Source organism: Manis pentadactyla, chromosome 4 (assembly GCF_030020395.1).
Source record: "Manis pentadactyla isolate mManPen7 chromosome 4, mManPen7.hap1, whole genome shotgun sequence".
Classification (NCBI taxonomy): domain Eukaryota; kingdom Metazoa; phylum Chordata; class Mammalia; order Pholidota; family Manidae; genus Manis; species Manis pentadactyla.
In genome coordinates, this window is record NC_080022.1 from 166,283,707 (window position 1) to 166,425,434 (window position 141,728).

General features: G+C 45.0%; 5 protein-coding genes and 1 pseudogene across 10 annotated transcripts; 2 read left to right on the forward strand and 4 right to left on the reverse strand.

Annotated features, from left to right (window-relative positions):
• Positions 1 to 27,065: 27,065 nt before the first annotated feature.
• Positions 27,066 to 63,784, reverse strand: IGF2BP1 (insulin like growth factor 2 mRNA binding protein 1). 2 transcript variants are annotated; one of them, XM_036879758.2, is made up of 15 exons: positions 63,369 to 63,784; positions 62,182 to 62,242; positions 41,301 to 41,349; positions 40,719 to 40,770; positions 38,132 to 38,195; positions 36,509 to 36,790; positions 35,516 to 35,650; positions 34,830 to 34,952; positions 33,963 to 34,098; positions 33,140 to 33,262; positions 32,690 to 32,806; positions 31,830 to 31,904; positions 30,941 to 31,072; positions 30,578 to 30,691; positions 27,066 to 29,091 (listed from the first exon to the last, which is right to left on the reverse strand). In XM_036879758.2, the coding sequence occupies exons 1-15, from the start codon at positions 63,541 to 63,543 to the stop codon at positions 28,999 to 29,001; spliced, it is 1,731 nt and encodes a 576-aa protein (XP_036735653.1). In that variant the 5' UTR covers positions 63,544 to 63,784; the 3' UTR covers positions 27,066 to 28,998. The 2 variants fall into 2 exon arrangements, with proteins under 2 accessions (XP_036735653.1, XP_036735652.1); XM_036879757.2 differs by having other exon boundaries at positions 32,690 to 32,809.
• A 17,231-nt stretch (positions 63,785 to 81,015) lies between these two features.
• GIP (gastric inhibitory polypeptide) lies at positions 81,016 to 86,472 on the forward strand. The gene is made up of 6 exons (XM_036879799.2): positions 81,016 to 81,047; positions 81,931 to 82,016; positions 83,292 to 83,438; positions 84,000 to 84,089; positions 85,323 to 85,424; positions 86,330 to 86,472. The coding sequence occupies exons 2-6, from the start codon at positions 81,931 to 81,933 to the stop codon at positions 86,337 to 86,339; spliced, it is 435 nt and encodes a 144-aa protein (XP_036735694.1). The 5' UTR covers positions 81,016 to 81,047; the 3' UTR covers positions 86,340 to 86,472.
• A 2,897-nt stretch (positions 86,473 to 89,369) lies between these two features.
• On the reverse strand, positions 89,370 to 89,813 carry LOC118909270 (60S ribosomal protein L26-like; annotated as a pseudogene).
• Positions 89,814 to 90,947: 1,134 nt separating this feature from the next.
• Positions 90,948 to 98,056, forward strand: SNF8 (SNF8 subunit of ESCRT-II). 4 transcript variants are annotated; one of them, XM_036879561.2, is made up of 8 exons: positions 90,948 to 91,106; positions 91,453 to 91,503; positions 92,900 to 93,038; positions 93,922 to 94,026; positions 94,663 to 94,735; positions 95,686 to 95,827; positions 96,727 to 96,863; positions 97,821 to 98,056. In XM_036879561.2, exons 1-8 carry the CDS (start codon positions 90,957 to 90,959, stop codon positions 97,831 to 97,833), a joined length of 810 nt encoding a protein of 269 aa, XP_036735456.1. In that variant the 5' UTR covers positions 90,948 to 90,956; the 3' UTR covers positions 97,834 to 98,056. The 4 variants fall into 4 exon arrangements, with proteins under 4 accessions (XP_036735456.1, XP_036735458.1, XP_036735459.1 ...); XM_036879560.2 differs by having other exon boundaries at positions 90,949 to 91,106; positions 96,727 to 96,801; XM_036879563.2 differs by lacking the exon at positions 96,727 to 96,863.
• A 1,314-nt stretch (positions 98,057 to 99,370) lies between these two features.
• UBE2Z (ubiquitin conjugating enzyme E2 Z) lies at positions 99,371 to 112,869 on the reverse strand. Its single transcript, XM_036879559.2, has 7 exons — positions 112,443 to 112,869; positions 110,382 to 110,454; positions 108,261 to 108,448; positions 105,505 to 105,616; positions 104,147 to 104,259; positions 103,382 to 103,472; positions 99,371 to 101,398 (listed from the first exon to the last, which is right to left on the reverse strand). The coding sequence occupies exons 1-7, from the start codon at positions 112,757 to 112,759 to the stop codon at positions 101,228 to 101,230; spliced, it is 1,065 nt and encodes a 354-aa protein (XP_036735454.1). The 5' UTR covers positions 112,760 to 112,869; the 3' UTR covers positions 99,371 to 101,227.
• A 6,166-nt stretch (positions 112,870 to 119,035) lies between these two features.
• Positions 119,036 to 121,818, reverse strand: ATP5MC1 (ATP synthase membrane subunit c locus 1). 2 transcript variants are annotated; one of them, XM_036879826.2, is made up of 5 exons: positions 121,718 to 121,818; positions 121,096 to 121,143; positions 120,162 to 120,239; positions 119,603 to 119,781; positions 119,036 to 119,257 (listed from the first exon to the last, which is right to left on the reverse strand). In XM_036879826.2, the coding sequence occupies exons 2-5, from the start codon at positions 121,132 to 121,134 to the stop codon at positions 119,143 to 119,145; spliced, it is 411 nt and encodes a 136-aa protein (XP_036735721.1). In that variant the 5' UTR covers positions 121,135 to 121,143; positions 121,718 to 121,818; the 3' UTR covers positions 119,036 to 119,142. The 2 variants fall into 2 exon arrangements, with proteins under 2 accessions (XP_036735721.1, XP_036735720.1); XM_036879825.2 differs by having other exon boundaries at positions 121,649 to 121,785.
• Positions 121,819 to 141,728: the final 19,910 nt, after the last annotated feature.

Consider the following 141,728-nt stretch of genomic DNA (forward strand, 5'->3'; position numbering starts at 1 on the left):
AAATGGAAACTTAAAGCTAGAGACAGATATTGACAGATTTCTAACAAGGAGATGAAATCTAGACAGGCAGAAGCCTGTTTATGAGCAACAAGAGTTGTCAGAACTCATTGAAATTGTATCTGGGAGACCCATGGGCACCCAAGTAGTGTTGAGGGAAAATAACTATCAATTTAGAATCTTATACCCAACTTTAAGAGTGAAGTGAAATAGACAGTTCCAGATTTACAAAGAATAAAAGGGGTTTTAATCCCTCAGATCCCCTCTGAAATTTGATTAACAAGAGCAATGAAAATAAGGACTGGTTTTTTGAAAAGATAAATAAAATTGATAAACCTTTAGCTAGATTCATGAAGAAGAGAGAAGACTCAAATAAAATCAGAAATGAAAGAGAAGTTTCAACTGACACCACAGAAATACAAACAATTATAAGAGATTACTATGAAAAATTATAAACCAACAATTTGGACAAACTAGAAGAAATGGATAAATTCCTAGAAACATACAATCTCCTATGATTGAATCAGGAAGAAATAGAAAATCTGAACAGACCAATTACTAGTAATGAAATTAAGCAATAACCAAAACACTCCCAACAAACAAAATACCAGGATCAGATGGCATCACAGGAGAATTCTACCAAACACTTAGAGAAGAGTTCATCTGTATCCTTCTCAAACTATTCCAAAAATGGAAGAGGAAGGAATGCTTCAAATTTATTCCATAAGGCTAGCATCACCTTGAAACCAAAACCAGACAAACACACTACAAAAAAAAAAGTTACAAACCAATATCCATAATGAACATAGATGTAAAAATACTCAACAAAATATTAGCAAACCAAATTCAAAAATACATTAAAAGGATTATTCACCACAACCAGTGGGATTTGTTCCAGAGATGCAAGAATGGTTCAACATCTACAAACCAATCAATGTGATTTACCACATTGACAAAAAGAAGGGTAAAAACCGTATGATCATCTCAGTAGATGCTGAAAAAGCATTTAACAAATTTCAGCATTCATTCATGATAAAAAATCTCAACAAAAGGGGCTATAGAAAAAACATATCTCAACATAGTAAAGGCCATATACAATAAACCAACAGCTAACATCATACTCAATGGTGAAAAGCTGAAAGCTTTTCCTCTAAGATCAGGAACAAGACAAGAGTGCCTCTCATCACTTTTATTCAGCATAGTACTGGAAGTCCTAGTCATAGCAAACAAACAAGAAAAAAAATAAAAGGCATCCAAATTGGTAAGGAAGAAGTAAATTGTCACTTTTGCAGATGACATGATATAAAAAATGACTATATATAAAAACCCTAAAGACTCCATCCAAAAACTACTAGAATCAATTAATAAATTCAGTAAAGTCCCAGGATACAAAATAAACATACAGAAATATGTTTTGTTTCTATAAATAAATAATGAACAAAGAAATTAAGAAATCAATCCCATTTACAACTGTATCAAAAATAATAAAATACCTAGGAATAAATTTAACCAAAGAGGTGAAAGACTTGTACTCTGAAAACTATAAGATAATGATGAAAGAAATTGAAGGAGACACAAATAAATCGGAAACTATTCCATGCTCATGAATAGAAAGAGCATTTAACAATTAATATTGTTAAAATGGCCATACTACACAAAGCAATCTACAGTTTCAGTGCAATGCCTATCAAAGTACCAATGGCATTTTTCATTGAACTAGAGCAAATAATCCTAAAACTTTTATGGAGCTACAAAAATACCTGAATAGCCCAAGATGAATGAAACTAAAAACTGGTTCTTTGAAAAGATAAAAGTTATAAATCTTCAGCTAGCCTTACCAAGAAAAAAGGACCCAAATAAAGAATGTTCTTGAGTGAAGAAAATAAAACCAAAAGAAAGTTGGTAGAATGCAATGAGAAATAGTAAGATTAGAAATCAATAAAACAAACTCATGTGTCTAAATAGTTATTGATTATAAATGATGACTAATTTGTACGTGTAAAAACTAAACCTAAAATATGTAAAGATTTGTAAAATTTTAAGTATTAGAAAATAAGAACATAAGATATGGAGAGGGAAATTTGGAATATAGTTTTAAAAGGTGCTAAGATTCTTGTCTTGCTCAGAAGGAAGAGAGTGGCGAATCAACAGTAGATTTTGATGGAAAAAACATAAGGATAAGTATGTATGTTAAGAATGTAAAACTAATAATTAAAAGTATTGACATAGATGCATATATTTCAAATAAACAGAGAACCAGGGAGACAAAAAAGAAAAGATTGTCTTAATCCAGTATAAGCAGAAAAGTAGTATGGAGTAGGGGAGGTAAAAAGCATGAATATTGGAAAACTCCCCAACAAGATGTCAGAAATATGTCCAACTATATAAGAAATCATGAGGACAAAACTCATATATAAAAAAAAGCCTGTCAATTTGGATTTTTTAAATGAGCTATATGACCTTTTTAAGGCACACCTAAAAACAAGTAAGACAAAACAAAAAGGACACAATAAGGTTAAACATGAAAGGATGAATAAATATTTACTGGGCAAGTTGCTAACTAAAAGAAAGAGCTGGTAGAGCAATATTAAAATCAGACAAAATCAAATTAAATTATAAACAATGAATATTAACCAGATGAAGAGTAATATTTTGTAATGATTAAAGGAACATTCTTATAAGAATAGATAGTAAATTGGGAAATCATCTGTCCCCTAATAACAGAACCTTGAAAAAAAGAAAGAATTATATGGAGAAATTGACAAGTGTCTGATTATACTTGGAAATTTTAACATAAACAGTTCAAGTAGACAAAATTCAAGTGAAGATTTAGTAGAACAGATCAACCAGATCAAATATGTGTATGTACATATACAGACATATATAACATAGATATATGTATCCCAGAGGTAGAAAATACACATTCTTTTTAAGCACACAAATGAACATTTACAAAATGGGCCATTTCCTGTGCCAAAAAGAAATCTCCAAAAAGATCAGTGTCCTAGATACCTTTCTAACCACAATGCACATAAAGGGGTATGCATACAACAACTAGAGGAACAATACAGTGCAGTTAGAATTACACACATGCAGGCCAGAAACCCTTACTGACTTGGAAATTGAGACACATACCTTCTAAATAATTTATGACTTAAAGAGGAAATCTCAGTGGAAATTGCTAAATATTTAGAAATGAATTATAGTGAGGTTCTAGTTTTTACCAATATGCTGACCTAACTATAGAGTGAAAATACCATGAGATGGGAAGATTGTGGAAATCCCCAGGAGATGAGGGATTGAGGTATAGGGTAACAGTTTTGGCTTGAGGCCAGCAAACTGCGAGTACATATACGCAGAGAGGAGCTATTGTGTGATGCCATTGCCTTGGGACAAATAGTGCCTGCCCCACACCTTATGGTGACTCAGAGCTGGTCCAGGTGTCTTCAGGAGTAAAATCAGGGCAGTACAGGTACAAGTGAGGGGCTAAGAAAAACAAGGGGTCAATCAACTTGGATATACATTTCTCTACCACCCTCCACTTCTCTTTCCAAACCTCCAGGAGGCAGTTTCAGCACCTAATTCAGTGAAACCATGACTGTACATTTCAATGAGAACATGCCTTCTTGTAAACTAGGACCTTCACATCCCTGAGCACAAGATCCTGGGTGTGGGGAAAATGGAACTTTCTGACCAGGATTCCCACCTGGCCTTAGTAGTGCCCATTGTGTATATAAGAGCCTGCTTGCACATTTATGGGATGTTTACCAGCTACAGAGCCACTGGTCAGTTAAAGGAGTACCAACCTAGGGGAGGTCTCCTCCCCTCAGTTCCTGGTACATAATTGAGTCACCAGAGACCCACCCACAGAGTTCCTCCCTGGGCTAGGAGTGGAGAAGTAGAGTCCAGCCAATTGTGCCCAGCTGCAGAGAAGGGGGAGTGAGTAGAGACCGAGACCTACTGCCATGAGAATTAAACCCCCATTAAACCCCCAACTTCTTGCCCTTGCCTTAGCTCAGGCTGAACGAGTTCATAGAAACCTTGCCCCAGGCAGGGAAGCCCCTCCTCCCAGAGCAACACTGGGGAAGGAAGCAAAAACTATTCAAGCAGGCTATTATGTAATAGTGAGGAGGCTACTTCACCCTTCACCCTGTGGTTCTCCTATCCAGGCATCCAGGGGAAGAAGGCAGCATATACTGATCACTGGTTTAAAGCATATGCCCTTTCTTTTTAATGATTTTTACATGTTTCTTTTTTATTGAATTATAATTAACATACAATATTTTATTATTTTCAGGTGTACAAGGTAGTAGTGAATGATTCAATATTTTTATACATGCTGAAGTGATCACAATAGGTCTAGTCAGTATACAAAGTTATTACAATATTATTGCAATATTGTACATTACATCCTGTGCTGTACATTACATCCCTGTGACTTATTTATTTTATAACTGGAAGTTTGTACCTCTCAACCCCCTTCACCTATTTCCCCCGTACCTCCACCCCACTTCCTTCTGGCAACCACCTGTTTGCTCTCTATGAGTCTATTTATGTTTTATTTGTTCATTTGTTTTGCTTTTCAGATTCCACATCTAAGTGAAATCCTATGGTATTTGTCTTTCTCTGTGTAATTTATCTCACTGAACATAATACCCTCTAGGTCCATGTTGTCACAAATGGCAAGATTTCACTCTTTTTTCTGGCTGAGTAATATTCCATTGTGTATATGTCCACTTCTTTATCCATTGATCTCTCAATAGACTCTTAAGTTACTTCCATACTTTAGCCATTGTAAGTAATCTTCAATTAAAATGGAGTACATATATTTTTTTGAATTAGGGTTTTAATTTTCTGTGAGCGAATACCAAGAAGTGTAATTGCTGGATCCTATAGTAGTTCCATTTTAATTTTCTGAGGACCCTCCATACTGTTTCCATAATGGTCACACCAATTTTCATTCCCACCAATAGCGCATGAGGGTTCCCTTTTCTCCACATCCTCACTAACCCTTGTTATTTCTTGTCTTTTTGATAATAGCCATTCTGACAGGTGTGAGGTAAGGCATATGCTCTTTAAACCCAGACAAAAATGGCCCCTGACTTTGGCCCTTCACTTCAGAGGCCCTGCTTTGTTTTTCCCGTGAGGGCACCCTCATGGGATGAGGAGTCTGGATGAAGGTGATGTACCAACCTGGACCCCACACATTCACAGGCCACTCTCTGGGTGCCCAAGCTGCTGGAATTCCCTCGCCACTTCCGGAGTCTGAACAGGTTTCTTCCTGAGGCTTGTGCCACCAGCATCATCTTGGAACACCAAACGGCAAAGTGTTAGCTGTTTGCAGGGTATATTCCATCTTAGAAAAAGTTCCTAAAATTCAGCAAGAGGGCAAACCCTTTCCAAGACTCTGCTTCTATCACTTCTGTTAATGTGCCTTTGCATAGAGCAAGGCATCTGACTCAACCCAGATTAAAAGGGTGAAAAATAAAATCTATTTCTTGATGAGAAAATTGGCAGTCACAATGCAAAGGGATATGCATACAGCAACTAGTTTGTCACAATCTACCACAGATCTAGGACAAAGACTAAACCAAGGGTGTGGCTATCATACTTCTTTTTTAAGTCCTCTGAAAGGATTAAGGTGGTACCTGAAGATTCATTTAGCTAGACAAAAGGGTTCCTAGAATGATTAACTGTGTAAACCTACAGAAGTCTGATCCACCTGCTCTAAAATATCGGATATTAAACCTAGAGAAAAGCAGGAAAGAAATTGTGGGCAATGGCTTTTGACCCATGAAGTTGCCTGAAATTAAATACATAGAAAATACTCGGTTTTGAGAGAGCTATGTTAGCAAAGCACACCCAGCTTGGATTGAAAGAGACTGGACATGTGAAAGGACCTCTATGCCCCCAAATTTCTATAGACCAGAAGGAGGATAACAGAGCTTCTCTGCCAACACAGAGGGCACATTTTCAATGCTCTCTTTCAAAGTGACCAAGGAGAGGATGAGAAAGGAAGGACCTTGTGAACACTGAGGTAGAACAGGAAGGACACTGAGGTGGTAAATATTCCACTGAGAATGTCACATTGCCAAGGGTAATGATCCCTTCTCTGTACTCATGTTGTCTTAAGTGCTTTTAACACAGTTGACCACTTCCTCTTTCTAGGAACTTTCTAGGCTTCTTAGTTCTTCTCCCAGGACACCACCACCAGCTCTGACTCTCTCCGGGAAAGTTTCACTCTTGTGTTAGAACACCACAGCCAGAGAGGTTCTTTCATCTCTTGGTGCTGGGGCTGTTTCCCTCAGGCAAGGCCTGGGTGTGTCGCTGGGAGAAGCCTGCAGATGCTCTCTCACATAGTGATGCACAGAAAGCTGTTTGGACACCTTCTGGACCCTTATTTCAAGGGATGACTTGAAACTGGGTTTGAATTTTGGCTTCATTCAACAAGTAGCAAACCAGCCACAAAAGCCATCTGGGCAAGCAGAAGAGAAAAGAAGGCAGATGAATTGGGAGTCTGCCTCTGAATGTATGGTTTCATTCCCAGATGATGTCCAGGAAACAAGGACCCTCTGAACAAGACCCTTATTCTTGGAGAATGACAATACATAGACCCACCCTGAGTCTCCTCTCTTTCCTGCCTCCTCCTGGTTAGGTTTCTATCACTGAACCAGTTTTCTTGTCTGTGTTGTTCTTCTCTGGGAACACCACCCGAAACTCCCCTCAGATTTGCTCTATCATCTTGTTTTACCTTGCAGAGGCTCAGTTTTGCCCTTGAGGACATGGGTAGATTGATCTGGAATCAACTGCTACTGGGAATGTTGCCACTTCTTGTTCTTCCCAGCCTCCTGCAGGTACATCTGCACAAAGCTCCCTGCCCACCTGTCCCTGCCCCTGTTGAACTGTCAAGACTCTGCCACTGGCTTTCATCCTGCATTCTCCTTCAGGGTGGAGCAGTGGTGAGGCTCTCTGGCTCTGTCAGGAAAGGACAGACACAGGGTTTGGTGGACTGGAATGAATAATACAGCACCTGGAATAAGTCCACATACTTGCATGGGTCAGGCTACCAGGTGGAAAGGTGGGTAATAGAATCTGCATGCCTGGGGACCTTCCCTCTCCTTGCCAAGAGAGCAGTGACTCAGCCCTGGAACATGCCCACCCAGGAGGACCCTGAAGGAGCTTTCTCTGCAGTTCTGTCATGTCACAACAGAATGAGCCCCACTTGGTGGGGTAGAAATTATAGGGAGCCCTACCCAGCCCCACGAATTGCTCTCCAGTGCTTACATCACTCTGCTTTGTCATATTGGCTGACTTAGCCTCATTAGCTACCTTCCAGGTCTAAGATTTTCTCTCCCCACCAGCGAGAGATCTTCACCTCTACCACAGCTTCATGATTGTAGAGCCAGTCTCTCGAGCGATCATTCTGCCCTTTCTCTGGTCCTCCCCATGTCTTTCCCACACTATACCCAGCCTCATGCCTAGCTGGCTCAGCAGTTTCTTATATACCTTGTACCATCCTAGGATATCTCCCACCCCCTGTATGAGCTATGCCACCCTACAAGCTATGCCAGGACCACTTCAGAAGTTGTCACCTTGTATTCGTGATCATTATCATCAATGAGCTAGCATTGCTGCAAGGAACCGTAGAAAACGTAAAAGATGTAGCAGAGGAGGTACTCGGGGAAGGGGAGAGAAAGGTGCCATCAGCCCCAGAAATGGAGGAGCTGTCATTTATTGCCCATTGAAATGGCCTCTATTGAAAGCATGCCCGGTGGTTGTAAGGAAAAAAAGACACAACAATCAAGGGTTCCTCCAGGAGAGGTGCAGTCCTCTCCCCAGGTCATGGAGCACTCTATGCTCCAACCCTATACTCAGGCTGAGCTGGTGGATTTGGGCTCCCGGTTTCAGCAGAAGCCCTCAGAGTCAATATCAGCTTGGCTCCTGTGTCTGTGGGATTTAGGGGTAGATGGAATTGTTCTGTCTGGATCAGAGATGGGAAAGCTGGCTTCTCTGACGGTTCAGCCTGCCTTGAGGCAGCGATTACAAAACACACATCAGACCCCAGGAAATCACTTCCTCCTCGATTGGCTTATGGCTGCACTTGGGGCTGTGCGGCCCAATCAGGGCGATTTACCATCCTCCCTTGCTAGATGGCAGATGTATGCTGAGCTCCAACAGGTTTTATGGGAGCTAGGCATGAAAAATGCCATCTATCCTCCAGAGAATTATGGCCCAGATGAGGAGCCTTTTACTGCAGAGATGAGAAATGTTGTACTTCAAATGGCTCCCACATCCCTCTTTGGGCTTCTAGTGGCCATTCTTGCCCCTCACTAGGACATCCCATATGTGAGGTTACCCATACAATAGCAGACTCAGGAGAGGCTGAAGCAATGACAGCATGGAAAGAAATAAGGTCTGCTACTCAGAGGAATAATTTAAAGGGACCCTTGAAGATTGGACCCAGATGTGGGTTGATTTAATATGGGCAGGAGCAGACAGAAGGAATTTAGATGGGAAGTCAAATAGAATCTTATTGGAGCTGTGGTAGCAACTGAAAACAGAACAACAGTTCCAGCCATTAAGAGTAAAGATCCAGAGGCCAGAGACAGAGCTACAAGTCTCGCCTACGTGTTTGCAAGACTTCCTGGTGGAGAATGAGCCAACCTCACTTAAACCCTCAGAAAGATGATCGAGTACCACAGTTTGAATGAGGGGAAGGTCGAAATACCTGCCCTGAGGGACTGGGGGGGACCAGAGGCCATATGTTGAAATAGCTATCCATTGGTCCCCAGTGAACATACAATATGTCCTGGCTGTCGTGGACACAAGGGCTGAATGTTCACTGATTTATGGCAACCCTGAGTGCTTTCCTGGGACCCCTGCTATTATAGATGGATACAAGGGTAAGGCTATCAGAGTGAAACAAGCCCCAATCTCTTTGGGAATAGGGTGTCTGCCCCCAAAGATATACTGTGTATATATCTCTCCCATCCCCAAATATATTTTGGGGATAGATATCCTGCAGGGTCTATGGTTGCAGACTACTGCAGGTGAGTTCAGACTGAGGATACGTGTGGTGAACACAGTTCTGAGGGGACATGCTAAGCACCCGCCCATAGCTTTGCCTGTGCATTGGCAGGTGACTAATACCAAACAATACAAATTGCCTGGAGGGCATAAAGAAATTGGAGAAACCCTCCAGGAATTGGATAAGGTGGGTATTATAAAGCCTTTTCAATTCCCTGGGGTGGCCAGTAAAAAAGCCAGATGGCTCCTGGCATATGACCATGGATTACAGAGAATTGAATTAAGTCATACCCCCTATGCATGCTGCTGTCCCCTCTATGGCAGATATGATGTATGTATACTCTCAGTCACAAACTAGGAACACACCATTATGTTGCAGATCTGGCTAACGCCTTCTTTTTCACTGACATTGAGCAGGAAAGTCAGGAACAGTTTGCCTTCACACAGGAAGGACGGCAGTGGACTTTTACCATCCTTCCACAGGGATACCTCCACAGCCCCACTATCTGTCATGGACTGGTAGCTCAGGACTTGGCAGCATGGGAGAAACTGCCAACGGTGCGGCTGTACCATTATATTGATGATATCGTGCTCACAATCTGATTCTCTTTCAGATCTAAAAGGTACAGTATCTAGACTGCTGCAACATCTACAGGAGAAAGGATGGGCTGTGAACAGCACCAAGGTTCAGAGACCTGGTTTGTCAAATTCTAGGGGGTCATCTGGTTGGGTAAAACTAAAGCTATATACCAGAAACAGTCATAAAGTCCAGGCCTTCCTACCCCTATAACTGTAGCATTGTTACAGGAGTTTTGAGGACTTCTAGGCTACTGATGAGTGTTTATCCCACACTTGGCACAAATTCTAGAGCTTCTACTGGTTGGTATGAAATGGAGTCAGGTGGGACTGGGATGAGACATGTGCATCTGCCTTTACTACAGCAAAACTGGCAGTCAAGGCCATGCCAGCCTTGAGTGTGATAGACCCATCAAGGCCCTGTGAGCTGGATGTTCATGTGACTGAAGACGGTTATGGATGCGTTCCCTGGCAGCAGCTTGAACAAACTCACCAACCTACTGGATTCTGGTTGCAATTCTGGAAAGGAGCAGAGGTATGATACACCTTGATAGAAAAACAATTGGCTCCCGGGTGTCATGCCTTGCTGGCTACAAGAACCCATTCACTGGAATGGGCCTTATAAAGGTAATAACCACCTATCCCATCATGGAGTGGGTATGAGACCGCACCCAGAAGCCAAGGAGTGGTGTAGCACAAACGCCTACACTGGCCAAGTGAGGTGTATACCTACAGCAGTGTAGTGCCCTCTCTAGTAGCCCCTTGAGTGAAGAACTGCAACACATTTTCAGGCCAGTGACATATACTAGTGAGAAGCAGGAAGAATTTGCTTTAGATCCATTAGTAGCAGAGAGTCCTTATCAGGAAGGAAGAGCCCCTATACCCGAAGATGCGTGGTACACAGACAGCTCCAGCCATGGGCAGCCCCCAAAGTGGAGGGCCATAGCTTTCCATCCTAAGACTGAGACAATATGGATGGAAGATGGTGAGGGGAAGAGCAGTCAAGGGCAGAGTTGTGGGCAGTGTCGTTTGTGATCAGCCAGGAGCCCTCCCCTATAGTTGTCTGCACTGACAGCTGGGCTGTCTATCAGGGCTTGACCCTGTGGTTACTGACATGGTATCATGCCAACTGGTTGGTCAGTCACTGACCCCCTTGGGGACAAGAACTGTGGCAAGACCTATAGGCCTCTGGTCAGACTAAGACAGTTACCATATATCATGACTGGTCATTTGCCTTTGGCATCCCCAGGGAATGATGAAGAAGACACATTGGCCCAGGTGTGTTGGCTAGAAGGAAAGCCTGCCTATAATGTGGCCCAATGGTTACATCAGCGTTTGTTACATGCAGGACAAAAGACAATGAGCACTGTAGCCTGTTGGTGGGACTTGCTTTTGACCTTTGAAGAAGTCAGCAGAGCCCAGCAGGAGTGCATCATATACTCTAAAAGGGACTTACACCGAGTTTCACAGAAACATGGGACAATTCCTAAGGGGCTGATACCCCTCATCAGGCACACAGACTATACTGGGCCTCTGTCCATGTCAGAAGGGTACCAATATGCCATGACTTGTGTGGACACAGCTACTGGACTTCTAGTTACTTTTCCTACATGTTGTGCAGATGAGCAGATGACCAAAAGAGGCCTGGAGCATCTTTTTGCTGCCTATGGCCAACCACAGGTAATTGAGAGTGATCAAGACACCCACTTTACTGGACATGCACTACAAGAATGGGTGCAACAGTTGGGAATCAAATGGAAGTTTCATGTGCCATTCAATCCTACCACAGCAGGCATGATAGAGAGGCACAATGGCTTGTTAAGGTCTGGACTGAAGTCAGACACCAATGGTCTGTGGGGATGGTCAGTCTGCTTATGGACAGTCCTACAACATTTGAACGAGAAACCCCTAAAGGGAGTCTTGAACACCATAGACATGTTAACACGTATTGCTGCCTCCCCCATAAAATTGCAAGCACAAACCAAGGAAGAATCATTGTAGCTGAGGTTTGGCCACCAGAATATCTATCTACCAGGACTAACTGCACTGAACCCTGGAGACTCCATTGAGTAGATGTGGCCTTGGACATTTCGATACATGGACCAATGATGGCTGGGGACCTTGGGGACAAGGCCTGGAAGCTGGCCTCCTGTGAATTCCTGGAGTAACAGCAGAGTGGCCCCCAAAGATCACAGTAGTATATCCTGAATGGCCAGAATGTAGGAGCATCTTACTGGGGAGTTTTATCATTATGGCCAGTGCATGCACCTCTAGTACTCCAGTAGCACTATATATAGACCGCTCCATAGCTCCCACAGAGGGATAAAGGCATGGTATACTAGACCTGGAAGGAACCCCTTTCCTGCTACACTCCTATCTGAGGACCACTCTCTTGCATGCATCCTACCTGATGGACAAGATCTGCCTATGTTGGTGTCATTAAAACATGTCTTATCACCCTTATGACCTTTGTGGATTGGGAACACACCGTAGCAAAAAAGGTGCTTCTCCCTGGGGTGCATGGAGCTCCCTATCAGTACCACTACTGAGTCATGAACTTATCTGAGTATAACTGCTTTTGAATATAGCTGAAATAACCTCCTCAAGCTAGAGGATTCTTATAATTTTTGTTACCTGTTATCTTGCCAATGGGTTTCAGCCCCCGGCAAGTTCACTATGGCTTCAATGTGACCAAAGAAATTGACAGGAAAATGTTCTTTGGGGTGAAAGGGCTTATCACCTGGCTTGTTCTCCCTGCGGTAGGTCAAGCACTAGCGTCTCTGCCTCTGCCCAGAGCACTGGGCCGAGCTCTCTATATAGCGCAATAGCTTATTGCCTAAAGGTGTGGAAGCAGTAGCCTAGCAACAGGCCAGTTACACCATCAGGCGGTTTAAGTTCAGTGAGGATCCTGGCCATAGGAACCCCAACTTCCCTACACTCCACCCATCCAGGATTCTTACCTTACAATCTACATGCTTTCAATCTTCCACAATGGTCCCAGTGTGAGAAAGCTGGAGCACTGTAACCAGATTCCACAATAGCAAGAGAGGCTAACAACAACTTGGAGATAATAAAAATTAAGAGACAGCAAGATTTTGATATAGGTAACAAAAATTATAATCCTCAAGCCAGAGGAGGTTCCTAATAACAAAAAATTTATAGTAATTCTCAAGCCAGAGGAAGTTCACAATTCCTCAAAGACTTTAGAGGTGATAAGACATGTTTTAATGACACCAATATAGGCAAATCTTGTCCATCAGGTAGGATTCATGCAAGAGAGTGGTCCTGTGATAGGACTGTAGCAGGGAGGGGGTCCCTTCCAGGTCTAGTATACCATACTTTTACTCCTTTCCCCTTGGGGGTTACTGAAGGGTCTATATATAGTGCTACTGGAGGTGCATGCACTGGCCATAATGATAAAACAAAACTCCCCAGTAAGATGCTCCTACCTTCTGGTTGTCCAGGATATACTACTGTGATCTTTGGCGGCCACTCTGCTGTTATTCCAGGAATATACAGACCAGCTTCCAGGCCTTGTCCCCAAGGTGCCAGGAGAGCCTGCCATCGTTGGTCCATGTGTTGAAAGGTATAAGGCCACATCCACTCAATGGAGTCTCCAGGGTTCAGTACAGTTGGTGCTGGCAGCAAGATGTTATTCTGGTGGCCAAACCTCGGCTTAAGTGATTCTTTCTTGGTTTGTACTTGCAGTTGTATAGGGGAGGCAGCAATATGTGTTAACATGTTTATGGGGCTCAGGGCTCCCTTCAGGGTCTCTTGTTCAAACATTGTAGCACAGTCCATAAGCGGACTGACCATCCCTGCAGACCATTGGTGTCTGACTTCAGTCCAGATTTTAACAGCCATTGTGCCTCTCTATCATGCCTACTGTGGTAGGATTGAATGGCACATGAAACTTCCATTTGATTCCCAACTGTTGCACCCATTCTTGCAGTGCATGTCCAGTAAAGTGGGTGTCTTGATCACTCTCAATTACCTGTGGTTGGCCATAGGCAGCAAAAAGATGCTCCAGGCCTCTTTTGGTCATCTGCTCATCTGCACAACAGGTAGGAAAAGCAACTGAAGTCCATACAAGTCATCACATACTGATATCCTTCTGACATAGGTAGAGGCCTAATATAGTTTATCTGCCACCTGACAAGGGGTATAAACCCTTAGCTATTGTCCCATGTTGCTGTGGAACTTGGTGTAAGTCCCTTTTGGAGCACACGACTCACTCCTGCTGGGCTCTATTAACTTCTTCAAAGGTCAAAAGTAAGCCCCACCAACGGGCTACAGCCCACATTGTCTTTTGCCCCACATGCAACAAACGCTGATGTAATCATTGCGCTACATCAGAGGCAGGCTTTCCTTCTAACCAATGTATCTGGGCCAATTTATCTGTTTCATCATTTCCTGGGGATGCCAGTGGCAAATGACCTGTCACATGGTTTACTGTAATTATTTTAGTCTGATCATAGGCCCATAAGTCTTGCCACAGTTCTTGTCCCCAAAGGGGTCGGTGACCAACTAGCCCATTGGCATGGTACCAGGTTGGGGTACTGTGATCTTTGGGGGCCACTCTGCTGTTACTCCAGGGTCAAGCCCCAATAGACAGCCCAGCTGTCAGTGCAGACAACTATAGGGGAGGGCTCCTGGCTGATCACAAGCCACACAGCCCATTGGCTGCTCTTCCCCTCACCATCTTCCATCCATATTGTCTCAGTCTTAGGATGGAAAGCTGTGGCCCTCCATTTTGGGGGCTGCCATGGCTGGAGCCATCTGTCTCCATGCAAGATGTACCATGCATCTTCGGGTATAGGGGCTCTTCCCTCCCGATAGGAACTCTCTGCTACTAATGGTTCAAAAGCAAGTTCTTCCTGCTTTTCACTAGTATATGTCACCGGCCCCAATAAGCACTGGAGTTCTTCACTCAAGGGGCTACTAGAGAGGGCACTACACTGCTGTAGGTAAACACCCCGCTTGGCTAGTGTGGGTGTTTGTGCCACACCACTCCTTGGCTTTTGGGTCCAGTCTTGTACCCACCCCAAGATGGAATAGGTGGTTATTACCTTTACTGGGGCCATTCCAGAGATGGGTTCTGTAGCCAGCAAGGTGTGATACAAGGCAGCCAGTTGTTTTTCTATCAAAGGGTATTATACCTCTGCCCCTTTCCAGAGTTGTGACCAGAATCCAATGGGTTGGTGAGTTCATTCAAGCTGCTGCCAGAGACCCCAGTCATAATCGTCTTCAGCCACATGAACATCCAGCCCACAGGGCCTTGATAGGTCTGTCACACTCAAAGACTGCACGGCCTTGACTGCCCATTTTGCTGTAGTAAAGGCTGATGCACATGTCTCATCCCAGTCCCACTGATGCCCTTTCATACCAACTGGTATAAGAGCTTCAGAATTTGTGCCAAGTGCAGGATAAACACTCTCCAGCAGCCTAGAAGACCCAGAAACTCCTGTAGCAATGCTACAGTTGTGGGGGTAGGAAAGGCCTGGACTTTATCTATAACTGCTTCTGGTATAACTTTGGTCTTACCCAACCAGACGACCCCCAAGAATTTGACAGACAAACCAGGTCCCTGAAACTTGGTGCTGTTCACAGCCCATCCTGTCTCCTGTAGATGTTGCAGCAGTCTAGGTGCTGCATCTTCTAAATCTGAAAGAGAATTGGATGTGAGCATGACACCAATATAATGGTACAGCCGCACCATTGGCAGTTTCTCCCATGTAGCCAAGTGCTGGGCAACCAGTCCATGACAGATGGTGGGGCTGTGGAGGTATCCCTGTGGAAGGACAGTGAAAGTCCATTGCCGTCCTTCCCACATGAAGGCAAACTGTTCCTGACTTTCCTGTTCAATGTCAATGGAAAAGAAGGCATTAGCAAGATCTACCACATAATATGTTCCTAGTTCATGGCTGAGGGTATCCATCAAGGTTGCAATAGAGGGGACAGCAGCATGCATAGGATGTATGACTTTATTCAGTTCTCTGTAATCCAGTCATACTCCAGGAGCCATCTGGCTTTTTTACAGGCCACACTGGAGAATTGAAAGAACTAAGGGTGGGCTTTATAATACCCACCTTTTCCAGCTCCTGGAGAATTTCTCCAATCTCTATATGCCCTCCAGGCAGTTTGTATTGTTTGGTATTAGTCACCCGCGAGGCACAGGCAAAGCTATGGGCGGGTGCCTAGCATGTCCCCTCAGAACTGCCTTCACCACATGTACTCAGACTGAACTCACCGGCAGTGGTCTGCAGCCATAGACCCTGCAGGATATCAATCCCCAAAATATACTCAGGGACAGGATATATATATACACGGTATACTCTTTTGGGGGTAGATGCCCTATTCCCAAAGGGATTTGGGCTTTTTTCTCTCTGATAGCCTTACCCCCATATCCATCAATGATAGTAGGGATTCCAGGGAACCGCTCAGGGTTACCGTGAATCAGTGAACATTCAGCCCCTGTGTCCACCAGAGCCAGGACACGTAGGTTCACTGGGGACCAATGGATAGCGACTTCAACATGTGGCCTCCGGTCTTCCCCTGGTCCCTCAGGGCAGATACCTTGACCTTCCTCTCAATCAAACCATGTTCCCCAATCACCTTCCTGTATGGGCTCAGGTGAGGTTGGCTCGCTCTCCAGCAGGAAGTCTTGCAAACACACAGGCCAGACTCGTGGCTCTGTCTCTGACCTCTGCCTCTTTGGTCTTAATGGCTGGAAGTGCTGCTCTGGTTTCAGTTGTTGCCACAGCTCTAGTGAGATCCTATTTGACTTCCCATCTAATTCTCTTCCATCTGCTCTTGCCCGTATTAGATCAAGCCACATCTGGGTCCTCCTAACCTTCATGGGGCCCTGTAAATTCTTGTGAGTAACAAGTCTTATTTCTTTCCGGATTCTCGTTGCTTCAGCCTCTCCTAAGTCTGCTACTGTACGTGTCACCTTGCTTATGGGCTGCCCTAAGTGAGGGGAAAGAATGGCCACAAGAGACCCAAAGAGGGATGTAGCAGCCGTTTGAAGTACAGTATTTCTCATCCCAGTAGTGAAAGTCTCTTCATCTGGGCCATAATTCTCTGGACTATAGATGGCATTTCTTATGCCTAGCTCTCATAGCACCTGTTGGGAGCTCAGCGTCTGTCTGCCATCTAACAGGAGAGGATGGCAGATCACCCAGATTGGGCCACACAGCACGAAGTGCAGCCATAAGCCAGTCAAGGAGGGAGTGACTCCCTGGGGTCTCATGTGCTTGTAATCGCTGCCTCAAGGCAGGCTGCACTGTCAGGGAAGACAGCTTTCCCATCTCTGATCATGACAGAACAATTCCATCCACCCCTACGTCCCACAGATGCAGGAGCCAAGCTGAGATGGACTCTGAGGGCTTCTGCTAAACCGGGATCCCAAATCCACCAGCTCAGCCTGAGTACAGGGGCAGACCATAGAGTGCGCCACGACCTGGGGAGGGGGCTGATCCTCTCCTTGGGGAAGTTTTAGCTGCTGGGTCTCTATTTCCTTTACAACCACTGGGCGTGCTCTCAGTACAGGAGGGGACAGTGCCTCCGGCACCATCCCTTCATCCTTCCTCAGCTCCTCCATTTCTGGGGCTGATGGCACCTTTCTCTCCCCTCCCCAGAGTGCCTCCTCTGCTACAATCTTCACCTTTTCTACTGTGCCTCACAGCAATGCTACCTCAGTCCTCAGAAGCTCTCTTACCTTCACCTCAATGCTTCGCAGCTGATGTTCTTGTGCCACCTCTGCCTGGGCTTCCCTCAGGAGTTTGTCTTTTTCCTTGATGGCCTCTTCCTCCTTCAGACCACCTGGCAGTGCTGCCCTCTCATCCGGTAAGGAATTGTTTACCTCTCCAGTGGCACCTTGCTGCCGGCCTTGTGCCGCCTCCTCTCACATCAAGGCCATTTCCTTCTTCAGGAATCCACAGGAGTTTGCAGCTCGCATTCTCGTGCCATTTCTTGGGTCTCCTCTGTAGACTTTTTTAATACTGTGAGAAGCAGCCAACCCACAGTCCCCGCTGCCTCACGGGCACTCTGCTTCTCAAAAGATCTGCTTATTATACTAAGGGCCACCCCTACTGCCTCAGGTGTCACCTCCACTTGCCTCCAGTCCTCTAGGAGGTAAGCCACCTCAGACCACATACCCACTGGGGGACAATCCACTGTTTCCCCATTCACAGGGGCAGCCCGCTGAAGCACCCCTCCCGTAAGGGCAGCCTGTCTTTTTCCTTGGTCAGCAATGAATCCTGCCGACTTTCACCGATTGTCTTGCCAATGGGTTTCAGCCCCGGGCAAGTTTGCTATGGATTCAATGTGACCAAAGAAATTGACAGCAAAACGTTCTTTGGGGTGAAGCGGTTTATTACCTTGCTTGTTCTCCTGGCCGTAGGTCGAGCACTAGCCTCTCTGCCTCCGCTCAGAGCACTGGGCCAAGCTCGCTATATAGCACAGTAATAGCTTATTGCCTAAAGGTGTGGAAGTGGTAGCCTAGCAACAGGCCAGTTACATCATCAGGTGGTTTAAGTTCAGTGAAGATCCTGGCCATAGGAACCCCAACGTCCTCACACCTGTATCAAAATTTTGTTGTATCTTAACTTTGCTATTATCTCTATGTTGTTACTATTCTCTCTTGCTGTTATAGAATCTGGTTACAGTGCTCCAGCTTTCTCACACAGGGAACATTGCAGAAGATTGAGAGCGTGTAGATTATGAGGCAAGAATCCTGGAGGGGTGGAGTGTGGATAAAGTGACAGTTCCCACGGCCAGGATCCTCACCTGACCCTAAACTACTTGATGATGTAACTGGCCTGCTGATAGGCTACTGCTTTCACACCTGTAGGCAATAAGCTATTATTGACAAAATCACTATATAAGAGCTCTGCCCAGTGTTCTGGGCAGAGGCAGAGGTGGAGGATTAAAGACCTGCAGACCATTGTATGCAATATGTAATTCCAGTACTCGACCTATCACTGGGAGAACAAGCTGGGCAATAAACCCTTTTACCCCAAGACCATTCCATTGTCATTCCTAGGTCTCACTGATTCCATAATGAAACCCATAGGCAAGACACCATCTCTGATGATCCTCCTTCCCTGGTAATTTTTCAGAGACCTTGGTACATCTCTGCATAAATGACTGTCCTTGGCCACCAAGGGGTATTTTTTCTGTGGTCATGGCCACTGGTTGGAGAGAAGCAGTTTGCTTTCCCAGTAGTGCAAAACAGTAAACAAGCCATGCTAGTTTTCTTAGCTTTGGGAGTCCTCTCCCCTTTATCCCTAATCATCAATCCAAACCAATAGAGATGTTGCAGCAACTGTTAAGTACCACTTGTCCCCCTTGTCACCAAATGCTTCAGCAACCAGTCACTACCATGCAAGCATCCTAATCTATAGCTGGATAGAATGGCTGCAGTGTCTCACCTTTTTCCAAAAGGGTATTGTGATCTTAACAACCCTCCAGGAGGAGGGTTAACTCCAATGTAGCCAACCTCTTGGGGAAGGAAGGCCCAAACTCCAAGAGTATGGTCTCCACAGTGGGTTGGTGTCCCCCCCCAAAAATATGCCCACCCTGAATCTTAGAATGTGACCTTATTTGGAATAAGGGTCTTCGCAGATGTAAGCATCTCAAGATGAGATCCTGGGCAAGGGTGGGCCCTAAATCCAAAGATGACTGCATTTATAGGAGACAGAGAAACAGCCACACAGGAAGGCCTTGTGAACATACAGGAAGAGATTGAAGTGACTTATCTACTACCCAAGGATTGCCATTAACCCCCAGAAGTGAGCAGAGGCAGGGAATGGATGTCCCTAAGGGCTCCCAGAAGAAGCCAAGCTACTGACACTTTGATTTCAGACTTCTGGCCTACAGAATTGCTTTAAGTCACCAACTCTGGGGTACTCTGTTCCAAGGAGCCCTAGGAAGCTAATAAAACTTCTTTTTACAGCAAGGCAGAATTTCAAGTTTGAATTAGGAACATAGTTTCTTACTTTGTAAAAAACAGCAGTTTTTCCTCGACTGTCAGAGAATTTCATTGTTTTAAGACACTTTATTTCACAAGCACGGTGAGAGTTTTACTGGGGCTTACTGGTTGTGGTCACTCCTCTCGCAGGCAGCCAGGGCCACGAAGAATTAGATCCTTACTTTGCCAAGCAACTAGACATCACTATGAAGACAAGAGGTATTAAGTGATGGCAAGAATGTGGAGGAAATGGAATCCATGTTGGTGGGAATGTAAACTAGTACAGCCACTATAGAAAGCAGTATGATGGTTTCTCAAAAATTAAAAATAGAACCCTATGATCCAGCTATTCCACTTCTCGCTATTTACCCAAAGAAAATGAAACCAGTAATCTGAAGATTTCTGTACTCCCATGTTCACTGCAGCATCATTTACAATAGCCAAAATATAGAAACAAAATATGAATGCCTGTTGGTGTACATACACACACACACAATGGACTACTACTCAGCCATAAAAAGGAAACCTTGCCATTTGTGACAATATGGTGGATCCTTGAGGGTATTAGGCTAAGTGAAATAAGTCACAGAAAAATAAAGTATTTCTACTTGTATGTGGAATCTAAAAAACAAAACAGATGAACAAGCAATCCAAAATAAAACTCATACAGAAGAGAGATTGGTGGTTACCAGAGAAGGAGGTTGGTGCAGTGGGTAAAAAGGGGGTCGATTGTATGGTGACAGATGGTAACTAGACTTGTGATCTTTATTAACATGTATACAAATACCAAATTATTAAACTGTACACCTGAAACTGTTACATACCAACTTTATCACAATAAACAATTTGAAAAATAAAGATTAAAAAAGTATTCATGTTTATTGTAGACAACTGGAACACATAAAGTGTATAATGGAAAAAATAAAAATCTTCCTATGTAGCAATTTCTTTAGGAAGATCATTCTAGAGTGAAAATTTGGGACACCAGAGGGATTTTCTAACACTTCTTGCATGTTCACAGTTCAAACATGGGACACATCGCAGTACCAATTACACATCTTTACAGCAGTTCATACAATGGGCTAAATCCTTCACTTACAAAGTCACTTTTTTTCTCTCCTCTCTTTACTTCAAGTATTTTGCCCAAACTGTGATGCTTTTTTATATAAACACAGACGAAGGAGTCTAACATAGGCACCACAAGAGCTATGCAGTAGCTCGAAGCCGAGGAAGAAAACTGCACGAAACAGTAAGCACTACTTCGCACTTGGTTTAAGTGGCCATCAACTCAGCCCCAAATTCACTTTTAACACCTGAAGGTACCAATCCTACCTCTAGCCATTAGCCCTGCAAACATTTGTCAACAGGTGGCACTTAGCTATCAAATCCCACAGTCCTATCCCCCTAACCTAAGACATATAGCTCCTGAATAGGTAGACCTCCCCTCACATCCACCACTCGAGTGAGGGCTGTGCCACCAGACCCTGGGGCCCAGATAGCCTGGTCTTCTGAGGACTCTGTAACTTTACAAGCCCTACAGTAAATGCCAAATTTGTGAAGCTCACCCACACTTGACAAGGGCAAGGCCACGGCCTGGCTGATCTGACCAGTAAATATACAAAAAGCTACTTCCAGACTTAGTTTCTTACTTACATAGATGATGAAGATTAAGGCGTTCTAGTAAACCTTCAGCTGCAATGGGAGTTTTTTCCCTCTCGTCTCACATGCACCAATGAAGCCTGATCTTGCAGACATTGGTTAGCTATTTGGTAAACATACAGGTTCTAGAATTGAACGTGTTACTTTATTAACACAACCTCTGGTCATCAGTGCCTCCATCTACAAAATGAGAGTAATATTCACTCTAGGATTGGTATGAGGGCTAAATACTCCATCATGTAAGGACTTATTTAATGCCTTACATGTGTGTAAGCAGCACAGTATCTCAAATATTGGCCATTATTAGGAAAGTATCCACAGTTTCATTCCCATGTGAAGCCACCTTTATTTCTGAAACAAAGCAGGGAAAAAATATTCATCTCCTCTATAAAGCTTCCACTGGACTTGAAAAATCATGTCCCAATAACTATCCATATATTTGAGAGATACAATTAACAGCAATACTAAACCTAGCCTAATGACCTCAACCCACCCAGATTCACTTTAAAACTTTTTCAAACAAGACTGGGTTAAACAGGGAAAAAAATGATGCAGAGGGAAAGGGTAGGAAGGGAAGAGACTAGTGTAACCATACTTGGCAAATATTCCCCCCTGTCCCCTGTGGAAGTTAAGATTTCACTGATCTGCTCGATACCCAGGGCAACCAGAAAATGGAGGAGGGAGAGTCCATTCTCAGTTCCTTTTACACCAGACTTCAGAACATGACAACTGATGCTAGGTACATCTATTCACTTGAAAGATAACCTGGAACATTCTTTTACACATGATGTTGCCCGGTACTATCATGTCATCTTTGAAAGACAGATATCTGATACAGTGCCAAGGGCTGGACCAAGAATCAGGAGAGCCAGGCTAGAAGTCCAGATGTCCTGAGGCTGTTGCTCCACTAATCTGGCCTTCAAAAAGGAAAAAAATAGGAGACAACAGGGCCACAGTAGCTGGTGACCTAAGCTCCCTTTCTAGGAAACCCAGAAAGAAAAAGGTATTTGTATAGCTTTTCTCAGGGTAGGTGTCAGGAAGAGCAACTTCCAGGGCAATTGTGACTGCTGCAGTGATTTGCAACATCTTCTTTAGTGGTGGAGGCCTTATTCCAATATGCAGAGGAAATTAAGACCAAGGCACCATTTAAAAACACTCCGTTAGCTGTCCAGTAAATATAAAAATGCCTACCCTTGCACTTGAGTGACTGGTCCCTGGGAACGAGGGCTGTCACATGGGAGGTCAACCCCTGAAGGTCTGAGCATCTCAGCTACCAGACCCCCAGAAACCCTGAGACACAGACACACTCAGCTTTCAATATAAGTTTCCTTTTATTTTGAAAATCAAACAGCGAACGAAATGAAGTGGTTTGTGGCTGAAAAAGCCTTCACGGGAAGGAAAACTAGAGTGCTCATCTACCAGAAGAGCAAACTCCAAAGGTCTGAGCCAGCTGGCTCACCCACCCAGGCAAAGGAAAGAACAGATTAAAGGTGGGAGAGAGGGTACAATCGAAATCTGGGTGATGATGGCTGGCAGATTTCCAGCGAAGTACAATTTTCAAAGTGGCTGCAATTACAGAATAGGGTAGCGCGTTCACAAGCAGGAGCTCCAGACCCCACCAGGATTCACATTCACAACAATACACATCTCATTGTATCTCAGGATACCGCTTCATTTTGCCTCAGGGGAGGGGCTCTTCTTACTCTGGTTCTTGAGACCAAGTTCAAGATGCTGGAGAATGGGGAGAATCCAAATGGTGGTAGAGGATGTTTCTTCCTTATGCTAACTCACTTGTATCTGCTGAAATTCATTTTGAACACTTTCACAACATTGCAGGTGATTCCATAAAATTTACATAGAAGTGTGAAGAGTGGCCCCCCCAGCCCCATTCCCAGGGGAAAACGGTGAACGACTTAAGCACCCAACCCACACAAAGCCTTTGTTCTTGGTTGGGGTGGCGGTGGTCACCTGGTTGACAGGGGAACAGGGAGGGATGCACAGGCAGGACACTGGCAGGAGGTGCGGGGGTGGGGTGAGCCGGGGGGCTTGCAAGCTGTACCTGTCAGGACAGCACTGTCTCTTAGTGGAAAGACTCACCAAAGAGTGAAACTTATTTACGGGGGGAAAAAAAAAAGAGAAAAGTTTGGGGAATTACAACAATCCAGTGATCACTGGAAAATGCCTTTTTTTTAAAGAATTTTTTTTGGTTTTTTAAATTTTTTGGAAAGCATTTTTAAGGTAATATTTTTTTTTTCCTTTGGAAAAAGAAATCTTTTTCCCCCCCTAACCTAAACAAGTGGAGCTGCCTCTACCTAATTTATCTCTATTGTCTTGCTAAGAGGTAGATAAAACAAAAGTGAAATGGGGCTTCTATGAGGAGGTCCTTTAGAGGGCGGGGAGGGGCCGGGACGCCCAGTGGAGCTCCCGACTACAAAGACGCCCGAGCAGCCTGGGCCTCAGACTCTCAGGACAAAGGAGTCGGCACCACCTCTTCTCCTGGAGCCAGCTGTCCCCGTGAAGGCTGACAGGGGGGCAGAGTGGAGGTGGAGCATCTCAAAGAAACCCTGTTGAAGAGGTCTGGGCTCTGGCTTCCCCAGGCTTCCTAACTTGGGCTGAGTGACGGGTCATGGCCAAGCCCCAGGACACCACCTCCAGCCAGTCCCGTCTGGGAGGAAAAGGAGGCAATTCCTCTCCTCACCCTCTGGTCCAACAAGATATAGCCGGTGAGAGGGGGGACAAGCTGGAGGGGAAAAGGGGTGAAGCATGGGACCCCAGGGCAAGGAAGGCAGAAAGAGGGACCTAAGGGCCAGCCCTCTCAGCCGGGGCTCTGGCAGGCCTGTTCCTCAGAATGGCCTGCTGTGGCACAAGCCTCCACGCACGTCTCCTGGCTGGGATTCTCACCCTCGTGCGAGTCCCTGCCCTTGCGTCCAATCTTACTGTAAGGATTGAGGTAGTTACTCCATTTACACTCATAACATGTATTACCTGTAGTTACTCCAAACACGTGCTCCCAAGGAGCTTCCTGCTATTCCATTTAAGAAAAACAATTTCTTTTGTCTTGTCAGTCCAGATTCAACCACACTAAGGCAGCCATAGCAGTGCCATCAGGCTGTGCCCCCAGGAGGTGCACAGGGCCCTTGGCCCTTTAAATCCACCTTGGGTCATGAGGCCTCCTCCCCGTCCTGTACCCCCATACAGAAGCCTTATGTACTCAAAGGAAGGGAACTGAAGTTTTCAGCTGGTGTTACTCTAAGTCTGAATACAGGAGAAATGTTCTGCATCTAAGTCATCAACTGTTTGGAAGGGAAATGGCTTTCTGTCCCCGGGCACTGAGGATTTTTCTTCCATTTTCCTGCCATCACTGTTGTCAGGCTGTGCTGTTTTCCTTCCACCAGTTTTCAACCAACAGGCAAAACAGTTGAATAGTTTGAATGTCAAAGCCACTTGGATCTCCCCGCAAACACTTCAGGAGAATGAGAGGAGGAGGAGGAGACCCCCCACCCCTGCAGGAGTGGTGGGAGGAAGGGGACGAGGAGGGGCGCTGGCTTGGAAAGCTCAGGCGGGGCCTCCGGGCTCTGAGGTAGTTACACAGCACTGCTGGTTCCCAGTTTAGCAGAGTATGTCTGGGGTGGGAGGAGGGGAAGGCACCCTTGAGAGCTAACTGAGGCCCCCTCCTCACTGCCAGTCTGCCAGGCCTGAAGGGAATTTGCGTGCTATCTCTGCAGTGGGGGCAGGGGACAGAGAGCAGTCCCACACGGAGGAGCCCCAACTTCCCCTCCTTCCCCAAAGTGCAACCAGGAGCCAACAGACCCCTTTTCTCAGCTCCTGAACCCCTGGCAAGCACTGCCCCCACATCCCCCAGGAGCCTCAGAAGGGAAGGACCTTGTCCTCAGCTCACACGGTTTGCGGGAGCCCTCCTCCTCTCAGACAGCCCAGGTGTATGTCGGAAGATGGCTACTGCTTTGATTCAGAAATGGCCTCTCTCAGCCTCTGTCTGTCTTTGGCACAGAGGAAAACGGACACGTAGAACCTCCTGGAGTATTCCCCTCCAGTGTTCTCTGGGTCTTACATGGGTCTTTACTGCCAATAGTGAGGTATAACTAATGGCATAGCTCCCAACTGCCCCCAGAAGTGGAGAGCTCAGGGGAAAGGAAAAAGGACTGAGAAGGACCGGAGGAGGGGAAGAAAGGGTAGAAGGTGACAGAACTCCCTATCCCTACACGTGGCTCTCTCCTACCCACACCCCTCCCAGGAGCCCAGTCCACAACCCAAACTGCAAACGGAAACACCCCTAGAGGGGATTAAAGCCATCGGGGTGTAACTGTCAGATGCAGCTTCAAAGTCAGTGGATCAAAAACCATTTTGGTTTTTTTGTGTTCCACAGAGTCAAAAAATATATCCTAAAGATGGTCCTTTCTTAAAAATATATATGTAGCACACACACACATATATATCTTAGAGTACAGAAGCGGTCTTTTAAAAGTCGCTTTTCTCAGATTATCCGAATCTCCCAAGTGCTTTTCACGTTAGCTTGTTATCTCACCGAGGATGGGAAGTGGAGGTGATGTGCAGGAGAGCAAGGAAACGCTGCCTAGACCTAGCCTACGGGTCAAAGGTGAACCCACCAAAACTGGTCCTTTATCCTGCTAACCCTTAACCACCAAACCATATTCCTTTTGCTTTCTGATAGTTTAAACTTCCACAATTTTCCTGCTGGGCTAATGTGAGTAGTGAAGGCAGCCGTGCCTGATCCATGTTGTGTGTGACCACCTCTCTGCCACACTTCCTGGTCTCTTTGGGGAGCTGAATCAGCCAAAGAAAAGGATGTGGGCTGACAGTGTGAAGGGAGCAGGACCCCAAGGAAAGCGGACACTGCAACAATCACATTTCAGGTACTGTGTGGGTATTTTTCCTTTGATGATAGAGTTTCAACCAGATATCAAAGCATGCTTGCTGCTGGAAATTTGCTTTAAATCACTAAATGGCCGATGTCTGAACATTATCTGCTTTATTTTGGGATAAAGCATATAGAGCCAGAGTTAGAAGTTGAGAGAGCCTACCCTTTTTTGTGGTTAGAACAGATGGGAAGCTCAATTATACTGGCCTGCTATTGTCCCTCAAAGATTTCCTGCGTCCACCTCTCTCTGGGTAAGACAGCTCTGGGGCCTAGAGAGGACTGTCATAGGGAGGGAGGAGTAAGACAGGAACCTGTCCCCGATCACACCCCCACATTCCCTACTCCTCCTTTGCCACCCACCACTTTAAGTCAAGAATTCCTTTACCATGGGTCCTCCCTTACACTCAATCAGCTCAACCTCCAGAACGGAGACAGAGGGGACAGTTATCTGTCTGCTCCTTGGTCTATGATACAGACTGAGAATAGCAAGCTGGGGTTGAAATGAAGCAACACAAAAAAAGGCATTGCAATGACAAACGAGGTGGGCCTCTCTGAAGGTGACAGGGTGGCTGTCTCTCCCACCAAGGGTATCTTGACTCCCATTTTTTTTGACAGAGAAATAGAGCTTTTTTAAAGGGATATGTTCTTTAGTTATTATTTCTCTCCTCGATAAAACGGAGGCAATAGTTTAAAATACTCAACAGCACCACTGGTGGGAAAACCAGCCGGGATGCCCTTTCAACCAAAGGGAGAGAGAAGCCCACGGGCCTGTTGTTCAGACTGTTTTTAACCACTGGGCCCTCTGCTTTGCTAGGCCTCTTAATCCCATCAGGCAAGATTTCCAAAAGGAGGCCGGCAGCTTGGGAATCTGGAAGTCAGAGATGAGGGCCCCACTCTGAGCGCTCCCGAGCCGGGGCCTTCCCTCCCAGCCCCGGCCTCCTCCCGAGGAGCCAGCCCCTGCTGCCTTTCCCACACACAGGGCCTGTTCTCCATAGACAGTTCCTCAAGGGTTATGCTGGCTCACTTGTAAGAAATTATGAAACATAACTTTCTCATTTTTTTACTTTTCATTAAAAAAATAAAATATTCAAGACTATCAGCTTCTCTTTAGCTTTGCTTTTCTTTTTATATAAAATATCAGCAAGCCGCAAAGAAAAAAAAGATTAAAAAAAATATGAGGTTGGGGGAACAAAAAGGAAAGTAATTGCTGAGGTAACTTCATACCTTGAGGTAGTTTGCTTGGCGCACAGCATCACCTGACTGACTCCGCCCACGGGTCACTGTTGTCTAGTCCTTACTGTTGCAATGTCTGAAGGAGGGGACCCCATGCATGGGCTTCTCCACATGCAGAGAGGCCTTCCTCCCTTCCCAGCACACTTGAAAGCATTGTCCACGGTAGCTAAAGTGCACCGCCTGGCCAATATGTACTGACAATCAGGAGATTAGGAGGGGAGGCCTAACCTCATTTAACTGATGGCTGCTGCACTTCAAACAGAATCTCCATGAGCCTGGTGAATTAATAAATTAAGCTTATTTACCCTTTGTGCATAATGTTGCTGACATTTTGAATTTTGTTTTCTAGGCACACCTTTCATCATGCCAATGATTCGTGGAGGCAGAAGCCATCAGTTATATATGACACTAGAATAAAACAGAAGAAGATACTCTCCAATTTACTGAATACTCATTAATATATGCCAGATGATGGACTTAAGCTTTATCGGGAGCTCAGGGTTGGGTTCCACGTCCCACCACCACCAAGGGAACAGTGCCGTGGGGGGGAGTGCCCCGCAACCCGCCTCTGGGAACCAGCCCTGACAGGAGCACATGGGCTGGGGGGAGGGCACAGTGGCAGCCTTTGGGGCCACTCAAGTCCTCCATGGAACTGAGACTTTATCAAGGGGAGTTAGTGTCCCCTTCCCAGTGCTCATATCCAATCATTAAAATAGACTTTAAAAAAATATAAAATCTGCCTGAGAATGATGGGAATCAGGGACAGTACAGTGGTCAGCCCCTCTATCCCGCTGAGCATTCAGTACCACCCATGTACACCTGGATATGATGTGGGACCCATATGGTTAGAGGGACATGAATGGAGCTCAGAATCATGGTGAGGAAGCCCCAACAGACTGGGGAAATTTTTAATTTTGCCAATTTTTCAAGATGGTGGAACAGATCAGCCACAAGGGCACTCCTTTTAAATGTGGATTCCTATGTATTTTAATATTTCTCCCTCATTCTTCACTCCTTGCTATTCCTACTGTCTGGTTAGGGAGGGATTAGAATAAAACTCAGAGGTTGACTTGTCTTCTCCCTTTAAATCAATGTAAGCAGAGGAATGCACTGGTCCCCACTTTTTCTGGTAGCAGTAAAGATAAAGCAGTTAGTGTGAATATAGGAAGAGGCTGTATCAGGACACGAGAACGGAGGTAGGTGTTTTAATCAATAAACCAAGCAGGAAAAGGCTAGGACTTTAGGCTCAAGAAGTGAACCATTCATCCTTTGAGGATGATTAAAACACCCCTCTGCATGTTTTAAAAACCTGAAGGAAATTTCTCTTCCCACTGGGACCTGACACACCCTTCTCAGTGGGACCTGGAGAACTACACAATCCACATTTAAAAGCACCCTGAGCTAGAATTTCCATGGTGACACCCTGAGGACTGGGCAGTGTTTGGCCAACTGGTTGGGTGTTTGGGGCCAAGAGATCTGGGTTCCTCACTGGAGCAACTTTCTCAAGCAAGTGGGAAAACCTGATCTACATCCCAGCCCAAGTGTCCCTGATTCCCACATTCTCAGGCCTGCTGGGGAGAACGCGCTCTTAATTTTAGCCCGTTGTCCTTGCATTGACATGGGGGGAAGGGGTTGGTCACTTCCTCCGAGCCTGGGCTTGGTTACTCTGTCCCTTTTGGTGCAGCTGTTTAACTTGGGCCAGGATGTCTCGAATCTTCCGCTGAGCCATCTGCAGAATTAAGAGGCAAGAATGAGGACCTCCAAAGGTGAGGAGACAGCCTTACATGGGAAGAGGCCATCAAGATCTCGACACAGCAACAAACACAGTAGGTCAGAAAGGATTGAGAAGAAAGAGTAAGACTGTGGGTTAGCCTGATCTTGTTTGTCTGCCTCTGGAGTCTGAGCACCTAAAGGACAATAGAAGTAGGGGAGTTGGGAAGGAAGGAGAAATAATATAAACTCCTTCATCATAATTTAAAACCTGACAAAGTTGGCACACCTATCACTGATTTGAGGTCCCCAAATGGACCTCCTACTAGAGTTTCCAGAAGACAGTGCCGCCAGGGGGCCATAAATGAAGGGGCATCATCACAAATCACAACTCCACTACATGTTCTATTTTCACTTAATTTTCATTCTAACAATGTCCCCACTTCAGTATTTAACACATCCTGGCTCTGTGCCTCCTTGGATGTACCATCTACCCTCTTAAATCTCATACTCCTCATTTGTAAAATGAGGTCATTGTGGGATCAGATGGTTAAATATAGGTAAACTACATAGAACAGTGCTTGGTGTGTATCAGAAGCAGCATCCATAAATCTTAGCTATTACTGTGCCTCTTATTAATGCTTCTCAAAGGGTTGTAAGGAAAGTTGCTTTATCCAAGGTTATGCAGCAGAAAGGCCACCCGGGGAGCCCTCAGACTCTAAAACCCATGTTCCTGGCACTGCACAGCCACAGTCCACTGAAAGCCAACAGCCCAGGTTCTGGGGTCCTGCTTTCCCCTTGACTGCTTGAGCAGCATCAGGTGGGCCACAGGTCAGCTGTGACATTCTTATCCTCTGTGAATGGAAGAGGTTATGTCTCACACCCCTTCTAATTCCAACACTGGAGTGTTTTAAGAATAGCTTTCAATCATACTTTCTTTAACTTCTTGAGGCTCAGACATTTGACCTGGCATCTGCCTTCCCTTCCAGACTCTGGGGTCAGTCCCAAAGCAAGGCAGTGCTGCCGGGCTTGCTGGAAGCAGTGCATGGAAGGTGGATTCTAGAATGAGAAGGGGGCGGGGGCAGAGAGAAGAGCTGGAGCCAGGACGGAGCAGTCATTCTGGTAATGAAGGAACTGCATTGGAAAAAGATTATAAAAAATTATTACTGTTGTAATTATTCCATGAACATGACTGGCTTGGGTGGTAAATAATACCAATTTCCTTTCTTATTCAGTGCAAAAGGTGTTAGGAAAAGACTAAGGGAAGACAATAGATAACACTATTAATATATAATAAATCAGTTACTAAATGTAAAATATACTATGCATCAAAGTTATCAAACCATTCCTACAGTCTCAGAAGACAACTGAACATGTACACATCATGCTCCTAACACCCTCAAGAAGAGTGACTTGCTGTGGTCAGGTGGGTCAACCTTGGGAGGCTTGCTTCTCTGACCCCGGGCTCCTGCTGCCCTCCCAGGACTGGGGAGCACCCTATGTACCTGGCTGGCATAAAAATGCCCGATGATTTTGACGATGACCTGGTCATTCTCATCTGGTGTCTGGTCTCTTGGCACCACCACCTCAGCTGCTGTTAAATTCTGCAACTCATTCACCTGGGGAGGTGGGGGACGGGGCAAAGAGGAGCTCACTGTGCCATCAAGAAAGCATGGATGGGATTGGAAGGAGGGAAAAGAGGTGGGTCACTAGATCAGGGGTTGAGGAGTAGAATCAAGTAAATGGGCAAATTGGGAGTCCTAAGGTTCAGCCCTAAGAGTGAGCAGGGGGGAGAGCGGAAGGTCAGGCCAAGGCTGCTGGCCTTGGGACTAACGTCCAGAGCTCCCAGGCTGGCCCTCACAGCTCACCGTTTTGCCGCCCTTGCCAATGACCCGGCCAGCTGCTGATGCTGGCACCCGGATATGGGTCTCTAGCTTTACTTCCTCCTTGGGGCCAAAGAAGTTCTCCTCCTTGAGTTTTCCATAAATTCTTCCCTGAGCCTGAGAAGAAGAGGTCATTGTTAATCGGCAGGCCAGGCATGTCTGCCAAAGGGGGAACACGGCCCCCAAGCTCCACCCTGTCCTCATCTAGCCCACAGGCCCACCCCAGGGTGGATCAATCATCTATACCGGGCGCTATGACTAGGTCAACAGTGTTGCCCTGTCAGTGCTTGGTCTGCTTACGTATAATAACTAGAGAACCTGGGTGGGCTAAATGAACACTACTTTCCAGAGGAACATAATTCATAAGCTTACAAACCAGACCTATGGGACTGGGATGATTGCGTTTATTCAGACACAGCAGTGACTAGCAATTCAAGCAATAAAGCTAAGGAGCAGGCAGCTGACTGAGTCACTCAGAGGCAGGCTGTTGGACACTGCTGAGCCTAGGGAACTGTCCGTTCTCCATCCCTGCCTCCGTCAGGATAAACTGTTTCCTCTGTGGCTTTCTGACTACAAGTTTAAGAACCTAAGGATGTAGTGGGAACATAAAGGAGAGAAGGTAATTTGGCAAAGGCCTTCATTAGTAACTCATGACAGAGGAAGGAAGCCCTCAGACTTGCTTCTCCACCATATTCCTGCTCTCTGCCAGGAAATAAGGAGTAAATCTCAGTCAATAGAAATTAACTTTCATGCCAATTTGAAAGCAGCCTTGCAGCCCTGTATCCTGCAGGGAAGCTTAAAAATGTGATGGAGATTTGCGATCCCATCCAACCTCGATTTCCCTCTGCAGCCTGGAAAAAATAAAAATCAGAACCTTGAATTGGGCCTCTGGGGGTCCAGTGATGATGACCATACGAACTTTGGAGTCAGGAGTTTCAGGAGGAGCAATCTACAAAGCAAACAGCTGGTCAAAGGGATGCCCTTTGCTTCCACCCCCTCCAGACCCCTCACACGCCCCTACTTGCACTACCGCGTCGCGTCTGAGGGCTAGGGAAGGGAGAACAGACACCCTGAACACCCCAGGTCACGGCTCCTGCACCAACACAGCTATGAGGGCATCTGCAGGTTTGTTCCAGTGCTATTTTCTCAGGAGGGCCTCCCTGCCCATCTCCCTGCCCAATCTCCTGGGGTCTCAGGTAAGCCGTGCTGTGGGAGGGGCACAGGGCTGGGGCAGTGAGCACACCGAACAGCACCCGCTGCCCCTTCACGAGCACAAAAAGACTTAGCACTGGGAAATGTAGCACCTTTGTTCCCTACAACAGAATTTCCTCTCTCCCCACTCCGGACCCAGGGAGGTGAAAGTCACTATGCACCAAGCATTGGCCGGGCAGGGGCTCTGGCTGAGTGGCTTCATAGCACTGTGATGACTACTGTACTAAGGAGGAAACTGAGGCCTGGGTCCTATAGCTGAGGGGCTGGGACTGGCCCCAGGTCGAGTTTGTGCCTGCACCTATGGTCTGTATGCTACAACACTACCTCTTCCCTAGCCTTACAGCCCAGGAATTCAGGAGGCATTCCACAGAGGGCCACACAGGGCCAGGAACTAAGGGACTGTCATCCCACAGGGGAAAGGCCCCAACACCAGCAGATGGAGCATCTGGGAACAAATGCAGAGGGGGATAGAGGCAGAGCACCCTCCCTCCCCGAGAACTGGAAGAAGGCAGAGCAGGTCACCTTGATGGAGGCGCTGGCGAAGCGGGAAAGCTGTTTGATGTGCTGTCCCTTCTTGCCTATGATGGCGCCCACTGCCTGAGCGGGGATGAACACCTGCACCATCTCCTGCTCTGGAGCCTGCTGCCAAGACAGGTGTGTTACCAACGGGCATGCCCCAAACCCCTCCAGGACAAACAGGTGTGGCAGCCAGCAGCCGACCTGGACTACACCTCTCCAGCTCTCCCTGTTCCCGGCAGGAATAAAGCAAAGAAACTGGACAGCACAGGCTGCCATCCAGGGGCTAATGTTCCGAAGGGTGGGTGCCGGGGGCTGGGAGCGCTGCAGAAGCGCCATCCCCAGTCCTCCCTTCCCTTTCCCTGCAAATGCCCCAGCATCAGGCTCCCACAGGAAGCTGGATGCAAAAGGAGGCACTGTCGGGCTGGGTCCACTGTAGGGAGACCTTGCACCTACCATAAAGGAGCTGTAGGGAGCAGCTCCGGTGACGCTGCTGGGAGGTGGCGGAACTGCACTAGACGAGGCTGGGAAAAGCCCTACAGCTGCCAAGTTTAGGCCGGGGATGAGATGAGACTGCAGCTGGGGAAGGAAGGAAGAGGGAGGTTGGCTCATCCTGATGGGACCTGGTGCGGCCCCAGGCAAAAACCCAGAGGGTAAGCGCCCCCAGGGAGATGGGCCAAAAACAGAAATACATGCTTTTATGTAAAATCCACCTGCCCTCTGGTCTTCAAACATGCTCATACACATACACACGCTCCAGGTGTGGAGTTGTGATGTTATACTCTCACTGGACCAAGAACTAGCAACTCGAACTAGAAAAGCCAACAGTTTTATGCCTCAAATGTCCTTCCTGTCTGGTTGTTTATCCACTGACAAGAGACAGGTGACAGACTCATGGCCTTGAACGGGAACACTGCTATGAGAAGTGGCAGAGACAGATCTGTTTGACTTCTCGGACTCGCCTTTTTGGTTTCACACCCCACATCCTCACTCCTGTTTAAAAATCAGATGAAAATTGTGGACCCCCTCCCTTTCCACTAACATGCACACAAACACAAATTTTACAGGAAGACCACAGACACTGAAGCCCAAGATTAGACCCCCATCCCCATCCCAACAATCAGATAAGTCTCCCATTAGTTAAATTTTAGAAATTTTGATGACTAGAAATCCAAAAACAAAGTTAAGTGCTACCAGACCACAGAGGATGTGGCTTGCCCGCCCCTCATGGAGACCAACTTCTGCTGTGGCTCTGGCTCAGAGAAGGGTGTGCACTCACACTCATGGCAGCCACATCATTCTCATAGGCCTCGCGAACTTTCTTCATGATCTCCTGCTCAGCCTTGCAGCAGTTCTCAATGGCCCCCTTCACAGTGATGGTCCTCTCGGGGTTGTAGAGGGTAAGGTCCTGCAGCCTGGGGGAGAAGAGCAGTCAACCTTCCACTGACAGAGGAGCACCAGGATGAACCAACACCTTTTCTCCAAATTATTTAACTTTTGGCCAATAGCTCTTGGTCTCTGGCTTTTTATTTGTGACCAGGGCAGGGAACAAGGTGCAAGGAGATGAGAATATGCAACCCAAACCCCTGTATTTGTAATGCATCTAATCAAGACCGGTTTTAATCAACATGGTAAAGCAAGGACACTCAGAACCAGAAGTTTCCCTAGTGGTCTAGGCAATGCACTTTTCTGCGCCTCTTTGGAACAGAGCAGTTACTTAGCTCACAGGCCCATCTCTGATGAAACGAGGAGGCGTGGCACCTGCAGAAGAGTTAATCCACCTCCTTAGCTTCAGTCCCTCCCAGAGAAGCAAGGCTACCACATAAGGCGTATTTGCTCTACCCTCAGTAAGGACTTAGGACAGTCCACTTCTCACAGCCTGATACATATGCCTGAAGCCCCAGCTCCTGGCTGCAGACCCTCTCCTGTAGATGCCCAGCAGGGGAGGATGCTCAGGGCAGCACCCTCAACAGCAGCCCTCCAGCCCTTAAAGAGATAAATGCTCTGCAGCTTCTGTGATTTTTCTTCTCAGACAGAAACTGCATCCAATTTAAGGGGCAAGTACTAAGGCTCAATAATGAAATACTGCCAACCTGGACCCCCCAGAAGGCCCACACGTCAAGAGGGAAGTGTGAGCGAGCCTTACGAGGAGATGGTGATTTTGGTCTCTGTGTCCTGCTCCACCTTCTTCAGGTTGCGCCCTTCCTTGCCAATGAGACGCCCCACAAAGTTATTATGGGCCAGGATCTTCAGGGGAACTTCGTCAGCCCTTGGAAAGAAGCGGGAACAAGAGCTCCTTAAACAGTGAACCACATTGCAACTCGGTCCTCATGCCACCGCAGACATGGGGTTCCCAGGACAAACCACAGGAAAACATTACATTTTACAAGATTGCAAAAATCAGCAGCTCAGTGGCTGCTTAGGAACAGAAGAACAAGGATAATGGGTATGTTCTTATCTTAACTGTGATTATTTTAAAGGTATATGCATAATAAAACTCATCCCACTTAAATACTTTAAAATGGACATACTATAGTATTTGAGTCAGCTCTAAAAACAAGTCAGCTCAGTATGTCCTGGCAGCAGGTTCATGATCCTGCTTGTGCTAAAACATACACACAGTGTACACATATACACACACTGGGAGTGCACAAAATTGCCAGGACATACAAGGTGCTACTTAGAGGAAGGAGGATTTTGTTTCTCAGTTCATATCCTTTTGTACTATTTTTAACTATGTCTCCTATTAATCTTGTTTTCTTGCTAATAAAAGTTTGTGTTAGGGTGAGGAAGGAGGCAGTCCCCAAGTTCCAAGAAAAACCGAAGTCTTACGTTTTGGTGTCCTTTGCCTCCTTATGCATGATCTCCAAGATCATCTTACAGGCAGAGGAGCAGCCCTCAGGGGTTGAGTGGACGCTGATGGCCTTCTCTGCAGCGCCTGCATTCTCCTTCCTGTGCACGTCTATCCTGGGGACCACAGGATGAGGAAGGTGAGCTGTCCCTGATGAGACCAGGATGCTCTACTTCACACTGCCCACACAACTTGACTCCTCAGCCAGACATAGAACCTACTCTTCTTGGAGCAAGGCTGAGTATCGAATTGGGAAGGGCAGAGAAAGGACAGGGAAATATGGCGGGCCTGTTATACTGAACTGTCTCAATCAGGAAGTGGTGGTTGAGAATGATGGTGTCTATCACAAGACTGTAGGTTTGGGAACAGCCCACAGCTCTACAGCTTCATTTCCCCAGGAATTCTGGATTTTCCCCTTGAAACAACTATAAAAGAAAGGCACATTAGCCCAGATTGAAATAATAAAAGGATGTATTATGAACAAGGACATAATGTGACCAGTTCTTTCCCACAGAATACCCTGATCAGCTGTAAAGATTAGCAAAGAAGCCTGTTGTGATGAATGGGAGAAATCCTGACCTCTCACTAAGGACCTGACTTTGGTCAGGCTGGACACCGCTGTTGTTACCAGTAAGTGGTGCTGAATTCAAAGAGCACTAAGGAGTGGCTGACTCACCAAGATAGGTTTGCTTGATAAAACTTTCTACAAGAAATCACAGAATCCTTCTTACTAATCAAGGTGCACAGCCCAGTCACTATGACCAAATGGTGCACCCCAGGCTCATTCCACCTTCCTAGGAGGCTGCAGCTGGAAGCAGTGACCCCTGAATGAAGAGAAGGGAACACATTCCAGGCAGCATTTCTCAAAGTAAATGTTGAAGCTCTTTAGTGTGTTCCAGGAGGTACTGTGCCTCCCCAGGTACCAGCCTGTGTTTCATGGCACCTGCCCCCATCTCCCAGCAGCCCAGACTCACTTGGACTGGGTCTGTTTTGTGATGTTGCGGATGGTAGCACCCTCTTTGCCAATGATGGCGCCCACATACTGGGTGGGGACCAGGAGCCGCAGGGGAATGTCCACTTGTTGCTGCTTGGCTGGGGCTCCCGCTGCCACAGGGGAACCCTGGCGGGGCTGACCCCGAGAGCCAAAGCCTCCTCGGCGCCCATTCTCAGGACCCTGTGCTATCTGCTCGTCAGGAATGTAGGAGACCTTCAAGGCATGGTTCTCCAGCTGGTGGCCGTTTAGCTTCATGATAGCTCTGGGGACAGAAGAAGAACCTACTGGTCATTCCATGACAACCACACCAAATGCCTTCCATGTGAAAGCATTCTACTGCATTGCAATGTGAACACACTAAGAGAAAAGGAGAAGATCCCCTGCAACCTGTCCCACCTCTGCCTTACAGAAGGTTCCACTCTAAATGGCATAAGCCATCGAAGGGAAACATTAAGTTATTTCCACTGAATTTTGGGATTGGCTTGTTAAGTTTAGCCAGAACTACCTATCACTATTCATGTGAGAATCCCATGTGATTCATGATGAGTAAATACAATAAACAGAAACATGATAAGACAAGAGACAGGTTGTTTCTGCACCTATTGAGTCTAGTGCCCTCCACATTTAAGGAAACTCCATGGAAAAAGAAGTTAAGAGTTGGAGACAAAACAGTGGGCTTACTACTTGGAAGCATGAGCTTACATCTGTGGTGTCTGCAAAACAGCCTGACTGGCAGTGAAGGGACAGGGTAAGCACGGTCCATTCTCAAGGCTGACCCCGAGGCTGACACTCACTAGAAATGTCAACAAGGCAACAATAGGCAGTGGGGATTAAGCAGGTGTGGATAAAGCCAGGCTAAGGACCAAAGATCGGTCACAGGGGACAGCAAGGACCTCCAGAATTTTCTGAACCCAGGAGGCACTTAAAAGAAAATGGTATTAGTGAATGTGGTGGGATTTTACAACGTTGTCACTACGTTGGAGGCAACAAAAGATTGAGGCAGCACACTGAAAGAACAAGACAGCCAGCCATTAACAGCAAACTGTGGCAAAAGTTCTAACAGGGCAGGATGTGGATGTAAACAAGGAAATGCATCAAATGCACAGGTCTGCCAGTACCAGTGGGTGAGAAGTGTAACTGCTCAACCAAAGGACTACGGAGGTAGAACATGTGGGTGCAGTGGGGCGAAGAGGACACTATGAAAGCATAAACTGGGCTCATGGCAATCCCGCAGTAAAATGTCTGCCCCAGTCACATCCTAACGTTAATACCCACTCAGGTCTCACAGTTCCCCTCACTATCACTAGATGGCGCCATCAACACAGCAAAAGACCTTGCAGTTCTAACGCAAGACCTATCATAAGCCAACTTTTTCTCCTAGAGGACTTCCCACGTTTCCTGGGAGGTCTTAGGGACCCTCCCCCTAATTTGCTATCCTTTGAGATCCCTGAACCAAAGGACAAGTTGACCTGGGATTGTCTTACATAATATCAGCCCAGGTGGGAACTCCTGCCTGCCTGGAGCTCAACCCTTTGGAAGCAGGGGGTTCAGCAACCCAATACCCCAAAAAGACCCTCCCTACCCCACATTCCAACCCACTCACTGCCTGGTCTGTTCCCGGTTGGAATAGGTGACGTTCACCACAGCAGTTTCACTCTCAGTGTTCACTAGGGAAGCAAAACAGAGGCCACGGTTAGAGCAGACATCTCGAGATGCCATGGATGAATCCCAGTGCTAAAAGCTCGTCCTTCTAGCTTATGAGGATGGGGGAAATACTTAAAAGAACTTAGGAAATACTTGAACGGCAGACAAAATATTCCCCCTTATGCTCCTTTAGGACCCTTTCACCAGAACTAGAAAATTCCACTACTCTTCCTTGCAGTTTTCTGTCTTCCTTAGATTTTCCCTACGCAGCCTCCAAGCAAGCTGGGCAGCAAAAGGGTGTAGTCACCTTCAGGAGTTACACAGCAAGGAGAACACACACAGGCAGTGCACACACACTGCCCTGAGAGGTAAATTTACTCTTGGGAAGTTAAACTAGTTAAAAACCAACACACACTGAGTAAGATTAGCAATTTCTAGAAATAAGCACCCCAAGAAATGGTCTATTAGGATATGGCCAAATGACTTGGGGACACAGAATCCGCAAGGATACACTCATCAAATGTTAAGTGTATTGTGACTTAGCTCAATGGGATGACAGAAGTGGCTGCTGTGAGTCCAGGGGGAAAATATTTCCTGACTGAGTATTCTAAACAGCCTGGCAGTGGAAATGCACACATTCAGACCATCCCAGATTCGTGACACCAGCCATTAATTCTCATCAACGTCCTTGGCTCTAATCATGAGCAACCTTTTCTGTTTTGATTACCATACATACACACGCTCTTTCCTATGGGAGGAGACTGGGCTGACCATTAAAATTCCAGGCCATCTGGGCATTTATTTCTCATTCTAAATTAATGCAATTAGCCTCTGTCTTATGCATCATCTCGTCTGGGGTCCCCTTGGCCCACTCAGCCCTGGAGTGGAGGACACTGACAGAAATCAAGTCTCTACCCCCACCACACTGAGGATAAGGCACTTGGCCATAAAACCTCAAGACTGGCCACTCTTCACCCTTCTGGTCTTCAGCAGGAGAGCTCCACTGGTAAGGAAGATTCTGCAGGAATCATCTTCCAGTTAAATGGAAATACAGTAGTGAACGAAAACAACAAAACCTCTGCCTCTGTGAAGCTTACATTCTAGAAGGACACAATAGGTACTGTAAATACAAATTCTATAGAATTAGGTGATGAATGCTGTGGAGAAATATGAATTGGGTGAATCAATGGTGCTAAGGGATGCAATTTTAAATAGGTGGACAGAAAAGGACCTCACTTAGAAAGGGACATTTGAGCAGACTAAAGGTTTTTGTTGTTCAGCAAAATCAAACGTTTCCCATTCTGTTCTCTCTGGGTAACAGGTATCCCCTCCTGATATGGTGTGTTACAGCTCCCTGGTAAGCCCTGCATAGATTTTAACTGCTGTTGACTCCTGCTGGGCCTCCTAATGAGGCTCACCATGTTCTCCCAAAGCCACTGCTCACTCTTGCTCTGTTTGTCCTGAAGTACCCTCAGTCATTAGTTTGAGCTGTGAGCAGTACTGAGCAATGGTTATCAGTGCGTCCAGCTATATCCTGAACTTATGGTAAAAGGCAAGCTACCAGATTAGAGCGGGAAAGAACCTGTTTGATTCAGCACTTTACTTTTGTGCAAACTTTAATCATTTATAATGAGTTACACATTGCCCCTTTCCACAAAGACCATGGAGATAAGTATTTCAGATCTTGACCAAGTAATTATCGAGTAGTCTTAAAAATCTACAAACTCAAATTGTATTTTGTCTACCTAATGTCCAACCAAAAGCTATTTCATTTCAGCTCGTTTCCTCTGAAAAATAATTTATAATCATAAGCAGTAGAGAAACCTCAAAAATCACAGCAAATGTTTTCTAATCTAGAAATTTATTATTTCTCCTCCTGTGGACCCCACTCTTGAAAAGTTTCACCTGCCCATCAATATGTACTAAATAATAAATCCGCTGCTTTTTTTTAACTGACCAAAGACATGTAGCTGAGATGGTAACTTACTTACCGCGATAAGCATTTAATAATGTAGACAGATAATTGTTGAATCACTATACAGTACACTTTAAACCAAGTAATATTGTATGTCAACTATTCTTCAATTAAAAGAACAAAGTCATGTAACTGACAATCAGATCTTCTAACAAAAAATGAGACAACCAGTTGATTATTCCATCCAATAACAAAGAATCATGAAGCTTTTTAAAGTAAAAGGGCTACAGAGTTACTCAGGCTGAATACTCAATTTTCAATTTTAAACTATATATAAAATCTTGGAACCTTTACTTCTACCTTGGCTGAACACCTAGGAGCCTGGGCTCCCCAGGTTAGGAATGAGTGACTTTGCTTGAGTCTCTCATTAAATAGGAGAAACCTTTTCCAGAGATGGGCAGCACAGCCAAAGCTGGTAGCACACGTCCAGGTCCCCAGACCAGTGTTTCTTCCGCCAGACCACACTGTCTTCTCTTGCTATGCCAGAGAGATTTGATAATAGAAAGCGAGCCAAAACAGATCCCCTACAACCTCCTTCCCAACTCCCACCCCACCGTCTCTGTCCACTTACCTTGCTCGCAGTTCTCCACTGTACCGTACTGAGCAAGTAGGCTGTCTAGTACCTAGGAGCAGGGAGAAGGGAGGAAGGTTACTCTGAGCATCCCAGAAACTGTCACAAAGCCAGCCAGCCACTGGACTCCCCTCACCCGAAGGCACAGGGCCACAGGTAGAGCCTTTGGTGGGGATTGAGCATTATTCGTGGTTTAGTTAGTGACCCAAAAAGGGCAAATGCTAGTGGTAAGCTGTTAGGGTATCTTTGCAGGAATGTACTTAAGCTCAAGAAGACATTTCTTTAAGGGCCTTTTTGCAAGTAGAGCTGGACCACCTGGGTCACTAGATCAACTTCTGCCATCACTTGAGGCTCAGGGAACACCCTTCCCACCTCCCTATTGCCTCTCACCAGAGGGAGAGTCCAAAAGCCTAACACTAGTTGTCATGGGTTAAGAATGAGGCCCCACCAGCCTCCCCTCAGCACTGGCAGAGCCCCAAACCACCAGGGGACCTTCCTAGACATTTCTGCCAACTCAAGTGATCCAGACTTCCTTTGCAGTCTCCACTACCCTGTACCACTGAGTTTCCCCCAGTCACTTACTTCCCATCGAAGCTGGGGTGGAATATTTCGGATCTGAATTTTCCGACTCCTGAAATGAAAGAGAACAGGATTAGCGACAGCTCTGGATATCTTAGGGGCCTATGACCTTGCAGTTTTTAATCCTTGTCCCAGTCTTGATCTCCCCACCTTTTGCTCAAAAGCAAAGTCTTGGAGTCTAAGAATGATAACTACTGGGTATGGAGGTCTAGTGTAAGTATGCCTCACTTTAGAGAGCAAAAATATCATTGCTACCACAGACAGGAAAACTGAACCTTAGATGCCCTGAGCCCAAGGGTAACATAATTCCCTAAAAATCGTATCTCCCTACTGGGGTTTCTTCTCACTATTTTATTCAGTAACTATCTTAATTACCACTCAGTGTGTTTCATACACTAGGAAACAAAGCTACATACTGTTTCATTAACCTGATACCTACTGAATTGCTGCCTACTTCATACTGAACTTTATTCTAGACGCTGGGGTCACACAGCAATAAACAAAACAAAGTACCTGGCCTCAAGGTGCTCACAATTTATTACAGGAGGACATATGTGCAAACAAATTACAGCAGGATAATGGCACAGCAGTTAAGTGCTTTGTACAGATATGGATTTAAATCTGTGCTCCACTGATCTTACAAAGGTTACTTAACTTCTTTGAGGTTCAGTTTCCTCCTTTGTAAATCAGGGATAATACCTACTCAACGGTGGTATAAGGTGTGTTAGATAATAGTATAAAGAGCTTAGCAAAAGGCTTTGGAATAAGTACTTGAAGTGTAATAATAGACGCATACGTGAATAAGGTGGAAGTACTTCACACACACAAACCAGCATCAGGGCTGCCACCTTCCCTCCTCCCAGTTTACTACACCCTCTCCTACCATGCTTCAAATGCCTCTTAAAAATGTAATTTTCCCTAAGCAAGGCTTTCAGGTTCAAGGTTGACTCCCAAGGCAACTAACTGCTCACCACCCCAATCAATACCCTAATCCCTAGGCTTAAAACACTGCAACTGACTTGATCCATGTTGGTCAATTGTCATTTATGTTCTGCATACCCTTGATCACAAACTCTTAGTTTAGGGATGTGGTATTTCTAGTGGCAAGAAGGAAAACTGAGCTAGGAAGCAAGAAAATCAAATTCTAGCTCTTAAACTGCCCCTGGTTGGGTGTTCTGTCTGACTAAACCACTTAAAGTTTCAGGCCTCTATTGCTTTATGTTACACAATGAGCCCCATGACAGCTCTTGCCAAGCTAGAGGGGAAGGGGTGTTGAATACACATGGGAGCACGAGAAGGGATGGTAACTGAGTTCTAAGTGCAAACGCATCCATCCTGGCTCTGCCTTGAGCCAGCTCACTCACTTCATCCCGTGACCTCAAATGTCTTCAGCTGTAAAATGAACTCCATGATCCCTTCTAGGTCTGGGACTTGGAGTCTTCATCAATTATATATATTAAGGAAATCTCCTCCTGGGATGAAATAACTGAGGGGGAAAGGAGTGTTAAAGAACCAGTGTATGGCTTTCTACTCTGACTGGTTTATGAACCTGAACTAAGGATGTCAGATTATCACAGGACAAAAGACTAAAGGATCAGAAACTAGTCTCTTTCCAGGTGCCACGGATCCGGTACCAGGCGCCACCTTGTGGTGAAATCACTGGCCAAAAGAGAGCCCCATGTCATGTGCCTTTGGGAGGGATTTCCCACACAGCTCACTTTATGACAAATGAGCAGAGAAAATGCAGGAACCCTCACCATCAGAGTAACTGTTGGAGAAACAGACTATCACAGCACTGGAAGGTTGAGAACACTAGCTAGAAGCCAGTAACTCAGTCACCCAAGCTGAGGGTGGGGCTCCCTCAATCCAGCTCTTCCGGATGGAGGGCAGGTGGAGAATGGTGGGGGCTGCCTGCCTTGGAGTTCAGACAAGAAAGACCTACAGCAATTTCTGTGCAGGTGGTCAGTTTGAAAAGCCCTTGATCTTTCAAGGTGGTCCCTTGGTATAATCTCAGGTCAAAGATCAAAAATACCCTCCCCTTCTTCCAAATCTGTTTTAGAGGCTTTTTTTTAGGGCAAGGAGGAGTTGGGAAGGAGATGGGGTGGTGAAATCAAATCTCAGTTTGGGAGGTTAATCCATATCCTGAAAGCAATGACCGTCTGGAATGTCTGGAATGTTCAAGGAGGAGGTGGGGGGAGGAAGGCAGGGCCACAAAACCAATGAAATAAAAGACATCCTGGCAGATCTCCCCAACCCCCAATAGGCAGAGACACTCACCCCTCTAGGGCACACCCAACCTTGGGAACCCAGGCCAGCCCACTTCAGCCCCCTCGAAACCTTTCAGCAAAGCCCAAAAACCAGGTAAAAAAAGACAAATTGGGCCTCGAAGAACCTTTCTCTTTTAAGCCCTTGGCTAGGTTTTTATTAAATACGGTGCTAATGTCTGTCAGGTCAAAGCACAAGGGGCAATGCTGGAAACTATACACAGTACTCCCTTCCCCAGAAACCCCTGGGGAACTCACTCATGCCACGCACTATGGAAGGCCAGCACAGGCTGGCCTAGGGCAGTGTGCTGAGGGCTTGGGAAGTCCAGATGGAAGCTAAGAGCACCCTGGCTGGTTACTTGCTCTGTGCCTTAGTTTCCTCCTGTGGAAAACTGATATGGCTTTTGTGAGACGCTCAACAGGTAAGGCACGTGAGTCAGGGTGCCTGCCTTGGAGTAAGCAGTAAGCACTCAATCCCTGCACCAGTCCTTAGGAGCCTGCAGGTGTGCAGACAAGCACAGGAAGAACCGGGCAGCAGCACTGACAAGGAGCACTCCATGAGATGGTAACAGTCTTTAAAACGCTTACTCTTGCACTGCCAGGGAAAACAGTGGGAAATGGCACTGCCTAGAGGTCCACTCCCCCACATTCCCAAGACAAATAAAGGGTCCTGGTCTGGCCCAGGAACCCACTCCAGCACTCCAGCGGATCAGCCTGATTAGTTCCTTTACCATACAGGTAATAGGGCACTTAGTCAGCAGAGCCTGCCATGCCTAAACCTCAACATCCTTTGTTCCCAAAGGCAAGAGAACTCCCAGAGGTTCATAAACAATCACCTACTTACCCCACAGCTGATACACCTGTAGAGTGAAAGAAGGAAGCCACTAGCCTCTGGCAACAAAGGCAATGATGACCCCAGCCTACTTATTTCCCTGGGTGCCAACATCCTGTGGCTTCTGACCTCTGCCTGCCCCAGCCTGCAGGGCAGTAACCAGGCCCTGGGGAAGCTCCCCAAATACAGAGCAACCACCTACCTCTCCAAAGCTGCAAGGGACACATAGGGGTCATGCAGGCCACAAAACCACAACGACTACTCTTCTCAAACCCCTGGGAGATTCCGGTGGAGAGGTCAATACTACAGCACAAGGAGTTAGGTAGGAAACAAAGAGAAGAAAGTACAGGAAGGGGACACAGTTGGGAGTTCTCCCTGGGCGGTAAGTACTCATCCTAATTTCACCTTTTCAGAAGAGCATCACTGACTTAGACCTCATGAGAAGGAAAAGAGGTCAATTAGGAAAGGGGCTGACATTTGAGGTATGCATACCAGAATGCCAGGCTCCGAGATCAGGACCTCCTATATGTCTCCCACTACACACAAGGATATCGAAGGCTCCGTGTTACATACCAGGGCCCTGAGTTTGGGAGATTAAGTATCCCTGCCAAGTCACACGACAACTGGCGGCTATGGGCCAGAGCCAGGAGTTCAATATAAAGCCCGTGACTCCAGCCTCTTTGCACTGTCCCACAGGCTGCCTTTTGATGGCAGAAAGGTGACAAACAGCCTTTGCCAAAATATAATCCATTTAGGCTAGAGGACAAATACATTCACTTTATATGACATAGCGAACAGTGGGCCTGATGAGTGGGCGCTGCTCATCAGTAATTCAAAACACCCCACCTGTAATTCCTTAGGCTAGTAACTTCTCTCTCCAGCACAGATTTCCAAACCTAGTTGCAAAGCGAATCTATGGCATATTGAACATTGACTAGATATTTGGTAAAATAAATGTTTATTTTTTTCTCCCCAAAATTCCAATACTTTTCTTTAATATGAAATATTTTCTATTTGAGATGCTGGGAAGTAAATTAACTATTTTATTTTATTTTATTTTATTTTTTTTTGTATAAATGTTAATTTTTAAGAAGTCATTTTTTAAGTTCTTATATTTTAGAAGTGGATACTGAAATAACTACAGATAAATGATGTATGTAAGCTTTCTTTCAAAATAATCAGGGTTGAGGAAAACAAAGTAATGATGAGTTGGTAATTTTAAAACTAGGAGGTGATGGGTACATGGATTTATTACACAATTCTCTTTTCTTTCCTATAACAAAAAGGTTCTTTTTCAAAAAAGAAAAAAAAGTTATTCTAGCTCATCCAGTTTTGAAGTCACTGCAAGTTCCAAATTAATCGGTCTAAACTAATAAGGCTTTCCAAATGTTTTATCAGCAAAAATGCAGGCCTTGGTGAGGACCCTGCTGGGGGGCAGGAGGTATACGTCTGGGGTCCAGTGGAGAGGTGCATAAATGGGACCCTTTTCTCAGAATGGGGCTTCCCTGGAGGGGGACAGAAACTGCCCAGTCCAGGGAGTGCCTCTAATCCTCTGCAAACGTGCTCCTTCCCTTTCACCCCCATGCCCATAGGGGAAGGTCCCATCTTCCACCAGGTAGATGGCTTCACCGCCGCTAGAGGGAGGAGTTCCTTTACAGCAGTGGGGCAAGCCAGTGGAAGGCAGGGAGGGAGGCAGTGAGGAGGGAGGCAGCCAGGTTATGGCAATCTTCAAGTTTGGAACCCCAATCCCCGGAGGCCCCTACCATGTATCAAACCTGAACTTTCATCTGTGCAGACAACTCTGATTAAAGCCTGACCTTACTAGGATCCTTCCCCTCTTCACCTCCCCTCCCCCACAGGCTGCGCTTCTCTGACTAGGGGGCCATGTGGTCTTGGGCAATCTGGCCTTCAGCTACTCGGACCTCAGTTTCTCTCATCTGGGAAACAAGGACTAGGATTAGTTTATTTTACAGGGTCAGGTGTCCCTGGACAGGCATCAATCCTGTCTACCTATAGGGAAACACTTTCTTAATTTGAGGGGTTTTATGTGCCCTCATGGTCTAAATGATCTTAACCTTTTTTTGGAGACTTGGTTCCCATTAAGAATGGAGACACACTAAATATAAATACTTTGCACACAATTTCAAGATTTCAGGAGTTAAGACTTTGGAATCCATCCACAACTCCAAATCTGGAATCCATCCATACCCAAAGTTAACACCTCTCCACAAATCCACACGTTTAACTTTACCCCCCAATGATGTGCAGGTCTTGACTCAAGTCTGCAGGCATCTCCTCAAAAAGCTGGGAAGAAACTAGGGCAAGGAAGTCAGAAGCTAAGCTTGACTGGGGATGGCATTCAAGTTATCAGATGTTGGAAAGGGGTAAGCAAAGATGTTCAAACCTGCAGACACCAAGCTCACTTAAAATGCTAAAAGCGATCAAGAAGCTCACCACCCCATCTCTCCTCAAGGTTCCTGTGGTCCAGCTGGAGCCATTCGTTTCAGTGTCTTCGTACCCGCTCTGCACTGGCATGTGCTCCCCACACTACAATAGCCACTTCACGTGCAGCTATCGAACACTTGAAATGCTACTGAGGAACTGAATTTTTTACTGAAGTGTTTATATAATTTAACTTTTTCTTCTGCAAATTTTACGAAGTCTAAACAGACAAATGTTTCCAATAAAAATTCTTCATCTGAATCGAGATGGGCTCTAAGTGTAAAACTTTACACTTACATACGTGGCTGCCACTGCATTTCTATCGGATAGTGCTGTGAGAGCACAGGGCAAGGAGTAAAGACAGGAGGTTTGCACTCATGGAGTTATAGTCCAGTGGGGACTCTAGTTTGGTTTGGGATGGGAGAAGAGAACAAACGAGTAACTGGAGGTAGAAGAGGGCTGTCCACTGGATCCCTTCAGGAGTGGGTGGTCCTGCTGACTCCTCAACAAGAGAATCCCATGCAGCTGACACAGGAGCAGCGCCCTGCCAAAGCTGGCTCTCCTCCCAGTTGTCTTTCCCAGCTGGAAGGCATGCATAAAGAAGACCTCAAGTGTCAACCTCGTCCTTTCCCGTAAGATCACCACTGACCTAGTCCTTCCTCCCCACCCTGCCTCCTTATCCCTATAGGGTGGACAAAAAAAAAATTGTCCAGGAACTCTTCTGAAAGGGGCGGACCCGGCACGCTCCAGGCATGGCAGTAGCTGAGAAAGGAGGTGGGGCTGGAGAGGGGAGGAGGAGCTGGCCCAATGCCCAGGGCTCTGTGCCAGGCCGACTCAGAGGCAGGGCAGGCGGGCAGGCAGGCTGATGGGCAGGGCAGAAGCTGGAAAGGAAAACACTGACCTGCTGCAAGGTGAGGGACCAGACAGAGCAGTGACCACAACATGAAGAATGCCAGGTTGTATGGAGGGCCTGGAAGGCAGGGACACCACTAGAGTTTATCTGTACTCCCCTACATGGTCAAAATTTTAAACGTAGGTGGCACACATGCACTGTGCCACATGTGCTCTGACTCCTATGCTAATGTTGGAGACAAACAGAAAGGAAAAGCCAGTCTCCAGGATAGACTCGGAATGAACCCTATCCCTTCTTTGAAAGACACTTATACCCTGGGTTTATTATGCTCCTGACCTACATGAAGTCAGGGAAGGAGGGTTCACTACGTTTCTTACATGATCAAGAACAGACAGACACACACATACCAAACACACACACAAAGTTCCAGCTGAAGGAAATTCACACATTAACAAAATCAGATTCACACAATGAGGTGGGAAAGGGGTAAGTAAGCCTCTCAAAAGCCTGACAGGGTGCTTGAACTAACAGTTACCCTTATTTTATGGATGGAGAAATTGAAGCTCCTTAAAAGGAGTTAGCAACTTTGAGGTAGGACTAGAACTCAGCTCTCCTCCCAAGATGCTTTCTTTCTGACAAGTGTTAACACAGCAGAAGCTTGTATAGCCCTGATGTCAGCAGCAGGAAAAATGCCCATATTCTGTATGGCTAAGTGAGTGCCAACTGGCTTTTACTGCATGCAGCTCTAATTTGGGCACAGGAATTAACTTGCAGGAGAGCTAACTACAATATGGCTGGATGACTGTCAGAATTTGTTAACAGGGTAAAAGGATAGTCACCAGGAATCCTCCTCTTGCAAAATTCCACTGAGGTCCAGGGGTAGGCAAGAAGCAAAGGTGTGGCAGGAGTGGGAAGGTGCTAACTGGTGTTAGCAAGCAAGCCTTAGGAGGAATATTTCACTCAATTCCCTCATATTTGAAATAAATGGTTTGACAAGACAGCCCACATTTTTTTCTTGCCCATCTGGACAGTGCTAGATGAAGCCAAAACATAAGCTGAGACAGCAGAGCTCTTCCCATACACATTCCAAGTCAGCCTGGGCCAACTGCCTCTCCCTCCCTCACCTTGCTCTCTGCCTAGAAACCTGCTTTTACCTGGGTGGTTCCTGGAGCAGGAGTTCCCACAATGGGAAGTGGGAGGAGAATGTGGGTATGGGGTGTAGTGGTGAAGAAACCATGAGAATAAAGCTCACATGCAGGGACAAATGATAAAGAGGTATCCCAGTGTGAGCAGTGTGTCCTTCCTGGTGGCAGCAGTGATAGGGTGGGTAAGCAGTTAACCATGGGGCATGTTGCTCACCATCCTTCTCCGGCTGGCAGTAGGAAGTGCTTTCAGGGTCTTGTCTGGGTGTGGGGAAGGCTCACATGCTCTGACAGAAGGAAAGGTGGAGGGAGGCTAGAAAAACCTTTTCCTGCCCCACCCTCACCAGAGATGCTAGTTTAGCCCTTACCCCCCACAGTGAAGATGTTAGCATCTCTCCAGATGTTGTGAGCTGCAGAAGACTGATGCTCAGAGCCAAAAGGTCTGGTCCTCTGGGGCCCAGAAAACTGGCTGAGGATGGACCTGGTGCTCAGTGAAAGCATCAGGGGCCATGCCTCAGGAACAGAAAGCTGAGTCCCTCAGGAAGGAATGAGGAGCTTGGAAAGACCAGCTCAAGACTGGGATTTTGAGCGGGAACACTCACGATCAAGGAAAAGGAATCTAGACCAGGCTTAAGAGAAATCAGTCTCCTGCCACAATGCCACACTGATAAAAAGACTACAGGAATTATACTGCTTGGAATTGTTAGTGTCCCCCCAGCGAGGGTTAAGAATGTACCCCAGTATACATTTTTAAAATAATTTATTCTCTTAGTAGAAAGGAGCTCTAGTTGTGTCCCTCCAACATGAAACTAATAAACTCTAGAGAGGCACTCTCTCCCACCTGCCAACAAAGAACCTGTTGGTGGTCAGAAAGTTCAGGAAACTGCTATTTGTTTCTTCCTAGTGGGTGGTTCTTAACCAGAACAACTCTCCTCTGACATGGATATACAGCCCGAGTTCTGCCCTGGCTTGGGCGGGTAGCAAAATGCCCTCTCTGTACAGGTCTTTCTCCCCAGTGCAGGTATTCTGCCCTGGAGCTCAGCCTCGATTCTCAGCCACCCTTGGCCAGAATTCTGCACGGGGCAAGGTCTCTACTATTGGCTGAGGAGACCAAGGGTGTCGTGCACAGCTTTTCACTGCGGAGGACGTGGAAAGCCGGAGCAAGCAGGGCAACTGAGGAGAAAGAGGTGCCTGGGAAGGGCGGCAGCAGCTGAGGGTGGGGAGAGGTCTGGCAGCAGCTGGGGGGGAGGCGGGGAGTCCTGATGAACCGGCAACTGAGGAGGTCTGAGCAGCTGAGAGGCCAACGCCTGTGCCCCACGTGAGCCGGCCCCTTCCCCCAGCCGCTCTCACCTAACCCAGGGAAAGCTGGGCACTCACCCTCCCACCCCCGCCGCTGGGTGGGCCGAGCAGAGCACGAGGAGGGGACAGGATGTCCCCCGGGGCGGGGTTCCCTCTCTAGCCGATCTGGGCAATCTAGCACGCCCGGCCGCCAGAACCCCCTAGGGACCCCGACTCGCTCCACGCCGGTCCGGCCCAGGCGGCCCTCGGCTACCAGCGCAGGGCCCGGAGGGGGAGGGGACACGCGCCGGGGACTGTCGGGTGGGGGTGGGGACGGGACTTTGCCCTTTGTCTCTCTCTCCGGAGCCACCGGCCGAAACCCGACCCCATCAGCGACCCAGGCAGCCAGCGAGGGGCAGGCTCCCCCTCTGGAGTCCTTTACTAAGTCCAGACCCGACCTCCCTGTGGTCAGGGCTGTGACTGAGGTGGTCCTGTGGGGGAGGGGCTTCCCGCCTGCAAACAGGCCTGCAAGCATTTAAGTGGGAAGCGGCTGGGGGAAGGGGCTGGAAGTGGGGCCGCAGAAGCTGGAGGGGAGAAAATGGCCCGGGAGGCGGCATTCCTTAGAGACCTCGGCTGGGCTGCGGGAGGAGGCAGGACCGGCCGGGAGGCCTCCCACTGAGAAGGCAGGAACTGAGGCCTGAAGTGGGTGGGATGGGCCGGGATGGGGACCCGGTGGGAAGGGGCCTTCCGGGCGGGGGAGAAAAGACCTTCCTCCCAGGGCGTTCTGGGACCCACTACAGAAAAGTTAGAGGAGTCACTCCCCGCCCCATACAGAGCAGGGCGTTTGTCAGTGGGTGAGAACGGCCTTCTTAGTCTGCCCTCTTGGGGTGTTAATTAATGATAATCTTAATAACTCACATTTGCATGGTACTTTAGAAGGTACTTTACACCCACACTCTGCTATGAACCTAGAACACTGGGGCAAGACATTGATTTGAGCCTCCAAGCCACCACAGGAGATTGAGAACGTCTTTATTTCCATTCTGCAGTTCACAAAAACAGGCTCAGAGGTTAAGTGACTAGCCCAAGGTGACACTGGCCAGCAAGTGTCACTACACTACGAAGCCTGCTCCTGCTTGTCAGGGAAGAAAAGGGAACTGGGTTCTTGCTCAAAAACAGATATGAGCTATGAACTGTGATTCAGTAGGCATGTAACAAAGGTCAACTCTTTGTCCCTTCCTGCTAGGAGGAGGGGAGTGGGAGGGGAAGCAGCTCAATCCCTGCCCTTCCCCCCCTATTTTCCCCCAGGGTTGAACCCAACAAAGGGAGTGGGGAGGCTGAATCAGCCAAAGGCTCCTCCTGCCCTAGTGCCTACCAGAATGCCAGATGGAGGCTCTTAGGAACTCAAAATACCTAACCCCCAGCTTATTTCATGGAGTTTCTGGAGATGGAGTTTTAGATGAGAAAACGAGCCCCAAGAAAATATACTGACCTCTGGTCCCACAGCTGAGACTTCTGAGGCAAAGGGCAAACTGAAACTGATAATTCTAATCCCACTCAAATTCTCCACTTGGTTCAGCTCCTTCTCTCCATGGGTTTTTCAGCTCAGGAGCAGCATTCCCATTTCCTGTCTTAGGTCCCTAGGCAACGGGAGAATTTCCTCACTTTTCTTCAACCACTCAGGATTGCCTGAAGATCCCAAGGATAAGAGCTGGCTCAGTGCATAGCAGGTGGGACGCCGAGGGGAGGAGGAGGCTCAGAGCAGGGAGGAATTCATGTTGGGCATGTTTTTGTTATCCCTATGCTCTTCCCCCTAGAAAAGCTCAAGACTCAACTTCCCTGAGTGTTAAAGGATCACTGTTCCCACCTTTAAAGAGAGCTAAGCCTGGGAAGTAGGAAGAGGTTTGAATCCCCAACTACTACTTATTCAAGATGTGACCCTGGCTCAGAGCTTCAGCTTCTTCTGTAGAATGGAAATAATACTACCTGCAGGGTTTTCAGAAGGATTCGGTGAAGTAATAATGCCTAGCTTAACCGAGAAGACAAGTAATGACTATAGCGTCTTACTACTCTGATAGTGACTGCAGTGGGGGGGGGTGAGAACTTGATAATATGGGTGAATGTTGAAACCACAACATTGTTCATATGAAACCTTCGTAAGATTGTATATCAATGTTACTTTAATAAAAAAGTTAAAAATTAAAAAAAAACAATGCCTAGCTTAGCAGACAATAAATGCTCCCTGTAATTGTAGATGGAACTCATCTTTTGCCCCACAACTCTTTGCACAGAGCTGTGAGGCAAAGATGCCCAAAAAGGGAAATAAGGGTTATCTGCCCTACCTACCTGAGGGCCTCTCCCCACTGGAATGCCATCCGCCATGTCTGCATGAAGTGTCCAAACCTCTTCCTGTCACTCTCCTTAATCCACTCCCATTTTTTCTGCCTATCCTCCAAAACACAGCTTAGCTCACTCAAAGCCTCCCCTCTTCTATTTTAGTTACTGAGGCCATGTGCCTCCCATTTGAGTATAATCTCAGCCTCTGCCATCTCACAGCTTTCTCTGGATCTAAAGTGAAAATGCTGGAGGACACAGGTTTGTACCTCCTTTGTGTGGGTGGCTCCCTTTCTCAACCTGTCTCCCTTCCCCACCCTGACCCAGACCCCATAATGATAAAAACCCAATAAATACATATTTAATTCAGGAGAGGAATCAGGCAAAGACTCCCATGTTACATAGGATGACAAGGTGACCACCATGAAGAGAAAAGCAATCCTGACAATGGTTTAAATACGACTGGACGGAATGGAAATGGGGGATCAGGGTTATTTACCCGGTACAGTTTCAGTCCTGCAAGAGTAAAAGAGTTCTAGAAATGAATGGAAGGTTGCACAACAATGTGAATGTTCTGAACGCCACTGAAACGCACTTAAAAATGGCTGTGATGGCAAATTTTATGTGTACTTCACCACATTAAAGTGTTAGTTTTAAATTATTTTAATTTTTAATGAGAATGTAAGTTCCTTATTTCATTTTTTTAAATACCAAGGGTAAAGTGAAAAATCTAAATGCTCATGGAGAAAAATTATCTGATAAACTGTATTTCATTCCACCTCCACTCTAAAACCAAAGTCTTTCATTTGTTCATTCTATTTCTAGTACCTGACAGACAGCAAGCCATGCAATAGCAGACTCTGAATAGACAAATTAAGTGCATGCATGCACACATGTGCAAGAAGGAAGGAATACACTATTTGAGGTACCAATCTCTGCAGTGATACAGGAGTATGCACAAAAATCCACCCCATATTGTTAAAGTATTTTCTTACATGGAATGAGTTGTAAATTTTTTAAATTTCCTTTTACCCACAAAAGAAATGATGAATGAATGAGTGGCAAAGACACAGAAAAACACAGACACACACACACACCCAGGCTAAAGTTGCTGACCAGAGATGTTTGATGAGAGCAAAGGAGCCTGAGCTAGAAGGCGGCATTCATCCTCAGGTTAGAAGTTCATAAAGGAAACTACTCATTCAGCAAATCGGGAGGCTAGGAAAGTAAAAGAAAGATTATCTCAAGAGATACATGAGGTTTGTGAAGATCATAGTATTCCACCCCTGCCTACCCCCAGCTTATTCTGGACAGGTATCACTCTTCCCTATTCTAGAAAGCTGGAAGGGGCAGCTCTGAATCCTATGGTATTAACATGGGGAGGAAAACTCTCTAGGTAAAAACTTCAGTCAGCTAGATTTTCCCTTCTTTTACACTGAATAAAGTTGCCGGAGTGGACCCTGTCTCTAAGAGTGCAGAAATATTCTGAATCTGCTGTCTCCTCCTCCGTCTCACCCTTGCTCAGAGCACACTGGCCACAGCCACCAACAGCCTCTACGAAGGATCATTTTTGCCCTTTAATTTAGGATTCCGTCTCCAAACCCTGCCAAAGCAACTAACTCTATTACAGGTGGACTTCTCCTCCCAAGCAACTTACAGACCTGGAGAAGGAAGCAGAGTAAATATTTCTAACTCTGGATATCCTCAAAAAGTTTACTCCACTCAACAGCCGTCTCTCCTCATTTTCTACTCCTCAGACTACCTAATGGAAAGTTGACAAGCCCCAAGCAATCCCAGATGCCACTCCAGAAAAGACACCACACACATCATTCTGCATAAACTAATTGTAAAACCCTTTATAGTAACTGATTAAAGTCACAAGCCTATTAAATGGCCAAAAACCACATCAGGATGGAAGCCCTTCTTCCCCCTCCTTCCCCTCACTCCCCGCCAACCCCACTAAGAAAAGGTTCAAGCCTCATTCCCTGGACTAAGAAGTCAAAAGGGGGCTGTAGGTGTGTGCATTGTGTGCATATGTGTGTGCACCCTTTGAGCAAAAAGAGAAGAGAGGGGTGGACATGACAGGAGTTGGAGCTCATCTTGGGAACTGTTTCCAGTCCAGGGGACCAGGGAGAGAAAGTGAGGCCACTGTGGCTTTGCCCTCTTCAAGGGCACAGGAAGAACAATGTATGCAGCCACTTCCTGGGCACCTAGGGATCCCCAATTCCTGAATGCCTACTTTGTTAGCTTAACCTAGAGCAGAATATTAAGACAAAAAACATGCCTATCTCCCTCCCACCAGGTGGGAGAAGCAGCTCTCTACCGTCCTCAGACTCCCAAGAGGAAGGACTCACCCTGATTCCTTACACCTATCCCATTTGCAGAATTAGACTGGTTCCCCTCTCACCAATGTCCCTAACCCTACATGCCCCTTTGATGACAGCACCAAAGTGAAATTTCAGCTAGGAACCTGGCCCAGGTTCAGGGCATCAACAATAGTAAGATACATGCACACTCCCCCCTAAGAGGTAATGACAAGTAGCATTCTCCACTGTGCTTCCAACACCTCTCCAAGCCTTTTGTCTGAGAGGTTGGGCAGGAGACATAGTTGTAGAGTCCAAAATCTAGCCCATCTGGAGGCCTGCCTTGGGTGAGCTTCACCTCCTTCTCCCAAAGGTGATTATTCCTTTCAGCATACAGGTTTATCAGACACCCTACACATAAATCCTCTTCAATATTCATCACTGTTCCACATAAACTACATGCCATATTCACAGATGTACTAAGACACCCTACCTACCTACTGCCTTAGACATGCCCCAAGCCGCCTCATACTGTCCAAAGACAGAAGGCAGAGAGGTGTATTCCTGAAACAAATAGTATTAATAACAATGGCGAATGTGGAATAGTACCAGTTTAGTTACAGAAATGGACGCTTCAGGGGGTTAAATAACCTTTCCGGTTTCCCAGTCAATGCCTCACTCCCAAGCTGTTGGTTTTAAACCCTGGGCTGTCCTGCGGACACCTTTCCTCCACACTGGGATGGAGGGCTGAGGGGGATCTAAGGTGGGTCAGGAGATTCTGACCCAATAGAGATTCCTCCCTCTTCTTGAGCTTCAAGAAATCTGAATGAGTCCTGTTCTCCCTTTGCTGCTGCGAAAGAACTGAGACCCCACCAACAGCCTTTACACAAAAGGGTTTTTTTTTTAATTTCTGACTTCTCTTATTTTATTAAAGATTCTAATTAGATCCAATCAACTAAACTACCCTATCAAATTTCACTCAAACTTAACATTTTCCATTTTGTATGGCCAATAATACATCTGGATGAAGGTCTAGTTTAACTTAAACTAACTAAAAGTGAACAAAAAAATGAAGTTTCCCTTAACCCTGTTTTCCTAAAGAAATGTTGAGAGTTTCAACTAGACTCCACAAAACAGACATGAGAGGAAAAGAGAAAATGAAGAGAGGACCTCCACTTCTGCTGTCTCCTCTCTAGATTTTTTCCTCCCCTAAACTAGGAGCAAAATTCCTACCCATCCAGACAGGTCTCTTAAATGCCCTTGGCTACCAAAATGCCACTTGCGTAAATAACCAAACGTGTTGTCAGGTGTCTTGAAAATACCTGCTTAACCCAGTCAAACATTTAAAAAATCATCCAGCCTTTTGCTCTTTCATTCACAAGTGTACTGATAGTTAGCCATGCTCTACACTCTCTATCACAATACCAGAACATCAAATCCTGGACGTGTGGACTTTGGCAAAAGGACAGCATTTCTGGAGGTGTTTGCTCTGTATACAGTCACGTTTCTGTGCTTTGCTATCAGGTTTTCTCCAACTATTATTAAAATGAGGTCTCGACCTACTTCTCTCCTGTAATTTACACATAATCAACACACGTTTTATTTCAGGTGTCTGTGTTTAGGGTGAAAGCTTATTCAAGCCTGTTGTTCCTTCATTCCTCAGCTATTTTACTGCAAGCCTACAAGCTGCCAAGGTAAGAAGCAGGTCTCACAACTGCTTGTTCAACACGAGGACAACTCCTTCTACCCACTGAATGCTATACAGCCTCCTTGGAACAAAATCTGAGGGGATATCCAAGTTCTGCTACTAGAATAAATTAGGGGGAATGCTGCTGGCATTCCCAGTCTCACTGCTGGCAGTGCTTCCTCGCAGGGGTTTGTGTTACAACAGGTGCTCCCCCTAGATTATCACATTTTCTAGCCAAATCAAACTTTGATCAATAAACAAATGAGCACACACTTTCTTGAGTGAAATGTCTTTTGAAAGACCTTTACCTTGCTTTTTATTCGACAGGCAATTAAAATGGAGTAGGCAAGGAGAAGAAATGTGCTGGGCACAGGTGGAAATGGTGTGCAAGTTTTATACTGATGTGGAGTCAAACACTGGCTGAAACCCTGAGAAGAATCTTCAAAGGCTATCCAGTGGCCAACTGTTGGACCTGCTGTCTTTACTTCACAACATTAATAAAATCTATCACAGAATCTATGGTTACTATTACTACCTTTATTATTGTTTCAGCTTTTGGGACATGGAGTCCATTTTTCTAAGGATCACAGATTATTTGACACTGCTCACTCTCAAGTTCTACGCTCCATAGCCAAGGGGCCTCAGCTACTGGGAGAGGGCAATAACTACATGCACCTCCATTTTCTCTCCACCCACACTCCTCTCTCTCATCTTCAGATTTACCCACTGGTCCTGTTTTTGCCTTCCAATGGGAAGGTCTGAAGACACCCAGACGCTGGGAAGGTCTGCCCCGTGCAGCAGGAGAAACTCTCCACGTGGGTGATGTTTGGGACCTGGAGGCTCTTCGAACTAAGGGTCTCAGGGACCCTAGGGAAGGAAGCCCTCCTCGGAGCCCGGGCCTGCGGACGCTCCTTGGCTGGGGCTCTTTCTAAGAGCAAGGCGGGGGCCCAAGCCGGGAGGGCAGGGATGCGGGGCTGAGGCTGTGCTGGGCGGGGAAGCGTTAGGGCAGCCGGGCCGGCGCGGACTCTCCAGGAAGCGCCTCCAGCGCCGCCGTGACTTTCTCTGCTTTTTGAAAAAGGGAAGGGAAGGCAGGCAACTCCGAAAGTAAAAACAGCCTTGCCCTTCGCCGAATCTACCACACCCGTCTTCCCAACCCGGTGTCTGCATCGCCCCCCTCGCGCGCGCGGGTCACAGTGCGCCTCCGGCCGCTTCTCTTTAAAAGGGAAGCGGGAAACCCACCCAACCCCCCACCTCTCTTTTTTTCCCTGTCTGGAATTTCCAACACAAGACTAACTCCTCTGATTTCTCCAGTCTCCCCTGCTGTTTTTTTTTTTCCTTCCCTTTCTCTCCCTAACACTCCCATCCCAAAATCTAAGCTGCACTTTCTGGAAAGTATTAGCCACATTTTAAGAATCTTTTAAGAGAATGGGGGCTGAACACGACTGAATTTAAATTCTAACAGCTGGCAAATTGTCTGTTCTTCAGACGCCTTTGGTTTATACATTTATCCTAACGACATCACCACCACAACTACCCCTCACCCAAAAACCAACACAGGTATAACCTATACATCTCTTCAACACAAAATCCCTAACTTCAACAAATACACTTGCTGGTTTCCCCCTTTTCACTCAACCAGATCTGTAATTTTTTTTAATGTTTTGAAATTGTATACTCACTAGCCTATCTCAATGGTATCTTTGTCAACTGGTTGTTGCACAATAAAGTATAGAGTAAACAAACTTAAAAAATAAAGCTCAAGAGTACCTAAACAAGCAAAACAAGATTCAAATGACATATATTAGGGTAATTTAAAAAGATTAGAAGCTCAGAACCTTTAAATCAAGAATTTTCCAATTGCTAATGTCATGCACTTCATCTCTAAAACATAATTATAAGAATATTTTGCTTTTCTACCATAAGCTGTGCCATTAAAACTTTACATTTGGAAGTTAACTATACTTTGAATAAATTAGTGATAAGAATTACAATTCTTTATTCAAGAGTTCCCCATCTGGGAAATCATTAGAGTAAATTTTCATCTTTGTACTTTGGGTCAGAAATTAAAGGGTTCTGGAATTCTACAGCTCTTCCACAGGACAGCCAATACACTGCCCTTACAAAAGTCATCTTGAAATACTGAGCACTAAGTGATAACGAGTTAAGGACTTCTCTAGCAGTGAAGAATACAGAATTTATGAATTTGTAAAATTTACTTTCTAGGTAGAAATCAAAATGGGGAGAGTAAACTGATTTCCACCTTTCTTCCAAACAGTGCAGAAAATTTTATCAATCATTTTTCTAAATGTACTTAAAGGCAAAAAAAAGCCTAACCTAATATTAATAAGAAAACTTTATTGAAAGTGTCAAACTATTTCTACTTTAAAATTACTTGTTGAACACAAATCTCATGTACCTTTCAACTGCAACCACTCAAGTAAAAGCACTTGAAAATCCTCCCCCCTCCAGTACTTTTTACACCTTTTGTTTTTTAAAAAGACTTCCCTGGTTCCTTAACCCCCCTAATTCATTTTTAGCCCCTAAGAACAATTTTCATTAAAAGCAAATTCATACCTGAAGGTAACTTTTTTCTTGCTTGTTTTGAAAACATTTAGTGATCCAATAATTTCTTTAGAGCCTCTGCAAGTCTCTTAAAAATAATAACATTTTTGCCATTTACAGGACACTCCTCAGAGATTTTTAAAGCTAACTTTAGAAAATTAAACTGTAAAATCAGAAAAAAGTTTGAACACTTTCTTCTTTGAGAGTTCTCACACACGGCTATGAGACCAATTTTTATTTGTTGTTTAATAGTTGGAAATACAAGGGAAAGAGTAAATATAAGCCTACTTCATTTAATGTCAGCTTAGAGAAAAGAAAAACCATTAACCTAAGGAAATCAGTCTTGAACACATTTCATACAGAGAAATGCAAGACATCTCTTTCATTTCTTAACAGCAACACCTTTTATTTTGATGACACCAGTTGACAGTAGGCATGCAATCTTTAGGTCACATTCCTCTAGAAAAAGGCACACAGTGGGTAAATGAACCAAAGTTTAATTCCATTAAAAAGCAAGTCATCTCCTGAAATAAACAAGTCTCACTAAAATGGTACCCCTTTACCTTAACTATTCTTAAGTCTCTCAAAATAAAACAATTACAAATCCCTTTCCACAACTGTTTTAAAAATGCTTTTGGTTTTTCTCCTTCGTTCTAGTATTTCACAGTGAATATATTACAAATTCTCAGCAAAAAGATGTAATTGTTGACCAAGATTCCAACACTAAGAGGAGGTAGGTATGTGAAGGTACTCCCAGGGAAATTTAATGTGATCCATTTAAAAAATTCCGGTTATGTTTCCAGTTTAAATGTATAGTGTTCAGTCTCGGGGGTTCTTAAAAAGGTACAAATTGTATTTATCAAATAGTTACAAAGTTAGAATAGAATATATTAATATTTCAAAATCAGGGTTGCTCAGAGGTAATTGCTCTATCTTTTATTTGATTCCCCCTCTAAAAAAAACCAAACAAACCAAAAAAAAAAAAAAACAGGACCATTTAGGTTAGGTTTTTATGAATCTTTTAGAAACACTTAAAGTCATAATTCATTTGGAACTGTGTGCATTAATAAGAGTTCTATTTTCTAACCACTGAAAACACAAAGCATATATGCACAGTTGTTCATTTTCCTTATGTATTAGTCATAGTTACTTAACTAGTTCCTGTTCTATACATTCAGAAGATTGAAAAGCCAGTAACAAACCAACTAAAGTAATACTTTTCAGACAGATTAAAAATGTGCTCCCTTCAAAGAACACTTTTCAGACAGATTAAAAATGTGCTCCCTTCAAAGAACACAAAATAATAGAGCAAACTGACCTCATGAAAACAAACTTTTTCAATCCTAAAACTTCAAAAATTGATTCATTCTAGAAAAATTAAGTGTCTTCTTACCACCGCCACCCCACACAAACACATAACTGACTCAATGTCCTCAAAAATTGTTTCAGGAAGGGGGAGAATGCACAGAAGATCAAATTTAATATGGGTGTGGAAGATTTTATACCCACTCTTCTCACAAACCCCACCCCCTCCCAACTCAAGAAAGCCCTCGGTTACGCATTTGCAAGGAAAAAGGAGGAGCCTAAAATGGCCTGAAAGCAAGCAGATGGCTTAGGGAAAAAGATCCATAAATATGAAGACCATGAAAATTTAAATACAAATGTTTGGGGTTCCATTTCATCACATTTTGCTGTTTCTTGCTTTTCATTTCTTACCCTTTAAAATTTAAACTTTCTTGAGGGCAAAAGAAAAATTTTCATTTATTTCAGAATTCCAACTATTCTGGATATTTCTCATCAATGTTTCATATACTCAGCTTTCAGTTCAAATATCTTCTCAATAAATCCATTCGTGTCAGTGTGCATTTTTTTTCTTATTCCCATCTCCAGGAAATGTTTCAAAATAATAAGACCTACTTCCGATTTTATTACCTCTACTCCTAACTCTAATTGCCTTTCCAATAAGAGTATTTCAAGCACTGGAGGTTAAATCACAAGCTCTATAAACATAGTTATAAGCCATATTGATCATCTATGGATACAATAGTCCCAAGTTACTTAAAATACCTCAAACGAAATAAACCTCTCTCAACAGTTATCTGAGGTTAAACTTTCCAGAACCTCTCTCTTCAAAGCCTCCAAAGTATACCCGCCCACCTCCACCTTCCCACCCAGAAAGCCAGAGACTATTCTGAAATGCAGCAAGTTTCCATGTGAAGTGAAGGGAGGGAAGCAAGAGGATCAAAGATCTACTGGGGGCTGCAATATGAAAAAACTCTGCACTGCCAACATGTTTTTAAAAGTCACAGAAAGCTGAAGACTCTGTCCTTAACTTCCCAGCCAGAGTTCAATGAAAGATTTGAAATCCACCATAGGATAACATGATAGAGATAAATCCACTTTGCTTAAGTGAGGATAGAAAGGTATTGAAACAGACTGTGTGTCTCTCACACATACACACACACACCATTCATCCAGGGAGTTCTAGACCCTCCAAAGAGTCCCAGTTCAGTCTGAACACAAAGATCTCATCCCAGATGGTTCCCTTGCAACAATGGGTTGAAGGGGGTGGGGGGGCTCAGAAAGGACAGTACAACCAAAGCATGTTCTTAGCAAAAGCCAGTTAAGAGCAGAGGACGTGTGATGTGAGGGACTAGGGGTAGAGGTCCGTGAAGAAAAACAACGTCCTTGCCTGTTGCAGAAATATAAAGCACAAAAAAATTACTTTGGAGGCAGAAACTCATTCCACCTCCTTAGAGAGTGGGCAGAACCCCCTTCTCCCCAATTCCACTGATGAGTTATGGTGAGGGAAGAGTGAGAAAGGAAAATGAGGCCTGCTAGGAAGTTGCAGAAATGTCCATGCCTCAGAACTCCAAAGATTTGTTAGCTTCCCCATACACCTGAAACAAACTCTGCAAGGTTTCCCCCCTATTGATTTTTTCCCTTTTACTTCTCCAAGTAACATCTCTAAGTCCACCCCGGCCTCAGCATTTTTTTTTTTACAAGCGGTAAACTACCCATTACAAGATCTTAGCCAATCTTCCCTCCCTGCCCCCAACATCCGGAGTTGGGGGTGGGAAGGCCAGTAATGGGTTTCTTCCACTGGAGACACCATAGACCCCTGAACACAGTCTCAGCGACCCCAAGCTTCCCCCCACCCCACATCCACAGATGAGCTCTTTCCTACCTTTGTTTTTTGGGGACCGAGTGTTCAATCTCCAGGCGTTTTCCTTGCAATTCTACTTTCCCTAAAGATTTAACAAAAAAAAAAAGGCAGTATGAAAGCTTTAACAATAAGAGTTAAGGGGTGGGGGGCGGGAAAAGGAGGACACATTAGAGCAATTCAAGAGTTACTGGGATTTTAGATCTTCCTAGGAATCCAGGCAGTAGGTTCCGCAGCCGGAAGCGAAAAGGTCGCTTAAGGAATGGTGGAATCTATAAAATTATTACTGTGTTTTCTTAATTTTTGTTTCGTTAGTACAGAAGCTAGTTGGGCAGCGGATCGCTCTGGGACCCCAATTTGGGAGAGGTCCGAGGGCGTTTATGTGGGCGGCCTGCCCCTACCCCTCCCAGCAGCAAGGAGAATGCGCCTAGAGAAAGGACTCCCCGGTTCTCCCCAAAGTGTGTCGGGGCGGGGGGAAGGTGTCGAATGAAACTTTATTTTTCCGTCCAGCCGAGGAGAAGCGCTTCGGGCAGCGGGGCGGTCACCTGTCGGGGCCGGTCGGGAGGAGAGACCCCGCAGGGAGGGTCCCCGGCAGCCGCGGCGCGCGCCTCTCGGCCCAGCCTCGGCGTCTCGGGAAGCAGCATGGCGACCCGGCGCCGCCGCCGCGCCACCCCGCTCACGCCCCACTTTCAAATCAAAATGGCTCAAGCCCCGGGCCCTGGGCGGGAGGCTTCCTCTCAGGTCTGCCCGAAGGCGGCAGTGCCGGCGGAAACCCGAGAGCTGGGAAACGGAGCTGGGACCCCCTTCCCCGCCTGGAAAGGCCTAGGGCGGAGGAAGGGAGACTGGGGGTGTTGGCGCTGGGGCGGGGGTCCAGCCTCGGAGAGGGAACGGCTGACGTGGAACTAACGCCCAGACGGGGGTCGCCTCGGTGGGGACCGCTCGCCCCGTCGGCGTGGGGCTGGGGGGGTTCACCTCACGAATGCCCCCAGCCTCTTCTCGGCTGGAAGGGGCGAGGCAATGCCGAATATTTCCGCGCGAAGGGGGAGTGGGGGGTGGAGGGGGCCTCGAAGGAGGTGGGAGGAGGGTCGGCACTGAGGCCGAGCCCCGCAAGCCAAGGGGAGAGAGTTGGCGGGCGAGGAAAAGAGGAGGAGCACGTCTCCGTTGTTCAGGGGTTTCGTTGTGGTTTTCCGGGGAGCTGGGTGCACTCTTACCGGAGAAAGTTTCGATGGCCTTCATCGCCCAGTGCTCATCGGGGCAGTCCACGAAGGCATAGCCGGACTTGACCAAGAACTGGCCGCTGTAGGAGATCTTGTGCTCCGCAAACACTTTCTCCAAGTCCGCGGGGGTCACGCTCTCGTTGAGGTTGCCGATGTAAAGCTTGTTCATGGTGGCGGTCTCCGGGCAGGACGCGATCCCTGGCAAGGCCGAGCGAGCGGGCGCAGGCGGCGAGCCTCCTAGGCCGAGAGGCGGGAGGAGGGCGGCGGCAGCCGCAAACTTTCTTTGCACCCCACCCAGAAGTTGTCCGCAGCCCGGGGCGGGGAGGGCACGCGGAGGTCGCGGCAGAATTCGGCGAGGCCCGGGAGAAGTGCCCTCGGCGCGCTGGGAAGCGGACGACGCGGCGCGGCTCCTTCTCTTAAGTCCGAATCCCCTTCGAGCGGGCTAGTGTGTCACGTTTCTCCGCGACCGCCCTGGCGCCGCCTCTAAATAAAATCGACTTGAAAAAAAATGGAGCGGAAAAAAAAAAAAAAGGCGAAGCCACGTGGTGAAAGCCCCCACCCACCGAACGAGGGAAGACCCCCCGACGCCTCTAGGCCCTTAGGCCCTCCGGCCGGGCCCATCCCACCGACCTCCCGCGGGGGGTGGGGGCACACCCAACCCACCCGGGGGTTAAACTGGGCGGATGGGGGGGGGTCCCGAAGCCTGCTTGCCCCCTCCCCCATTGCAAGAATCTGACCCCTAGGGAGGCGCCCCGCCCCCACACATCCCCCAACCCCGGCCCTAGCTCGGGGGAGGGTGGTCGGGCCCAGAATCTCCCACCTCTTTCTGGGTAAAACGTACGGTTTTATTTTACTCTTAGGCGTGGGGAGAGTGTGCCCACCCCACCCTGGTTAATTGCGAGCGACTGACAGGCGGGGGGCGGCCGAGACAGACAAAGGGAAGCTGAGGACTCTGGGGTCTTCTGGAGGGGGTCGCGCGAGCATACGATTTAAAAAGAAAGGAGCTTTTCCTCTAGATTTTTCAAGTGGGGCGTCTCGGCCTTCCCGGCCCCAGCCTCCGGGAATCCAGGACCGAGGGGGCCTTACGAGCGCGGAAGCGGGAAGCTGGGAACACGGGGGATCACGGCTGGGAACGAGGGATCCTCAGGAAATCGTGCTTCAGGATTCCCACGGGAGAAGGGTGGCTCACACCCGGGACTTGGCTATTAAATGAGAATGTCTCGGGGTCCGGGGAGAACGCACGTCTCCGGCCCAAAATGACCCCAGGGGAGAGGGAGGAGTGGAGAGAAGGAAGAGGAGTGGTAGCGCGAGCCGACCAGGGCGAAGCAAAGGGGGAGGTCTCAGGGAGGGAGTGACCGGGTGGAGATATGAACGATCCCCTCCTTCCCTGACTCGCGGGCAGACAGGTGGAGTCCCCTCCGCCCGCCCACCCCACCCAGGACGGCGACAGCAGCTTTCCTCGCGCCGGGTTCGGGTCTCGGAACTTTGTCTAGGGCGCAGGATTTGGATCCAGGCGGGAGAGGGGTCGAGGGCTGGGGGCCGAGCGCGAAGCCCCGCCCACGTCCCCAGGTCAGACCCGCGGGGGGAGGGGGTAATTTCCGCTCGGCGCTCAGGGTAGCGAGGGGCGGGAGCTCAGAGGAGGGGGCGGCGGGGCCCCTCCCCCGTCCGTTCCTGCAGAGGGGAAGCGGATCCGCCCGGGTCCCTTTCCCAGCCTTTGACCAACTCGTTCCGGATCCTTCGGCCCGGGAGCCCGGGGGACGCACCCGACTGGGCCAGGGGCGACACGTGGGCGGTCGCACCCCGTCTCGGCGGTGGGGGAGGGGGCAGTTCGCCGCGCGCTTCGGAGTCCCGGATACGCGGCGGAGAGCGGGACGCGCGGTTCGCGCGCAACCGAGATCCCGGGCCGAGTGGCCAGCGAGGCCAACGAGTTTCAAGCGACGGGGGCTGGGACGGCGCCAGGGAGTAGTTCCCCAGGGACCCTGGAGCGCCCTTGGCCAGGGAACCTGGGGAAGAGGGGGTGGACCCCCAGTAATGCCAGAGTCTCTGAACTGGGCGGAAGCTCGGGGTTTGCGCCGGGTTCTGCGGGAGGGAGAAATAATTCTGTCGGGGGCACGCGAGCTACGAGGGCAGGTGAGGAAGGGGGTCACTCTCCCTTTCCCCGTCCCCGACCCCATTGTCTCAGTCGCCTGCGGCCCGGGCCGACTCCGCAACACGTGTTAGCTGCACCGATATAAATGCCTTGGATTTTTTCTTATTATTTTTTGTTTGCAGAGTCAGTGAGCTGACTCCTACTTCGGCGCACCGCTCTGCTGCCAGACGATCTTAGACCATTCAAAAAGTTGGGAGTTAAAAGAGGACATGCCGCACCTTTGTCCCCCTCCCGGTTCCCCCCGCGCGCTGAAAAGAAATGGGGCTCGGGTGTGGGGGCGCAGGCGGGCTTCCAACTCAGTTTCCCTGGCTCCACTACCTTCAAAACCCACCCTCCAAATCCGTGTTTTGTTCTAGCCAGCCACGTGTTTGTCGAATTTTTGTTTTCGTGATTTTTTTCCTTCCCACGGGACAACAAATTAAAATACTATAAGCTATTAGTTGCTGAGTAGGAAGGGAAAAAGTGTTTCCTATCCAAGAAGGTAGGAGACATGTCTTACCCCTTACACCTCCTCCGACCGCCCCCCCCCCCCGTTTCTGACTGTTAAATCTTAAGCTCTTGACCATAAACATAATTTTAACACAAATCAGCGAGCTGGAAACGGTGCCTGCCCCATAGTAGGCATTCAGTAAAAAATTTTTTAATGAAGAAACAAGCTAATGCAAACTGCAGAGCAAAGAGAATTCAGAGGAAAATTAAGAGTACAGAAGAAAAAAAATTTATCTTGATCTTGGCCAGAATATATCTGTCTGTTGCCCGGGGACTTTTCCTAATGATGTGTGTGGACTTTGAAAGGGCTAAAAGATGGTCTCAGAAAGGCTGTTCTGTGCCTTGGCCTTTTCCTAAGTAGGAGCCCCAATCTCCTTAAATCTTTTCTGTTATATTGGGGAAAAGAGGGGGTACTAGGCAGGGCATACCAGTTCACAGAAATTTTCAAGTACTGTTTCTTTCATCTAATTTAAATTTCCAGTAATTAATAGTAGCACCTCTCAGTGTTTCTCCCTGGGGAACATACCTACTACCCTATCCTTTCATTCCTAAAACAAAAGCAAGTTACACCCCACAAAAATCTCTATCCAAAACTAAATGCCTGTGAAATGCAGTTCCCCTTTTACCATCCTAGATTCAAAGAGAACCAAAAACTTTAAAAGTAATCACTGAATTCAGTGGACTTTTGTGTTGATGTTTTCCATTTTAAAATGTAATAGAAGTCTAAATGTTAGCTAAGATTAATTTTTTTAATGTTTTAAGATGACCGAGGAGAAAATATAAATACTAAATTTAAAATGTACCAATTGCTAAATTGAAAGTGATGAGTTCTTTTTAAAAGTCAAATGTTTCACGGAATTCTAAACCGTGCCCCTCCCCTCTCCCCCCCGGGCTTCTGTGTGTAGTCAGAGGCCGCAAGAACACAAGATAGAAGAAGCAGCTAGGGCAAGGTGCAAACCTTTTTAGCCCCCAAATCAGTTTTGCCTCAGTGACCTGGCTATTTTAGGCTGGGGTTGGGGGTACTGAATGATGCTGATTGGTGCTTCATCTCTCTCTGAGTGAGCCCAGCACTAAAATTAACCTGAGAGAAGGGTTATTCCTTGTCAAGACTCAACATTGCTAGGTTAGGGAGAGGAAGGGGCCAACTTGGAATGCCATAATCTATCATCCTCCTTTTCTTTGTTTTGTCTTGTTTTGTTTTGTTTTATTATTACTAAAAAAATGATAAACATTGTATTTGTTACCAGTTTTTTTCTACACAGCTTCTTTGAGAAAAATTAATCTTCAATGCAGAATTTAGTTTGTAAGAGTTAAAAATAAAGCTGCAGGATAAATTTTCTTTAATAATTATTATTAACAATATTTTATTACACTTATTGTTGTGACACTTCTTTTTGTTCCCTTCTTCCTCCTTCATTTTTCCTGGAGAAGTGTTTGCTCTAGTTACTGAATTCAGTTCTCTGAAATCAGAAACACTGAAACTTGACTCCATTTTAAGGATGGGATTCTGATCCATTTTCCTTCAATGTGAACATGCAAATATTTGTAGAGAGAAAATTTTGAGTAAAACAATTTTCTAAGAAATTTAAATTATAAGTGAAAAAAAATTGCATCGTCATACAAAATTAATTTTATTTTTAAATATTTTTCAGTGTCCATTTGTAATAGTTTTATATTTTGTCATCTTAGTTTTGTCTTAATTTTTCACTTGCTCTTATACCATAATCATTTGCCCATGCTGCCTCAAAGTTTTCATAACTATAATTTTTAGTCAACTGTAACATTTAGTCTAGTAGATGTAAGTTAATCATTAATCATTATTTGTAGATATATGTTACATAAAATTTTTTACTTTTGAAAGTAGTGCTGAATAGGTATTTTAGGGCAATAACTTTATTTCTCTTTTAGAATAGCTCCTTTGGATTAATCTCCAGAATACATATTGCATTTTAAATCTAGTATTTGTCAGTGACTTTCTATTTTTAAAATTTAGCATTTTTACAAATCACCATATTGTATATTTGAAACCAATATAATATTGTATATCAACTATACTAAAAAAAATTAGCATTTTTACAAAAGAGGACACAAAAATATGGAAAGCAGGGAAATATGTTAAAATATAGTTTTTCAGTATTTTCTAAAGAATCGATCAATTTTGAAGTAAAATAATGGTTTCTATAAAATAAAAAAATTCACATCTGACATGGCTACTTTAACTTCAGAGTTTTTGGAGGAATTTTTTTTTTTTTGCTTGTTTTTTATCTATTTTGTTGTTATTTACTTGTTTTTTCATTGTTTTTGCCTTGAGATATTTTGTTTCTTCTTGCAACTTGAAGTCTTAGTGTGATTATTTAAAATGTCTATAAACTTTGAAAAAGTGTAAATTAGTCCCAATTTAAAAGCACAAGCAGCATTTTCTCCTGTCAAATAAATAAGGATAATTATGTGTTTAACATAACTCATAAAGTGAAAGGGAATTATAAGCAGAAAAGGATATTTCCTCCTTCCAATTAGTATTTAGAAGTGTTCTTTCTAATTAAAACTTAGGAAGAAATATGTTTATTCCAGAGATAGAAGAGACTCAAGAGAAAAAAGAACTTTAAGAACAATTGTTTGTTTTTCTATGGGTCACATAGTGTGTAGCAAAACTCAGTTTTTGTTTTGGCTCAGGTTTGCAATGTAGAAACTTTTTAGATAAGGAAGGGAATCGTTTATTTCATTAAATTTTTAAAAATAGGTATTTTCAAATTCAATTTGTTAATAAGTTAAACTTATACCACACTATTCCCTACTGACACATGTAAAAGAAATGGCCAGTAACATTCCTCACACAGCCTTTGGCATTTTTTTTTACTCCATAATCATTTGGTTAAAAGATAATGAGCAACTTTGTTTAGTCCCTATTTTTCACAAAATGCAAAATAGATCACTGGTTCACTGGTGGAGTGGAGAACTGTACTCTTCAAGAAAACATAAGGAAATAAATGTTTTTCAAAATAGAACAAATTACAAAAAGCAACAAAAGAGAAGGAATCCATACCTAGGTATTGTTTAAGGTGAGAATAGTAGTAAGTCAATTTTGTACTTGAAATCTATGTATCTTCTAAAGATTTAAATTATTTTAATTCAGAATTAATCAGAACATCACACTGCATGGAGTTAATTAAATTGTAGCTTTCTATGCTTTTTAAGACTAAGAATTCTTTTATCTGGAAAGCAAATTGTTTTTGTTTGCTTGTTTAAAATTTTACTCCTGATGATAAAATCAACTTCTTTTACTCCTGTTTCTAGTTAGGATTTTTTTTTTTCAGGAGCTGTCTCAGATATTTCAGAGCGCTTAAGAGAGAGTGCTGTTAGTTTTTTTTCTACTTAAGTTTTAAAAATTAATTTATATACTATTTCCCTAATATTTCATCACCAAATTCTCCTTAAAAACACTCAATCTGTCTTTGTAAAACAAACCAGTTTTACAGAAAAAAGGACCCAGCCTAATAGTATGTTATTTTTTTAAAAGCTGGTTGTTTGACTAAATTGAGATACAATTCTAAAAGTGATTTCTTTTTTTCATGAGTTAGCAATCTGGAAAGCTTTTTGGTCCGCCCACTTCTCCCATAAACATTCTCAAAATTTCAAGAATTATTATTCACACAATTTCACTTGCATTCTTAAATATAACCTGAAAGTATTTGGTCAGCATTTATATGATAAAGTATTGAATAAATTTTTATGATTTTCTTTTCATTTCAAAATGTGCTTATAAAGTGTGTAGGAATCAAATATTAGAGTTGTTTCTAAATTGCTCTGAAATGAGGTTCAGGATCTCGCCCCCTATCTTCCTCTTCCTCTCTGCCCCTCCCCCATCCCCCCCCTCTCTCCCCCCCTCCTTTTGTTCCTCCATTTTTCTTCCTCCTCCCGACACTGTCAATTCCTTTCCCCCTCCCCCTTTACCTTTACCCTCTTTTCAATTTTTCTTTTTTCTTTGTTAATTCTCTTTCCCCTTTTATTATTCTCTGACTCCTCTGCCTCTCAACCCCTTTCTTCCCTCTTTTGAATCAAATTTTCTATCCTTTTCCTTACTGCTTTCCTTTCCCTTCTTCCTCTCTCACCATCAGGAATTTGTGATCATTCAAACTGTTATTTTTGGGGAAGTGGCAGGATACAGAGATGCTTGAATTATTTTATACACTAAAGGGAGAAACTAGTTATATTTTTTAGGAAAATGGCAGAGTGATTCAGACCCCACACCTCCTCATATTTATTGTCTGAACCCTCACTAGACATTTTTACTTCTTTGTATCATTTTCCTGTTTCTTATGTTGCTTATGACTGATTTTGTTATTAGCATTTTAGGTATCAAATCCTTGAGGGCAGACATTACATATCACCAGGGAGTCCAACAGTGCTGACAGGTGTCCAAAAATATATATTAAATAAGTAAATTTTAATACTGAGAAGATGGTCAGTGTGATCAGAGAAAATGCCATGTCCAGCCTGTAAGCTCGTTCTCTTTTCTTTCCTTCCCTTTACTTTCCCTTTTCTCTTTTCTTTCTTTCTTACTTTCTTTTTTTTTCTTTCTTTCTTTCTTCTTTCTTTTTCTTGTAAATACTCTGCAATCATGAGGTGAAATACAGGTCATTCAAATGCAGTCATTCAAAAGGCGTATTGGTCTACATGAAGAATAGCAACCAAGGGGCATCTCTAGGCTTGTCACTCCCATGACAGTCCTGTACCCAGCATCCGCAGATGAGCAGGCACCGTCTGCCTTGTGTCTGGTCAAAGAGCTTCAGAATTCTTCCCCACTCTAGGCTTCAGGCAGACAACAGCAATCATGGAAGTTAGTTGCACATCCTCTGCCATCCTGCACTCCCTTGATGCCATACAGCCCAGATGATCTCAATGGACAGTCCACACCCACCTCCTGCCAAGAGCCCTCTTTGGGTCTTCCCTCTGGGAATGTAGCTAGACACAGTTAACCATGTAATGATTTGTTATTTTGTATGTCATCCAAACAAAAATGCCACCCCAAGACAGCCTTCAATCTTGGTGATTCTCAGGATATCTGGCAGAGCTACCTGCCCATAACAGATATTTATTGAATATCCTAGCTATCAATGCAACTATGAACTCTCAAGGAGAAGGCAAGCCCATTTGAAGCAGGTCATGAAAATAACAAAGTCCTTTGTTGTGTTTTTAATTTATAATACTAATTACTAGTAAGAATATAGTGAAATAGAACATTCCACATGGCTGTGTGAGAGAACAATTTTAAGGCAACAAAAACCTTTAAATATACAGTTTGACTTACCAACTGCACTTCTGAGTAACTTTTCTACCAAAATCCTATATATAAAACATTTTATTGAGCCTTAAAAAGGAATGAAATCCTGATACCTGCCGCAACATAGATGAACCTTAGAAACATTATGCTAAGTAAAATAACCCAGACACAAAAATACAAATATATGAGTCCACTTTTAGAGAGACTTAGAATAGTCAAATTCAGAGAGACAGTAGAATAGTGGTTACAGGGATTGAGATTAGAGCGTGGCACGGAGAGTTAGTATTTAATAGGCACAGAGTTTCAGCTTCAGAGGAAGAGAAAATTCTTGAGATGAAGAGTGTGATGGCTGCACAATGGTGTAAATGTATTTAATGCCACTTAAAATGGTTAACACTAAATTTTATGTGTATTTTATCATGATTCTAAAAGGCAAAAAGAATTTTTAGCTTTTTCAGAATCTCAAGAAAAACCTTAATTAACAAAGATGTGTTATTTATCATTGTCAAGAAAAAACATTAGCGATGTAAATGCTTAAAAATAGGAAAATCTTCAAGTAACTTCTAACACAGCCACTAGGTAAAATATTTTGTAGCCATTAAAAATTATGTTCAGAGAGAGTTTAAAAAAACTGGGGGAAGTTTACCAAAAGTGCACATCACAAAATTGAGTATTTGTGCTTATATAGTCCATATGACTGGGACCATCTTAAAACAAAATAAAACTACATATGCATCAAAGACTAGAAATTACCTTACGGAAACTCTTGCACATGAATACCCAGAGGCATATACAAGAATATGCCCAGTAGCATTGTTCATAAAAACCTAAAAATCCTACAAATGTTCGACAGGAGAATGCATAAGTAAAGCTGGGTATACTTGCATGGGAAAATTTGATCAATAAAACAAATGAATACACTTAGCAACATGTACCAACATGGGTGAATTTCACAATGCTAATTTTTAAAAAAATGTTTTAAGCACCAGAGAATAAAGAAATATACATATTATGGTTCCATTTATATAAGTTCAAAAATATGCAAAACTAAACAACATATAGTTAGGGATGCATCCAGAAAAGAAAGAGAATGATAAAATTCCAGAATGTGGTTAATTCTGGGAAGTGGCACAGGAATGATTGTAGACATAAAAGGCACTACAAAGATATCAGGATGGATGTTCTAGTTCTTCATCTGAGTAGTGGCTACACAAGTGTTTGTTTTATTATTCTTGAAACTGTACATGTACAATTTATACTATCTATGTTAAGTATAATTATTTTGTAATAAAAATTGAGTGAAATAAAATGTCTGAAAAAAACTGAACAGTAACTAGTTTTGAGAAAATTCATGAATTTCTCTGTTCCTGTTTCTCTCTTGACTCTATATATTTTTCAAGATTTCTAGACTATTATATTTTTGTTACATACTTAAAAAAAAAAGAGGTCAAATAGATATTCAAATGAATCATCCCAGAATACTTTTACAAGCCAAACAGGGGATAATTTAGGATCATCCACTATTTCAAGAGTTCAAGCAACCAGAAATTCTCCTTCCATTAGCAACTAGGGTTCAGGGTTTAACTGCAACTCACCCTGATCAATCACGGATGTGGCTTGACTTTAGCTAAAGTTCTGATTAATTATACATGTATTCATAATAAACTGAGATGGTATGTGCTGAAATTTAGGACCAGCATGGTAAACAACAGGAAGCAAGTACTCAGATTCACACCTGCCCAGTCTGCCCTGGACCTTGCAGACACATTGCCCCTTGTCAAATCCCATGCTTGAGCTGTTTTCGTTTTCATTGGCATTCACTGGAAACCTCTAAGGGTGAAGCCCATTTCTTTCTCATCAGTCTGGGAGTTTCTTGCTGTGGGCTTTCAACACACTGGAAACCTCAGAGCAGGATCCACGGTGCTTCCTTTCTCTGAGTGAGTGGTTTCCATTATTTTCACCACCTAAGATCTCTTTTATTATTTCTCCATAAGCCCAATGTTTTGAAAAATGTTGCCTATCAAAAAACTCCATTGATCAAATAGTAACAAATTGTTCTCATATTTAGTGACTAATCAGAGCTTCTGCTCTACATAAGTAGCAAGAGGTTATACTATTTCCACCAAAAGCAAAGGAACTTGGCATTGGAATTTGACCACACCACCTTGCCTGGAGCAAATGTCCAATTTGTGTTAGATCTCCCAACTGGCTGAAAATAGCTTGTGAATACTACCGCACCCATTATACCTTCCTTCTTTCCTTCTGAGAGCCCTGGATCTGGAGACTCTACGGTTTGTGAAGCATTACTCAAAACCAGCTTTCCCAGTTCCTGTACTTTGCTTAGGAAGAGTGCAGAAGAGAAAAAAAGAGACAGAGAGCAGAACATTGTAAACACCCTGAGGTGGATAGTATCACTGTTTCTACTTCATAGTCAACTATGCCAGATAGGTAGCAAGACCAGGATCCTAACCCAAGTGTTCCTGGACCCCAAGTCCTTGCTCTTGCCTTAATTGCAGCGGAGCACTTAAAAATCCCAATGCAACTCACAATATATCACAATTTATTTTATACAAAGGTATAATGACAACTCAGTGGAGAAAGGATAATCTTTTCAGCACATGGTGCTGGAACAACTGGATATGCATATGCAAAAATTAATTTCCTTCTGTACCCTATTCTATATATGAAAACTAAATCATATACTTAAACATAATCATTGAGGCCATGTAACTAACTGTAAAACCAAAAACTGTAGAACTTCTAGGGGAAAACCTTTGTGACTTTGGGTTGTTAGGCAGAGATATCTTAGATATGACACCAAAAGCAAAATTTATTAAAGGCTGCTTGATAAATTTTACTTCATCGAAATTTTAAAAACTTCTGCTCCATAAAAGATATTGTTAAGAGAATAAAAAGACAAACCATAAACTGGGAGAAAACATTAATAAATCATATATCTGATAAAGGACCTGCATCCAAAATTTACAAAGAATTCTGAAAACTCAGTAACAAGAAAACAACCCCCCCTCAAAAAAAATGGACAAAAGATTTAAAGACATTTCACCAAATAAGATGTACAGATGGCAAATAAGCCCATGAAAAGATACTCAATATCATTAGTCATTAGAGAAATGCAAATTAAAATCACAGTAAGATATCACTACATACCAATTAGAATGGCTAAAACTAAAAATCCAACTTTGGCTAGGCTGTGAAGGAACTCTAACTTTCCTACAACTGGTGGGAATATACAATGAACAACCACTTCAGAAGATAGTTTGGCAATGTCTTAAAAAGTCAAACAAACCCCAATCTTACATATTTACCCAAGAAAAATAAAAGCATACATCCATACAAAAACTTGTCCACAAATGTTCTTATCAGCTTTATTGGAAACAGCCCAAATCTGGAAAAAAACTTTATGTCCATTAACAAGTGAATGGATGATACATCTGCAACATATAAAACTGTAACATATCCATAGGATAGAAAGATACTACTCAGCAATAAAAAAGAATAGACTATGATTGTGCTACAATGTAATTGGATCTCAAAATAAATATGCTAAATGAAAGGAGCCAGACAAAAAAATAATACATATTATACAATTCCATTTACATAAAATTCTAGAAAACTGCAAACCAATCTACAGTGACAGGAAACAGATCAGTGGTTGTGAGGGGAGTGAATGCAGGACAGAGGGGCTCAAGAAAATTTTGGGGGATGGTAGGTATGCTTGTTACCTTAATTGTAGAGATGGTTTCATGGGAGAAGACATATGTCAAAACATCAAATTTTACACTTTAAATTACATCTGTGCAGTTACTTACGTGTCAGTTATACCACAATAATGCTATTTTTAAATATCCCAACACAGTGGAGAAGTGGTGAATTGGAAAATGACTATTTTCCACCATCACTGGTGGAAGAAGATGAATACAAGCAAGAGTCACAAGGGTTGTTAAGTAAATCTGAGGGTGGAGCAAATCTGATAAGAGAGAGGGTAATTCCATTGTCTTAAAGTGCTTCCCTGTAGATTGCTTATTAGTTATAAGGAGAAAAATAGTAACTATACAGTGGGAAAATCCAACAAAACTTGGGCGATCAAAATCATCATCAGGTAGACGTCTTGTTCCTCCAGACGTAGTACCTTGAAAAGGACACCCTTTAATTCTTCTAGTGTTCTGGCCAGGATGCCAAATAACCTGAATCTAATCTGGAAAAAAAAATCAGGCAAATTCGAACTGAGAAACATTCTGTAACATAACTGGTCCATACTCTTAAAAATGTCAGCATCATGTTGTGCATTGAACATTGACTCCCCTATACAGAATTTTATTGTTGTTAACAACCATTTGATCAATAAATATGAGAGATGCCCTCACAACAACAACAACAACAACAAAAAAAAGTACACACTTCCAATTGCAAAATAAATAAGTAACCGGGATGTAATGTATAGCATAATGAATATAGTCAAGATATTGTAACAGCTTGGTATGGTGATAGCTGGTACCTAGAATTGTCATGTATATAAATGTTGAATCACTGTGTTGTACACCTGAAACTAATGTAATGTAATACTGTGTGTCAACTACCCTTCAATAAAAAAAAAAAAAAGATGTCAGCATCATGAAAGACAAGAAAAGGCTGAGAAACATTAAAGGAGAATAAAGAGACATGATAATTAAATGCACAAAATAATGGACAAAAGGACATCACTGGGACAATTGAAAAAATTGTAATAGGGCTATATGCTTCATATCAATGTTCAAGTTCTTGTATTTCATAATTGCAATGTAAGTGAGTACCCTTTTTCCTAGGAAATTTACATGGACATATCAGTGGTAAAGGAGCAGGGCATATGTTAATCAACTCTCCAAAGTTTAAAAGGTAAACAATAGAATAACAAAACAAAGTGGCAAAATGTTAAAAGTCTGCAGATATATTCCAGGTCTCTGTATTGCATCCTCTCTGTAAGTTGAAATTTTTTTCAAAATGAAAGGTTTTAAAAATCTCCAGATGACTGACATCAATCACTGAGGATGGCACTGAGGCATTGGGATTTTTTGAAACTTTCCAGTTAGGGTTGCCAGATTTGGCAAATAACAGTACAGGAATGCTTGGTTAAATTTGAACTTCAGATAAACAACAGTTTAAAAACATTTTTTAATGTATGTGCTACACAACATTTGCTGCCTAACCAGCAAGTAAGTATCCTCTTGGGATGCACCTCATTCCAATACATGTGCTCTGCTGGCCTTTGTAGAACAGAGAAATTACTTGCTTAATCTGTCCTCAGTACGTGAAATTGTCTCAGTTCCCACTCTTGCAGAAAAAAGGGGGTGAGAAAACTGAGTCAATATTAAATGGCAGGAGTTTATGCAGATGAAGTGTTTAAGTAATCTAACATCTTCTGTAATAATGACAGTGATGGTCAACATTTTTTAGGGCTGATTGTATAAATGGCAGGCAGCCTCTAAGGTGGCCCCCAGTGATTCCACGTCCTGGTATTCACGGCTTTGTATACTCCCCCCAACATTGTACCAGGACTGGTCTGTGTGACCAGCAGCATTTGGTTGAAGCAGTGGAATGTCACTTCTGGATTTAGGTTTTACAAGATATTTCGGCTTTCATCTTAGGTGCATGCATTGGCTCTGGAGGAAGAAACCACCTAATGAGCAGCCTGTGGGGGATGTCCACATGGTGAAGAACTGCAACCGTCAGCTTACAGTCACAGGAGTGAGCTTGCACGGTGATCCACGGCCCAACTAGTCTTCTGAGATTGTGGCTCCCCAGTGCGTGAGAGAAAGTCTGAGCCAGAAGCACCCAGCTAAGTCACTCCCAGATCCATGATCCTTAGAAACTGTGAGACAGTAAATATTTATTGCTTTAAACTGCTAAAATTTGGAGTGATTTATTAATGAAGCAAAAGAACTAATGTATCAAGATACAATGAAACATATATCTTCTCAGTACACATGTTGCCCAAATCAGTTCTTTGAGGTAGGAACTACTCCCCTCTTTACAGAAGGGCACAGAAAGAATGAGTTGCTCTACATCACCTACTAGTAAGCACAGGGGAGTCTGTCACCAAAGCCTCACCCTAGTAGGGAATTCCACAGCCTTCCATGGGCCAGGTGCTGGGCTGAGTTAGCCTGGCTTTATTATTTCATCTTATTTAGTTCTCACCGTAGAATGGGATCATTCCAGAGAATATTACCAGCCAATACTCTCAATATGCCTTCAAGTTAACAAGACACTAATTTTACACTTACCTATGAGTTAGGCAGGGCAGATTTGTGTTCTTATCTCCAATTTAGAAATGGACAAGCTAAGTCTCAGAGTGGATAACGGCTTTGCCCAAAGCTAAACAAAACCTGGCAGTGGCTGGCAGGGGCCCGCAGTGGCGTGGGTCTTGAATCTTCCTAGTCCTCTCTCCCCCAGGCTACTCCTTAATTGAATTAATGAGGAGTTTGTTTTCTGAAGTTGCAGGACCTCCCCATACCCACAGCAGGAATGTGGGGAGTGGGGGTCTCACTGGGGACCCCAGAAATTGCTCCATCCTTCATGTCCCCTTGCAATAAAAAAACAAAAAGAAAGGGAAAGCCTTCCCTTCCCAGTCCCTCTCCCTTTCCCTGAGATGTGCTCCCACCTAGAAAGAGAGGAGCTCAGCAATGCTGCTGTTTGGGAGCCCCAGCCCTTTGGCCTTTCATCCTAAAGGCACCACCAATTCTTTCCCTCCCTGGAAGTGAGAACCTTATGGCCACCCTCTCCCAGTTCTAATTCTTCCTTGCAGTTCTCCCGTGGATTAGGCTGCAGCTTCTAAGGGCTGAGTTATTTTCTTGACCAATAAAAGCAGACAAAAAAGCCTTTGAAATCAGCAACAGGGATTGGGGTTAGAACTGAGAGGGGACTTCCAAACTAGTCACTTGTAGCAGATAGCCAAGAGCAGCTGTAGGTAGTAAATTCTTTCTTGAAGATTCTTCTAGAAAGTGTCTTGACCTGAGTGGTGCTGGGGGCTGGTGTGAGCAAAAATGTTTGGGACCATGACTGTGTGATGTGACAGGAGGAAAGCTGCAGATAGTCTTTCTAGGAATCAGCATAGCCCGGAAGACTCAGCAAAGCTTGTCAAGGTTCGTGTCATATCTTGCCTCCTCTGCAGAAGGAGAATACATCTGTCACCTGGTGTAAGAGAGGCCAGAGGGATGTCTGCTTTCTGAATCAGCCCACGAGCTTGACGGCCAAGTGAACTTCTAAAGCGGAGTCCATGGCGAGGAGGTTGCAGCCAGCCTCTGAGTCACCCTGGCCGGGCTGCGGAGCTGGGCCTGGAATGTCTGCAGTGGCCCTGCAGGCTGGGGAGGGGGGCGGTTAGTGTGTCACAGCCATAAGCTGGAAGAGCCAGCCGGCCCCAGAAGTTCTGCTGTTCCAGTCCTGGCGCCTCAATTTAGAAGCCAAGAGGGTCTGGGAAATGGAACCCTACGTTCTCTAGCAGTAGTACTGTGGTCACCCTCCCCACACTGATTCCTTGACTTCCAGACGCCCCCCAACCTCCACACTCTCTCCACCTATCTGGGCCATCAGCCTTTGTATCTGGGCTTCTGGCCAGTTGGGGGCGTCCACTTGCCCGTCCATCTCCTGTATCCTCACTGACCTCGCACTTTCAGGAAATTCTCTGCAGGAGACTGAGGCTCTGCCATCCAGAACCTCCCAGCCCCACCCACCCTGCATGGCCCTGGATTCTGCACACCAGGGCACTTCTCATGGTGGCATGGACAGGCTGGCTGAGTTTCTAGTCGCATTTATTGAATGATTTTTGTCAAGTCCAGCAGGGCCTTCTGATCCCCAGAAATTTCCCAAGGCCATCTTTTCCATTCCCTGCCCTTCCAATATGCCCTGTGGGGGACCTGTGGACTCCCCTAGGAGTCTGGCAACTTCTCTGCTATCCTCCACAAGGGGGGGGTCGTCTTCCCCACATCCTTTCCTCCCCCAGGGTCAGGACACATTCTCCCTAGTCTGCCCACTGCAAGTCGTGAAAGCCAAAGATCAAAGGGAAACAGGGGCTTCCAAGAGTTGGTGCAACGGGGACTTAGAGCACAACTGGCCTTCAGAGATGCCCAGCCCCAAAACAAATCCCCAGAGTGCCAGGCAGAGGCTCAGGGCTGCTGGACCCAGCACAGAACCTTTCTTGACTCTGGTTTGGCATCAGACTTTGGGGTCCCAGGGAATGATAACCACCCATCTTGGATACCCTGTGCCGGCAAACAGGAGTGCCCAGTTTTGACACAACCCTTCTAAGCCCATTAACTGTGTTGCTCAGCAGGATCACAACAGCCCCCACATCCCCTTCAGAGGCCAAATGGGAACTGATGTCTAACATCTGCCCATTGGTAGCTAGGAGACAGAATGGAGAGCTTGCCCAGAGAGAATTCTTCCTAGATGGTGAAAAGCGGGTAGTGGGCAGGTGAGGTTTCCAGGAAGCAGAGGTGGGTTGTCCTCCTAGTCCAGTTACCTCTCAGCCCACACAGCACTTAATTTCATGCTGGAGCAGCTCCCAGGCTGGGGAGTTCACCTGGAGAGGAGAGTGGCCTTTATTAGGCCCTGGAGTTAATAGGCAGAGCATGAGTTGTTTATGGTTCAAAGTACCCATGGCAAATGGGGAAGGGTAAACCCGGAAAGGAGGCCTAGGGGACTTGTCAAAAAGGCAGTCTGTGCCCTGTTCCTTCCAGACTGGGAGCCCCTGTGGACAGAGCCATGTGCTAAGTGTTTAGAGAAAGGCAAGGGGCACCTTCAGGAGTCTCCAGTCTGAGGGGCAGACCCCGCCCATGTCTCAGGAAGCCTCCGCATGATGGGGAAGGTAAAGCCCTGGGCCCACACTCCTGACCTCGGGAAACTCCAGTGTGATGTCAGAGACAGGACCACACACTTGTCTCCCACAGGAGAGGCCCTTTGAGGAGAGAAGCTTAGGTCTCATATAGATCTTTACAGAAAGAGTTGTAGCCATCCCCCCTTCCTCTGAATTCCCAAGAAATAAATGTGCTTCTTTTCCCCTCTCTGTCCTGCCACTAACCAGGAAGACAGCTTGAATGGAAAACAGCTCACCCAGCTCCCACCAGGAAACCCCCATCCTTCACATTCCCGCAACCCTCTCACTCCAGCCCTTTCTCCAGCCACCTGGGACACTTCCCTAGATATCACGATGGGGACGTTGTCACATTGCCAAAGCCACGGGCCGTTATCCAGATCTGGGGGTCCAAACAACTGTGGCCCTGCTCTCTCTGACACAGGAGTAGGCTAGTGCCTATGACAGTAGTACCCCCACCACCTGCCCTGGCTACTGCCACCCTGTCCGCCCTCATCAAGGGGATCCTTTCTAATTGAGGGTGTTTATAAAGGAAGTGGGGGGTAGAAGAATACTGGGCCCCTTGCCCATAGAGGAGGAGGGGGAAGAAGAGAGGGGCACATCAGGTACCCTATCCAGGGGCAGCCCCAGATAGCGCTCAGATACCCAAATGTTAATCATCAATTAGCACAAATCAGGTGGAAAGGGCAACTTCATTATGGACTTAATGTATAATAGACTTAATGTGGCGGGAGCTGTGGGCTTAATTTCTTGAGATAAGATGCTTTTAGGGTAATCAGCGGGTCTGTGATGCCTGTATAAAAAGAGGTTACAGCAGACTTTCTTGAGACAGTCTCCGGAGGCCAGAAGGTGAGTCCTTTCCTTCCTCTGGAAGAGCCGGAAAGGCAGCAGGTAAGAAAGCAGCTGGGACAGGGGATAGAAGGATGCATGAGAGAGGCAGATCTTGGCATCCCTGAGACACTCAGCCCTTTGCAGCCCAATTGCTTTCCCTCTATATGAGAGATAAGAAGGTGGCTCTGATGGGGCCTTTAACACCCAGGTGATGAAGGCAGGAAGACGAGGTATTGCTCACTTTCATGTAGAGGGTCTGCAGTAACGATGAGGAGCTGTTAGGAACCTTCCTCCCAAGCCCTGGGAACCACAGCTAGACCTAAAGGTGTATGGGCTGCAAGATGGCATCGGACTGCAGGGTCTGACTTCATGAAGGCCCTCCCTGAGTTGAGGCAGTGAATCTTGAGCAGTGGGGGAGAGGGCATGGTTCTCTTCGTGGTTTGCACTGAGGGCCAGAAGGCTGCAGTGATTTAGGGGACAGCTGGTTTGAGGACTGGAAGGCCTGTTGCTATGAACTTCGGAGGGCTCCAAGGGGAGAATCTTGCCAGAGCGCAGGCCTATCTGTCTAGCCACTGGACCCAGGAAGGGACTGGCCAGGATCACAGGTCCTTTGCCTGGATCTCTCCCCACTGCTTCCTCCCACCCCACTCAGATTCCACTTCAAAACAAAACAAAAAGCGGGCTCACCTTTTGTCCAGGCTCCGTGTCCCTTGCTGTAGTGCTTTAAAGTCACTAACTCTAATGCCCAGCATCCCAACTCTCCCCAAGGTGTTGCTCTGGCCTCTTAATAAAGCTCCAACCCCCAGGGCTTGGTGCCCCTAGCTTCTGGAAGCATGCACCACGAAGGTACCAGCGGTGCATTGCCTGCTGGCTGCTTCCTCAGGCAGTGCTCAACCTAATCTGGGTTCCTTTCTCTCCTGATTCGGGAAATAACCCTTGGAAGATGGTGGCCATGAAGATCTTCTCTCTGCTGCTGGTGTCCTTGCTCCTGACAGTGGTTCTAGGAGAGAAAGAAGAGGGTCACTCCAGGTAGGGCTGAGGAGGGAGGGGTCAGAGGCCGGGGAGCGGACTGGGGGATGACTGGGTTCTGGTTTTCAAGGTTGGGCTTTGGGATCCAGGGATGAGAAAGGGAGTAATACCAGGTCAAGAGGAAAGAAGCTTAAGGGGAAAACCTGTCAGCAATCTTAGTGTAGAGTGATGACCAGTTCAGAGAATGTTTATTATGAGCTACTCTTGCAGCAGGAGAGATTGTGGTTAGATCTGTGGAAGGACTTCTCAGTGGTTGTGTCTGAGGTAAATGACAGCATTTCCCTTGTTAGTGAAATCTCCCTTAACCATTCATTTATGTGTGCATTTGATCAAATTTTGCAGAGGATGTCCTGTGTACCAGGCACAAGAGATACATGTGAAGAGCCGTGCACTAAGGCCTCCTGCCCTCATGGAACATAGAGGCTCCAGGGGAAAACAGGCAAAGAACCACGTAGGCGAGTTGCAAACGGTCAAGAGTACTGCAGGGAAAAGCAGAGAGTATTATGAATGAATATAGCAGAGGCTCCGTTTGTGTTTTGAGGGACTAAGAGAGACTCATCTGAGTTAAAAGTTGGGTCTTTATACAGTCCTTCTCTAAGGACAAGCCATATGCCCGTGTAGATGGGGCTACGCAAATCTGCCACACGGCTGTCAGAGACATGTACAAGGAGAGACAACATCACGTAGTAGTTCAGACCCAGACCTGGGCCTAGACTGCCTGGAGGTAAATCCTGGATCTGCCTCCTGCACTGTGTGCTGAATTGATCTCTCTGCACTTCGTTTCCTCATTCACAAAAAGGGGCTATAAATAGTGTTCACCCCTTACTGGTCATGGGGGCTGACATGAGTTTGTGTACTCATTTAAAAGGGCTGATAGAGGCTCTGACTTAGAGTGACCGCCATTATGTAGGAGCTCACTATGTGAGTATTGACCGGGAACCAAAGAACTTAATCGGGTAGCCAGGGCAAGAGTAGAGGGGACTGTGATTCGGTCCTTTGGGTTAAGAGTACCCCTGATCCTTCTTTGTCCAGAAGACAGAGCCACACACACTGAGGATGAAGAGGAAGTGGCCCTTGAGCTGAGAATAAAGTCTCAAGGGCTGAAACAGGAACAAGAGAGTGTCATCATAAAAACTGACTCCCAAGAAAAGGGGTGGTTTTTGTTCAGATGTTGGCCTCCTATCAGTGACAATCATTGGTCCCAGCATTGTGATCGCTGCATCCCCTTCTCCTTCAATGATGTGGTTTCTATCTCTCTCCCCTCCCTGCCCTCAGATTTCACACTAGGGTCAGAGGCTCCCGACCCCGAGGCCCCAGGTACTCTGAGGGGACTTTCATCAGTGACTACAGTATTGCCATGGACAAGATCCGCCAACAAGACTTTGTGAACTGGCTGCTGGCACAGAAGGGGAAGAAGAACAAGTGAGCTGTTGCACGTGCCCCTCCTGTTCCCCAGCTCTGCCTTCCTAGTTTAGACTAGGTGACCTGTGTGCCACTTGGGCCATGGGATCCACAACTCCAGGCAGCCTTTTCACTTGGGTGACGGTGGGGACCTGGACAACATGGTGGCCCCAGCCAGGACCCTGACTCAGGCAGCAGTCCAGGCTGTGGGCAGGACTAGAGCAATTTTCCAATGCTTTTCTTGTCAGGGGAAGGGTCAGGGAAGATGTGTGGGGCACACAGAGGATTCCCGGGAGGCAGGAGGGGAAGGCAGCGGGGCTGAGCTTCTGTGGTGACTATTTGGTGGGGCTTCAGACTCTAGAAATAGGATAACTTGTCCTTCTTCTTCCCCTCTGCCAAGTCTCCTTCCCAGCCTTCTCTGTTTGGTCAGCATGCTCGCTTCAGAAGGTTGCTCATTGGCAGCTGGAGACAAACAGTGGGGAGGTGGAGCAGAGAAAGGGGACCACAGGCTGAGAACCTCTGGACTGGAGAACATCTGGAGTCTCCCCAGCCCCACCCACTCCCTCATCTTTATCTTACCAGCTGGAAACATAACATCACCCAGAGGGAGGCCCAGACCCTGGAGCTGGCCCATCAATCTAACAGAAAGGAGGCGGCAAGGGAACAGCAGGGGTGAGTCAGCCCATGGAGGAGGGGTGGGGGTAGGGCCTCATGACCCACCCCCATCTCATTGCTCCCTCTCCCAGACCCCAGAGCAGGGCAAGGCCCCAGATAAGCAGCCCCTTCCACTCCCAGTTCAAAGGGGGGTCTCCATTGAACTCTGGAGGTCAGCCCCATGCTTCCAGGAGAAGCCTGGAAAGAATGGGGGGTTGGGGTCCTGGGAGGGGTTTGGATGCCAGAGTTTCTAAGATTGATGATTCCAAGTGCAGTCACTAAATCAGGGAGAGGAGCAGCAAAAGAGATCTCAGGAACTGGCCTCCCCACTTCTCCCTGCCAGACTTCAGGAAGGCCATCTGTGGAACAGGGACCCTCCCAAGGCCAGTCCCCTGAAATCTGTTACTGCCTCTCTAGGAAATTGAGGAATCTGTGGTGCAGATCATTCTAAAGAGTGAATGTTCCCAAAGAAACTTCTCAGGTTTTGGGAATGTGTTCTAGGATACTGTCTTGCCTGAGGGTTTCAACCCTGGGCAAGTTCACTATGGATTCAGTGAGACCGAAAAATGACAATGGAACATTGGGGCTAAAAAAGGGACTCATACCAAGCCTTAGTGTCTCATGGTGGCAGGTCAAGTGCTAGAATTATGTCCACCTCTGCCCCAGTAAGCTGGTCCTAGTCTCTGCTCTCTGCTCCAGGCTCTGCCTTAGGCGCCGCCTCTGCTCCAGCTCTGTCCCTGCTCTCTGCTCCCCAGGCTCTGCTCTCTTCTCTAGGTTCCCCTGCTTCCCTCTGCTCTGCTCTCCAGGCTCTCTGCTTCTGCTTCGGGCTCAGCTCTAGCACTGGGCAGAGCTCTCTATACAGCAACACAGGCAGCAACAGATTATCCTCAAGGGGTACACAAGTATGCGCCTGCGCAGTAGGCTAAGTATTAACATAATTGCTGCACATATACACTGAGTATCAGGTAAGGATCCTGGCCATGGAACTTCCATTTTCCCTAGAGACACTCACAGAAGCAGACGGGTGGGATGACTCCCACCTGAATTCTGTTTAGCTTTGCCTGTATTGAGGGACCCATATTCCCCCACCCCAGATCTAGCTGGAGCTTTGAAAGCTGAGATAACTGAGAGGCAGCTGTGTTGACTCCTTCCTCCAACCCCCACTGCCTCTGGAGTCCCAGGCCCTGTATTTACTCTCTCTGGGGTGTGGCCCAGGCTAAGATGGCCTGCCTCAGGCTTTCTCCTTTACAGGCCCCTATCCAAGGACCCTGGCGATGAAGATCTGCTAAAGGATTTACTGATTCAAGAGCTGCTGGCCTGGCTGGTGGACCAGATGGAACTCTGCAGGCTCAGGTGGGGGTGTCTGGTGGCTTTGGGCATCTTGCATAGAGGTTACAAGCTTGCATTTTGGTGTCAGGCACAAGTTCAGGTGTTCATCCCAACACACTGGCAAGTTACTAAGCCTGTCTGAACCTAAGTGTTCTCATGAAAATTGCGGCTGTTTAAACCACTTGGTGGGCTTATTGTGGGGTTTAAATAAGATAATACAAGGAAAGGGCTGAAAGCAGGTGCAGAAGAGTTCCATACTGCTGGCCGCTATTATTGCTCACCGTTCTTTCTCAACTTCCTCCAAGTAAGACGCTCTTCTCATCACCCTGCCCAGCCCAGCTAAGCTGCCCATCCTATTCTCAGCTTTTGCTCTGCATCTTTGTGCCATGGCACCTTCCCAGAGATGGAACCCCTATCAGTGAAGGCACGTTGCCCTTCTCTGTAGCTGCTGCTCCTCTCAGTGGTCCTTGAATCCATCTCACCAGCTAGCAGGTTCTCCAGTCTATTATGTTCCAGAAGTAAAGGATGGCTAAATACCATGAAGAGACCCATCCACCTAGAGGGTGAGACAGGACACTCATTCAAGATGCAGACACTCAGGCACAGAAACCAAAATATGTTCAGACTTGGAAGCTGGGAAGCCAGGAAGGGATGGAGGGAACAAATCCGGACGGCTACTATATGAGAGTGGGAAGGGAGAGAGGAATGTGACCGGAACAATGGAGAAGACAGTATCAGAAAATTTCCATAGGAAGATGGGTAACAGTCTCTGTGCTTTTTTTGAATTGAGTACTTATAATTAAAAAGGTAATTTGGAGGTCGGAGCAATTGAACTATGGCTCAGTGCCAGGATAAATTTACTTTGCTGACTCCAAGCCAATAATGACCCTCCTCTCCACCACTTCCCCTCTTCTCTCCACTCTCCCCAGGTTTCAGTGACTCAGACCAAACCCAGCTCAGGACTGGACTCTGCCCTCCAGTTACTCATGCCTCAGCCCCACTCCAGAATACCCAAGAGAAACCAAACCAATAAAGTTTTAAGCTGAAATATTTATGCCAATTGTCAAAACTTACTCAAATGTCTACTGAACACTAACAGTATGTGTTTGTCTGTGTGTGTGCCAACCAATGAAAAGGAGATATGGCTCTTACCTGCATTTGATAATTCATCTATGTTTTTCTACAGACACTTACTGGCGACTTAATATAAGCAAGGAAGGTGCTAAATGCTGAGCATACAGCAATGAAGAAAGCGAACCCAGTCTTTGTGCCTGAGGAATTTCGAGTCTAGTGATGGAGACAAACCTTAATCTTTAAACATACCAGCTCATTAATAATCACGTAACATGCTCAGTTACCTGAAGAAAGATTAGGGTGCTATGAAGGGGAAACAGAGAAGCCTAGAGAGTATGGAGTCAGAGCCTTAAGCAATATTAGCCAGAGTTATTATTATGCAGCAGAACAGGCAATGGGGAGAATAGCACAGGTAGAGGCTGGACAGGTGGGTAGAGGCAGGACCTAAGGGCCCTGTTAAAGCTTTTGGATTTTAACCTCAGTACAAGGGCTAGTCATTGGTTGAAGGACTTTAATCCTGGGTTTGTCAGAGGTCTATTTGCATTCCAAAACAATCTTGCCGGTGATAGTAAGGATTACATTGAGATGAATAGGGATGAAAGTGGAAGAGGAAGAGGCTCCTGCAGGATTCCTAGGTTTACTAGGATGCTGGTAGTGGAGGTGAAGGGAAGTGGGCAGACTTGGTTTGTCCAAAGGTCAATACCTTTGTCTTCTCCGTGCAAAGCCTTCCCACCTTAGTCAGCTGCCTTCTTGCAATGCCCTGCAGCCACAGAAGGCAAGGCTGTCTCTTCTTCTCCCCCTACACTTGGGTTATCTTTCCCTGGAATGTCCCCTCACCTCTTGATCTGGTCATATTTTAGTAGAACAGAGTCCAACACACTTTGATTCAAATCACTCACTCCATGACCTGGTAAATCAGTTCCTCCCTCTAAGCCTCATTTTCTTGTCTGTAAAAAGATTAAAAAGTACCCACCTCATAGGGTTGAAGTATTAATTAAGGTAATGCCAAGCACAAAGTAAGTGGTCAATAAAAGTTTACTGTAGTTACTATTTACTTACCCTAAACCTCAGTTTAAAAACAAAAGTGTGTTAGTTTAAAATCAGGGAGTGGCAAGCTGAAGGGCTGAGCCAGTAACATAGATGAGCAAAGTGGGGAGGTTATAAGATAATAGGATGGATGGGGACTGTGAAGATGGAAGAGACATGCTTGCCTGAAGGCATTCTGCTAACCAAACAAAACTCTTAAGAACTGAATTTGCCTGAGGGCTGTCAGTTTGCAATGTCTTCTAGCTCTGAACTTCCAGTTTCTCTAATCTCCTTGAAAGTGTGTAGCACACAATTTAGAGCATGCCTTTGCTCAAAAGGATACATTTTAGTGATTCTGCATGATAGAACTGATTGTCTTGGGAGAAGTTTGGATCTGTATTTCTGGAACCTTTAATGTGTCAGAGGTCAGTGAATCAGAAAGGGTTATATTTAAAATTTTTGTATAGTGTTCTTATTGTGGGTAGGGCATAGCGCTTAGCACTTTATAAAGTACTTTATAAACTTTGTGTCATTTAAAGCCTCTTCACACTTTATGATCTCTGTTCACCATGCACTTTACTGCCTCCATGAGGTAGAGAAATAAAAGCCCATGCTCTTACCCACCATGCCACAAGGCCAGTGAGTCACTTAAAAGCAACTATGGGTATTTGATAATCAGCATTCAGGGGTACACTGGAGCTGAGTGCTTCTGAGAGCCATTGTTAAAATGGCAGGAATTTTGTGAGCAGGTTGTAAAACCATTAATGGCTTGAAGTTGGCCATGGTAGAGTATTTACACCATGGAAATTGGCAAATGCTATAAATCAGAGTTTCTCCCTCCCAAACTGGAGAGGTGGTTGTTAAATATTTACCAGCACATTTCTGGTCAGCCTACTTCCTCTAAAATTATAAAAGAGAACAAATGTCTGAATAAGGGAATGAGCATGGCTGTGTGAATGTGGTAACAAGTGTCCAGGGCCAATGCGTGTACTTACAACAGTGAGTACCTATGGATTTGAGAGTATGAGTAGTTAAACCTTAAGTCATGAGTGTGAATAAGGGATCAGTGTGAGTACTTTAAGGGGTAGTAAAGTGTGCGTTAGAGTGAGAAATGAAGCAGGTGTGTCTAGATGGTATCAGCGAGTATTGAAGGGACCAAGCTTTTGTGTTAGGTCTAGTAAGAATATGAGGATATGAGGTCAACGTGTGTACATAAGATGATAGTAGTTTTTTTGCAGAAAGGGGTGGGTAGGTATATTGAAGGAGCTCAGTGTGTAACAGAGGGTGTCTGAAAAGGCTAATGTATGCTGGAGGGGCAAATCTGTGCCTGAGAAAGTAATTAGTGTCTACGGGGGATTATGCTATCTGAGCTTTGGGTTGGGGTGTGTATGAGAGTGAATCTGAAGGTCTGACTGAAAGGCTGAATGATTGTTTTCACCTTAGTTCTTTCATCCATTAACATTAGATTCTGCCTCAAAGAACAGAAAACACAAAGTAATAGTGCCTTTGGCAAGAAAGAGTATTATTTCTCTTTCTTGTAAACATCCAGAGGCAGGCAGCCCAGAGCTGTCGGGACAGCTCTGCTCCAAGAAATCCTCAGGGCCCCAGGCTCATTGGGCTCATGGTTCCATCATCCTTCAAAGTCCAAAATGGCATCTAAATATTCTGCCACCATCTTTTTATCCTTTTACACAAAACCTCTCTGATAACATTATTCACGCTCATGTTTCACCTTGCTGATGATTCCAGATGTGTGGCCCAGCCCAACTCTCTCTGTGTAACTTTATACCAGTACATCCAATGATAACTGGTCATCTCTCCTGTGATGTCCAAGACCTCCATTTCTGTTTTTTTTTTCTCATTTAAGTTTTAATTGAAAGTTGCATGTATTTTTACTTCATCTCTGAATCTTCTCAATTTTCTTTATTTGTCCTTTTCCTTTCCTACTTGGTGAGATTTGGCTTTATGTTCAAGGATCTTTGTCCAGTTTTAGTCTAGTGATAACCACCTTGCTGGGGTGAATGCCCCCATGGACAGTTGTGTTATTTGCCCTTTTCCCACTGTACCCATTCAGTGTGGATAACATATTTCTTCCTGGAAGCCTGGACTACTTTGCCAATCTGCTGACTTTTGTGTTGTCCTCAAACAACCTGCACTTCATCATCCTTTCGGGCATGGACTGAACATTGTATTTCTGCCTCAGCTCTTTGGAAGAGGGGAAGACATAATCCTCCTGCGAATGTGGGTAGGTGTGTTGAGATGCCTTTTATTGTCCTTGCTCTGGTCAGAAGTCACAAAGGGACTGGACTTCATTTTGGCCGCTGGTGCTTCAGCAATGGCTGCAAAAGAGAAGAACCTAAGGACCTCCAGTTCAACATGTTTTAACACCCCACTTCCCTAGCTTCATCCTATGTCTCTCCATCCCTGGATGGCACTACTCTATAGCCCAAACCAGAAAACTGAGCATCTTGCTCATTCTCCCCACCCACTCTGCCCCCATCTTATCAGTTTTACCATTCTACCCTCCAAATATCTCCTGAATCTGTCCCATTCTCATTGTTTCTAGTTTGGATTGCTATAGCTGACTTAAATCTAGGTTGCCACTAATTTTTCTAAAACAAAAATTGGGTTTTATTACTCCCAGTTAGACTCAGAAATATTCAAGAAATCATCTGTGGAGCTTTCTAAATACACAGATGACTGATTTCACTCTAAACCTAACAAACAACAATTACAGCTGATATTATTTGTCAGGCATTAAATGCTGTTCTTTATTTTGTATTTCTGTGTTTCTATACCAGTAATGTCTTGTGTGTGTTTGTGTGTATGAAACATTATGTTTAATCCTCTACATACATAATATTCTATTAATAGATTTTAGTATATTCAATATATTCAATTAATGTGTATATATATTTAATCCTCATAACAAATTTACGAGTAGGTATTACTCTTTCACAACTCTGGAAAGTGAAGCACAACATGTTAAGGAATTTGCCTTAAGTTACTGGACTGTTATGTTAGTGGAAAGGAGTTACGGAGCCAGGCAGTCTAACTCCAGAGTCCAAGTTTTTAACTGCAAGGCCTTTCCACTTGCAGTCAGAAGCTCTGCGTGTGATTGCAACAGGTAAGCTCCATTAGAGTTGAGGGATTCTGTTGTATGCTCAATTTGGAATCCTCGGTGCCCAACGCAGCGTCTGGTACGTAGTAGTAGGTACCCGCCGGGCTCCAGCGCGAGGCTGGGGTGGCGGTGCAATGGCAGTCGCGGGGAGATGGGAGGGTGCGAGGCGCACATAAGAGACTGAGACTAGGCCCGGGACCCAGGTGCACCCGGCCTCCCCTGCCGCGGGGATTCGAGGGCTCGGCCACCAGGGAAAGGCGGGGCTATCGGGCTCCCGGCAGTGTGTAATTCCCTCACCCGGCAGGAAGTCGGCGCGTAGCTTCCGACGCACGGAGATGACGCGCAAGCCGCGCTTCCACGTTGGGGAGCCGGAGGCTTATCCCGGGACGTGGAGACCCCGGGTCCCGGCAGCACGGCGGCCCGGGGCGGGAATGCATCGCCGCGGGGTGGGAGCTGGCGCCATCGCCAAGAAGAAGCTTGCCGAGGTGAGGGGAAGGAGGCCGGTGCACAGCCGCCCCTAACCCGAGAGACATCCAAGTCTCTCCGAGCAGAGCTCTATACCCTCAAATCGCCTCCCATCGGAACCTGGCACAGGCTTCTGGGGTCCCGGGGAACTGCGTTTCTCCAGCTTCCGGTGGTTTGGAATGTCGGCATCCCCAAATCCACCGTCCTTTCCCCAAATCTGACTACAGACGAGTCATTTATTCTTCCTCCTGCCTCTTCCTAAGAAAGTCCGTTTAAGAGAGACCCTCTGCTTTTCATACTTCAGGCAATACAAGTGGGAGTCACCAGCGCCCACTCTCAACTTATGCTGGTCTCTTTGTCTGACAGGCCAAGTATAAGGAACGAGGGACTGTCTTGGCTGAGGACCAGCTGGCCCAGGTGAGTCGGTTGGAGGGCTCCAGGCAGGACGGAGACACCTCTGATGGACAGATGGACAAGGCTGGACAGGGCACCTTTGATGTAAACTGGATTGTTTGGATTGGACTAAAAGTAGGGTATTTGGCAAATCCTGGTTTCTGGGCTACTCCAGTCTTTTAGGTGGCTCGCTAATAATAATGATAGCTAACATCTTTAAGTGATCATATGCTCATAGCATCCCAGGCACATGTCCATTTTCTTTACATACACTATCATTTTAATTCCTGCTGACAGTCTCATCAGGAATGAGCTATATTCTTCCGCATTTGGAATTGAGGACACTAAGGTGTTAAGTAATGTATCCAGGATTAGGTGGGTAGTAAGTGGTAGAGCTTACTTCAGCTGTTTGATTTAGGTCTTTTGGAGTTTTTGCTTAAACACTTAAGGATAACAAAATATTACATAAGCTGTGGCACCCACCACCACTGCCCTCACTAGGTGCGTACCAGAAGTGTGTGTGAGTGGTGAGGAGGAGACTCCTGCAGTTTCCTAACTTCCCTTATCTGTACATGCCCTGAGTTTACTCAGTTACTGTGCCTGGTGAAGAGACAGAGGCAGTTAAGCAGGGAAATAGGCCCATGAACTGAAGAAAGATAAGTAGACACTGGTTGTGCTCTTCAGATATTCCCATTCATAGGGGAGATGACATGCAGGCATCAACTGAAAAGGGTGATTATTATGTGTGTAAATTTCTACTGTGTAGCAAATGGAGAGAGGTTGGGCCAAGAATGGTTACTCTTGTAGGGTAAATGGGGTAAGAGAAGGAGTAATATAAATAGGAGGTCAGAAAATCACTGAACATGTGTTTAGCTTTGGAATGGAATATGGTAGATCCATACCCCTCCCTCAGGGATTCTTTATCTGGAGTTGATAGAGGTCCAGAATTCACAAAGATGAAACAACCATTGCGTACTTAATTCATGCCAGGCTTCCCCTTTCTCCTATCTAGCCTGTCTGTGGCTGAAGATTTTCTACTGTGTGAATGCTGCATCCCCTCGTTTTGACACAAACTGGATTATTAAGTGCATCTTCAATTTAATGACAGTTTTTCTGGGTAAAAGAAATGAAGCACCACACTAGATGTGTGTGTTGATTGTTAGATGTATCCTGACAGGAACAAGTGAAAAAATGTGTATTTTAGAATTGAGGAAACATTACACTATCTCATTTCTGCTGGCAACAGAACTGTGAAGGAAATGCAGGGATGAAAAAGGGAACAGTAAACAGCATAATGGTTGGCCTGGAGGAGATAAGTTATTTCAGCCTTTGCCTTGCCAGCAGGCCAGAAACCTGTTTTTTGGCATCTGATTATCACCTTGCTGGGCTGCCCCTAACCTCCCCCTTTTCCATCTTACAGATGTCCAAGCAGCTGGACATGTTTAAGACCAACCTGGAGGAATTTGCCAGCAAGCACAAGCAGGAGATCCGGAAGAATCCGGAGTTCCGGGTGCAGTTTCAGGACATGTGTGCCACCATTGGGGTGGATCCTCTGGCCTGTAAGGAGTTGTCTGTGGGGCTCCAGTGCTCTCCTAGGGTTCCAAAAGGACAGAAGCTTACCTAGTTGTCATCACTATTGTTAGGGCATCTTCTAGAAGGTCCTGCAGGAAGATCCAGGGGATGTTGTCTTTCGGAAGTACCTGACAGGATGGCTGAGTGCCCATTTTAATGGGGAAGATGGAGAGGCGGGGGTGCAGGCTAAGTAGCCAGTGTACATGATCTGTTCTTGAATGATCTACAGTGGAATTTTTTATGGCCATTTTTTATTTAAAAAATGTTTTAATAAGAATACAATATAATCATGCAGTCAACAAAGCAGAAAAAAGAAAAGGAGAAAGTAGAAGTCTCCTGACTCTGTCCCATAATTGCAGAGATAAAGTTCTGTTAACAGTGTAAGACTTACCTTTCTAGGTACCTTCACTGTATTTATAAACTGTAAAATACATATATATACATATATACATATTGGATTATGCTATAATTATTACTCTATAACCTGCATTTTCCACTCAAAATATTATTCTCAGTGGATTTTTGAATGCCAGGTCCGCATATTCTTTCTCTTAGCCTTGTCAGACCATATGTCCCACCATATTTCGTTGTATGCTTTGGGAAAGGAAAACTCATTTTTACAGTATCCTGACTCAGAATTAGCCAAGTAGAATTAGCCTTTAGATTGCCTACCCTTGAGAACTGTCTGAGCCTGTTCTTTAGCAGGAATTTCCAAGTTAAATTACTTCAAAGATCTGAGTAGTAAAAGGAGCAGAAGGACTTAAGGCTAGGCAGGAAAGATTGCATATGATAGATGTTTTAATCTAGCTTTGAGAGAAAAGCAAGATGTAAACTAATGTATAACCTAGCTTTTGATTTTCTTCCTTTTAGCTGGAAAAGGATTTTGGTCTGAGATGCTAGGTGTGGGAGACTTCTATTACGAGCTGGGTGTGCAGATTATTGAAGTGTGTCTAGCCCTGAAGCATCGGAATGGAGGTGAGGGTGGCTAGGTCCTGTAGATGGAGCTTTGGATTTCTCTGAGGGGGAGAAACCTTGAAAGATGATCTTTCTATGCTTCAGTCTGCAGGCCAGTAGGATCTTGAGATGCTGTTGTGTCTTGAGAAGCATCTTAGCTGCTTCGTGCAGTTGAATCCATTTCAGGTCTTCATGGCCAAGGGCAAGTGGAATTACCTGAATAATTGTCTACTCTCCAAAGATCTTTGGACAGAAGATCTAGCTCATGGTCATTACAGAAAATAGTAGGGAGGTAGGAAATAGGTCTTTTCCCCTGGCAGATGATGTGTTTGGGTAATGATTTTCTTATTAGTAACTATGGGCCTGCCCTGCCTCTCTAAGGTATGGTGATACCAGCTGAGTCTGTTCTACCTAAAATATGACCTTAAAAATGTTCATCTAGTCATGTCATCTTAATAAGCACATTGAATGGTCTGTGTGGAAGTTAAGAAAGAAAACTTCAAACCAGTTATAAAATCACTGGCTACCAATTGACCCAGCTTTGATATTGAGAGCATTTGTGCTTTTCAGAGATGCTGCTGCCTTTGGGGTGTGTGTGTATGTGTGTGTTTTAGCCGTAAATGTAATCATCTGCTTTCTGTCCCCATTCTCCAATAGGTCTGATAACTCTGGAGGAACTGCATCAACAGGTGTTGAAAGGAAGGGGCAAATTTGCACAGGATGTCAGCCAGTAGGTCCTGCCTTCCAACATCTTGGATAGAAAGGTCTTTAAAAATAGGATGGAAATCTTTTCTTCCTCCCAGTCATCTGTGTAGGCTAGATTAAGAATCATTTTTATTTCTCTTTGTGATCAGAAAAAAAGGCTTTACTTTAGAAAACTGAAAATACAGGGAGAGATAAGAAAACAAAAACCACCCATTATTTTCAACTAAGAGTTACGGTTGTTAAATGTTTTAGTGTATTTCTTTCTAAGCATTTTTTCATGAGAGAGAGAGAGAGAGAGAGAGAGAGTTGTGTGTGTGTGTGTGTGTGTGTGTGTGTTTTAATGTACATGGGACTTGCCTTGAGATTATCTGGCAGGCACTGAGAAAGGCTGGGGAAAGGGAGTGGTGGTTAGAAGATGGGATATAAGTTTACCTTGTTCACTAGCCTCTTATGTGCGATTTCAATTTGAGAAAAGGTAAAAAGCTCCCAGTGTGTGGGCTGGATATATGGTCTACATGCTATTTTATGGGTTTGCTTTCTCCGTTATTTGAGTTAGTTTGTGAAATAAGAAATCAGAAAATCTGACAGTACTGGGTGTGAATTTCCAAATGACAATCATCAGCTGGGCTGCCCCATTTGAAAGGGTTATATATTCTCTATTGTGCTATAGTTCATACTACTCCCTATTGCCTCTTACATGCATTCACATTTTCTGATGGGCTCCTGTAGGCATATTTTTTACCTCTGTCCAGTGTTGGAATAGTTTGCTGAGTGGAGAGCCTGACTCCTGTACCATCTCCCTTCAATATCCAAGGTACACTTGGTGACTGTTAAACCTGGCTTTTTACTGATGTCCTTAAATTTTGCACAGCCTTTTGACTCTTCTCTCAGGGTATTCTGCCAGGGGCAGAGCTGAAACTGCACTGTTGCTAGGTTGTCTACAAAGAATCTTTAAGCAGCTTTTCCTCACCTCAGAGACGACTTGATCAGGGCCATCAAGAAACTAAAGGCACTTGGCACTGGCTTCGGCATCATCCCTGTGGGTGGCACTTACCTCATTCAGTCTGTTCCAGCTGAGCTCAATATGGATCACACCGTGGTGCTGCAACTGGCAGAGGTACTGGGGTGCCTTCTGAGAGAGTGAGTGAGAAAGAGAGTGTGTGTGTGTGTGTGTGTAAGGGACAGTCTGGGGGTGTGTTCTGAGCAGCTCTGATCTCTTCCCCCTTCACCAGGTTTTTCACTGAGCCTGTCTAATGGATGCACTACTCACGCCTGTGCTTATTCAGCAGACATTTATTGAGCAGCTACAGTGCCAATCACTGGGCTAGGCTGTGGGCATAAAAAGATGGGTACCATATAGTTCCTGCTCTCAAGGAGCTTACAGTCTAGTGGAGTAGACAGATATGCAGACAACTAACTGTATTTCCTTGGGTAGATTCTTTTAATGTCTTCTTAAAACTACTTTATGGATTCTTCAAGACAAATATGTGTTCTTGTTTGCCTTCCCTCCATTCCTCAGCATGCCTTAAGCATATATACCATCTTCCCTCAAATCCTTTTAGGGAAGACGTGCAGTTTTCTTAAGTCTGTAATGTAGAGTAGAAACCATTCTAAGGGAGGGGCTTTTCTGGATTGGGAAATAGTTGGGCTGAGGCAGGGCAAGAGATTAATATTTAAATATTTAGATTATGACCAGTTAATGACTATCACCCTTCCTATCAGTTAATCATTCTGAATCTTCCTGTGTCATACTGTAGAGTTTCTGAGAAAAGTCTAAATCACTATTTTAGTACTAGGGACCCCACTTCTTAAGACTGAAATCCCCAACCTATCTCTATCACCCTGAAAGTTACTTCTCGACTCTCTTGGGACCCCTATGCATTCTTTTTGCTATGCTGTCGTAGATGTGTCCCAAGGGTAGTTCCTCCTCCTGTCCGGTTCCATTGGTTGTCCCTGGGCAGATGCTGGGTTCTGAAAGAAAGTACACGCTTAACTCCCCGTTCCTCCTTGCTTCAGAAAAATGGCTTCGTGACTGTCAGTGATATCAAAGCCAGTCTTAAATGGGAGCCCGAGCGAGCGCGGCAGGTGCTGGTATGTGACTTTTGGAACAGCCCAGTAAAGATGGGCCCCGGACGGGTGGAGGTGGGTGGATGGTAGGTACCATAAAGGCAGAAACTTCAGCCTCACTCTGTTGGCCTCTTACCTTGAAGGCAGCTGCTACCAAATGAGAAATAACCCTGGCATTTCTCTGAAGATGCCTCTGAGAGGTAGAATTCACAGAGCAGGCTTCTAACACTGGCATGTGTGCAAAGCCAGGCTGCCACTGCCACTGCTCCAGGGGAGTCGTCAGCGCCTCCTCTCCTGCAACCTGTGAGCCTGGTCAGTGAGTTAACATAGTTTTTATAGAAGTAGTACCTAAGACAGGCTGAAGGGAATTAACTACTTAGGATCATCGTCTAATTATATACTATTATATTTCATATATATAGTTTTATGTATACAAATTTCATGGTACTAAGGAAAGTTTGATGTTGTGTAGGGAGAGTTAACATGAGTGTGGGAGCCCTGGCTTTCAATACCTTTTTCCTTATCCAGGCAATTAAACTACAGACATAATTTCATCTGTAAAGTGGGGATAATACGAACATCTGTTTCATGATATTGGGCAGAACCCACTTCAAGCATGTTTCTGGCTGTAGGAACTGTAGGTCCTTCCCTCAAAAGGTTTGCCCACATCTGCCTGTTTCCCAGTATGGAAACAGAGAGCTGAACAGTGATCTCCATTTTGCTTTAGCAAAATGGAGGCAACGATTTGCTCAAGGCCATACAAGTATTTCTGTAGTCCTACATTCTTTCCACAACATCCCACTCTACTTGTCATTACCCTTTCCCCCAACAGCATAGGTTAAGTGACTTGGTGGCATTTTTCACAACTCGGGCAAAGGTCAAGGCCAGATCATTCTCGTTTGGTTATGTAAATGTGTGAAGGCACTCAATAAAGATTTGTCTGAAGACCCCACTGGAGCCAAAATAGGTTTGGAGATTGTTTACTGTACTTTGTCTACGGGAACACCCCTTTCTGAAATGACTTGTCATTCATTTCTCTCCAGGAACACCTGCTGAAGGAAGGGCTGGCCTGGCTAGACCTGCAGGCCCCAGGGGAGGCCCACTACTGGTTGCCAGCTCTCTTCACTGACCTCTACTCCCAGGAGATTACAGCTGAGGAGGCCAGAGAAGCCCTTCCCTGACTCTGGGAATGCGGAAGGGGACACAGCAGCAGGCAGGGAGAAGAGGGAGGAACTGTTGGAGAATAAAACCTGGATAGCTTTATTTAAAAAAAATAGAACAATTCCAAGTTTTTTTCTTCCCCCAGTATTCTTTACCCATTATTTTATTATTTTTTAAAGTGCCTTCACATTGCATCCTTTTTGGAGACAATCTCATTTATCCGGGAAGGATAACCTGAGTAACACAGAGAACAGCGAGTACGTATGACATGACTTGCACAGGTCATTTGCTAGTTCACGGAAGGACTGGGTCTACAGCGAAGGCCATCCGTCTTATGGCTAGACAGTCTAGTCTCTTTGTAGTCTTGAGACATAAATCACAGCCTGTTAATTCAAACCTCTTCCTTATGAAAATCCCTTATCTTAAACAAGCAGACTCTGACGGACCAGTAAGATTCTTTGTCTCTTCCAGCTTCCTCTGTAGAGGATCCAAGTTATGAGAGCCTCGGTTAAGAGTGTGAAGGAAATACAACAGGTTAACGTTGAATGGTGGTTAAAGGGAAGAAGACAGTGGAATTTGAGGGGGAATCAACCAATAATAAATGTAGTACTGTTTCCCAGCTTCCCTCCAATACTGATCACCAGGTTCTAGGCTTAGTGGTGGGGGAGGAATTACCGAACACCTACCCTGTGCCGTTTATACGCACCTCATTTAATCCTCCCAGTAACTTTCAAAATAGGTAGCCTTAACTTCATAGGTGAGGAATCTAATTTACCAGGGGCCACCAGGTTAAGCAGAACCAAAGCTAGAGCCTGGATCTACCACCACCAGAGTCCTTGCTTTCCTGTACCATGGCTTGCACAGGTAAGGCTAGCAGGACGGTTTGTGCATAATTTCTTCCTATGCACGTGGTCAGTTGAGAGGAAAAGCCTCTGCACCAGAGAACAGGAGCCTTCTACAGCAAGTAGGGAAGGTAGTGATGCGTTAGGAGGCCAGTGTTAAGCCCAGAGTATTCACGATCTGAATGCTGAATTCTTAAGGGCTAATTTAACACTCTAAACATGGAAAACCCAGTAGTTTGGAGTGTCCATACGAAGACACTATTCCCACACGGGAGTTACAGTTTAAGGCCGCCTCTACCTCTGCTGGTCCTCACAGGACACGCTCATTTCCAAATTCCTGAATAAGGATTTCTCTGGATGGCATTCCTCTCCTTGACTGCCAGAACCAGCCTCAAATAGAACCCTTCTATTTCTAGTTGGTGGCAAATACATCACCAGTAGTCCTGTCTCCACCCATATCATGTTAACTCATTGTCAGCTTCCAATGTACTGGGCACTGTCTCCATTAGTTTTAGGCCTAGGTGAGAGGTGTGGTTGAGGTGAACCCATTCTTCCTTCACACAAACCCTCCCATACCCATAGGCGCTTCCTTCTTCTGCCAAAACAAACTTTATTGCACCAAAAAGAAAAAAAAAAAACTTCATTTATGTACAGTCAGATATAAAGACATTTCTTTGACTCCTGTGCATATATTTCCTCAACTCAAGATTAGGGCGTAAAAGTCAGGCTGGTATGCCAGACATGCTCTGCCCATGGCAGGGCCAAGGAGAGGATTGTCACTTGAAAGTGGGAACACTTAAATGGATGACAGACAGCACTGGACCAACAGACCAAGGGCATTCTTTGAAGCCCGGTGCTAGCTCTGGGAATGGAAGGGGGTAATTGGAAGCAGGGTCCTTTTTGAGTCTCCTTGTGAAGAGACCCAGCCTTCAGGTATCCAAGGTAAACTTCCATTTCCCCAAGTCCACTTCCTGTCCAGTTTGTTTCCTGCCCTCCCAAGTAGGACATTCTCCTTTGTGCCCAACCCCCTTCCCAACTCCCCCAGGGAAGTCCCATGACCCACAGGGCAGAGGCCTCAATAGCAGCTGGCAGGGCAGGTACGAGGTATCCTTTCCCTTACTCGTGGCTGGATACTGACCGAGGCCCTGCCTCACGTGGGTCACCACTACCCCACTGGGAGTCATACCAAGAATCTGGAAAGTATGGGGTGAATACATTAAAAAGGGGAAGGATGGATTCCCTCAATGCCCAGTATCACAGGGCACCTGAAGCACGTTTTTCTGAGCCAACCAGCTAAAGGATACTGCAGCTAAATACAGACAGAGAAGCGACACAGCCAGGCAAACACCCATCAGAGTCAGTGACAAAGAGCAGCTGGGAGAGAGTGGGGAGGGGAGAGGAGGGGAGGAGTCTCCAGAGCCCCAGCCCCAACCCCTCTGCCTTTGGCTATCCTTGCTCCCCACCAGTCCCTGGGCACTGAAGTAGGAGGGGGACCTACAGCTGAGGTGACTACACAGGGACAGCCAAACAGTACAGCGGACTGGCATCGGGCTCCCCCTACAGCTCATCCCAGAAGCAATGCCCTCATTGGGAAATCTGTGAGAGACTATGTATGCTATGTAGTGGCTTAAGTCCCATACACATGACAGCTGCCTGTGTTGGGAACTTTTTGAATCAGTGATAGTGGGGACAATTTTGTTTCTTACAGTGCCTGTGCAGGCTTTACCCAGACATTGATTCCGCCCCAGTCATTTACCTTCTGTCTGAAATCTAGAAATGGGTAAGGGAACGGAGGGCAGAGGAAAAAGGTGCTCAGGTGCTAGGTAAAGCTTACTGTTCAGCAGCCTAGACTCCACCACTGTTCCTTCTCTTTGGTCTGTCTAGAACAGTGACCATAAATTAGAAAAAACAAAGTTATGCTGGCCCATGAGAAGTAATAGGAGGAGAGAGGCAGGGAGGAAAAGGGCATTGGGAAGCCCTGCTTCAAGACTGCAGAAAGACAGACAGACAACCACTGAGACTGCTTAAGTGTCACAGACAGTCCCCCACCCCAAGCCCCCTTCCAGATCTCCCCCATAAATCACTTGGGCATACCCCTTCTTAGAACCGCAATTTCTGTCTCCCACCTACCCCTAAGGAGCTGGCCCTGTGGAGAGGTGTGTTGGTTGCTTTGTTTTTGCCAGAGGCCCTCGCCCTGGGTGCTCCTGGATAGGTACCTTGGCCCCTGATATAGGATGAACAAGCCCCGGATGCTCGAGAGCCCAGGAGGTCAGAACAGCAAGAGCCTCCCCACTCCCGCACCCCAGGACCGAGCTTGCTTGCATCTTGCCATCTTGCAGGATGACGTCACGTTTGGAGGGAGATACACAGTGCCTCTCCATCCCTGGGGTGGGGGAAGGGACTTTGCTGGGACTCTCGAGTTGGGGGAGGGGAGAGGGGAGCAGGGTCTAAACCCTCAGGCTCCCGTGCAGGTCTGTCTCTGTCCCAGAAGAGCTGCTATCAGAGTCCATTTCGGTGTTCTCATTATGGAGCCTCTCCAGCACTTTCTGACGAATCAGTCCCAGGCGCATCAAGAGGGACTGGTAGTCAAAGTGGCCCCGTTTCTCTCCAAAAGGGTCCTGTGGGGGAAAGGAGACAAGCAGGATGGAAGATGCAAGTCTGAGTTGCTCACCCTGGAGAAGGCAGCTTTGGGCCCATGTGAAACATGCGCTCAGCTTCTAAGTTATAGGGACAGAGGAGGGAGGACATAGGATAGACAGTTCCAAACAGCAGACAACATAGTCTTGGTTTAGGAATATTATGGCACGTTTACTGCCCCAAACAGTTTTGGCTTGTGCCAACATTAAAATACGTTTGCATTCCTTAAAAGCAAGCCAATATGCAAAACGGGGATACAGTAAAGGTGAGATAGTTAGGGAAGAGAAATTCAAGGCCAGGCCAGGACTGTAATCATTAATATGCCTGTGTTTTCTTTTTAATTAACCTCACAAAAACCATAAAGGAAAAAATTATCCTTCATTCCCTAAAAAAGGTAATTTGCTTTTTTAAGATCATAGGCAGGTCGAGAACTCATGAGGTCTGTCTCCAGATAAGCAAGCACTGATACTCTTCCCCAGGGACCTGTCACTATAATCCTGACCAGGTTTCTAAAGCATCACTCCAGGGCCACCAAGCCTTAATCACAGTCCTTGTCATTCTAGATTAAAGATCTCCAAACATTACATAGAAAGGGGTTAACTGTACTTAAAGTCTCAAAAATAATGCTGTTATGGTTGGTGTGGAGGATATAAAAAATGCAATCTAAAATGCTATGTAGGGAATATGGGAGCAAAGTAGAGTGGTCAGAGTTCAAACAAGTTGGAGAACTCCTTCCTTGGCAGTCACAAAAGGAACATGATTCCCCCACAACCTCCTCCATCTGCTTCTCCCACCTCAACTCCTTCAGCACTCCTGCCCACACATTAGCCTCATGATCAGGGGCCAGTGGACATATGTCAGTCATTTGACTACAGCCTGCAATTTTCACTTACAAGGGTTTACGTTCCCCAAAGGCTCAACCCCACACATCTCTGGAGCTGTCAATTTCCCAAATCTTCTTTCTTTCATCGTTGGCTCCACTTCCACCCACTCCTCTCCTCACCAGACAATGCTGCTCCTTTTCCCTCCTTCATTACAAGTTTTTTCCTTCACAGAATGAATATTAGAAATGTTGCTGAATACCAGCAATGAGAATTCCTGACAGATAATTACAGCATGCCCCTTTGATATACTCTCAGAACGCAGTCAGGAAACAAGTTAACCCTGAACCAGCCTTGCCCTCTGAGTTTAAGTGTGGCGAGTGGGTGCAAGTCCTCGAAGGAAGGATAGGGAAACTACTCTTTCTAGGCAGCATCTGACAAGACAGGTACTCCTACTGCTGGTGGGGTTGGGAGTTGGGGGAAGAGCCCAAGAAGAGCTGGAGGGAACCTTAAGATGTCTTAGTCACTTACCCAAGTCACCACATTTCTAAGCAAAATCCCAAAGACACAGAATTGGTCTTTCAGGTCTTACCCTCCTACCAACCTGGTTATTTATATTTGAGCCTACTTACAATTTGGTTTAGTAAGAATCTTTTAAGTCAAGCCAAAAATCTGTATTCTTATTGGGAGCAGAAGCACATTTCCCCAGTAGAGGCAGAGAAGGAACACCTGGTCACCATCTCTGTGATAGGAATCTTTTAGCATGTAACACTGCCTACCCAATATTCTCCCAGGCCTTCTTTCTCTGTGAGCACCCCTCTGAGCAAGGGCTAGAATTCCAACAGGTGACTCTCATGATCCCTACAACTTGAGAGGGCTGGAATGTTCTTGGTTTGAAAAGACTACTGACCAAGAAGGCAAGAAAAGGCTAAAAAGCAGGACAATTCAGATCCTACTCATGGGTACCTACTTTATGCCAGGCACTGAGAACTGGCACCGTATAACTTTGGGCAAGTCCTCTCCTCAGCTTTGGGTCTCAGCTATTCGAATGAAGCAGGTCCTTTTGCCTCTGAACTGTATGAGTGGTATGAGGTCACCTTGGGGATTTTACATGGTCTGCTTCTAGGCTTCTGACTGCATTACCTGCATAGTCTGGCCTTGAAGGTGAAGGCGATCTTTGCAGGCCACCTCATAGAAGTCATAATACTCCAGGAAGGACTTCTCCATCACCCCTCTGGAAAGCAAGCAGAGACGCTTAGGCGCAGTGGGGGGAGGTGGGTCACACCTCCACCATCCAACCTTAATGTCAAATTAAATAGCTCGAGTTCCCAAGCCCAGATTTGGTTTCCCACAAAGTTCTTCCGATGGAAAAAGGAAAAAGCAGCAGCGGACTTTCCATGGTTGATTTCTCTTACACCTTAAGGTTTATAAAATGAGTAACTGTTAATACCGATTATTTGATTCCTAACTTCAAATCAGGACTTGCTCAATCTCATTTGTGTTCTACAGGTCATCCCTAATCCCAAACCTTACTCAAATTCTCCTAGCAAGTTTGTTTCATTAACTTTGCTCAGTTTTTAACACTTAGAAATAAACCTGGCTTTCCTATTAAGTGCTCTACACCTTGTTTGGCTATACAACAGTTAAGTGTCTTTAATATGCCCAGGTCCTCAACAGACTGGGGGCTCCCTGAGACCAGGGTCTCTTCAAGAACACAGAAGCTCTCTGAACTTCCCCTTGGGTAATCCTCAGTCATCTGCTCAAAGCATGAACCACATCGTTCCTTTTCTTCTATCTCCCTCTGGTGCCCAACACCAAAGTTTGCCCCAAAGGTACTCGAGGGTATGAGCCAGCAGCTCAATCTCCAACAGGAATACCAAGTACGAAGAGGGCTCTCCTGACACATACCGTAGGGGTTCAGGGCAGGGGCATTTTCCTTCCATCATGTCACAGACTGCCACTCTGATGGTTTCATGCCGAATACATTCATTGTAATTTTTGCTGTCTCCTGGATGTCTCTCCTGTAATGTGACAGGTAGCATAGTATCCAAGCACAAAGTTTAGGCAAGGAGAAGAGCCAATGGGAGGAGACTTTAGGATTAGTTTGTGGTATGTGACCCAAGCAAAAGAACTACCTTTCCATTGTAAGGCAAATCCATGAAGAGCAACTATGCTTTTTAACTTTGGAGACCATTCACCTGCCTCCATGGACACCACACTTACTTTCTGTTACAGGTTGTTTGACCTGTAAACAGCAAATTAGATGTGTCAAAGTTTCCTAAGCCTGAAGTGACAGGCCTCTCGAATATAGATTGAGTAGGAAATAACCAAGTACAAAAACAATGGTGGTACAAAAAGACAGATATATGTTGGGAGTCCCCGTGGGAAACCTATAGGTCCCAGGATGCTTCCTGGTTAACTCCTCTATGTCTGTAGGGTTCCATCATCATTTTGAGTCAACTACTATGAGTCTATCAAAACTTGAAATTTTCTAAAGAAAAACTCCAACTTTCACCTAGAAAGCCCATATGAACGCGGGTATGACTGGAAAGGAGTGCAGGCTCCCATCCTTTCACTCTTCCTTTGCTCTTCACTGTTCTTCGCACCACCAACCCCAGTCAATCAGAGCCCTGGCCTCTGATAAAAACAAACAATGAACAGGAAGGAGATATATACTGTCACACTACTAACCATGGTTCCTGAAATGCACCACAGTGAAATCACAGGGGCGCTGTGGGGTATTTTAAACTTTTTGAGGAAAGCTGTAGTTCAACAACTACCAAACACTGAACTATTAGCCTGAATTACGTAGCTCAGTTTTAATGTTAAACTGCATTATATTCCTTTTGATGACATAGCACCTTGGTAAAGCTGGCTTTTCAATTACTTCTTTGATAAACAGCAGGTAGCATATGAAAATAGCAGGTAAGGGAAGTAAGGATACTGGGTCCAATCTGATTCCAAGATTTTCACAGCTGTATGACGCCTACAGGGTATGCATCCTATTATGTCATTTACAGACCCCAAAGCAGGCTCAGAATTAATTTCAAGATGATTCCACTGACTTCCACATTGTAAATTAATCCAAGTCAAAGGAAGTAACTCGACAGTGTTACTGTAACTTAGAAGGGAAAAAACTCATTATGAAGGAGGATAAACACCTGCAATGAAATTTAACACATGGGGACAAGCCAGGTAGGAAAAAAAAAACAACCCTCTCAAAACCAAGTACATCATGCCCCAGAGCTGGGCCCACCTGGCCTCACCTGCTCAAAGCCAGGCTCATTGTGATAGGGATTCTCAGTCATCAGGGACTGGATGGAGATGAGCACAGAAGAGATGCTCTGGGCTGGGCTCCAGGCAGGGCCAGTCCACGTACTGCAAAACACATCAGAGGGAAGGGAAGAGAGTGAGGCAGAGAGAGACAAAAAGGGAATCACAGAAAGACCAGCGCACAAGTACCCTGGGCCTCGCAGCACTATAATTAGTGACTCAACATTTCTTTTTCACTATTAATACTCTGCAATTTCCCAGCCTCTGTTTCACCCTCTTTCACCAGAAATCAGTCAACTGTCTAATCCTCTTATCAAGTGGACAGAAATAAAGAAGGTAAAGCAAAGAAGGTAACTTTGAAGGGATTTTCTTTGGCTATGAAAGAAACAGTAGCCAGGGAAGGTTTCTTTCAATAAAGTAAGAAAACAGCTCCAAAAGCAGTCTAAATGCTAACCTCTGCAGATCCCAAAGAGCTTACTTATTTACTTGTGGGTGGTGATGGGAGTTAGTGGAGGAGTTGAGCACAGAGGCATAGAAGGGATTGAAGCCATCTGGTTAGAGGCCATGTGGTGAGACTGATGATCAGGGATCCAGTTCTGTATCAAGTGCCCAAGGAATATCAAATTCTCTGAAGACTACAGAACTCTGCCAAAGGACATGATGGGAAGAAAGTACACTTCTAAATTGTGGAGAGTCTGACAATAACACACTTGACCCTTGAACAACACTGGGGTTAGGGGCACTAACCCCTCACACAGTTGAAAATCTGCCTGAAACTTTTGACTCCCCCAAAACCTAACTATAAATAGCCTACTGTTGACTGGAAGCCTTACTGATGAACACTCAATTAACACTTATCTTACATGTTATATGTATTATATGCTGTATTCTTACAGTAAAGTAAGCTGCAGATGTTTTTTCAAATTGCTGCAATTTCAAAAACATTTTCTGATATATTTACTGAAAGAATCTGTGTCTAAGTGGACCGATGCAGTTCAAACCCATGTTTTTCAAGGGTTCGCTGTATATGGAAAACATCTTCAACAAGAGACAAACACCAAAATCACTCTTCTCTTTCATAAACCTGATTGACTAATGGGAGGAGGAGGGCAGTTAAGACATTAATGACATTAGTGTTAGCTCACTTATTGAAGACCAGACACTTAGCTGGAAGCTGAACATAACCTGGGCCCTGACTGGCCTGTTGAAGTTGACTGGCTAATACCCTCTTCCCTGCTGGACCCGAGGAAAGCCCGAGTGATGAGCACAGTACCTCCGGCAGAGCTCGAGCTTCAGTGCCTCCTAACCTGCTCTTCTCAGCTCTGCTTCCCCAGAAACTCTAGACCTTCAGCTCTGTAAGGCTTCACATATTCAGGGGCTCAAGTCAACAGGGCAAATGTTCACTGAATTTCTTTTGTCACTAAGTCAACTCAGTATTTTCTTCCAGGAAGGGAGGAAAGGAATGAGGCTGATAAATTGCACAGTCAAGTAAAAATGCATGAGAATTTTCTACTCTGATTCTTTGTGATAAATTTCCAATTTCAGGGTAGCTTCTCCTTTTCCACCCAAAGCACTCTTGCCACTTTGACCTCACCATCTTACCTCCTGTTTCTACTATGAGCTGTTTGTTCCAAATAGTTTTATGTTGGCCTAATGGAGGAACACCTAATACAAGAACACTTTCATAAACAAAATTCATACTGCAACAGCAACTACAGTTCCTTACCACTGGGGGTTATGTGTATCACTATCTTACCAGCACAATTATATACCCTGATAAGATAAAGAACTTCGGACAACCTTCTTTTAAAAAGGACTTCCACACTGCCACAATCACACAACATATATTCCTGTATCTCAGATTTTTAAAAAATAAAAATAAAGTAATAATCATGTCTCCAGTTTTTGTCAGCTGCCTTTTCCCCACACAAACCCTGCAATGTGTTGGACAGGAAGAAAATAAACAGTATCACCAGTTTGGGCAACTTTCTCAACTTCAACCTGCACTTGTTCTCTGCCCTAGGGAAATACAGACCACACTAAAAAGACCAATCCAGAACATGTAAGAAAACATTTCCATTCTGAATTTTTAACCCACAAAGGCCATTAAGAAGGAATGGGTGAGAACTATATGAAGCAAAATCTCCATAGCACACAGAAACAAAATGTACTTGAAACTTCTATTTTGTACCTGATAGGATTTCCAACCTCAGACATTTTTTACTCAGTTGTTAAAATATCATAATCATCCTCATCACCACCACCGCCTCCTAAGCCACTCACTGAGACTCAAACAAGACACCCACAGTCTTGAATGGCACAGATTTGCAGCCTTTCTCAACCTGTTTGAGAGAAGATTTAAGCCCTGACGCCCTAAGGGAGTGGTTCTCAAAGTGCAGTGTGCACTAGCAATCACCCGGAGGGCTTATCACACACAGGTTGCTGGGCCCCACCCCAGAGCTTCTGATGTATTTTCTAGGGTGGGGTTCCAGATTTGCAGGGCTTTAAGTTCCCTTCCCAGGTGCCACTACTACTCAGGGAACCCCTTCACTAAGACATCCATTGTATGTAATGAATTAACTTCTCTTTTTGCATCTAGAGTGATACTAGTCATGGACCATTTTTGGGAACTGAGGAAACAGTCACTCCAATCACGTTCTATGGTTCAGATGGTGAATCCTCATTGATAAAGGCTGGTCTTGAGTAATTATTTGCTAACAACAAACTTGGCCACTTAGAAGTCTCTTACCCTAGAATACTCAAGCAGACTTTCCCATTGCGGTAGAAGTTGGGGTTAAACCTCACTGTGTTATTGCCCGTTGTCATCAGTTTGACCCGAGGTGGGTGGATGGGATAGTCGGGCGGACACCGAAACACGAACAGGAAGAAACCCCCTTCATAAGGAGTGTCAAATGGGCCTGTGATCAATGCATGAATCTGCAAAATAAAACCCCATCTCAAAATTGTGAGGTGATGTCCCATCCCAAACCCTCCTGTCTTTCACTTACTACCCACACCAGAAACAGGACCTTCACTGGGTATCCATATTCCATATCCTCACCACGCAGAATGAATAGCCTGTACTTATGCATACTAAATACGTTTGGAATTTTAAGAAATCCCATTAGAGTGGAGTGGCATCTCACTTAGGGGTTACATTCCTAAGTTAAGAGTCCAAGATGAAAATTCAATCTAATCAAAATCACCCGTGAGTGCCCCTTAAAATTCCCTTAAAACATGGTTTTGTTCAGACTTCTCTGATCAGTGTGATGTGTAATAAATGGATGGAATGCCAATGTGCAAAATATACTATGCATCTGTAAAATAATACCCTAGAATGTTTACTTTAAAGAAATTAATACATATTTTTATTGAGGACCTATGTTTGGATATGCCTAGGTTAAACATGCATATGGACACAACTCCACTCTCCATTTATGCGGCACAAAAGAGAGGTAAGATAAAATGGAAGAGGAGAGGGACTGGAGGCCAGAGCACCAGTGTCAGCCAGTAACAGTGTAGAGCTGAAGGCTGTGATGGAGGCCTGGAGGGTCTGCTTCCTCCAGAGGATCAAACCTACTGTGGAGGATGAGGCTCGGGCGGCACCCAGCTGTGTTGAAGATACAAAGAAAAATGGGGAAAACTCAAGGTTCATTTAGAGCCATTAGACCAGCCCCAGAACTTTCCCTAACACTGTAGATTATTAGAAAAAACCCCAGCAGCACTTAAAACAGAATGCTAAATTCTCTTCCTCCAGCCATGATTATTGAACAGGATTGCCTTTCCAGAAGGGAGGAAAACCTGAACTGACTCAAGTTATATTTCTTCTTTACAAAGGCTCCTAGGCACTTAAATCGCAATTTAAACAGCAAGAGGAAAAAGGACCTGCAATCCAATGCCTCAGTCTATAGTCCTCACCTTGCTTTGGTGGCGTCCTAGACTGGCTTTCAGCCCTCAGTCATTTGGAATAACAAGCTCGAATGGTGTATATATGACATCAATTCTGGGACCCCAGGGATAAGCATATTAACACTGATACTTGACTGAGGACAACATGTCCCCGGAAAAACATTTCCAACCACATAAAAAGAAAAAATCAATTTAAAGGGAAATCCATTCAAAACGAAATAGAGCAACAATACAAAATTACAAAATCTGAACTTTTTACTGCAATGTATTGGAGTAAAAAACTTTAAGGAGTTTTCCATTCAAACGACACTAGATTTAGGAAATCTGCTTCTTCCCAACATCAGTTAAGTGATGTCACTTCTGAGGATAGACCATCAATGAGAGAGTGGTCTAGATATCTGTGCCAGGGGAATGTTTTCTCTGTGTCTGTACATGGCAAACAAGATAGCAACAGTCTTTGGGGTGGACGGGGTATTCAAAAGCAACCAGTAAGGACAGGAGCCTAAGCAAGACCTTTAACTACAAATCTGTTCACTCAAGCCTGCCCCCTCCCCAGCTTCTCTGCATGTGATGTATAGCACCATACTTAATGATCAAGAGTGAGTGGCAGGATGGTGGAAGAGTTGGGTAGTACAATGAATAGGGTGAACGTAATTATTTATTATCCAAACTGGACCATTTTTTAAAGTGAGAGAGTTCCCTATTAATAGTTAAGCTGGGGAAATAGGTACAAACTGGGATTTCCCAAGCCAACCAGGACCTATTGGTACCACAATAACAGATCTGTTCAAGGTTTTGCTCCACCTTACTGTGTGACCTTGGGCAAGCCACTTACTGTCTTGAGGCCTTGGTTTATTCATCTATGAAATCACAGATGTGAAACTCGATAATCTCTTTTGGGCTTTTCCAACTGTATGGGCCCGATTTCCCAGTTTCCCCCAACCCCCACCAAGTTACATACCTTAGTCATGTCAACAGTATCAGGTACAACGAACATTCCTGGAGGAGGCTCCTTATAAATGGACATGATATCCCTGTATAACATCAAGAGGAGGTGGGGGAGGGAGTGAGGAAGAGGAGAAAAAAGGGGAATCCCTTGAGCAGGACAGTTGTTATCACCTCAATGAGGCCAGGGTTTGAGAAAATGGTGCTTGGTACCACAAATATTTGCACTGTCTTGGCTAAAAAAATCTCAGCTGAGTACTTGTCAGGCAAGCAGAGAGGAATTATCAAAGGGGCATTGTTCCTTAGGGGGAGAGTAGAGAGGGGAAGAAAAACTGGAATTCCCAATAGCAACAGATGGCACCATGGAAAAGCCACATCCCATTTACTCTCACTTCCTCCCACATGGCAATTCATTCACTCCCACCTCTGAGATTCCCAGGTATTATTGCTGAATGCTAAGTGAAGATTTTTCAGTAACTGGGAAGGCATAATCAACACCACTAAAAACTAATTCCATAAACCACACAGTAGACCACTGCTGGCAAGGGGATGAAGCCAAGTGAGCTAGCAGGGAGCAGTAATGGTCATGCCCAGGGACTAACTGGGTAGAGAGCTCTTCACGTTGGGGTCGGGGAACTCTGAAATCGCTGGTAATCTCGCATCTGAAAGATGACCTGTAGCAACTACCAAAGAAGATGAGAGGATTTCTAGGTCATATCCCATGAACTAGAAGGCATCAGTCGTGACCAAGGGTCTAAAGAAGGCATTCTAGGTGGGAAAAGCCTAGGAACTTACTAGGGCACACAGCGATATTTAAAAAGTGCAAAAAAGTGACGGAGCAGAGAAAGAAGTATTGGCAGAACTCAAAAGTATGTTACGATTGGAAGACTGAAATGGCTGAAGGAGAACCAGAGTTGAGAGGAGTCTGAGTTTAAGTTAGCGGTGGTAATCCTGACGGAGTTGGCATCCTATGTCAGTCAATGGGCCATGTACTTTTCACACAATGGGCTGTTTAATTTTTATCACAGCCTTGAAAGGTAGGTAGAGACAACTGAAAGGACGTGGAACATGGGGGATGAGATTGCCTAGATGAGGATGATTGCGATGGGGGCATTCCCGGGAAAGTGGTCATCAGCAGACGGGTTTCGGGATTATTAAGTAACTAAAGCATTACCCTCTTCCTATGAGACAGATACTATGACAAGCATTTTTGTAAAAATATTATTAAATGATATGATCTAAGAACAGTCACCCAAAAAATAAGCACAGCATGGACTTGGGCCTTTGTTCCTGTATTTGAATTGGGCATCTTTGCTTCAGAAAAGTAAACCAGATGACCCAGAGAAGAAAATACAGGGAGTAAATCTTGAGTGGGATAGTACAAGCCAGAATAAGACTGCAGGGAGGAAGCCTGGTTACTGGAACAGGTGTCAGAGTGGACAGTTTCGGGGTTCGGGAAAAGTGGTTCAAAGGAAGACTGCTGGGGAATGTGAGGGAAGCGATCTAGGCTTGGGAAGGGGGCTTGAGGAGAAGGGAGGAATAAAAAAGCTGGCTTCGAATCTGAGACCAGATTCGCAAAGGGCAAAGCAAGCTGTGCGTGTGTGTGTGTGTGTTACAAACGGGGCTGGAGAGGAGACGACGGGGGTGGGGGTGGGGGCCGATGGGTGGGGCCTCCGGGCAGCATCTAGCAAGGCTGGGGTGGGGAAAGGGGGAGAGGGGCGGTGCGGAGGGCGGCAGCGGGTGTTACTGAAGCGCGAAAGGGTCAGATTTCGGGCGGGAGTAATGGGGGAGGGCGTCTGGAATGGAAACGGAAGGCTCACGGGAGGTTGGTGAGGGGCGGGGTCGGACCTGGGCTAGCAGGAGGGGTTTGGTGTGTGTGGGGCTGGGGGCGGGGGGAGAGAGGACTTGCAACCCAACGCTCCGGGCTGGAGAGACGTGGGTCTCGGGGCTGGGCAGCCGCGAGGGAAGGAGGGAAGCGCGGAGCAGCGGCGGGTGGAGGGGGGTTGTGGAGGGAAAGGGGGTTGGGGAAGGTCGAGCCCCGTAGCTCGGGGCTGGGGCAGGAAAAACCCCGGCTCACCGCTTGATCCGGAGTAGACACTGCGGCGCGGTTCGCTCGCCGTCCCAGTCGGAGCTGAGTGTGGGGTCCCAGTGGCTAAGCAGCGCGGCCCCGTGGGCAGCGGCCGAGGGCGGGAGCCCGGGCAGCGGAGCCAGGCCGCTCCCCGGTCCCCCGGCCCCGCCCGCCGCCGCCGCCGCCGCCCACACATCCGGCAGGAAAGGCGGCCCGAATCCGCTGCCGCTAACGCCAACAACACCGGCGACGCCGCTCGCCCCAGGGCCCGTCGCCCCAGCGCCCGCTGTCGCTGTCGCCGCCTCTTCAGTCGGACTCTCCGCCATCGCTGCTTCGCTTCCGGGACTGCTCGGCAGCACGTCCGCCGACCAGAGCGGCCGCTGCTCCCTCCCGCTCCCGCACCACCGAGAGCCGGGCCAGAGTGTCCCCACCCTCTGCTTCCACCGTCCAGCAGCGCTGGCTCCGCCTACTCCGTTTCGACCAGCGAGAGGCGCTCTGCAAGAGCGTCCCCCACGGTCCTCCAGAGCAGGAGGGGGTTGGAACCAGCCAGCCGAGCAAGGGTTCTGGGCCTGCGTTGGTCCACAGCTCCGCTGGGGGAGGTTCTGACATGTCAGGACGCCGAGGTGCAATTGAGAGCCCAATACCACGGAATATTTTATTTTCAAATGTTGAAAGGGGGTGGGGTCGGGAGGACCATATGCCCCCCTTTAACGAGAGCGACCCTCATATGTGCCTATGCGATATGATTGGGGTTCTAGCTTCCTTGTAGGGAGGCTCTGAATAGATGAGTTGACTCGCCTAGGACCCTTCCTGTCGGAAAGGCTCTTTGATTTAGCCTTCCTCCCTGCACCCTCACCCACGGAGGGCAGGCTGCCATTGCCCCCTGCCTGCAGCAAGAAGGAAGGCATCAGAAACTGCGAGTGAAAAACTACCTCGTTTTAGAGGTTATTCAGTATATATTTATGAAGGACCTACCAAATGACAGGCATTGTTGCTAGACGTTGCTATAGGGATAATGAAACAGACCTTAAGAAGCTTGGTAAAAGGAAGAAAATCAGGCGTCCTGAATCCAAGCTCAGTCTATTTTCGTCCCACAGACCTTGAATATACAGGAATCAAGGGGATGTGAGTTTAAATCCTGGGAGGATTCCTCAGGACTTTCCTGAGATATATAAGGTGAACTATACTATGGGCTAAAAAAAAAAAAACAAGTCTTCTTTAAAAAAAGCTTTCCCTTTTCTCCCAGCAAGAATACAGGCTCATTATCTTAATTCGGCAATGCTTGGGGCCAGATGTTTCAGGATTTAGAGTAACACTCCCAGCTGGGCCTCGGGTAGCACCCTGTAACTAAGCATTGGTATGTCTGCAAGTCACATGAATATTCATACTAATTTGGGTACGTTATGAATATTCATACTAAATAGGACAAACGGCCTCACTTAGGACTGTATTTTGCCGCCAAATTTGCTTTTAAAAAAATCCAGTTTTCTCAGCTTTGTGAATTTACCAATAAGGGACTGTAGACTTAAAGGGTAATAGCCAAATGTAGAGTTAAAAACTTTTTTTTTTAATCTGACATTTATTGAGTGCTTAACAAGCACTTTGTCTTATTCTTTTCAGCAACCCTATGAAGTACGTCCTATTATTAGTTCATCCTGACAGATGGAAAAACAGAGGCTTACAGAGGTTCAGTGACTTACATGGGTCACACCGAGAGCAACCCGCCGAATTAGAGCTCTAAGTCAAATCTGTCTGGCTCCAGAGAAAAAGTTCTAACCACTATGTCATACCGTCACAGCTTGGAATTTTCCCCCGCTTCTCACACTTTACCTTGTATTAATAATTATGGTCCTTTGGTGGACGGCCTCGCACAGCTCAGGTACCTAACATGAAGTGAATCAATCCACTAGCTTACACAGATTTCATGCTTGATTGGAACAGTATTTTACCACTCTATAATAAAGGTAACCCGATTATCTCTGAAGGGATACACTAGAAACTGGTGACAGCGGTTGGTTTGGCTGTGTGGACAGGGTGGGCTGAAGGGATGGTGGTGGTAAAGACATACATGTATCTTTTGTACCTTTTAAATGTGATGTGCACCCATTGCCTATATGAACTATGTTTTATTCATTCTCAAATTATTCCAGAATTTTGCTTGGGTATTATTTATTAAGATAGTCAAAAGTCAATTCTCTGGGTAACCTCACACAGAAAAGCACCACTCCATAGCTCTTCCATGGCAACAGACTGCGGAGGCCCAGAGATGGCCCATGCGGTGAGAGAATTCTTCAGAGTGGTTCCCTCGTTACTACTAGACCATGGTTTTCACGTATGAGGTCCACTAGCGATGGGCAATGAATGGAAAACACTTACCTTAGATTCAAAAAAAAGAAATTCAAGCTTTTTATCTGTACCAACATGCAAATATCCTCTTTGAGCCTAATTCTGCATCCATAGAATGAATTAATTCCTCTCTCTCAGGGTTTTTCTGAGGATGTGACATTTCCAGAAGTGTTCTGTAAAGTGGCAAGCACTGGCCAAGTAACTGGTACTTTACTTGCCCATGTACCTTCTCTCCTTCAGGTCTCTGTTCCTATTTTCTCTACCTGGAATACTTGTTCTCTCTACCAGGGAAAATCCTAGTTACTTAAACTCTGAGACTTTGTTTCTCATCAGTAATACTGGCAAAATAATAGTAGCTATAAAGAAGAGATTGTTTATGTGAAGATAATGAGTGTGCCAGAGTACATGTTCAATCACTTAACTTTTATTATTCTTACTCATCTTCAAGATTGGCTGGAATATTACTTTCTCTGCTAAGCCGTAACACCTCCAGGCATATTATTATTGTTAATTAGTCACTTTTAATTTCTCCATCCTCTGGAGTAATTAATACTTTTATTATAGCACATACTACTTTTTATTTTAGTGGTTTGGTTACTCACCTGTCCAGCTAATGCATTAAGACATCCTCTAAGGAAGCATGGGATTCTCTGAGAATATCTGCAGGACCTCATGTTCAGTGAGTACGGCAGAAATGCTTAGCAGAATGGAGATGAGCACATGGTAGTCAGGTGCCCTTCCCCTGGCCACAGATCTCTTGGATTTCAGCTCCCTCTTCAGGTATGCCTGTATTCTTTCCAAAGGGCTGAGCCAAACATGCATAAAGAGCCTGCAAGTCAAGGCCTGAAGGGCTGCAGGGGCTGGCAGCTCCTTAAAGGACCAGTTCACCACCTCCCAAGGGAACTCTAGGAGGCCTCTAAGCTGGGGAAGAGGAACAACCAAGGAGAAGCTGGCAGAGCATTTTAAGTTGGCCAGTGCTGATTTTTTTCAAGGCAATACCTGGTTGTTTTTCACTGGCAGCTTGGCCAGAGAGGGTGAGACTGTGCCTTCTGGAGCCAGTTGCGTTCCCTCTAGGGAGGGATGACTCAACTGAGCAGTTTTTCTACAGGAGCTTGGATTCAAGCCTCTCCCCCATCTCCAGCACCAGACTGCCCTGCAGTGAGCCATCTCTTAGTGCAACAAAGTTTGGAAGCACCTTGCCCATGGCAACTAGGCAAGTGCCCTTCCCCCAAGGACAGAAGCAAGCAAATGTCCTGGAGTTCAGGCCACTGCTGTGCCACACTGAAGATCCTTCCCCTCCCTTACCCCAAAGTCCTCTGTCCCACTGCCCTCTGGAGTTGTCCTTACCCTTCAGGGCCCAACCTTTTGTTTTGGGCTTCAATGCCAGGGACAGATGAAGAGTTCCAATCCAGGTCATAAATCCTGGACTAAGGAAAAATCAGAACTTGGGCTGGGTGTTTTGAGGCTTCCGATTAAAAGTAGTAATAGCTATATTAAAAGATTTAATAATACATGTATTATGTGTTACTGCATATCCCTCACTAATACATCTTAATATCTCAATTCTGTGCATGTAGATGTTATATATATTATTATTTGCATAGATTTGACTGTATTATCTCATTTTGTTGTTACAACCATGAATTGTTCTCATCCTCACTTTAGAGATGAGGAAATCAAGGCTCAGGGAAGCTAATTAACTTCGACTGAGGAAGTGGCAAGGCTTTGTACTCGCTTGGCTCCCAAGTCCATGTCCTTTGGTACCAGGCTGAACTCTTAAGGCAGCGGTTACTAATTGTTTTCCAGTCACTACCCCTCTGAGAATCTAATGAAAACAGTGGACCCTCTTCTAAGAACAATATGCCTCTGTATCTACTCACAAATACTTTATACTAAGCAAATGGGTTCCATCCATGAACCACAGACTCTAGATAAATAACATCAACGGTAATGGAGTAAACAGGCTCATTGGGGATGGGAGAGCATTCTCCCCTGACTCTCCAAGGTTCTGTGGGCCCACCAACCATATTCCCAACCCTGCTGATCTGGATTTGTAAGCCGGCAATTCTAGGCTATTTGGAGCCCATGGTAAAGGGAAATTCTTACCAGCTCTTTGGCAAAACTAAGTTTCTTCACAAGAAAGAAAAGGTACCACTCTTGCTGAGGGGGGTGCTCCATGATCACCACCAGAGGTTAGTGACTTGGCAAGAATGCCTGCCTGACATCCCAAAAGGTTCCTGTGTCCACCAGCATTATCACTTAACCCACTGCTCCCACGGTGAAATTGCCACCGCCAGTTCAACCTCAGTCCCATTTATTTTCTTTGGCCCTGAGATTCCTGGGCTCCACTTCAGGTTCTGTCATTGGCTTGCCTGAGAGAATTATTTAAGGCGAAGAGGCTAGGAGGACAAGCAGCAGATTATGGTAGACTGGTAGTTCTCAACTGGGAGTGACTTTGCCAGGAGACATCTGTCAGTACCTGGTATTTGTCAACTGGTTATTACAACTGGGGAAGGGGAAGCTGCTACTGGCATAGAATGGATAGAGGCCAGAGATGCTAACCATCACACAACGTGCAGGGCAGCTCCTAACAATGAATTGTCTGGCCCTCAACAAGCCAAGGTAGATAAATTTTGCAGAAGAACGTCACGACTGTTCAATGTTGGACCGACTTGGATAGGGATCACTGGCATCATTGGCCTGCTATGTAATTACCTGAGCATGTCACTTAAGACAAACCTTAGATGAGTCAGCAGTGATAGGAACACAGATTTTGGGGTTTGAATCCCAGCTTACTAACCGGTGTACAGCCTTCACAGGATGCCTCTTCTGAGTCTTCCTTTCCTTACCTATAAAATGACTTATTTCATAAGAATGTTGGAAGATATTCATGGAAATTGATTAGCACTGTGCCTGATCTACAAGAGCTCCAGTTTTAGCTGGTGTTATTATAACAAACACTAGCCTCCTGCTTTCCTTCTTCTATAGCATGTAGCTTCCATACCCACATACCTGATAATGTACGATATTGTCACTTGTTTCGAGTCTGCTGATGCCCTGCACTCCTTGAGGGTAAAGACCTCAGATTTGTTTGCTTTCTCCAAAACTCTTAGGAGGAAGCTTAACCCCTAAACACTTGCATGACTGTCTTTAAATTGTATATAAATTGAATCCATTCTTATTGACTTGTATTTATTGATGTTTTAACCCTATTTTACTAGCTACCCTTGAGCAGGAAGATGTTCTCACTAATTAAGAATGTTCTTGGTTTCACTCTTTCACATAAGTTTTTTGCAGTAATTTGAGGTACATTTTCACAAAATGAGTCCCTTTTAAGTTACGAATCCTCTGAAACCACCCAATTTGGGACGCCCCCTATCTAAAAGCACCTTCACACTCATTTTGTCCACGTTTTGCTCCTGCATGGATCTATCAGGTTAGCTTTCTCTTACTGGGTTATCAGTCCCATGTTAGCCAAGTTGGGGGGACATGCTGCCCACAGACTGAGACCATAAGGATGATGTTCAGTGAAGCTCTCCAAGCAATTTATTAGTTGGCTCATCCCTTCAAAACTCCCTTTTTATCCCCAGAAAAGCTAAGCTTATAAATTCTTCAAGAACAGCGACTGCAGCTCATCTGTTTTGTTCAAGAACATTTAGGCACTCTAAGAAAGGCTAATTGAAAATGAAAATGAAACTTACACATGGGGGCCAAATTCGGGCAGAGACCGAACATGCTATGCAACTTCTTTGCGATGTTTCCCCCTCTGTGCCACCACAATTATGTGGCCAAAATGAAAAGAGATGGGACAGCACAGCAGGTTTCAGCTGACCTGAGGGGGAACCCCCAATTCTGCCACTTACCAGCACTGTGATGCTGGACAAGTTATTTTGCTTCCTAAGCCTCAGTTCCCTCATTTACAAAATGGATATAATCACTGTACTTAAACTTCACAGGGTTGTTGAGATAACAAATGTAAACTATTTGGTACAGAGCATGGTAGAAATTAAGCACCTCAAAAATGTTACACATTATCACCAAATTTGAAGGGGAAAAAAAGCACCAATTATCATTACTTAGACAAGTCCATGCTCCCCCCTGAGAGACAGAGAACCCTCCATGTGCTTACAGTCATGGCAGTGTGCTGTTTCTCAGCCCTGAGAAATTCCTAATCACCCATGGCTGAAATCCCACTTTCCCTGTCCCACCTTTCCACCAAGGCCCTCCCAAAGGGCAAAGGACAGAGGCACAGCATATGGGTTTAGAGAAACGTGGTGTTTAATGGTAAAGCTTAGCACACTCCAGCACTGGTCACGGCCTGGAGTTGAAGCAGCAAGGACGGGTAGCTGATCCCCACGGAGCCTCACATGGCGAAGAGGATGAGGAAGGCAACCATCAAACAGAAGAGTCCCATGGCCTCAGATAGGGCAAAGCCCAGAATGGCATAGGAGAAGAGTTGCTGCTTGAGAGACGGGTTCCTGCCAGGGACAGAGATTGACGCCAGCCCAGGGAAAGGAAGGAGTGAGGGCATGGGTGGTGTGGATACAGGTAGGCTGGGAAAATGGAGAGTGTTGAAACTGGGAGGGTCTAGCCTCCTAGGTCCTGGGGATCTGCACAGGCAAGCAGAGTACCAACACAGTAAGTGTAAGTGAGCCAGGTTGGAGACATATTTAAATTCTGATCCAGAGGTCACTGGAAAAAGCAGGAGGTAGACGAAATCAACCCAAAGTTAGAGGGAGCTCCTCTTGCTGAGGCTTCCCTCAAATAGGGTGGAATTTATGGTAGGAGATGCCACTCGCCATCTAGGCCACCCCCAAACTCACCTGGCATAGCCAATGATCAAGCTCCCAAACACTGTCCCAATGCCGGCCCCTGAACCAGCCACACCAACTGTGGCGGCTCCAGCACCAATAAACTTGGCTGCTGTGTCAATGTCTCGGGAGACAATACTGGTCTGGAACTCCCGGCTGGCCACCTGGAGTGGGGAGCTGCTGCAGGAAGGCTAGAAAGAGAGGGAGAGGGGAAGAGAGAGCAAGGAGATAGTGGGGTGCAAGGGCAGGTGGCTGACTCTAATCCTGTGCCCCACCCACCTGAGCTCTGAAGCTGTTGGCAAACTGCCTGGCAAATGCAGAATGCTGGATTACAGAGCATGCTGGGAGTTAGCCTTAGGGTATGTTTTCAGACAGGGCTAGGGATATTCCGTGGGTTAAGGAAACCCCACTTTTGCAAGTTTCTTAACTACAAAGCTCACTTTGGGGATACTTACAAGTATTAAAGCACCACAGGGTCTCTAGCTGTCCTCCCACTTTGACCCAAATGCAACGCAACTAATTTGAAGGACCCCGCCTGAGGAAATTCTTAAGAGGGCCCAGACTCCTTTACCTGTTTAGATGGAGTCTCTGATCTACTCAGGAAGGAGGCAGACACAGGCCTGATTAGACTCCTGGTACAACAGCGCATCTATAAAATCAGAAAGACACACCCAAATCAAGCAAGGGAAAAAACCCTAACAGCTGAGCTTCGGTCAAAAGTGACTACAATTATAATTAGAAAAAAGTCTGATGTATTTCAAGGTCAATTAATGTATTCCTGTTTCTATCAGGTATGCCTGCACCAGCGACAGCTGTCTCCAGACAGTGGTACAGTCAGCAATGTCCACATTCCCATTTAAAACCAGGTACCACAGTTTACTTCTGTGAATACAGCCCTAAGAAGTATCCCAGAATGTAACAAGAACCCACACTAACATCAAACTATATACAGGAGGAGTTTGTACCTAGATCAGCAAAGGAATCAGAAGGGGGAAATCTTGTTTTTGCTAAAATGTACTCACTGTTACACCCCCTGAGAAGTGGGCCAGTAAGCCTAAAACAGTCATTAACAGCTTTCTTGAAATATTTCAAGAGCTATAATGTAGCAGTTTAAAACTTGGCTGAACATTGAAATCACCTGGGAAATTCTAAAAAAAAATACAGATGCATGGATCCCATCCCCATAGCATGCAGCCTGGGCATCAGGATTTTGAAAAGCTCGCCAGATGATTCCAATGTGCAAAGTTGAGAATAACTGCTTCGGTGAGCTGTCTGGCTATGGCCACACCAGACTGTGGGTAAAGGTCAGATCCAGATTCTGACCACATTCCGAAGCCAAGATAACATGTTTTACAGGCCCAGATAAAACGGGTTAACTGCATCACATCCTACAGCCTTCCCAAAGAGCCAGTCTCATTAGGATGCCATGCTCCTCTCAGCTCATTCATTAAACAGTGCCAGCTCGTACACCTGGCACTACGCGCCACCCCAGAGCCGTAGCTTACCAGAGCAGGAGGAATGAGGAGTGCCCCAGTGGTCTGCATTTTTTCAGTCTGCAAAGGGGGTAAAAAAAACAGCCACTGACTGCCTGTTTGCTTAAAGTGGTGACCTCTGGTTGTCCCCTTCACCTCGCTCGCCCTCCCTGGACCACGCTCTTCCTCGCACCGCGCCCCAGCTGAGGAGGGCATTAGAGGTCAGAGGGAGAGTACAGACTTCCCGGCCCACTACTTTCATCACCGTGGGTCTGCAAAATAAGGTCACGGAGATTCGGAGAGGAGAAAAGAAGGCCAGAGCCCCAGGAGGGAAAGACTGCCAAAGAAGATGGTCTCCCAGGAAGACCGGAGGCATATACTGGGTAGATGCAGGGCAGGTTCTTGCCCATTTTACACAGCTGTCCTCGGCCACCTTGGCTGGAACAGTTAATCGCTCATTACCGTTGGTAATTAACATTGTTAAGGCTACAGACGCGCATCGCCTCTCCAGGCCCCGTGGGCAAATGCCCCTCCACACAGCCCTGCCCTCACCCCTGCCGATCGCCGGCTTTCAGCCCCAAGTCACCTGCACTCCACTGCCCTGCTGTCCCTGCTCGGACCACAGCTGTCGCCCGGCTCAAGGTGACTGACTCACCTCCCAGCTTTAGCTCGAAGTCTCAGCGCTTGGCTCCTCCACCCACGTGTCCCGAGGTCGCCCTACTCTCATTGGCCGCAAACTCCCGCACTCCCATTGGCTAATGTCTTCGATTTCCTCCTTTCTTATTGGTTTCCGGCAACTTCTTCCTCTCTCTCCACAGGAGCTTCGTGGCAATTCCCGCCTCCATCCGGGTAAAGGCGGGATTTTCCTCCGAGATCTGGTTTCGATTGGTCAATCCCTGAAATGCTCCCCCATAGAGTCGGCGGAACTCAGAGGTTCCATAACCCCCCACACAAAATGGCGGCCAAGGTGGAAGCTGTAGAAAAAGGCGGGGGAGAGACGACCGGACGCCTTACGCAGACAGACACATGACCTTGGACCCGAGCCTTCATTCGGACTCTCGGGACTTAGGGCGCGTTGCATGTTGGGATTTGTATTCAGGTTGGAGTTCCCCTGGACGGCTGAAATCTCGCGAATTCTTTTTCCAGAGGCTGGAAGAGCCAACGCCTTTGCGGCAATTCCAGCCCTAGTGATTTGTGGAAGCCTAAATTCTGATCCAGAGGTCACTGGAAAAAGCAGGAGGTAGACGAAATCAACCCAAAGTTAGAGGGAGCTCCTCTTGCTGAGGCTTCCCTCAAATAGGGTGGAATTTATGGTAGGAGATGCCACTCGCCATCTAGGCCACCCCCAAACTCACCTGGCATAGCCAATGATCAAGCTCCCAAACACTGTCCCAATGCCGGCCCCTGAACCAGCCAACCAACCATCAAGTGTGAAGGCCGCCCGCTGTTCCTGGAAGTTCGCAGGTGGGCAAGCTTGTTTACATGAGCATCTGCCGGTGTTCAGCAGTCCCGGACTACCAACCACGTGTTTTTTTTTTAAAGTACTTTTTATATCGTAAAAACAACATTCTAAGGACAAAATTCTTAATGCCCCGATAGAAAACGTGCAAAGGATAAGAACAGGCAATCCGCTAAAGATGAAATATGAAATCAAGGGAAAGAATGTTCAACTTCGCTAATCAAAGAAAAGTTTAAACGCAACATTTGGCACTTATCAAAAACATGAGAGTTCTTTTTACTGACAGCCGGGCACTCTCCTGTCCTGCTGATCAGAGTATGCATTAGAAAACCTTTCTTGAATGAAGCTAGCGATGTTTGTTTATTGAAAGGCCTTAAATGGTCCGTTCTTTTTGACCCAGAAATTCTTGAGGCATTGAAAGCCTTTAAACTCACTATCCTCTTTGACCCATGTATAAGCATTTCTATGAATCTATCCTGAAGAAAAAAATGTTTGAAATAAAGATTCTCTTCAAAGAATTTATATTACAGTGTCTAGTGAAATTGGAAACAAGTAAGTGATTAACAGTTAAATGTAGTATTTTCATTTGATGAAATAAGCACATAAACCATGTAAAGTTAAAATCTGGGAAGTATACTGAAAATTTTCATGGTGTTTGACATGAAATTAGCAAAACTAGCATTGTGGGGAAAAAAAAGGAAAAAGATTGGAAGAAAATAAAACTAGTTAACTCTGGGCAGTGTTATAAGGTTTATTGGTGTTTTTATGGGTATTTATTAAATTTATGATAGAAAATATTAAAAATTTATACTGATCTGGACAATCAGAATTCTGGACTGTTAGAAAAATATTTGAAGATGGAGACTTAATGATAGCCTGCCAACATGGTATGATGGAAAGAGTGAAGTTTTGAAATCACACAGATGAGTTTCTATCAAGGCTCTGTCGTATAACTGGGTATGTGTATCTCTGAGCAGATTACCAAATCTCTCTTGGCTTTAGTGGTATAAGATAGTGTTTATTGAGGCCTCACCACACAACAAGCATTGTTAGGTGCATTACCTGTTATATGATTTAATCCTTACAATAACACCTTAAGTAGATATTGTCAAATTACAATTATCCCATTTTACAAATTACCCCACCTTGCAGAACATCTTTCTCCAGTTCTGTGTAGTTGGTAAGAGGTAAAGTCAGTATTTGAACCCAAGTGTGCCTGGGTCCAAAGCACAAGCTCTTAACCATCAGCTCTTGGATATCCCTCAAACTAAGGAACCTGTAAGAGAGGGTTAATATTGTTTACCTATGGAAATATGAGATAAAATAAATGCCAAGCATAGGTTGATGGTTGGTGCAATTTTATTTTCTGTTACTACTCTAGAACAAGTTTATTTTCATGTGGATCATCCTGACTTTGTTTACATGTATTGATCTTTTTTTCACATACAGATTTGTCACATAGCTCTCTACTCATAGCATACATTCAAGATTGTCAAGTTTACCCAGTGACCTACTGAAAATCAGGCAGTTCATTGTCATGTTTAGAACATGAATTCTGGAGTTAAACAAAAGGGATTAAAATCTTGGCACTGCCCCTTACTACTGTATGGGTTGGGGCAAAGCTCTTAACCTAAGACTCTGTCTTCATCTGTTAAAGGGAGATACATACCCCTTTTTCATCAGGACTGTTGTAAGGAATAAGTGAGATAGTATATGTGGAGGTGCTCTTGTAATTATTGAAGTAAAAAGTACTGGTAAACCAGGAGAGGTGGTGCAAAGTGGAAGGTAGTTGGGAAACCTTAAATCCAGACCTGACTTCTTGGGGGTTATACCAACTGGCTTAGAAGTGGCCAAAGAATCCATGGGAACTCTGAGAAGATTCCTGAGTAAGCAGAAATGCTTTTGATGAAGGCTGCAAAGGGTAAGCTTGTGGATTAATAAGCCAGTAGGTCCCTCTTTTCAAAGGCATTTCTGGCTCCCTTTCCAAAACTCACCTTTTCCACCTAGAGTCTTATCTCAGTTCTTTCTCTTCCTTCAAGCCCAGTTCCTCACTCCTACTTTAGGAATTCAATTCAACAGGCATGTTTGAGCGTTCAACAGCTCCAAGCACTGCACTTGGTGCTGAGAGTACACAGATGAATAAAAAAGTAAATATGTAAACAAATAATTAAAACTATGATTTTAATGAGCAACACAAGAAAACTACCTGCACGATACAAAGAAGGGAGAGACTAACTTCCTCTGGTGAGAACCAAGGAAGGCTTAAAAACAAAAGAAGATTTCTGGACTGAGTTTGGAGGATAAATATAAGTTAGCTAGATATATCAAGGGTGAAAATGGATGAGGCTATTCCAGGCTGAGTGAATAACATGTACAAGAACACAGGAGAGTTGTATCCAATCCTAGACCAATGACCAGGGGACAGCACAAGTATGACTGCTGCACTTCCACATCTGGCAGTATGCCTAGACTAAATACTCTGAAAATCCTGCCATGACACCTAAAAAGCCTACATAACATATAACAAATATATTTTTAAATGCATAGCTTTGTTTTGACAGCTAATAGAAAATGTATTCTGTATTATGTCTAAATTACCAATTTCCCATAGTCTGAAAAAAATACCTCCTATGCCAAATGACTCAGCTGGAGATGATATATTCTGTGACAACAATAGTAACAAATGTAAAAGGAGGGTTTTTTGAGGTGGAGGAGGGGAGAGATGTTCACGGTGATAAATGCTAGCTTTTAAATGTATAGCTGAGCTCACAAGAAAGTAAGGAAAGTCCTTAGGGACCCAAAACAAAGAGATAATGGGAAGCCAGAGCAGTAAATATGTAATATTAACCCAAAGCCTCTGTGGCTGGGAATACAGTAGGATAGGGAAAGGGGTGTCAGTCTCAGAAATTAAGTGGCTTGAGTTTTAACCCCCCATGTGGACAAAAGGAGTTGGGGCCTGTGTTAGGTAGAGAGTTGGAATTGGAATTGAAATTGGCATTAAAAGTGATTATGGACCAGGGATGTAAAACTCTGGACCTATGCAGGATTCCCATATTAACTGAAAAGTGATCTCCATAAAGGAACAATCCGTAATTAGAAAGATTCAGCAAATAAACAGAATTGCAGATAACACACTTTTTTAGATGACAACTCATGATATAAGAGAAAGTGCAGTGATTAAGGGTGTGAGCTTTAAAGCCAGACAGCTTGGATTCTAGTATAGGCATGCTACTTTCCAGGTGATCTTGAGAAAGTTGGTTAACTTCTCTGTGCCTCCATTTTCTTATACAGGATTGTTATGAGGATTAAATGAATGAATACAGAGGAGCTATAACAGTACTTGGCATATAGTGTCACAGACATGTTATTATTTAAAACTAAGTATTTTTACAATGATTAGGGACATAAAGAATAATAATAATAATAATAATAAAGACCCAGATAGAATAAAAAAGAACTTCAGATTTGAAAAAGAAATAATTGGAACTTTTAAAAATGAAAAATACAGTAATTGAAATTAAGAAGAAAATTTAGCAGATAGAAACAAGAAATTAAATAAGAGATTAATGACAGCTGAATGAAAAGTTAGCAACTAGAAAATAGGTCTGAGGAAATTATTCAGAATGAAGCACAGAGAAATAGACGAAAAATATGGAAGGAGGTTAAGAGACCTGGAAGGCAGAATGAAAGCTAACATCTATCTAATTAGAATATTACAAGGAAAGAATAGAAAGAATGAGAAAGAGGCAATATTGGAAAATATGGTGGCTGAGAAATTTCCAACTGATGAAAGACATGAATCTTATTTAGGAACCTCAATAAATCCCAAATAGGACAAATATAAAAGAAGAAAAGTCCACACCTATTCCTATTTCAGTGAAAATAGAGACCACTCTACAAAGAGGAAATATTAAAAGATACCATAGAGGAAAAAAAAGGCAATTTATCTACAGTGGAAAGTTTTACTGAGAAGGTAACATTTGAACAAAGACTTGAAGGAAGGGAGTAAGGTTTGAGGATAACTAGGAGAAAGTGTCCCAGGTAGAAAGAACAGCAAGTGCAAAGGCCCTGTGGCAGAAACATGACTGACACATTACAGAAAGAGCAAGGAGCTGATATGAATAGAGAGGAGAGAGCAAAAGAGAGAGTCACTGGAGATAAAGTCTGAAAGATAATGGTGGTGGTGGTGGTGGTGGTGGAAGAAGTCTTGTAAATGTTGACCTCAGAAGAATTCTGGCTTTTACTCTCAGTGAAATGATGACCTGTGAGGGTTTTGAGTAGAGGAGTAACACAATCTGACTTACGTTCAAAAGGATAAATCTGAGGATAGATTATTGAGATGGAGGTGGGGGAGACAAGGGGACAAGCTGGGTGCCAGGTGGAGATTATTGTAATAATCTACATAAGATCTGAGGTGGCTTGGACCAGGATGGCAGCAGTGGAAGTGGTAAGACACAATAGGATTCTAGTTTTATTTCAAAGGTAGAGGCATCATAATTACTGTTATGGATGATGAGAATGAGAGAATGAGAGGAGTTAAAGATGACTCCAAGGTTTCCAGCCTGAACAGCCGGAATAGTGGAGTTGTCAATGGCAGAGATAAGGTCTGACTGTGATCAGAACAGGGTTTTTATTTTGAAAAGTGGGATCAAGATTTCAATTTTACATATTGTTTGAGGTAACTGCTAGACATTCAAGTGAAGATGACAAGTAAGCATCTGAATATGAGTCAGAGGTCTAGAAGTCTGGGCTTGAAATATATGTTGAGGAGTCATCAGTATATAGTTGGCATTTAATATCCTGAGACTGGATGAGCTCATCAGAGAAAGAGTGTATTATACCTAGACACATTACAGCCAACCTGTCAAAAGACAAAGAGAGAATCTTGAAAGTAGCAAGAGGGAAGTGACTCATCATGGACAAGCCATCCTCAATAAGACTGATGGCTAATTTATCACCATAAAGCATGGAGGCCAGAGATAGTGGGATGATATATTCACAGTGCTGAAAGAAAAGAATTGTCAGCCAAGAATCCTATATCTAGAAAAAACTATACTTCAAAAACCATAAGAGAAATTAAAACATTCCTGGTAAACAAAAACTGAGAAAATTTGTCAGTGGTAGAACTGTCTGTCATACAAGAAATACTTGAGGGAATCCTTCAGACTGAAACAATAGGACATTAGTAACTCAAATCCACATGAAGAAATAAAGAGCATTAGCAAAGTAAATATGTAGGTATATAAAAGACAATATAAATGTATTTTTGTTTTCCTTTTCCTCTTCTTTCTGATTTAAAAGACAATTAAATAAAGCAATAATTATAAAGTTATATTAATTGTATTTATAATATCTAAAGATGCAACAGATAATAATATCACAAGAAAACAGATTGGTATCTTTTATAAATATGGATGCAAGAGCCCTCAACGAAATAGTAGCAAACCAAATCCAACAACATATTGAAATATATGTTGAGGAGTCATCAGTATATAGTCAGTATATAGTCAGCATTTAACATCCTGAGACTGGATGAGATCATCAGAGAAAGAGTGTATTACACCTAGACACATTACAGCCAACCTGTCAAAAACATAAAAATGACTGAATGGGATTTACCCCAGGAATGCAAGGTTGGTTTAACAGTACAAAAACAATGCAATATAGCATATTAATAGGATAAAAAAACAAAAAACACATGACATCTCAATAGATGCAGAAAAACCACTTGACAAAATCCAATGTCCTTTCCTGATAAAAAAATTCCATAAATTAGGAATAGCAGGGAACTTCCACAACTTGATAAAGGCTGTCTATGAAAAACCCACAGCTAACATCATATTTAATGGTGAAAGACTTGATGCTTTCTCCCTAAGATCATGAACAAAACAAAGATTTCCATTCTCACCACTTCTATTCAACATTGTATTGGAAGGTCTAGCCAGGGAAATTAAGAATGAAAAACAAATGACATCCATGTTAGAAAGGAAGAAGAAAAATGATCTCTCTTTGAAGATGACATGATCTTGTGTATAGACATTTCTAAGGAATCCCCCAAAATCTATTAAAACTAATAAACAAGTTTAGCAATGTGGCAGAACACAAGATCAATATACGAAAATAGCTGTATTTCCATACACATGCAATTAATAATCCAAAAATGAAATTGAGAAAACAATTCCATTTATAGGATTAAATTCAACAAAATAAGTATGTATAAGATTTGTACAATGAAAAGGACAAAAATAATTGTAAGAAATTAAAGAAGACTTAAATAAGTGGAAAGATAACCCAGGTTCAACAATATTTCCCAAGTTGATCGATAGATTCAGTGAAATCTGTCAAAATCCCAGCTGGTTTCTTTGCAGAAATTGAAGAGCTGATGCTAAAATTCATTAGAAATTCAAGGTATCCAGAACATCAAAAACAATCTTGACAAAGAACAGAGTGGAGAGCTCACACCTCCCAATTTCAAAACTTACTACAAACGAAAGTAATCAAGCCGCCTGATACTAGTATAGGATAGATAATAGCTCAGCGTAATAGAATTAAGAGTCCAGAAGTAAATCCTTACATTTACAGTCAATTCATTTTCAACAAGTGTTCTAAGACAATTCAATTGAGGTTGGGGGTGGTGCAGGGAAGAATACTAGCAGCAAAAAATTATGCTGGCAAAACTGTATATCGCGTTCGCTCCTTGTGGCGGTGACGACAGCGATACGTACACAGACCTGGTTCACTTCAGTTCTTTATTGCTGCTCGGAAGGTCGGGAGAAGGTGAGTGAGAAGAAGCAACAGCCGGAGAGAGCGAGTGAGAAGAAGAATGAGAGGAGAGAGACGCTCTTTCTCTTTCCTGCTTATGCCTTATATAAAGGAAGCTGGCCTATGGTGATCAAGATCATGCGTGACCTTTAAGCTGATTGGTAGCATGCCTTCCGCATGAGTTGAGCATGAGCGCGGAAGCATGGGGCAAGCCTATAGGAGCAACTTCCTTATGCTAATGCCACCAAACCAGGAAGGGTGGCGCCCAGGAAGCGGGCGCCATCTTAGGGCGTTGGTCAGCTACAGTGGAAGGGAGGTGTTCAGCCATAGTGGGACTCATCCTCGGCCGTAGGCCGGCCCCTACACTGTATATCCACATGCAAAAGGATTAAGTTGAACCCCTACTTCACACGATATAGCAAAATTAATTCAAAATGGATCACAGACCTAAATATAAGAGCTAAAGCTATAATACTCTTTGAAGATAAATAGGTGTAAATCTTCATGACCTTGGATTAGGCTCTATTTTCTTAGATATGACACCAAAAGCAAAGTAACAAAAGAAAAAATAAATTGGGCAAATCAACATGAAAAAGTTTTATGTTCAAAGGTTATGTCAAGGAAGTGAGAGGACAACCTACAGAACATAAAAAAAATTTGCAAATCATATATTTGATAAGGGACTTATATTTCGAATATATGAAAAACTCTTACAACTCAATAATAAAATGTTACTTATTTTTTAGAATAATCCATATTTAAAATGGGCAAAAGATCTGGAGACCGTTTTCCAAAAAAGATAATGGCCAATAAGCGCAGAAAAAGACAGTCATGAACCACAAGGGAAAGGCAAGAAGGAGAACTAGCAAAGGAGTTTAAGAAGAAATGGCTAGTGAAGTAGGAGGATAATTAAAGCAAGGTGGTGTCTTGAAAGTCAAATGAAGGAAGTGTTTCAAGGAAGGAAGTAGTGATCATCTCTCTCAAATGCTGCTGATGGGTCAAATCGGCTATGAACTAAGACTTTTGGATGTAGCAACCTGGAGGACATTGGTGAATTTAGCAAGAGAGGTTTCGTGGATTTGTTGAGAGTGAAAGCTGAGGTGGGTTTAAGAACACAATTATTTGTCACGATTTTGTACGGCCGTTTAACTAAAACTTACTTGGAAAATTGGTACTTAAAGGAAAATAAACAAGCATTTATTTGGCTTTTCTAATAGGAACTGTATTTTAGGATAATCAAATGGATTCACTTGATAAGGAAAAACTTTACTGAATAATCTAGAATTTGAACATCATCATTTGCAAACCTTATAAAATTATTGATTCAGGTAAGGATTATTAATTGGTTTAAAACCATCAGGAGAATGAGCAGATAGGGAACTGGACAGTCATATAGTGCCACAGTAACAACACACAGATTACTTTCTAGTCACAAGGGGGAAATGTAATTTACAATGGAGGGGTTAGGCTGTCCTCACCCCGAACTAGTGGCCAATATTACTGTCACAATTGTTGTCACCAGATATTGTGTTTTATGATGAAGTGCCATATGAAGTGTACATCATCTATCATATATCTACTCAAAGTCATTGACCTTGAAACCATTAAGCCTTTAGATCTAACTTCCAGTTTATAGGAAATTCACATAATAGAGGAATAAGCTTAACAATACCATGGAAGGGCAACCAGCAAACCCAGAGGATAGGATCTGGCCTAGTGCTTTCAACAAGTTAGTGTCCTGAAAAAGGAGATTGTGCTAGAAGACAAGATGTAATGTATAGCCATAGGTTGAATATGATATGGACACACCAGTTATAAAGGACATTTTTAAGATAATTGGGAAAATTTGATTACGGCTTAGGTATTAGATGGGACAAAAAATGTCTGATTTGAAAAGACAGAGATGGTTAACTGGTAAAAAGAGGTTATAAAATGGTATGTACAAAATGATCTCATGTTGATTTTTTTTAAAACCCCATACATTAAAAATATATATATATCAAAAAGATCCAGCTACAACTGGTTAACATTGGTACTCTCAGCAAGGTTAGAATATAATGTTTTCATAATTTTGCTTTTCTACATTGTCTAATTTTCTATAATGCTCATGTACTTCTTGTGAAATATCACAGGCTATTTTAAAATATAATATAAAATAATTAAAAAACTGAAAGTGAGAAAAATAAGAGAATGGGAAGAAAGGACTAAATATTATTCTTTGAGGAATTTTGCCACACAGGGGAACAGAGAAATGAGGCTTAGCTAGAGGAGGAATTGGAGTCAAGTGAACATTTCTTTAGGATAGAAAAAAACAGCAGCATGATTTTATCTGCTGATCAGAATAGACCAATAAAGATGGAAACGTGATGATACAGTAGAGAAAGGGGAGGAATTCCTGAAGCAATGCTCTTAATTTGCCACGAGGAGTAAATTTTACGTAAGTATACTAACTTTACATAACAATCAGGCATAATATCACTTAAAGCAAAAAATACTACTCCAGAAATGAGGGTCATATCCACATTAATAAAGTGTTCAATTCCTGAAGAAAACATAATTCTAAAGTGTATACATCTAATAGCATGCACATAATGGGAACATTCACAGGTTTTTAAGGAGAAATTCAGTAATTCACCATCAGAGTGGGAGATTCAACATACTTGTCAGTAATTGACAGATCTAGCAGACCAGTAATTAACTAGGATACAGATTTGAATGACACAATTAACTGCCTTCGTTTATTGAACTTATATAGAACTCTGCACCCAACAATTAGAGTATACGTTCTTTTCACGTACGCATGGAACACATAAAAATTGACCACTAGCTAAACAACAAAACAAGCTTCAATAAATACCTAAGAATCAATATTGCACAGACCACATGCTCTGACCACAATGTAATTAAATAAGAAATCAAAACATTAGAAACCATGCGTTTAGACATACAAAAAAAAAAAGTTTCAAATACGGCTGTTGGAATCCATACCGAGAAATGAGTGGCAGTATCTAGAAAAGGAGAGGTAAAGACTCAAAGTCAGGCAGGAGGCCCCAAAAGGTCTCCACTACATTCTAGACCATGTTGTCTAGCACATGTGCACACATGCCACACCATCCACACTTCTCTGAATATAGCCTAAGAGGACCCCACCAAGCATAACCCAACCACCACTCATCTTCCCAAAGTTAAAATCATCCATGCCCAGCTATATCCAGAGATAACATCATGAGGCAGCCATTCCCCAGGTACATAATCTCCTACTGATGTCCTGTCTTGTATTTCTGGTTCAACCTTACCTCTGTGTGGCTCTACATCATCCTGTCACCTAAGGACCAAGCAATAAATATAATTTCCATCTGCCCCACCTTATGCTCACTTGGGCTTCCTTCCATGCAGCAAAGATCCCAGATTATGCAAGGATCAGGGCAGATTCATGGACACTCAGTTCATTTGTGCAGATATAGTGCCAAGACCTTTCTGAGCACCAAGGTTTATTATGCCTCATTTTAGCCACAACTTAGAACTCCAGTCCACAGATCTCAGTCATTACCTTTGCACAAAGTTCTTTCAGGTTCCAGTCCACTTCCTCCCTCTCTTACAATTTAAAAATATCAAGTGGTACAGTCTATTTTTAAAATCAGTTTTGCATTTCTTAGCATTTTGCTGATCAAGACATGTTCCTCTAATTTGGTGGGAGAATTTTTTATTTAAAATATTTAAAATACACATAACATAAAATTTACCATCTTAACCATTTTTAAGGGTACAGTCCAGTGGGATTAAGTACAATCACTGTTGTGCAGCCATGACCATGTTCTTTTAATTTCATTAAATTCTTCCTAACACAAAAGATTCCTAAACATCATAGTTCACATCAGCATCAATTATAAAGTACGTTTTCCTGCATATCACTGACCATAATAAAATCCCATTTTAGTTCTGATTAGCAGTACTTACCATTAATCACTACTCATATATAATAATAGGAAATAGAAAGGACAATCATAATAGCTACCCTTAAGAAAAGGGTTTAGTGGGAAGTCTTTACAGAAGCACCAAACTTGGCCATTGGTCCAGAGGCTGTTTTGTATCTTGCTGAACAAGTCTATACAGGTAAATGATAGAATCAGCAAATCTCATGGGCATCATTCTGTAACTCACTCCCTGGGCAGTGGAGTGAGATTTTTGGTCCCTATGATCTACTTGCTTGGAGGACTTCCCTAGTATAACCAGCATCCTTCAGGACTGCTCCAAAGAAGACCAGTGGGTAGGGTGTTCTGCAGGGAGCTGTTCAGGTTGAGCCATCTGCTTCCTGCTATTGCTGGTATCCTTCTTACATGATTTGGGACTGAGTCTTCCTGAAACATTGGTTTAAAAAACTCTCAGGTCTCTGTTTGCCAGCATTATATATTTTTTCTGGTGCTACAATTCCCATAACACCTTGGCAGCCTGAGCATTTCATCTGGAGGTCTCTGATATAAAAGCCCAACCCAGGAATCTTGTCATTCTTTGATAATTCCCAGGCCTGGTAAAGATTCAGATCTGGACATACCAAAGGGGACTCTGCTCATCTCTACCAATTCCTTTCCACTTAAGGGTTTTAGTCTCAGGGTATGGGTGGTGAATAATGGGAATGGAAGTGTATGACAGGAGCTTTTCTCCTCTAATCTGCTTTGGAAGTTTAACCCTGCACCGTTACATTGCACAACTGTGGGGGGAGGTCTTTTCAAATGGGAGGCAATTTCACATTTGTCCAGCAGAGGGGGCTCAATGGAAGATACTGTGGACAGACCTGAGGTTGGTTGGTTGACTGGTTGGTTGGTTGGCTGGCTGGCTGGCTGGTTGGTTGGTTGGTTGGTTGGTTGGTTGGTTTTATTAACGAAGCTGGTTTCTCTTACACCCTACATTCAATTCCAGGAAGCCATGCTGGTTCTGCCTTCAAAATACATCCAGAATCTGACCATTTCCCAACATCTCCAGTGCTACCGCTCTAGCCCGAGCCCCCTTCATTTTCTCATCTGGATTACTGCAGATACCTCCTAGTCCTGCTTTTACTTGCTTACTTACCATCTATCCTCATCGAACCCAGTAGCCAGGGAGATCCTTTTAAGATATAAGTACATTATGACACTCCTTTACTCAAAATCCTGCAGTGGCTTCCCATTTCTCACAGTTAAACCAAAGTCTGTAAACTCCATCCCACTGGGTCTCCCACTGTGTGACTGATCTCTCTCCTACAACTCTCCTCCCAGTGTTCCCCTCCTGCCCTACTCCCCTTTTGGCTGTTGCTTGAACACCCACGCATGATCTTGCTTTTGCCTTTAGGTCCATGTATCTCAGTCCCTACAGTTTTTCACGTCTTTGCTCAAATCGCCTTTTCAATGAGGCCTGCCTTGACTTCCCTATTTAAAATCACAACCACCACTTCGTCACCCTCCCCAAACTCCTTACCTAGCTCTATTATTTCCTGCATAGTACTTAGCACCTTTTAACATACTATTCTATTCTGACTATAACAAATTTAATTGTGTGTTACTTTATTATGTATCATCTTTCTCCCTCCTACAATTTGAATTCCTTGAGGGCTGGGGTCATTGCCTGTTTTTTCACTGTGCTTAGAACAGTCCCTTGCCCAGAGGAGGTGCTCAACAAACATCTGTTGAATGGATGAATCAATACCCTTATACCAACAGCTAAGCTCTTACAGTTTTCTAATCAATACTCTGACTTCATTCTTGGATGGGGAGGTGGTGTAGAGAATCAGAGAATCTGACACCACAATTCAGCAGGATTCAAGGCTAATTCTCAATCTGGTCTATAGCCATCTCAGTTAGGTTGCCCTGGACTTTACCTTCTTCTGTCAACAGGGCCATTGCTGGCTAACAGCCTCTGGCCATTCCTCACTTAAGTCTACAAGCAATAACCAATACACTCTGTTTTGCTATAAAGTCATCGGAAGCCTTGGTCTCAGCACTGTGACATCAGGAAAGTGCCTGACCAACCACTTCACTGCCACTTAGCAAGGACTGCCGCTTCCCTTTTTGTGGTTACGTATTCCTCCTCGCAGCCCTCCCTGCAACTCTGCCTCTTTGAGTTTCTCTCAGGGTTTATTCTATGAACCCTAATCCAGAAGTTCATTTCTATGCTATTTAGGACTCTTCAGTTGCAAGTAACAGAATCTAAGTCAAGTTAGTTTATTAAAAAGTTGGGAGGATTTATTACAAAGATAAAAGGGTGTTTCACAGGGAGCAAAAGCTAGGGCTTAACTTTCCTGAAACCCCAAACTTTGCTCCTTATACAGTGAGTAGCTCAGGTGTGATGGAATTTTTTCCCACCATTTGGCACATCTGATGGCTTAAAGAAAACTCGGTTTCCTCTACTCACACCAGCAGCACTACTGACCCCAAATGTGCGCTGGGGCCGAGGGTGTCCTACACCAACCAATTTTGCAACTCTCCATATACCAACTGGGCATCCTGCAGTTCAATTCAGTTCTGACACTAACCACCCAGAGTTAGTGTAGACCCCACAGGTTAAGGGCTCAGCACCACAAAACTGTCCCCAACTTGAGACACCATGGCAAGACCAGGCCTCCTGTACATCTGACTGACCAGCTATAAATCAGGGGTTCCCACGGCCTGGTCCTCAGGTTTGATAATTTCCTAGAATAGCTCACAGAACTCAGGGAAACTCGTTACTTACTATTATTGATTTATTTAAAGGGTATGACTCAGCAACAGCCAGATGGAGGAGACGCATAAGGGGCAAAGGACGTGGGAAGGGGTGCAGAGGTCTATGCCCTCCCCAGGAGCACCACTCATCTAGTGTCTGAATACGCTCACCAACTCAGGAACTCCCGGAACCCCTTCGTTTAGGATTTATGGAGGTTCCATTACATGGGGATGATTAATTAAGTCATTGGCCAGTGATTAGTTTACTCTCGGGACCTTTTCTCCTCCCCAGGGTTAGGGGGTGGGGTGGGAGGGCGGGGCTGAGTAAGACAGCCCTCTGATCCTGCGGTTGGCTCCCCTGGCAGCCAGCCCCTCCCCAAGGCCCTCTTGGGCTTAAACTCAGGTAAGGTTGAGAGGGGCTCGTCATGAATAATAAAAGATGCACCTCTCACCCCTACTACTCAGGGAATTCCTAGGGTTTGGGGAGCACAGACGTGAAATATATATTTCTAATTACGTCACAGCAGCAAAGTGCGAAAGTGCCTATTTCCCACACAGCCTAGCCCACAGAATTCCTTTGGATTTCTGTCCATCTGATAAATGAGAAATGGTACTACAGTGCAGTTTTAATTTGCATCTCTTCATGAGTAAAGTGAGCATATTTTCATGTATTTAAAGGATGTGAAAAATTGACATGATGGGAGTCATTTAAAAATGGGACTGGAGTGGCTGCAGAGAATCCACTTTATTCGCCTTTGCTTGGACTGGGCCAAAGCCTTTGGATTGGCTAGAATGGCAGTTGATTCAAACAATTGTTTGAGAAGTCAGCGGGAGAAGGGACACTCTGATCACAGGCCTGATGACCCGGGGCTTTGTGAAGATAGTTGTCAATCCATGTATCACCCAGAGTAGCTTCGTTCTTTAAAGCTAAGTTCTTTAGTTTGAGAACTTTTTTTCTTAACTCATGTAATTCTCCCCCTTCCTTTTCCTCATAAAACCCCTTGCTTTCACCCTACAAGTAGGATCCTTTTTCCAGTTTCTCTGGAATCCGTGCTCCCTGAATTGCAATTCTGAGACCCCATATAAAAGGCCTCTGTTCTTTTTCAATTTTGCCTCCTTTTCTCAGTTGACAAGGCCATTTGCAGATTATTTTTGTGTGTGAGTAAGCTATCTCCTCACTTTTCTAACAGGGAAGGATTGTTTTAGAGGAAGATGTGGCATTCATTACAGGAACACCAAACTGCTGTAACAAAGAAGCCCCATAATGCAGTGGCTTATTTAAGACAGAAGATCATTTCTTTCACATGCAGCAGGAAGAGGTGGGCAGCCCTGGCTTCTTGGAGCATCTCTGCCAGCCTCAGCATGTGGCTTCCATGTCTGTGCAAAGGCTACTTCTCAATCAGCAGGAAGAGCAAGCAGCTTTTGTCCTGCTAAGGATGGGATCCGCAAGTTGCACACCTCACTGCTGCTCACCTCTCATTGGCCAGGACTTAGCCACATGCCCACACCTAGCTGCAAGGAGGCAGTGAAATCTGGCCTCCGGATGGGCCACCATTTATCCCACTAAAGCTTAAGGGCAGGGTTTCCTTGACTAACAGGAAGAAAGGGAGAATGGGGAGTTGGAGTACTGTGGGGTTAATTATTATTGCCTCCAGTGCTGCGTGAATCATAACAGAGAACTTACTGAACAGTTACTATGTGGAAACTGTTTCAAATGCTTGACACATATGAAGCATTTAATCTGCACCTTAATGTATGAAATGGGCACTCTGTTATTATAGAAAGGAAATGGGGCAGACAGCAGTCCATTCATTTGCCCAGAATCTCATAGGCAATAAGTATTGGAGCCAGGACAGTCTGACCCAGAACCAGTACTCCTAGTCACTATTTTCTTTGCTTCTGGACCATTTTTAGGTATTCTGAGATACTTTTTGCTCTCTGGGTCCAGAACTTTCTTTCTTCTAACACATAAATCTATAGTTCACCTTTCAGACATAACCCTCATACACTTTTTTGGGCATGAGAAATGTTTACCTTCCCCACGGCTGCACTGTAGCCTGGTGGACCACTCAATCCCCTTCCAGTCACCACATAGCCTGGCTGTTTGGTGGCTGAGAATCCTGTCCTCTGCCCTAAACCCCCATTATGTAAATAACTTCGGTGGGGCTCAGCCCCTTGGATGTGAGGCTGGGAGGCTGGCGTTTGTCTGCTGTATGGATAAGCCATGACGAGGTCTAAGCAGGGCAAAGTCAGGAGCAGATTTAGAAGCATCCTTAGGAGGGCAGGTAGGAGGGCAGGGAAGCAAGGAGGCCAACGCAAGGCCTTACCCAAGCCATAGCAATGGAAGTGAGGGAAGGGAGCAGGTTCTGAGATGTCTGGGACTTGGGATCAGCAGATCGTTGGGGAGGGGAGATGATGAAGTCTAATATAGCCTTTGGGTGTCCTGGGTAGTTGGATGGTGCCCTCAGTCAAGTTTGAGGGAAGATATGTTGGGGTGGAGCAGAAAGGCATGTCTTTCCAGATGCTGAAGTTAGGTGCCTGAAGACCCCCTGGGTGTGGGCACCTTGTGGGCCGCTGTGTGTGAGGGGACAGCACTCAGGTGAGAGAGGGCTGGACTAGAAAGGAGGTTTAGGAGGTAGAGGGTACAGGGGAGAGCTCAAACACAGGAGTGGGAGTTGGCAGAGAAGACAAGTGGGTCAAGAATGGAATTGTGGGGAATTGGCTACCATTTATTGAACTAGCCTATGCCAGACACTGAGTTAAGGATGTTCTTTCTCTACGTTCATCTCCTTAATTCTCAAAGAACCCTGACATATGGGCATTATGATTATATTCCCATTTCAAGGATGAGGATACTGGTTCTGCATCAAGAAGTGACTGCTCAGTCTCCCAGTGAGTTGGTGATGGAGTCCAGGTAGGAAATGTGAGTGCTGAGGTCAGGGAGCAGGAGAGCCCAGAGGACAGAGGGGTTCTGGGAGCTCTCCTGGCTCCTGTCAGCATGCTCTGCTCCTTCGACCCACCCCCACGCCGAAGTTCTGCCCCCTTCCATCAGCTCAGCGCTGATGTGTTCAACGGTGTCCATTTGAGAGACAGCTGCTGTGTCTCAGTATCAAGTCCTGGTCCTGGGTATGTCTGGTTCCCCCGTCACACTGGAACTCCGAGTTCTTGGGTCAGGCTCCTTCTTGTTTGGCGCAGGGTTCTGGCCAGGGTGTCACAGTTTAGTTTTTCCCCACTGTCTGTCCCCATCTGCCTCTCTAGATGGCTCTCGCACTGTTTCACCCCCGGCACACTTCAGCAGCACGACACCTCTCTCTGGCCCCCAGAAGCCTGCACTGCTATGGCACACTGCCTTTTTTCACGGTCTCCCTGCCCAGTGCTGCCTGACAATCTCTTACTCCTCCTTCAAGGCCCAGGGTAAATGTCAGCTGTCCTGGGATGCCTTCCCCTATTGCCCCAGACTTATTCCAATTCTCCCGGTGCTCCCACAGAACTTGGTATGTGTCTATAATGGTAGTCATTGCACTGCACTGTAATTGTGTGTTGTGTTTGCAGTCGCCACTACAAAATGGTGACCTTCTGGAGGACAGGGATGAGTTTTATTCCTCCTTGTAGTACCTTTTGTTCCTAGAGCAGGTACCGGTATACGTAGGTGCTCAATAAATGTCAGTGAGTGAGTGGTGGGCCTGATCTCTTGACACGCTTCGTCAGCCTGCTGAAGAGGGGACTCTCCATCTGCACCTTCTGGGAGCAACCTGTAGAGGGCAGTCACACCACATGCGGCTTTCCAGCCTCTGTCCATGCGCTCCCTTTCTGTGCTGGGCAACTCACTCAGCCAGATACGGGTACCTCCTGCTTTTCACAAAGTTCAGTTTGTGCCACTTCACTTTTACGAAAGGTCTACATTTGTACCTGTTTTCACTAATTGAAATAAACCCTAATAGGAGTTTTGCTTTTACAAAAAAAGAAATGCCTTTACAAAAGCTGCGCAGGGAGCTGTTTTAGAGGCAGCAGACACCCAGGCAGCGAGAGCGGCGCCGCCAAGCCCCTACTCGAGGAACTGCACTCAGCATCCCAGCCTCAAGCGGCCAGCATCTGTGCTTTATCTCAACTTAACTTGGTTATCCGTTAGCAAGATGGGTCGGTCCTAAGGTATCAAAGAAGCCAAAAAGAGATGATTTGGGGGGGTCTTGGAACACTAAAAAATTTTCCATATAAAATAATGGTAATTGCTTTTTGCTTTACAGTATTTCAGCTTAGGAAAGATTTCATAGGAACACTCCCCTTTCAGGTGGGGGGTAAGGAACCTGTAGATGAGGGAGAGATAGGTAGGTAGGTGATAGATGGGCAGGTGTGTGGAAAGATAGGGTGGGCGCGGTCCAGATGGGCGCTGGAGTTGACAAACTCTGGGATCTGGGAATGTAATCAAGCTGATTTAGGTACTGGAGGCACTGCCAGCCCATCCCTTAGACACATAGGCTTAGGCCTAGAGACTACAGTTGAAACATGGAAAAAAAGTTATTGGTTTCAAAATGTAAAAAGAAAATTGCAAAATGGAAATTTGTAAATATTTAAATGACAACAAAACACCAACCGGTCAACTACAATTCTACTTGTACCTGGTTTATGTATAAATTACATTTCATGTGGAATGTAAGTGCATCTTAATATTTTTGATATGATGCGGGCACTCCTAAAGTGGGAAGGGCCCTGGATGCCCTTGAAAAGGTCATGGGAGGGCATAAGCCGAAGGAGGGTTCTGTGGAACCCCGGACTCCCCAGGGGGCTCAGGGGCTGCTCACTAGCTCCGCTTCGGAGTCAGAAGCTGCAGATTCCTGCTGAGGGCTCTGGAGCCAAGCCCCATGAGATGACTGTCAGTAACGGAGGCCGTCAGCCACCATCGTTCTTGATCTTAAGGTAAGATGGGACAGGGGTGGTATTTCATTTACTTAAGTTCCTACACTGGGGAGATGCTGAATAGGAAGAGGCACTGTTCTTTGGGACTTCTGGCTCAGGGGGTGGAATGGACAGGAGGCAACATCAGAACTGAGTGACTCTGAATTCAAGTCAGAACCTGTCAAGGGCTTTGAAGCACTGGGTGGGGGACCCAGGAAGGACTTCTAGGAAGAGGCAGCATTTTGAATGGGCCTTGACAGGTGAGTCACAGGCAGTAGGTACAGCACCCTACAGGAGCTGGAGAGAGGGAAAGGGAAACTAGAGGGCGTGGCCTTCACACCTTACAGAATCCCTGGGGTGTTACTGTGCCCAATTTATACATGAAGGGACTGAAGTTCAGGGAGTTAATTACAAGAGTAACAGGGCCATTTATTGTTTGCTTGCAGCCAGACCCTGTGCCAAACCCCTTATGTATATTCCACTTGTACATGGTTTATGTATAAATTACATAACCTCATTTAATCCTCTCAATAACCCTGATAAGAGGTAGATACTATTAGGTTCATTTTACAGATTGGGAAGCTGAGGTTCAGAGAAGTTAAGCAAGTTGTTGAAAGTCAGGATTCAAGGGCAAGACTGTCTGACTTCAAATCCACTGTTCTTAATTACTACATCATACCCTCCTCCAAAGTGGCCTGCCCAGTTTCACAGGGCTATTAATTAGGTGGCAGGGTGGAATATGTATTGAGTGCTTACAGTCAGTGTGTCAGACACTACTCTAAATGCTTTACACATTTCAACTCATCTAGATGAAACAGAGACTATAATTATTGTTGTCATTTACAAATGGGGACACCAAGGCCAAGAGAGGCTAAGTAACT

Coding starts and splice junctions, on each gene's coding strand:
- IGF2BP1 (XM_036879757.2), bottom strand. CDS start 63,543: ATGAACAAGCTTTACATCGGCAACCTCAACGAGAGCGTGACCCCCGCG. Junction 62,243..63,368: donor GGCCATCGAAACTTTCTCCG/GTAAGAGTGCAC, acceptor TTAAATCTTTAG/GGAAAGTAGAATTGCAAGGA. Junction 34,099..34,829: donor ACCAAAATCACCATCTCCTC/GTAAGGCTCGCT, acceptor CTTCTCCCCCAG/GCTGCAGGACCTTACCCTCT.
- GIP (XM_036879799.2), top strand. CDS start 81,931: ATGGTGGCCATGAAGATCTTCTCTCTGCTGCTGGTGTCCTTGCTCCTG. Junction 83,439..83,999: donor CAGAAGGGGAAGAAGAACAA/GTGAGCTGTTGC, acceptor TTATCTTACCAG/CTGGAAACATAACATCACCC. Junction 84,090..85,322: donor GCGGCAAGGGAACAGCAGGG/GTGAGTCAGCCC, acceptor TCTCCTTTACAG/GCCCCTATCCAAGGACCCTG.
- SNF8 (XM_036879560.2), top strand. CDS start 90,957: ATGACGCGCAAGCCGCGCTTCCACGTTGGGGAGCCGGAGGCTTATCCC. Junction 91,107..91,452: donor CCAAGAAGAAGCTTGCCGAG/GTGAGGGGAAGG, acceptor TTTGTCTGACAG/GCCAAGTATAAGGAACGAGG. Junction 96,802..97,820: donor AGCGAGCGCGGCAGGTGCTG/GTATGTGACTTT, acceptor ATTTCTCTCCAG/GAACACCTGCTGAAGGAAGG.
- UBE2Z (XM_036879559.2), bottom strand. CDS start 112,759: ATGGCGGAGAGTCCGACTGAAGAGGCGGCGACAGCGACAGCGGGCGCT. Junction 105,617..108,260: donor GTCTGCTTGAGTATTCTAGG/GTAAGAGACTTC, acceptor TGTGTTTTGCAG/TACGTGGACTGGCCCTGCCT. Junction 101,399..103,381: donor TTCAAGGCCAGACTATGCAG/GTAATGCAGTCA, acceptor TTTCCCCCACAG/GACCCTTTTGGAGAGAAACG.
- ATP5MC1 (XM_036879826.2), bottom strand. CDS start 121,134: ATGCAGACCACTGGGGCACTCCTCATTCCTCCTGCTCTG. Junction 119,782..120,161: donor CAGAGACTCCATCTAAACAG/GTAAAGGAGTCT, acceptor CTCTCTTTCTAG/CCTTCCTGCAGCAGCTCCCC. Junction 119,258..119,602: donor TTGATCATTGGCTATGCCAG/GTGAGTTTGGGG, acceptor TGTCCCTGGCAG/GAACCCGTCTCTCAAGCAGC.